Raw genomic sequence first — 144,179 nt, 5'->3', positions numbered from 1 at the left:
AAACAACGTTTTTAATGAGAGAATAATTTTTGTTTAGGGAACAAGCTTAATAAGATCCTTATGGGGAAACAGAGGAGACCCTGAGAGGCACAAGACATAAGTTGGTGTAGAGCAAGCAAAAATATGGTGGAACTTCCCTTCATGAGGAAATTAGGGGTTTGGGGAAAGGTAGAGAGAAAGGAAGGGAGCAGAACAATGAAGAGTTGGAGCTCTGTGTAAATTCTCCATCTTCTAACAACCTTATGTAAAGTGTTTAATATACATAAATGCATTTAAACATAGTTTATTTGGTGCCACTTGAGCTCTGAGTATCATTAAGCCAGTGTACAGAAAACATGAAACAGAAGGTATCATGATCCATAAACTAAGTTAGATAATTCAGCTTAGTTCTGTGCGGGATCTCCAAACCAAACCAGATGTGAGCTAAATTCTCATTGACTACACACACACACACACACACACACACACACACACACACACGGAGGGAGTATGGGTTGGTGGGAGGGGATGAGAGGCCAACACAAGTCTTTTTAAAATACCCATTTATATATATAGTTCCTGCCTGGGGAAAAAAAATCTGGTCCCCTTATTGTCAGCTAGGAAAACAACACTACTAACTAGTAGAACCAAAAATCATATAGTTTAGCCTATTGTTGTATTTTGTTTTTATTATGTTCACCAGTACACAAAAATTTCAGGGTATATGCGTTTACTACAGTTGTGCAGTCATTTGTAAACAATTTTAGATAATTTACACAGTATCCATTTTTTGTTGTTAAAATTCCAGATTTGGGGTTGCCTGGGTGATTCAGTCACTTAAGTGTCCAGCTTTGGCTCAGGTCATGATCTCATGGTTTGTGGGTTCGAGTCCCACATGGGGCTCAGTGCTGACAGCTTAGAGCCTGGAGCCTGCTTCGGATTCTATGTCCCTCTCTTGCTCTGCCCCTCACCTGCTCATGCCCTGTCTCTCTGTCAAGAATAAATAAACATTAAAAGAAAAAATTTTAAAAAAATTCCAGATTTAGTGTTAAAATTCCTAACCCCATGTTTGCTTCTGAAATTGTACAGAACCTTGCAGATATGTGTAAAGGTAAAGCAAAGCTTCTTTAATCTTTAAGCAAATAATAATTAGCAACATACATTTTCTGATTTCTATGAAAGGCCATACTATCGATTCTAAACCCAGATAGAAATAATTTTGTATTTGGACTATCCCAACGTGCCACTTATAGCTTATCTATTTTCTCCTTAGACTAAATAAAAAAAAAATGAAAGTTTTTCTTTGATTTTTTTATTCAGAAGGAATTCAGTTGAAATCTGCAGAGGTATGGTCTTTTCAATTCTTTCACTCTTCTTAAGTATTCCCAAAACGCTGAAAGGCAAAAATCAGAAGTTCAAAATAAACACCTTTTTCATGAAAAAAAAAAAAATCCAAAGCTACTTTTTTGAATTTTATCAGTTTTAATTGACTTGAGGCCTTGAAGAACTGTATCTGGCCTGAAACCACTCTGCGATATCTCCTAACTTCACCCTCAATTCTTTCCCCTCTCCATTTCTCTGCAGATACACTAAACATATATTCAAGTGTGTATTCTGCATGTAGGGCAGCATTTTATTATTATAGATAGAACAATACATATTAACTCAATGGGAAAAAAAAAACTTTCTACTTTCACTCATCTGACAATAGACGTTGTGTCCATCTGTGCCAAGTATTGTGATAGACACTGGAGATAAAGAAAATGAAAGAAATGATTATAAATAAATGATATGATGAGGATGTACCAGGAGCAAGAACAAAGTATCTAAGTCTATGCAGAGGGAATGAGGGAGCTATAATAATGTTTTCTTAGAGAAAGTGACTTTTAAACTGAGCTGAATGATCAATAAAAGTTAGCCACATAAATAGAAGTGAGGAGAATATACAGGTAGGGGGAAAAGCAAGTGAAGATAGAAATCAATATAGAATATGGCCTATTCAATGAATTTTTAAAAAGTCAATATAATTGGAACAAAGAGAGAAAGGGGAGTAGCAAGAGAAAGGCTGGAGAAATAGAGGTCAGAGCTGGTAGGTTTGGTTTTCATCCTAATGGCAATGAAAAGACACTCAAGAGTTTAAATAAGAGAATCAATATAATAAAATACCTTTTTAAAAATTATGATACCTTCTTTGTGAAGAATCAATTGAGGAATGTAGTGCTGGGTATCAGTGAAGGCAAGGCTGTTGTCGCGATTCAGGTAAGAGCTGACAGTGACTGCTATAATGGTACCATGACCTGTTACCATGAATTCTTGGTACTGAAGGTAAAGATAAGTGAAAGCATTGAGTAGTTATTTAGAAGCTTGAATGGGTAGGAAATGGTTTCTTTGAGTATTAGGGGGAAATGTGATTGTTGATGGCATGAAGGATGGCTGCCAGAAGTTTGATATGGATAACTATGGACATTGGATTAATTTTTTGAGTAAACATTGAGATGACAATAAAGATGTGTGTGTGCGTGTGTGTGTGTGTGTGTGTGTGTGTGTGTCGGAGGTGTAGTGAGGGGTTCAGTTTTGGATATGTTGATTTGAATGCCCAGCAAGATACCAAGGCAGAAATATTGAAAGGTAGTTGGACATTTGGGACATGAGTTGGAAAGTAGTTGGAGTAGGTCATCAGTACATAAGAAATAACTGGACTTGAGAACAGGCAAAGCCACCTAGTCAATGTAGACTAGAAAGAGAAGAGAACCTGGTGTAGAAGGCTGAGGGACACTAACATTTAAGGGTTATGTAAAGCAGTGGGAGAAAAGAGTACGGCGGTTTCATAAAGCCACAATGAGTGTGTGCTTTCAGAAACGGAACTTAAACAAGAATTAGAATTGTCCTTTGGATTTAGTAATAGGGGGGTCACTAGTGCCTAACAAAATGTTTGTACCTCTAATGGTAAAATGCCCAACAACAGGGAATAACAAGAACAATGTGAATGATGAGAAAAGTAATGTCTTCAACAGTGACAATGGTAAATACTTGTAAAAACATCCATTTCCTAGAAAGTATCAGCAATGTCCAAAACATGAGGAAGTGGAGAAGAGTGTAGACAGAAGTTTTACAGAGACTTCAGTAGTTAACAAGTAGCACAGATAGGGCCTATGAGCACATAGCTTGCAATGACATTTATGGTTGTTATTGCTTCTGTGGCCCTATACTCTCAATTGTCGTCTTAATGGTGTAGACAGTTTGAAACTCAGCGAAACAGATTAGATATGATGATTATGATAATAGCACGATTAGAGAACTCTAAAGTATATCTTAGAACTACCTGTTAATAATTCATATTAGGACAACTTCCATTTTGAGTAAGGTGAGAAGGAATTGTAAATAAAATATATGAGATGGAGACTCAAATCTCCACTAGGCACACAACTTCACATCTCAGGGAATTCTTGGGAGACATCGCATAACACTAGCAGAGACCAGGGTCAGTAGGTGTGGATGCCAATAAAAATTGTGCACTGCCTATCTGAGAGGCATGAGAGATGCAACTGTAGTTTACAATTTTGATTCTATGTGCATCATAGAAAGCATCTCCAATTAGAATAGAGTGTACCTACTCCCGAAAAATGAACAGCAAACCAAACAAGGCCATTTGGAAAATTAGATGCACATCTCCTATGCATATCCATTGTCAAGTATATAGAAACTGAATGAAGAGATATTTTTACATGGAGGGGTTGCAGATGGAAGGTGTCTTCTAAATATGCAGTAACTCACACTGTTAAAGGTGCTTCTACCTTTCTTTGTCCACAAGTGCTCCTGCTTTGTCATTTCACATAGACCCCAGCTTAAAGCTGATTGGTAACACCTATCTAGTTTTCCTATATCCACAGGGTGAATTGTACCTAATTTTCTCTGCATAATTTTATTATTTTGGTTGAAAGTTATAATATATCACACTACACTACTTTAATTTTTTGGAGGGAAATATAACAGCAGCCAAAGATCTTACTCTAATTTTCAAAGCATATAAGGAGTATTACTTTTAGGAAAAGCAGAATAGTTACAAATAACTGTTTCTCCTGATGGTGTGGATTGTTCATTTTAACTTCAGTTGTGGTTATAAATAATATTTTCTCAAAGCTACCTTTTTGAGCTGTTACATTTTTTAAATGGTCACACATCCTTATAGCTTTCTCCAGGCCCCTGCAACACAAAGCTAGATGCTGCTCTGCCTAACTGACCACTTGGGGGAGGATTTTGTAGCAGAGCTATATTTAGCACTGGTTTCTCAGTACCATGGACAGCACACTCCAGATTACTATGACAATTCAGACTTCTGCAGAGATTCATCACATCTAGAAGAAGGTTGGGTGGTATTTGTAGCCCCTCCAGGAGCTGGCCCTTCATCTAGTAACATGACATTCTTTGGGAAAAATGAAAAGGGAACAAATCTTGTTTTATCTATAGCACTATGGTATTAATAGCATCTCAAGTCTTGTCCTTCTTACTTTTATATGACAATATACATCAAAACCTGAGAAGAACTGATAGTCACAAAGGCAAGCCAGATTTAGAGGGTGAGATCAATTCTAGGCCATTCTCACTACGCCTGCTTGGATGAACCTATCTGTACCGCAGGTAGATTCAGGGACAAAGGGGTTTGGGAGATGATTGCAAAAGGAGAAACAATCTATGAAAATATGGGAAAATTTTACTAAGTCTTTAAGACTATTGAAGCTATGTGATATGATGAAAAAGACACTGGACTCAGAGTCAAGATTCCTAGGAACCAAGAGACAGGTATTTTGTGTAAACTTTAGAGAGCCATTTTATTTCCTAGACTTGATTCTTCATGAGAAAAATAAAGGACTAGACTAATTGATAATAATATTATTATATAGTTTTCAAAAGGAATTTTATACATATATCATAATTTAATATCCATGTAATTTTAGTGTATTGTTTACAATATATTCTTTGTATTTTATTCTCCCTTGAGTGAGAAATTGCAGAGAAGAAAAAAAATCCCTATTATTATTAGGACAAAAAACTTGGATGACAAGCAATTATACAACCGGAGCAAGTAATTACACTCAAAATTAAAAGCTTTCATTCTGCATATTTTAGGCCATTAGACTGAATAACAATCTGTCATCTATCTGCATCTGTTCTATCATTTATACATAGCAACATCCTTAGAATTTATCATATATTCTGGGAACCAAAATTCACTGAAAAAATTAAGAAATAATCTTTATCCCTCATTAGGCAGAAGAATACCAGGCTATGTGTATGGTGTGCTCATGTAGGGGAATGTGAACATTCATTTGCTAGCCATTCCTTACCAGAAAATACCAGGTACAAACTTGTTCCTGAGGAGGGGGGTGGAAAAAACCACAGTGAAGGATTTTGGGTAGTTGAAGATGTATGTTTTAGGGATAGGATTTTCAAAACAAAATTTGGGGTAAAGAGACCCCAAAGGAATAGAAAGAGACTTTGATCCAGCAAGAGCATTTATGCGTGGGATTTGGTGACAGCAAAGCCAGTTTTTATGCCTAAATTTTTATGCACTTTCACTTTTATTATCAACTCTAATAGCAAATAAAACATATATTCATGTCTTCAAACCCAGACTTACTGAATCAAAAGTTATGGTGTTGATGCCCTAGTGAAATTACTTGAAAAAATTGAAACTGGTATAAAAGAATATGGGGAAATCAGAGTTCAAGGTGATGCTAGCAGCTAACTCCAACCAGGAATCTGAGAAATGTTAGGCAGGAATTGACAGAAAATGAAAACAAAACTCCTGGAAGAGGAGCTGTGATTGCTGTTGGCTTCCCACCTGGGATTATCCTCACACTCTTTGCTTATACTCTGAAACTTTTAAAGAGAAGATTCTCTTATAGGAAACAGGTAAAAATCCAGTTTTGTGATAAATATATTCAGGTGAGAAGAGAGCAGAAGTCACTCAAGCAAGCTGAATCAAGGTATTAAAAAGCTTAGGGGGTTAAATAAGTACAGTGTAACTCAATTATTTGGAAGATGGTTAAGATTCTGTTGGGAAATAGTGAGAGATGGAACATCATGGTAAAATTATGTAAGACCACTTTGTAAAGAGATGTTTACCATGTTAAGTTGTATGGATTTAATTTGATGGTAATAAGGAGAAAGATCAACATTTTATAAATGATCTTCAAATTTTGTTTTTGAAAGTTAACTGGTACCAGTGTGAATACTGGGTTGGAGTGGGGAAGGGCTGAAAGAGATGAGTTAGAGAACTACTGCAACAATCCAGCTTAGGGATGGAGAAAGAAAGTCATTAAGGCAGTGGTGATAGTAAAGGAGAGGAAGGGATAAATTGGACAGATATTTGAAAGGTAAAAATAATCAGTTACTGAAAGATGGTGTGTAAAGGTTATAAAATTGCTAACGAAGGCTCTAAACACAAGAGCTTGAAGAATTGGGTAAATGATAATTTTATTAACAGTAGTATAGAATTCAAGAACTAAATTATTGTAATTTTCATCCAGGCTGGGTCAGGCTGCAGGATATCCAGGTGGAAACACTCCTTGAGTAAGTTTGGAGCTCAGGAGACAGTAAGGGCTATAGAATATAAAGTTTATCATAGATAATCTATAGATATCTCCTACTATAAATGTTCTACCATTGTACACCCATGTCTTCCTCTAATCTCTTGATCATCCAAAATTAACCAAAACCTTATGAGATCAGGTTTGTTTTTTTTGTTTGTTTGTTTTTGACTGTGAAATTGTGCTAAAAAATTCGTGAAAGCACCAGCTTAAACCTATGCGGACACATTGAATATTTTTAAAAAAAGGAAAGAAAACATAAAATCTTTCTAAAATTTAAGTTTTAGTAAATTACATTTAGTAAAATGTATTAACATTATCTTAGATTCCATTAAGACCTATGACAAATACTTTCAATTTTTCCAAAACCTTTAAGCAGTTTTCTGCCAAATACACCCAACTTAATTTAGATATCTTTTACTCACACAATTCACACAACTTCAGGACCATGATGTATCCTATCACACCTTAATTTAAAAAGCAAATAAAATGTCTTCTGTTTATGGAGGTATGAGCTCAGCATGATAATTCAATGTTCTATCCAGTTGCTAAAAACAGTGTGTTACTTGTGCGTTGTTCAAAAAACCATGTTCAAGATGCCCTTCTGTGTAGCTCTTTCTATGATAATAGGTAATGATTTCAAATGAGCGTATTTCTAGGCAGTTTTGCCAAATAATAAATAAATGTTATACAAATTAATAAATAATTTAAACAAGGTTAAGAATGCTCATATGTACTTTAAGTCATTAAAATAAATATGAAGAATTACACATAAAGGTCTATTGACACAGATAATGAAATTAAAAATGTAATTTTTTAATTGAAGTATAATTAAAAAACAGTATTAGTTTCAGGTGTACAATGAGTCAACAATTTATACTTTGCTCAGTGCTCATCATGATAAGTGTAGTCTTAATCCCCTTCACCTATTTCAACCATCCTTCCACCCACCTCCCCCCAAAAAGTAAAATTTACATCACATTTCATACTCTTTTTGGGCTCACCAAGAGTTCTCAGAAAAAAACTACATGAATCTTTTTTTCCCATCCATTTTTTGTTTTTATTTTTTTATTTTTTATTTTTCAAAATTTACATCCAAATTAGCATATAGTGAAACAACGATTTCAGGAGTAGATTCCTTAATGCCCCTTACCCATTTAGCCCATCCCCTCTCCCACACCTCCTCCAGCAACCCTCAGTGTGTTCTCCATATTTATGAGTCTCTTCTGTTTTGTCCCCCTCCCTGTTTTTATATTATTTTTGTTTCCCTTTCCTTATATTCATCTGTTTTGTCTCTTAAAGTCCTCATATGAGTGAAGTCACATGATTTTTGTCTTTCTCTGACTAATTTCGCTTAGCATAATACCCTCCAGTTCCAGCCACGTAGTTGCAAATGCAAGATTTCATTTTTTTTTTTATTGCCGAGTAATACTCCATTGTGTGTGTGTGTGTGTGTGTGTGTATGTGTATTTATACACCACATTTTCTTTATCCATTCATCCATTGATGGACATCTGGGCTCTCTCCATACTTTGGCTATTGTGGATAGTGCTGCTATAAACATGGGGGTACATGTGTCCCTTCGAAACAGCACACCTGTATCCCGTGGATAAATCTTTTGATGGAATACTTAGGTTTACCTAAATAATGACAAGTTCTGGTTTTTACTTGATTCTCTTTTTTCCTCACCTGCTTCCTCTCTAACATTCATCAGCAAAGTCAACAAAAACATATTCTTATTTTTTCTTCTTCTTTTCGGTAATCTCCAAATGCACCCTAACCCAAATAAAAATCATTTCTTATGTGAGAGAGAAAATTATCTCTTTCCTTTCCCTCTTGCCCACCCTTAAATAGATTTTCCCTTCAAAATAATCTTTTAAACAAAATGTGTTTACTTTTTTTAAATCCTCAAAAGGTCCCCATTACACATAAAAACTAAACACCTTACACTGTTAATGTCCTTCATAATCCTGTGCCTACTTCCAACCAAAATTCACTCTTTCTCCCTCTAGCCTTTGTGCTTCAGCCATTGTGGGCTTCTTCTGATTCCTCAAATGTGCCACATCTATTCCATCTCAGGGTCCTGGCATCAGGTCTTCTTTCCACTTTGAACACTGTTTCCCTGGTGTTTGTTTAGCCTGTTCCTTATTGTGTTCCAGATCTCTCAACTTGAATAGAAAAGTCTCTATCATTGTCCACTTTCCTCTGTGTAATATTAAAGTCCAGGACTGTTCTGTCCATGGGAGAGATGGTCACAGTGGTGAAGAGCCATCCAATGGCCAAGGTTTGAAGCTGTGGTTATATTCATATATCATATCTCTGGAAAATTATTAAAACTTGCTTTGCCTCAGTTTCTTATCTGTAAAATAGGGGTAACATTAGTGATTACCTCCTAAAGCTCTTGTGAATATTAAATGCATTTAACTAGGGCTGGTGCAATTTAAAGATCTGAGAAATGATCTATTGTTATCCCCTGTACCTCACACCTTGAACAGCACTTGGTACAAGTGGAAATCTAATAAATATTTTTAAAAAATGAAAAAAAAGCGATCACGCTATACTCCTTATTTATATTGAAGTGATTTTTTTTCTTTTAGAAAAGATTCATTATCTTCTTTAGTTCTGTCTCAAGATATGGGTATATATCCAAAAGGAAATTTATTTTTTTTTTCAACGTTTATTTATTTTTGGGACAGAGAGAGACAGAGTATGAACGGGGGAGGGGCAGAGAGAGAGGGAGACACAGAATCGGAAACAGGCTCCAGGCTCTGAGCCATCAGCCCAGAGCCCGACGCGGGGCTCGAACTCACGGACTGCGAGATCGTGACCTGGCTGAAGTCGGACGCTTAACCGACTGCGCCACCCAGGCGCCCCGGAAATTTATTTTTAAATTGTAATCTAACTTATAGATGTTAATATTAGATTATGCTTAAGGCTCACTGGTCTTATAAAATGGAACTAGTAATCCCTGACCTTCAGCAGTCCATAGAAATGTAAAGAAAAAGAGAAATGAAAAATAGCAATAATTTGCTAGCTGTTTGTTAATTTAGTCGCTGTCTCTGTGTAACCCCACAGCTGCAATATAAGGCAGTTTTGATTGTAAACTGGGAAGAGTATAAATTATGGCTAATTAAAAGTGCCAAGGAGATCTGCAATATGACAGAATGCAATTACCCAATTTGGGCATGGGCCAGTCCAGTACTGGTTATCTGCTCTTGGAAATAATGTGGAGTTTTATGTGGCTAGAACAACTTGGTAAAATATAGCTGCTACACTTAGCTAGTATCTCAGTTTCCCACAGTCTCTTCATAGATCTGCATTCCTAGGACTATGTACTACTTGGACAGGAGTTTGTGGAACTTTCTTTCTCACAAATGACCACGTATATGCACAGATCTAACTTTATATTGGCTACAGCTCAAGAGTGCCGTGGTTTCCTGGTCTGGGATATCTACTGCCCTCAGAAACCACAGGCTGTTAATTTGGTTTTGAGTCAGAAACTGCTACTTTCTTAGTTGGGGATTGAATAAAACACAATTTGGTCCTCTCTTCAGCCAAGAAGATGGAATTTAATATAATATTTTTTCTTTTATGTATCTTTTATGTGTCTTGGGCTTTAATTTCATGCATATAAAGAATACTTGCAAGATTTTTTAATACTTTTTATTAGGTTTGCTTTCATTCTGAGCTGTGAGTATTATGAGTTCATTAATTTATTTCAAACGTGGAAGGAAAGTAGGTTTCATTCTAATACCTACCTGCCTTATAGTAGTTTTCATTATTCCCACTTAACACAGTGTTAGAGAAGTTAAATTCCTTCTGTAAGATCATTCACCTTGTCCCTGGCTAAGCAGGGTTTCCAGCTCAGATCTAGGTGATTACAGAACCACCACTTTTTCCACAATACCCCCCTAGTTTATAAGGACAACTAGATGCAAAATTATAAAGAATGTTGAGAAAATGGATCTGACATTATCTAAGGCCTTAAAATTTTACCCTTTGGTTATAGAAAATGCTATGTATGTGCATAATTAGTGAAGACATCGCCTCCTACTGCTTCTGCCCTTTTCTTAGAGGTCAAGCTATGATTATTGCTGGGATCCATGCATATCTGGCAGTATCTGTGCCCTGGTAAGTGAGCCTAAAGGAGACCATGGGCTTGAAGGGCTGAGTGGCTAGAAGAGGAGTTACCATTTCAGGAAAAGAATCACACATGACAAACTCATCTCCAGGAGTTGGAGCTGATTTCAGCCTCCCTGCTGCAAGTGTATTTCTTGCTCCTCCACAAGAACACATTCCACACTGTGTGATATTTGACAATCATTGCATGATGTGTTTGCTAAGAGACTGTTTGACTTCCTTGTGCACCAGCAATGTCTTGCATAGGGCTTGAAGCAGGACTTCAAAGTCTGTTGGTAGTGTAATAGCTAAAAGCCCTACCTCTGGGGTCAGCTCCGGGTTCCAATTTCTCTGTCACCAGTTACTATCCGTGTGACTTTTGACAAATTCATTAATCTTTCTGTGTCTCAGGTATCTCATCTGTAAAATAGACATACTAATACTACCTACTTTTGACCGCTCAGTATAAGGATGAAATGAATTAATATCTGTAAAATGCATGGAAGAGCTTAAATAATGGATTGGGCTTAAATATTCCCCTATCGTGGTCATAAACCTTTGTTCTTTAGTCTTGCTGGGGCCTGGAGAGGAGCTTGGTTTGGCTTGTACAGTGTAGAGAGGAGCAAAAACTGAAATAGAATGTGTTCAGAAATGGCACACACTCTTCACTTTTACATAGTCCCTACTGCTACATGTTTTCTTACATTCTGCACCCTACACTCTTGTCTCATATGTCACACCTCCAGTAATTTGTTCTAAGACAGTGATAAAATTATTAAGGAGGACAGGACAGGGATTTGAATTCATTAGGATGGCACCGAGGTTTGATTCAATCCTTCTTAAATGCAACTGTTCAAACAGCTGTGAATCCATGTTAATGTACATCATCTAAGCTACATTTTCATATACACATATTACTTTTTAAAGCCAATACTTTATTTAAAATAGTGCTTGTGGAACAACTATTATCTTCTAATTACATAAATATGCATACAACTGTCAGGTTACATATCAAATGTTAACAATTGCTGATGTTTGCTATAAATAAATTTTCAATTTTTTATTTTAAAATGGTAGTAGAGGGGCGCCTGGGTGGCGCAGTCGGTTAAGCGTCCGACTTCAGCCAGGTCACGATCTCGCGGTCCGTGAGTTCGAGCCCCGCGTCGGGCTCTGGGCTGATGGCTCAGAGCCTGGAGCCTGTTTCCGATTCTGTGTCTCCCTCTCTCTCTGCCCCTCCCCTGTTCATGCTCTGTCTCTCTCTGTCCCAAAAATAAATAAACGTTGAAAAAAAAAATTAAAAAAAAATATTAAAAAATAAATAAATAAATAAAATAAAATGGTAGTAGAAACATTTGAAAATTTAAAAATACCTTTTCATGTGAATACTTATTTTTATTAATAGTACTAGACTAAATCATATTCTATCATGTACTGTCTCATAATTTAGCCAGACTTGTATTAATGGACATTTTAATTTGTTCCAGTTTTCATGATTATTTAAAAAAATATTTTTGTAAAAACATTCATACATAAATTTTAATGCCCATCTCAGATCATAGCCTTAGGATAAATTTCTCTAATGTTATTGCTAGGATAAATGTTTTGCTGTTTTGGGGGCTCTCTATACATATTACCAAATTACCTCTAGAAAAACTGTACAAGTATACACTCTATATAAGAATGTGTGAGAAAGTCTGTTAAAAGGGCTTTCTCCCACTGAAGCTAACAGATCTTTCACCAGATTTTGTAAATGAAAATATGGTATATCAGTGTAGCTTCAATTTGCATTTCTTTGAATATTAGCAAGGTTGAATGTATCTCCAACTTTTCATTGGTTATTTAAAATTTTTCTGTTATGGGGCACCTGGGTGGCTCTGTTGGTTAAACGTCCAACTTCGGCTCAGATCATGATCTCATGGCTGTGAGTTCCAGCCCCACAGTGGGCTCTGTGCTGACAGCTCAGAGCCTGGAGTCTGCTTGGGATTCTGGGTCTCCCTCTCTCTCTCTCTCTCTCTGCCCCTCCCCTGCTCAGGCTCTGTCTCTCGGTCTCTCAAAAGTAAATAAACATTAAACAAAAATTTTTTTTAATTTTTTTTTTCAACGTTTATTTATTTTTGGGACAGAGAGAGACAGAGCATGAACGGGGGAGGGGCAGAGAGAGAGGGAGACACAGAATCGGAAACAGGCTCCAGGCTCTGAGCCATCAGCCCAGAGCCTGACGCGGGGCTTGAACTCACAGACCGCGAGATCGTGACCTGGCTGAAGTCGGACGCTTAACCGACTGCGCCACCCAGGTGCCCCTAAACAAAAATTTCTTAATAAAATTAATTTTTTTCTGTTATGAATTACCATTCATATTGTAATGTAAGTTTTCATTTTAAATTGGGTATTCATGTTTTCTGATAAATCTGCCAGAATAATATGGATCCTAAAAAAATTTGTTTTTTCATAATAATACTTTGCAAAGTATTTCCTGGCAGGTTATTTACTTTGTAATCTTGCTTTTTTCATGTTTATATGGTCAAATCAGGTGTTAGTTTGTCTGTATTTTCATGCAATTAAGTCAACTTTACAAAGTCCATTTCCCTTCGAGTATTCATTTGTTCTTCTGTGTATTCTTAATTTTTACTATATAGATTTCAATCTATAGTCCTAGAACTTATTTTGAGAACTATAAGGATACATGTTCCTTAGGCTTCAATTTGATTGTACCATCTACATAAAAATCAGCTCCACCTTTTGTGTATTCTAGAAGAATATAGGATTAGCTTTGTGTGGGTGTGGGTTTTTGACAATTTTTTTTTCATCTATTGCTATTTGTCTCTTTGGGGTTTTCCACATCCGTTTGCATCTGTCTTCATAATTTATATTTTCCTAGAAAACCAATTCTTAGAAAAATTTAAATATTTCCTGAATATTGAGCATGTTTTTCTCTTAATTTTTTTTCATATTTAATTAATTATGTCTTTTACTTCTCTATTTTCCTAGAGGTTTGTCCACGTCATCTTTTTAAAAAATCAGCTCTTGGATTTATTTATGAATTGTAATACTTACTTTGTTCTACCTTATTCCTGATTTTATCTTACTAAGTATTCATTTCTTAATATTTTAGCTTAGGTTACTATTCTTTTTCATGAGGAAATGCTTGGAATCTTTTCATTATTTGTCATTTAATAATAAAATAATAAAAAGTAGAATTTTTCAAACTTATGGATTATTTTCTTGTCCTCTCTCTGTCCTGTGTTTTGTCCTATTTATTCAAAGAGTTTAGTAAACTTTTCCTACCAGTCCATGTCTCTAATCCTTGTTCCTACCTCTAAGGACACGATTTGGAATTTTTAATACAGATATTATTACATTATTTTGCTATTGGAGAGCTTCTCCTCTGAAAATTTTAACTTTAAAACTATGTTTTATAACAAGATTTAAGACAAATTCTGTCTCTTTTTTGTTGTTGTCGTAATCACTGGTGTTAGGAGTTTTTACTGAGCTTTCTAAGCCATAAATTTCTTATTCATAAAGAGACGCAACTACTTTCACGTGGGAAGGTGACACATGGAAAGAGGCAGGGAAGAATGAGAACCTTGGTAGGGTACTCTTCCTGGGTTCTTGTTTTTGAGTCACACTGTGCCCTTGCCCTTTCAGAAGTTGGGTTTATCAACAGAATTCTGAGAACCAAAAAATGTCATTATTTCTAATTTATGTAGTGCTTTTGACAGTTGCAATAAAAAAAGCCTGAGAAATGTCATTAACACATTTTCTGAATGTATACATACCTTAGAATGCCTTTATGTCCCCTCACAAGCAACAACTTAACCATGTATAATATTGTCACCACCTAATTTCTTCAACATCTCATGTGTTGTGCTTATCTTGGACATAGTTTTGTAAAGGAGAAGTTAATATCAATTCTTTTTTTATTCATTTAAGTAAGCTATATGTTTTTTACCTGGATGTACATAACATTTTTCTCTTTTATCAATGAATTTAAAATTTTTTCCTCAAGTACTGATTAGTGAGCATTTCCATAAATTGATTTTATCTAGAACAGAATGAATCTTTTAAACTTACACGCATATCCATTTCTTTTTTCTGGAAATGCCCCATTATATACTTGTCTATTTTTCCTATTGAAGTTACCCTGAATCTTCCTTCCAGAGTTAATGTTTATTTTTGTTTGACTTTACTGTGCTTTAAAAAATGGCCCCTAGCCTCAGTAATTTATTTACAAAGCAAGCATTTATATCTTGTTTACGTTTTTTTTTTAATTTTTTTTCAACGTTTATTTTATTTATTTTTGGGACAGAGAGAGACAAAGCATGAACGGGGGAGGGGCAGAGAGAGAGGGAGACACAGAATCGGAAACAGGCTCCAGGCTCTGAGCCATCAGCCCAGAGCCCGACGCGGGGCTCGAACTCACGGACCGCGAGATCGTGACCTGGCTGAAGTCGGACGCTTAACCGACTGCGCCACCCAGGCGCCCCTTGTTTACGTTTTATGTCACTTATGTTACAACTTATATATTTTTTATTCTGTGATCTAGGTTGATCAAAAAGGAGTAGCTCCTTTTTGGAGTTTGCCATTCCTGTGGCAGAAGGAATAGTAAGGGAGATGGTAGAAACATGGAGTACTGTCCAGAAGTTCATCTTGGAAGTTACATACTATTATTTCCACCATGTTTTCTTAGCCCAAGCAACCCATGACCAAATTTGAAAATACAGAAGCATACTCCACTCCAGGAAGGCACTGTAAGCCATGTTGATTTGGGTAGAAATATATTATCTTCTTACAGGGCAGGGAGCACCTTATTGTAAACAGTAGTAAAATCAACGACAACATCTATGCTATTGTTGTCTATCCCCCAAGTATATTAGCTTTTTTTTTTTAAATCACATACATTATTTTGCTTTTTTCCTCTACATACATGAAAACTGGTCAATTGTATCTTTACTGATTCAGAGTTCTATGGCACTAATTTTCCTTTTACCATCATTAAATGGGGTCCAGTTGTTTTAATTTTCTTGTAAACTATCTTCTCATTTACTTCAATTACTATGTTTCTTCTTCATCATATTCTATTCTTCTTTTATAGAGGCCATATACTCTTAAAATCTGCTTTAGATAAAAATAGTCACAAAAATTTTTTTCTCTTTCCTTTGTATTTACTCACTGTTAAACAGGGTGAGATTTGTCCATACTCAATAATTGCCAACACACAGAATATATACTCTTTCTTCTTCTTGTTTTAACCTCTGGGTTATGTGCCAAAACCTCTTCATAAATCAGTTGGAGAGGACATTGATATAAACATTTTAATACTAAATTTCTGTGATGTATTCACCTGTTTTGTAGTTATTTTTGCTTATTGTCTTCTCTTAATGGCCATCTACTCTTTGGGCTCCTAAGATTCAGGGTTCTCATGAATTATATCCCTTTTTCCACCTATAGAATACTGCTTTGGGGGACAACAGCTGTCGGATTACACATTGCCATTTAAAGTTCTCATTGATTATTGTTGATCATTTATTCTGTAAATATGAAGTATCCCCTTGGTTTCAAGAAGATAGTATGGGAGGAGTAAAAGAAAAGAGGAAAGATTGGTGATATTTATAGGGCAAGAAGATCAGCATTTCTTCTCAGAGTAGTTTCTTATGAGTAGGAGGAAGCCCCAGAACCTCCACACACGATTGTGCCCTGCACAAGGATGGCCAGTGATGAACATTGGCAGGAGTTGAAATTCATCCCTCTTCATCAACCAAGCCATATGCTCTTCATCAGCCTGAAGAAAGGGTGCCTTTTGGCTGCTTGCACAACAGTGTTACATGTGCTAACAGCAGCCCAGTTTTTTTTTTTTTTTCTGTTTATGCACTTAATACAAATAGGGTCCTAAATATATAGTCTTTTGTGTCTGGCTTCTTTCAATATTATTTTTTTAATCTTCATTCATATTGTATGTAGTTTGGTTCATTCTTTCTCAGTGCCAAGTGGTATTTATGCAATTTATCTATTCTATTATTATTGTTCATTTGAATAGTTTTCAGTTTGGAACATATAAATATTTTTGCTATGACAATTAGAGTAGATGTTTCAAGGGAATATATTTGCTTATTATTAAATATATTCTTAGGGGTACAATTGCTATATTATTATATATATGTTATATTGTTATATAGTCTTATGTATATATAGTTTTAGTAGTATGAGCATCTAATTTTCTAAATTGTTGGGGCACCTGGATAACTCAGTTGGTTAAATGTCAAGCTCTTGATTTTAGCTCAGGTCATGATCTGCGGGTTCTGTTGGTGAGATCTAGCCTCTGGTCCAGCACTGCATTGACAGTGCTTGAGATTCTCCCTTTCTGTTTTCCTCTGCCCCTCCCCACCTCCAGCTCACTTGTGCGCATGTGCTTACTCGCTTTCTCAAAAAATGAATAAATAAACTTAAAAAAAAAGTGTTTTACTAGCTGACACTCCCACCATCTGTGCATTGGGGTTCTGGTTATTTCGTATTTTTGCCATTGCCTAATACTTCTATGTTCTTCTTTTTTCCTTCTGATGGGTATGCAGTGGGTTTTTATTAGGATTTAATTATCAAATCCCTAATACTTATCATATGTATTAACATGTTGAGCACCTTTTAACATATATATTAAACTTTTGGATATGTTCTTTTATTAAGTGTTAATGTCTGCCCATTTTTCTATTGAATTATCTTGTTTTCTTATTGGTAGGGGTTCTTAATACAGGCTTTTGTTGAATATTTGTTTTATGAAAATGTTTCATGATTTGCAGATTTTTTATCACTCTCTGAAAGGTGGTTTTTGATAACAGAAATTCTTAATTTTATTCTAATACAGCTTATTAAGTTTTTCTTTTGTGATTACTACCTTGGAGTCCTATTTAAAAAATCTTTGCATTACCAAGTTCACAAAGATTCCTTTTTAATAAAAACTTTATTATTTTACCTTTCACTTTTAGATATGCATTTTGAACTGGTTATTTTTATATGGTAAGCGTCCAGACACATTTTTCTTACAGATGCCCAATTTGATCCTAGGTCCTCTATTGAAAAGTTTATCTTTTGCCCACTGTAATATAGTATCACCTTTCTCATAAGTTCTAGGCAAATTGTAAAGTTGAAAAGCATTTTTTAAAATGACATAATGTGTAATAAGTGCTCAGTATGAACCACATTTTAAATGGCTTTTCTTTTTCTGGAGTTAAAGTATTTTACAAACTTCTTACTTATTCTTATTCAACTTAGTAAGAAGCAGTCCTGATACTTCCTTGGGTGATCTGCTGATTTTTATTAAGCTTTCTTGCCATGTGCAAATGACAAACATTAAAAAAAAATGAAGTAAAAGATGATTCTTCTGCTCATCACGACCTCTACTCACTACAGTGGTAATGCACTCATTAATAGACCTTTTATACAGTCAGAGAAATTTCTATCTCCAAGTAACCTTAGAAATGTATTGATTTTAATATAAGAAAATTTTAGTCCCAGAAAAATGAAGGGGCTTGTCACAGTACTGGTTAGAGAAGGAGACTGGAGTTTAAACCCAAAAAATTCTGGGGCACCTGGGTAGCTCAGGTGGTTAAGCATCCAGCTCTTGATTTCTGCTCAGGTCATGATCTCAGGCTTCTGAATTCAAGCCCTGCCTCATGCTCTGTGCTGGCAGCATTGTTCTTGCTTGGTATTCTCTCCCCCCCTCTCACTGCCTCTCCCCTGCTCCTGCTCTCTCTCTCTCCCTCTCTAAAAAAATAAACATACTCTAAAAACCCAGAAATCTTGGGTCTTTTCTAGAGACTCATATTTTTAAAAAAAAACAAATAAAAGAAAAACCTGACTTACCTAATAATTTTTGAAAACCTCACAAGTCAACAAAAACATAATTTCACTAGCCTCTTTGCTCTCCATATGATTGGAGATCACTGCATCTCTGAATTTTGAGCTTAAGACAATGGAAGCCCTATTGCCAGGTTCCTGAGGATACTTGTTATGGGCTGAATGTTTGTGTCCCCCCCCCCCCCCGCCAAATTCACATGTTAAAATCCTAATTCCCAAAGATGATGGTATTAAGAGGTGTGGGACCTTTGGGAGGTTCTTAAGTCATGGGAGCAGAGCCCTCTTGAGTGCTATTAGAGAGGGGCAGTAGGGGGATGTATTAAATGGGTGATGGGAATTAAGGAGTTCACTTGCTGTGATGAACACCAGGTGTTGTTTGGAACTGTTGAATCACTATAGTGAACACCTGAAACTAATATTACACTATATGTTAGGTAACTGGAATTTACATTAAGGAAGGAGGGAAGGAAGGAAGGAGGGAAGGAAGGAAGGAGGGAAGGAGGGAAGGAAGGAAGGAGGGAAGGAAGGAAAGGAAGGAAGGGAAGGAAGGAAGGAAAGGAAGGAGGGAAGGAAAGGAAGGAAAGGAAGGAAAGGAAAGGAAGGAAAGGAAGGAAAGGAAGGAAAGGAAGGAAAGGAAGGAAAGGAAGGAAAGGAAGGAAAGGAAGGAAAGGAAGGAAAGGAAGGAAGGAAGGAAGGAAGGAAAGGAAGGAAGGTGCTGAAATACCTTTGGCTGTGTGAGAACTGAGAGAAGGCACTGGCTGTGAACCAGAAAGAGAGCCTTTACCGAAACGTGACTATGCCAATGCATTGATCTCAGACTTCCAGCCTCCAGAACTGTGAGAAATAAGGTTTCGTTGTTTGTAAGTTATTCAGTCTGTGGAATCTTGTTATAGCAGCCTGAACAGACTAAGACAACACTTAACCTCTTGGTGACAAATCAAGGAAGCAACAGAGAGTGGAAACGAGAGACCCTGCCTGTGTGAATTCTTGCTGATATTAGACTAATGACTCTAAGCTATCATTCACTGTGTAGACTTTGGAGAATTATAAAACAATTTGTGAAGAAAACCAAATTTCATTCTTAATGTATCTGTATCTGTATATATGTGTGATAGGGTATTTCTAGTTTCTGTATGTTGTATAATCTTTCATGTATTTTTCTTGATCTTTTTAGTTGGACTTTATATAAATTTTTAAAAAAATACAAATTAAGTCTAATTGAGAGCCATTCCATATTTTTTTTTATCCAGAGGTCAATATATAATGTAGCCACACATTTCCTCTTTTTGAAAATTGAGTCATTTGCTTCTTTCTGGTTGTCCTGCATTTTTCTCTTCCTGCATAATTAAAATATTTATGGCAGTGACTCTGAGATCATATTTGTACATTTCTACGGCTTCCTAGTGTATAAATCTTCTGTTTCGAGACTTGGGTTAATTTAAAGTAACTAGGGAGTGTCTCAGACCATTTACATATTACCTCAAGCAGTAATATCTTTTTTATATTGTTCTAGATTTTTAGCTTGAAAGTCATTTTCTTTGCTACAAAAGATGGAATTCAAGGAATGTTTGAATATTCTTCCTTCTTTTATTTGTTATAATTTTCACTAAGCAGTATGTCCAGTTTTTCTTCTCATCTCTACAAGTAATTTTAGAAGAGTATAGATTTTTTTTTTTATTTTAAAATTGGTGCCGTAATGGACTCAAGAACACATGGATGTGAATCTTAATTCTGTTTTGTTTATTGGTTTGAGTGACTTTCTTAGCTTTTAGAAGTTTTCTTCACCTGTAATTCTGAAAAAAAAATACATATAACCATTTAAGTTTTGTTAAGCACTTAAGGAACATACAATGTAAATAGAAAACATTTAGCATAGTGTTTGGCATATAGTATATAAAACACATTGTTAATTTCATTAAGTCACAAATTCATTTTTTCTGTGTTTTTTGGAGTCATCATCACAGAGTAATTGAGAGTGACTGTGTCTGAGTTGCGTCTCTGGGAAACAGACCATGAACTGGATTTAGGAATGCAGAAGTTTAATTAGGGGGCTAGGGGGTGTGCAGGAAGAGGCTTCAGAATGCAATCCAGATCTGTCTTCTGTGAAAAGAGAAGAAAGTCTTAAACTGATACAGAATTCTGTCACATTCTCATCTGGCCAAAGGAGCTTTGGAGCAAAATTACCCATAGAGCAGACTCACGATAGGTAGAAATGCCAGACTCCAGCATCTCTGCCATGCTCCTCATTGGCTGGGGAAAGCCTGGGAAGAGTGTAACATTGGTTCAAAAATTTAGATATTGTAATGAGGCACTGTCAGCCAACTGTGTTTCTTGCGGCCAAACAGCCAACTTTCTTGGAGGGAAATCGAAGCGATGCCTCTCAAGCTGCCCCATAGGTTTCTGGAACATGCTACCTGTGTTCATTCAAATATGTCCCCTTCACTTACTAAATGGGGGGTTGTAAGGTACTTAACCATTCTGCTCTTGGTTTCTTCATCTGTAAAAAGAAGAAAGTAATGGTAGTTATAACATTATTGTGAAGGTTAAATTAAATAACAGAGAGTATTTTAAATAGCATCTGAAGTGCTCAATAAATACTTGCCATTATTACTGTCATATTCTTACATATTTTGCTACTTTGATTTACTCTTGCCTACATACTCCCTTCTTGCATTTTATGTACATATTGTTTTTAAAAAACAGGTTTTGGGCACCTGGGGGGCTCAGCCGATTAAGCATCCGACTTCAGCTCAGGTCATGATCTCATGGTTCTGGGGTTCAAGCCCCTCATCAGGCTCTGTGCTGACAGCTCAGAGCCTGGAACCTGCTTCAGAGACCGTGTCCCCCTCTCCCTGCCCCACCCCTGCTTGTGCTCTGTCTCTCTCTGTCTTTCAAAAATGAATAAACTTTTAAAAATAACATTAAAAAAAACAGGTTTTGCTGTGAACTTAAAATTGCTCTTAAAATCATCTTAAAATAACTTTTCAAAGAGTCCCCTGAGTGAATATTCATTGTTTATATGCTTTTCCTTCTCTGATTTCTTCTTGTTCATTGTTATCAGTCCAGGTAATTGCACATATTAATATTTCATTTAATAATCCCATTTGGTATAGGTAAGAAGAGAGTCTACATGAGATTTTCATGTCAAAAGCTTGCAGAGTCGACGTACTAGTTCCACAGTATGAACAAAATAAGTTTCTTTGAGAGAAAATCATAAGCACTATGTGCTATATCCTTCCCAGATAAAAAGGAGCTATTTTATATCCATCAAAGTTGAAATAAGGTTTAGTTTAGTGGACCAGAAAAATATTACCTGTTTTGACACAAATACAATAGAACAATTCCAAAGAAATCCAATTTTGAACAGCATTGCACGCAAGGATTACAAAGTTTCAGAAGATTTGGATTTTCTGAATGCTTTTTCTTGTTTGAGGTGCTCTCCTAAGATTAACTGAGCATATTATGTAAGGATGAACCAGCTTTATCGTTGTGCTTTTTCAATCTCTTTGAAAATGAAAATTTAATCACGAGCCATCATATTCACAGATTCTCATCCATTCCAAGGATCTAAGGTTTTTTTTTTTTAAGTTGTAGTATATTTTATTTCTTAAATCATTATAAAAATTTCTAAGTTGTGAGATTTAAAACTATTCTGAAGTTTTTTATTTTTATTTTTATTTTTTTATGTAGTTGATACTAGTAAAGTGATATGCCAGTGTGAGCCCTGGCTTGACAAGGGAGCCCCATAAAAAGCTTTGGTTCCCGATTAAATCGTCTTTTAAATAATAACACATAAAATCTCAACAAAGGTCTAAGGTTTTAGATGTATCATCCTCTTAAGAAGATATTCCTTGACAGCTGTCCCAAGGCCACTACTAGTATTCTTACATAATGATATAAACTAAAAACTATAAACTATGGGTGCAAAAAAGAAATTGGATTATTTCGGCCGGCTTAAATGATCATGTCTTTTTTAATGATGTTTTTAAAAATCATGTAATAGTGATAGCATGACATATAGAGAATGTAAGTAATGGATCTGAGTTCTCTTTTCATATTTTAATCACCACTTTTCAAACATTGCCTTAGCAATCATGTATTCACTGTAAATACTTACTGAGTAACTAATTTGTGGCCGGCCTACTTCTAGGTACAGTGATATAGAAGTGAACAATTGACCTAGGATTTATTCCCCAGCTTAAGATTCTCCATTATAATTAAGAATTCTTACATTACCTGCAAGGCTAAATCAATACACAAGTCTCTACATCTATGAGCTTAAATCATACAAGATCCCCTGAGCTTATTCCCCTGTAAACCCACACTGTTCTACTGCCCTTCTCTTTGTCTTTGAACATGTCAAACTTTTTCCTGCCTCAGGCCATTTGTACTAGTAGTTATTGTTATCTGGTATGCCCTTCCTTAAGATCCTATGGTTTCTTCTCATTATTCAGATCTCTGTCAAAAGTGCAACTTCATAGGCCTAAATAAAATGGCTCTCAACCCCACTCTCCAATCACTATCCTTTAATACTGTTTTTTTTAATCTAAAATAAGAATTATTGGAAGTTATCTTATTTTTAAATATATGCTGATTTTTACAGATCGTTTATGCCCTTTCTGATATTGTGACTCCATTTGACAGCCATTTCCCAATTTTTTGCCCTTTCTCCGAGAACCTACCATGTGTTGTTCCTGGATGACTTTGCTCTTTGTTCTATCATAGCACTGACTACTCTCTGTGTTATAGTGCTCTTTGTACTTGACTGCCCCTGGAACTAATATGTGCTTCACGTCCATATATACAGCTCCTGCAGCAATGCAGTACACCGTGATTTCTGGGGAAAAGAAAAAAACTTATTGAGCAAATTAATGAATTAATTTTTACATTTGTACAATATTTACCACTTAATTACTATATGCTGTTTCAACCGTTTCACATAAATAAGGGGAAAAGGGCGTAAGCTTAATATCTCTTCTTTATTAAATGTTGCAGTGTTACATTCTTTTATTTTTTTAAGTATTTACTTTTGAAAGAAGGAGAAAATGTGAGTGGGGGAGGGGGATAGAGAGAGAGAAAGAGAAAGAGAGGGAGAGAGAGGTGGGAGGTTAGAGACAGAATCCCAGGCAGGCTCCACACTGTCAGCACAGAGCCTGAGGCAGGGCTTGAACCCATGAACCATGAAGTTGGATGCTTAACCGACTGAGCCACCCAGGTGCCCCAAAACAGTGTTATATTCTCACCCTAAAATTCTGAGTCATGTATTCTTACAAGCCACTTGTGAGTTCTAAAGTATTGAATCTTTTTCTCATTAGAGGTCTATAACATAGAAAGCAAGTACCAAGAACTATGAATGTTTGGGGTACTACCATTTGAAATTTCTGTTCTAGGTCACATAATTCCCTTAAGCTAATTATGGAGAAAATCTCTGACATTTCATAGGAAGGAACTCATTTGAATATATGCATGAGAGGATAGGAGAAGCTTTATGTACTAATATTTTAATTCTTTGGATGTTTTATTTCTATAACCATTTTAATATATATCCCTTCTGTAGCAAAGAGCATATTGAATTTCTTCCAACAGTGACAATATCATTGGAATTTCTTCCACCAATGATTATAGTTCTTCAGTATCCTGAAACTCAATTATTTATTAATTTCTCAAGGAGAAGTATGCTTGTTACTTATTAACATCATAGTAGGTAATTCCTCCTATTCAGATAGATTTATGGAGTAAATCTTAGATAAGAAAAAACAGAATACTTAATGGCCTGATTATATGCAGAGAACAAAATATATATCTATTTGATTATGCTTATTTTCATAAGAATTCTGTTTCAGGGTACCTGGGTGGCTCAGTCACTTAAACGTCTGACTCCTGATTTCAGCTTGGGTCATGATCTCACAGTTTGTGAGACTGAGTCCTGCATCAGGCTCTGCGCTGACAGCCTGGATCCTGCTTGGGATTCTCTCCCCCCCACCTCTCTCCCTCAAAATAAATAAACATAAAAAAAAAAAAACAATTCTGTTTCAAAATGGAATTTAAGTCCCCAAATACTCATAAGAAAACAAAATAAAATAGATCACCAATTAATGTAGCTATAATGTGTGCCACTGAGGTAACTTCCTCATATATCACTAGAATCAACCAGAATAAAGACACTCTTGCTAGACTCATACAAAGAGAAATAATTCAGCTTTTATATTCATATATTATTCTTCCATATGTGGTTAATATACATATCAATGACAGGAACATCAGAAACTTTATTAAATAACTAAACTGGGTCAAGTATTAATTTAAAGGCATTACTTAATTCTCCAATAACCTTAGATCTAGAATCAAGTTTTTAAAAAATATTAAACTAATTCCTCATAAAAGGATACCTTTCATTACTTTATTTCAGAATGTTGTTTTATATAACATATAACGTATTTCTCTAGAGTTATGTTCTCAAGAGTATAGTAATTTTTATGATCTGGAAAAAGGTATGGGTTGGCTTTGCTTTTGCTTTCTATTTTGTTGAAGCAGTCAACTTGAACTGAAATTAATGCAAGAGAGAAATAAGCATAGTTCAATGGAAATTTCCATGCCCCACGGTCTGTGGTGTTCTTTGTAGAAATCTAGGGTGAAATGGCAGTGATTTCCATTCTAAAATTTTTTCCAACATTCTTTTCAATGCCTTTGATAGTGCGTGCAAAGAGGTATTGCAGTCACTGGCAGCCACACTTGCCCAAATACTCACGATGATTGCCCTTTACGTAGATTTATATGTTGAGGATTTTACACACTGAGATAGTCAGGAATTCATGTCCACATTCTTCCAGTGTAAAAAAAAAATGTGCAAACCACATGCCAATTGATTATGTGTAATACCTCAACTCGGTCAGCACTGCTTTAAAAGAAAGATGAACTCAGGAGCATATTGGAAAAAGAGAAAGTGTGGCCTAGAAGAAAGGAATAAAAGAGAAAAATGGTAGATGGGCTAGATTTTTATCTTGGAGTCCTACAACAAATTTAGGTTGATTTTCTTATTACCTTCTCCATTTCCCCACACATGTGTCATATTCAGTCCATATTGTTTTCCAAATCATTTTATTTTTATTAATCTTTTACAACCAGTACAGTAATTAATTCCAGAAACAGGCTTTTTGGCTTCCTGACTTCACATTAGCAAAGATAGTCCTTTAGGACTGAAAGTAATGATCTCTGGCATGCCATGTGTACAGTTTTAATTTTAAATTAGTAAAATGTTTGGCAGAAATATTAGGGACAAGTGAGGGTGTACAATGAATGAGATAACAGTTCCATTTTTCCCACACACAAGTGAAACTAGTTGCCATTAGGGCAGGTAGGATGTGGCCATGCTTCCCTACCATGGTGAGGGAATTTCTCTCCCACAGTGCATCCTGGGAAGTGATCTTGTTTTATAAACCCTCCAAAGGCTTATGATTATGACAAGAGCCATGTTGGAAAAAAATAAGCAACTGACCATGCTGTAACCATAATGCTTTTCCTATTCCATGTCTATATACTGAAGATGATCCCTCTGTAACACGTGCATTTTCCCCATAGTGAGCTCCACTCAGCTGATGTGTCAATTTATGGTCTAAAATCCAAGTATATCTGTTGGGTAAACTATGGCCCTAATTACAGAAGCATGAGGGATGAAACTGATTTGTGTTAACAGTTATTATGTTCACCCTTCTACAACTCTATGCCCTAGATGTTAATGTAATTTTTAATAAATAAGGACTCCCAAACTTGGACCTTTCCTGTTACTCCCATTAGAACTTTTAACCCATTAACCTTTAACCTTTCCCATTAACCTGTTTTTTTTAGAACATGGACCTTTAAAGTGAGCAATAAAATGGCTTTTTCTAGAATAATTCATGTGCTTTTTACTCATGAGAATATGCTATACAAATGAAAGTTCCCCACATATTTTGGGATGAATACTTGATTCAAAATGAGACTTTCTCATGAGGAATCAAAATGGAGGCTTTATTTCTCTTCCTTTCTGGAGGCCAAGAAGTTATAATTGTATTATATATTTTTCAAGTTTTTATTTAAATTCTAGTTAGTTAACATATAGTGTGATATTGGTTTCAGGAGTAGATTCAGTGATTCATCATTTACATACAACATCCAGTGCTCAACACAACAAGTGCTCTCCTTAGAACTAACTCATCACTCATTAACCCATGCCCTGCTTACCTCCCCTCTATCAACCCTCAGTTTGTTCTCTATAGTTGGGAGGTTTGCTCTCTTATGGTTTGCTTCCCTCTCTCTTTTTCTTTTTCCCTTCCCCTATGTTCATTCATCTGTTTTGTTTCTTAAATTCCACATATAAGTGAAATGATATGGTATTTGTCTTTCTCTGACTGACTTATGGAAATAATAATTTTAAAACATTGTGTTGTATTCAAAACAGAAGAGGATGATAGGTTGATTTAAGTAACTAAACAAACTCAAGGACAGCAACAACAGAACAAGAGCAATCATTGTGCTCTTTTGTGATTAGAACAGAGATTATTTAGTATACCTCCTCCCTTCAAAGGTCTGCATTTGAAAGTAATCATCAGTTTAGCCAGAATGATATTTTGCTTTTCTACTTGTATTACTGACATTTTAATATTCTCCCCCCCATTTCTCCTTTAGAAACTGTAATCTCAAAAGAATGATTTAAACACTGATGCATTTAGATAATACAATGTACATGATTGAGAAAATTTTAAATACTATAATTTAAAACACTTAATGCCACAGTTATTTTCATATTAGTTACACCCTCATGCTAGTATAATTCTAATCTAAATTTCTGGCTCGACATGTTTGATTCTGTGGGCATAATCTCAGGTGTCCAAAGCCTTAGGTACTTTTCCATTTCATTTTATTTTTAGCCTTTGTTTGATTTGAAACAATTAGGAAAAAAGCACAGTGAGCAAACTTTCAAAACCTAAAATTCTATGAATCTGTAAAAATCACCATGCCACTGACCAAATTTAGAAGCTATCAAATAAGCTTAATCAGGTCATTTTGATCTAGACTATTTTTATCCTCAGAGAAATAAAGAGGCGACTTTTCTGCCAATGAGCAGTTTTTAAAATATTTTTAAATAGATTTTATTTTTAAGTAATCTGTGCATCCAATGTAGAGCTCAAACTCACAACCCCAAGATCAAGAGTTGCATACTCTACTGACTGAACCAGCCAGGTGCCTCTTTAAAAAAATGAATAAATAAGATTTTATTTTTAATTCATGCCATTAAGTAGTTTAAAAAAATGTAAAAACTCCTTTTTCACAGATTGATTATCCCCTTCCCATCTCACCTGTTGGTCACCTGTCACATTAGTGAGAGCATGCATACCTTCTCTTAGGAACATAGCAAAAGTTACAGCTTTTCTTCCCAGCACAGGTGAAGCAATGAAAGTGAGGAAATTTGGAAGCCTTGTAAAGATCAATGAGAAATAAACGCGAAGTTACTTTGCAAAGTATAAATTACTATTTACATATAAATACGGCCATTCTTTGCCCCATTACTATTATTATTGGTGCCGTTACTGCTGCTACTACTACGACTATAGTTAATAATTGGATTTTACAAAGCCTGAAAGAATCTCAAAGATCCTATTCGTCCATGAGAGGAGGTGAACTGCCATCAGTTGATAATAGGCCTTGTCACAGAGATCCATATCTGAATTGTGGCTCAATATTCAACATCTATGTTATCTGAGCCAAATTACCTTAATTATCTGTGCCTCAGTTTCCTTCTCTGTAAAGTGGGAATACAAATTGTATCTGACCTTCAATTAAAAAAAATGTATCTGAGTAATTCCACTTCGGGTCATGATGGCGTAAATGGTACTAGATTTTTCTTCTGTGTAAATAACCAGATAAATATGTACAAATAACCTGTGTGTCTGTTTCCAGACATTAGGCTATACCCAGAGCCGACTGCCCTTAAAGAGAGGAAAAAACATGCTAAGACCTACAATTGTTTCAGCTTTCTGCCTGGATGTGTATTCCAGACTGTGGAGCAGGGCGAGAGAATTTATATAAGGGTGGCATTTTTGCTCAGTTGAGGAGTTAGCAAGCAGGAATCAGTGAAGCCTAAGCAGCTGGAATTTTTAGGGTGGAACTGTAAGGGGAGGAAGCAACACAAGAAAAGGCACTAAAATTTACAGAGGGGTTCCATTGGTCTTTAACTATGGAACTGTCACATGTGATCAGACTCCATGAGGCCATCACAGAATAATTGCTGGAACAGGACAACTTCTGGGAGCTATTTGCTGAAAGATCACCAAATGAAATTTTTAAAGGAGCTGAATATATTCGAGGTCTGACCAGCCAGAGCAGAGTATCTTACAGAACATTCAGTAGAGAATCTACTATACAGTTAAAAAAAAAAAAAAAAAAACCTTTAAGCAATTTAGTCTGTATTGGTTATCTTCATTGAGTCCTTCTTGTTCCTGTTTCATTTTCTAAACTTTGAGGTGAGGATGAGGGTAAATTTTACTAAAAGAGAGGTGGAGATGTGACCCTCTTCTTACAAAAGGAAAAAGGAATAAGAGAGAGATAAAAAAAAAATAAACATGAGACACATACACATGAATCCAAAGGAAAAGGGACAAATGTCATAAAAATAAGAGTTCTGAATCACTTTAATACTCATGACAAAAACTCTTACCTCTCAGTGCCATGACCTAATAATATTCTTCACCATGACCTCCATCAGCGCTGCTTTTTCTTGGGGGTAGAATACAGAGGGCTTCAATTCAGCTAGAGAGGCTGAAGTTTTCCATTAGTATCCTGACCTGAACTCCAGTGATAGCAACATGGAAAAGGAAATAAATTGAGAGATGCTGCAGAGGGATAAATACAGGAGTTTCAGTGATTAAAATGAGAGAAAACGGTGGCACCATAAATAGGATATGGGTCATGTATATAATAGACAAGGATACAAAAAGTACACAATGCCTTGAACATACGGAGACAAGTCTAATTTTGTGTATACAGAATCGGGCTGGTGTATCACTGAGGTGAAGCTGTGCAGCTGATAACAGAACAAGGAGACATATTTTATATGAGCTGTTGGAAATAAATATATAGATTTCAAAGTGATCTGTTTGGAGGTGACTATAGACTTTTAGAAAATAATTAAGGAAGAAGTTGACATTAAGGGAAATAAAATAAGTTTAGATAAAATGTGAAGTAAATGGAAGATGAGCCAGCCAACATAGATGAAGGGTGAGAACACAGATGAAGTGAGAAGTGAGATTACCAGTGTTCAATGGGTAAATTAGCTTGCTAGGGCTGTGTGATATTGTGATTATAGGAAGAAATATATGTTTACTTCTTGACATCCTTCCAGCACAGAGCTCCTAAAACCATTAGGATTTCCTAAGGAATGGAAACAATAAACATGTTTCTGTTTTCAATGAAGTGACTTTTGCAACAAACCTAAGGATGAGGGCTGGTTTCCAGGAGAGCCAACCTGTGATTATAGACTGTTGAAACTTTCAGTTCCACTCCACCCTTAAACAAACATACTGGGAAGAGAGGGGCTGGAGATTGAGTCCAGTCACTAACAGCTGATGATTTAATTAAGCATGCCTATATAATAAAACCTCCATAAGAACCTAAAAGGGTGGGATTTGGAGAGCTTTCAGGTGGGTGAACATGAGGAGATCAGAGGAGAGTGGCAAAGCATGGTAGCTCCACATCCTTTTCCCAAGCCTTGCTCTACACATCTCTTCCATCTGTCTGTTCCTGAGATCTATTGCTTTATAATAATCTGGTGATCTAGTAAGTAGTCTTTCTCTAAATTCTGTGAGCTTCCCTAGCAAATTAACCTGAGGAGAGGGTCTTGGAAATCTCTAATCTGTAGTCAGAAACCCAGATGATAACATGGGCTTACAATTGGCATCTGAGAGGAGCATGGGGGAGGAGGGCAGTCTTGCAGAACTGAGCCCTTACCCTGTGGAATATAATGCTAGCTTTAGGTAGATAGTTGTCAGAATTGAGTTGAATAGGGCACCCAGCTGTTGTCAGAAAATTATTGGTGGTGTGGGGAATCAACACACACACACACACACACACACACACACACACACACACACGTGCACACACAAAATAACTGAGTGTGGAACCCTTTTGCTGCCATAACAAAATACCATAGACTGTGCAGCTTAAGCAAAAGAAATATATTTTCTTACCATTCCGGAGGCTAATTGTCCAAGATCAGGATGTTAACAAGTTTGAATTCTTCTGAGACTGCTCTCCTTGGTTTGCAGGTAGCTGCCATTAACTGTGCCATGCAGGGTTTTTTCTCTGTAAAGAAAGATCCCCAGTGTGTCTCTGTAGGTCATAAGAGCCCTCTATTATAAGATCACCAGTCAGATTGGATTAGGGTCAACCCTAACAGCCTCATTTTTACTTAATTACCTCTTTAAAGGACCTATCTTCAAAGATAGCTACATTCTGAGGTGCTGGGGGCTAGGACTCAACATATAAGCTTTGAGGGAATACAATTAGCCCATAACAATGAGAGAGAAAGAAAAGGATTTCAAGATATCTACAATAAACTAGAAACTGTCTAAAACTAAAACTAAACTATCTACTGAAAGATATCTACAATAAACTATAGAGTGAGGATAGAGAGATTACAAAACATAAGCTGTGGAATTCATAAACAAAATAGTATGAAAGGGATAGAAGACAGAATGTAAAGGATTAGGATTGAGTGTTTGAATGGGCATTGAAGACAGATATTGCAATTTGAGGGTATAACAAGAATGGAAGGACCATTTTTTCAAGTGCAAAGATCTGTGCACTTTCAGTTGAATGGAAAAAGTTGATGATACATGATGTAATAGACATGGTTGATGGAAAAAAAAATTGTGAAGGATGTTGGAAGGAAATAGATTAGAAGGAAAAGGTGTTAGGGGGATTTAATTTGCAAGATTTTTTTTAAGTCATGGAGAGAGAAGTTGAATATGCCCATTGGTTTCAACCTTCATTAAAGTAGGTAGCTAGGCCATCTTGAAAAAATGGAAAGTGTTTGTCCTTCTCTGACTGACTGATTTTACTTAGCAACTTGTGTGATGTATCTAAAATGGTCAAACACAAGGAAGCAGAGAGTAGAATACTGGTCATGAGGAGTTAGGGGAGTAGGAAATGGGAAGTTTCTATTCAAATGGTATAGAGTTGCCATTATATGAGATGATTATATTCTAGAGATCTGCTATCCAACATTGTTCCTATAGTTACAATACTGTATTGTACATTTAAAAATTTAAGAGGGGGGATTTCATGTTAAGTGCTCTCACCACAATAGAAAAAATAAAAGTGGTGCAGCTCCAGCTTACTAGTAATGCAAACACATAGGAAATGATGGAGAAAAAAGAAGTTAATGTAATAGTGGCATTGAGTAGGTTTAAGAGGAAGCAACAAATGAGAGGTTGAAGATAGGTAATTGTATTTAAAGATGTGTTTGGTGGAATGCTGGAGAGATAATAGGAATGGAACGTTCTTGTGCTTCAAGAAGAAACAATGCTAACACTAGGTTTCAAGGATTTGTCAAATAAAGAAAAGTAGTTTAATTTCACTGAAGAATGGGTGGGAGATGAGCTAATATCAGGCAGCTGACATTAACAAAAGTAATCTTTTTTTTTTCCCTGTCACTCTTAGTGGCCCTGCTCACATAATAAACCACATTAAGAGCTAAGGGGTTATTTTAATTCTGTAACAATGCCTCATCTTTGAATTATCTGAGTGGTTTTCATTATAAACTTTTGTTGCAAATTTTAATAGGCTGAATATACACAGCCTTAGGAAAGCTAATTTGTTTCAAAGGAATTCTTTAATAGCTATTACAAAAACTAAGAAAAAAATAGACCTTAAAAAAAGGATTAAAGTTGATTTATCTGTGTCTCAGAAAATGCAAGCTAACTCAAAATACAACATGCCTCAATGCATGGAAATTGTTGTCATAAAAATAAATTATCTCAGTGGATATGCATTCAGAAAGTGGTAAATAATGCTGTTCACTCATAAGAACACATTTTAAACTGGAAAAAATTACAGACATCTCCCATTAAGAAAGATAGCCTCTTATGTTCTTGTAATATAGACACACTAAATGGTATAAAATCACAGCACAGTCAGCAAGTCTGAAAACTCATGAGGTCATGTCTACATAATGATAGTAGTAGGATCCAGGTTCAAAAATTATATTGTGCCCATGTTGCCTGTTCTCATTCCACTACAAGATAATGTAGCTAAAATAGATAAGCGGATTTTTTATCTATGGTTTCATAGGATTCAGAAAAATTTGGTACATAATCACACTCACAAGGAGATAAATTTGGCAGGGTAACATATTCACTTCCATTGCAGTTCAAAGGAATAAAAGAGTGCATTGACCTCTTATTCTTTGATCTGTTCTTCCTGAAAAGCCTCCAACCCCAGTGGACTACTGAAGGAAGGAAAACTAAATTTACCTAATCCAGTAATCTTAGTTTGAGTCGATAATGTCAAACGATCCTTTTTTTGGGGGGGGAGGGAAGGGGGGAGAGTAAAAGCTGGGGAGGGGCAGAGAGAGGGGAACATAGGATATGAGGCAGGCTCCGCATTGACAGGTTGACAGCAGCAAGCCCAATGTGGGGCTCAAACTCCAGAACTGCGAGATCATGACCTGAGCCAAAGTCAGACGCTCAATTAACTGAGCCACTCAGGTGGCCCACAAATGATTCTTTAATTCCATTTCTTTGGAATAAAAGGTTTCCTTTCAGATGTCTATCTCTTACCTTTTGAGAGAAGGTGACCATTTATGAATTCTCATGTCAGCAGAAGAGACTCAGGTTGTAAACCCACATGTTGTATGTAGGAGTGCTGACAATACTGACTCCATCTTGTTCATATCCCAGCAATGACCTCCTTTTGGGCTAAGTGTTCCAGACCCCTCGGAGGTTAATGTATGCCTGACCAGAATGCAGGTAGGCTTGTTCTGATTTTCCCTAAAGTTTAGATAACTAGTAGGGATAACAGATTCTTTCTCTTTGGCACACAGATGATACCATGTTAGATAACTACCCTTTGACCTTATCATAATACCCCTTGCTCTATAAAATCTGGGCATTTTTTTCTTCTTCCAGATTTTTATTTAAAGTTAGTTAATATATATTGTAATATCAGTTTCAGGAGTAGAATTTAATGATTCATCACTTGTATATAATACCCAGTGTTCATCGTAACAAGTGCCTTCCTTAATACCCATCACCAATTTAGCCCACCCCCTCCTCCATCAACCCTCAGTTTGTTCTCTATCAATAAGAACCTCTTATGGCTTGCTTCTTTCTTTTTTTTCCCTTCCCATAAATTCCTAAATTCCACATTTGGGTATTAAGGTACAACCGTTGTGTTGCATAGTTGTGTTTTGCCTGGATTATTGTCCACCCAACTCCCCCATTAGTAAGTTACTGTGAACAAAACTCTGTAAATGGCATGGTGTGGCTTGATTCATTTTTTGGTCCCAAAGTGACTTTGCAGTCTGGAGGATACTTTACTGTCCCTCCTCCACCTTCTAATAATGCTCCATGCATCCTCTATGATCTTGGCTGTGGGAAGTCTTGAACTGGTCAGCTCTCTGTTACTTGTGTTGTTCTGGCAGCCACTTCTGGACTATGGCTACAGATACTTGTCCTATGTCTCAAATTTCCAATCTGTAATAGCTCTGTCATGAAACTGCAAGTTTGACAGGATGCCTACTGTCCCACTTTGCACATCTACTTTTCCTCTCAGGGTCTATCTGTAGGCCCAGAGCCATAGCACAACAAATAAAGGCTTAGAGGAACATATGCATGCACATCTTCAAGCCTATCCACATGCCTCTGGACATCACCATTGGCACATTGGATCCAGAGCATTTTACTAGGGATTTGCAAATGCCATCACAATTTCCATAGAATTATGCCACTTGCCACTACGTTTCCAAATTCTAACCTACAAATATGGATGTTTCTCAAAACCCTCACCTTAAAATTTTGGTACTCAGTGATAAAGAAGAAAGGAGTTTTGACATTGAAACTACCTTATTTACCTTAGGAGAGCAAGACTTATGACCTAATCATCATAAACAGATGGGAGTGTCTTCTCTGCAATATGAAAGAAAATATATGACTAGAGTCTGTTAGGCTTATCTCTTCATATACTAAAAAGATTTAGAAAATCCTATCTCTGGAAAAGCTTAGATATCTAGGTAATTGTATTTCATGAAAATACTATTTCTAGCATTATAAACCGAGTACAGCATTAACTTAAGCTCCCTTTTCATTCCTGCTCCATCAACTATCACTCTCCACATACACACTGAAAAGGATGCCTTAATTCTGATGGACTAGTGAGACCATTACAAATCCATTAAATAAAAAAAAAAAGGTGCCTTAATATATTTCAAAATATCATATTCCTTATATTTAAAAAGGAAACTGTAGAATTATGCTAGAATTTATTTGAATTTGGAATCAATTATCTACCAGTTTCCTCCAGGCTTTCCACTAACTTCCTTTGAAATGAGAGAACCAAGAGAGCAGGGCTTATATTTTCTTATTTCCCTATTATCCACACATTCCTCAGGCCAAATTGGAAATGGATTCCCTTATGTAAACATGAGTTATCCTTGAGAACCCATAACTCTGAGATGATCCAGTATCTGATGAAAAAACAAAATTATAATACTCCATTTTTCGATGTGTGGTAGGATTCTAGTAATACCTGCTTATTGATTAGCTACCTGGTTACTGTAAGAAGCATTAGTTTCTTGCTGGCTGTTAGAGGCCTCCATTCCTCACCATATAGGCCATAGGAAAGCTTTAGTGTTCTCCTGACATGGAGATAGCTGCATACCTTTTATGATCTGGTCTTGGAACTGTGAGACTGGCTGTGATTTTCACTTTCACCATATTCTATTTGTCAGAAGCAAGTTATTAAATCCAGCCCACTTTTAATATGGGGGGAATTAAGCTTTACCCCTTGAAAGGACTGTAAGATAATTCGTGGATGTATTTTAACATCACAACATCCTCCTACAGAGAACTTCTTTTCTACCATAATAATACATCTGACTTTCCTGGACCCAGAGGTCTGTAACCAGATCAGGCCAATAACTTCCATCCACTGGACAATTATGGTACAGAGTCTATTATCTTTTACTCTCCAACCCAAAAGCTATAGATACACTTAGTTATCATAATCCCCTTACCAACATACTCTCTGCTCTCCAGATCTGTATATTTATCCACCAGATTCCTGACATACATTTCTACATAATTTCCTCATCTTACTATATGTTCTTAGTCTTTGCATATAAAAATCATAATATATCTCTGAATTCTAGCTCAAATGCTACCTCATGTTAAAGTTTTCTTTGTTAAGAATATCTTGCTCCCCTTCCCATCCTCTTACATTCTTTCAGTTCATCTTTTGATTTAATCATTGCTGAGGCAAGCAGCTTTGTACAGATGTGACCAGACAGCACCTCCCATTAGCTATACCAGTGATCATTTTGCTTTCTGTCCCGAGCTTCTCTGACACAGGACACTTGTGGGAACCAATATGGCCACTTATATGCAACCTGGGAGTGTGGGAGAGTTAATGTCCCAGTGGGTGACTATTTATAGAGTAGAAAGAGAATTGCTGTTATTAAGTTCTGACCTCTTTTGTCCTTAGGCAGTTCTGGAACACACCTCCATGGTTCCATAGAAGGTCCAGGGAGAATCAAGCCAAGATGCTGTTAGTAGTGACCTATTCAAGAATAAACCTGGAGTTGGTTTTTTTCTCCTCCCCTATATCCCTCAGCCTCATCTGCCACTCCTTTTCCCTGCAACTATTTCTAAAAATAAACTACCTGCCTACTAGCAATATTATCTGTCTCTGATTCCAGGTCAATAGCTTGAGGAAGACATTCTCCCTGATCATGATTAAAAGCAATCACTTCTTTCTTGTTTATCACAGTAGGTCTACTATGTTGTCTTTATTATGCCTCCTTGTACTTGGCTGTACAATTTTTTAAAGTGAAAACAGTGTGCTATTTATCTTCTTGGCCATGATGCCTACCCCAGAGTTTTTCACATCATGGGTTTTCAATCATCTCTCTTTTTTTTTAAATGTTTATTTTTGAAGGAGAGAGAGACAGAGTAAGTGGGGGAGGGGCAGAGAGAGAGAGAGAGGGACATAGAATCTGAAGCAGGCTCCAGGCTGTGTCAGCACAGAGCCTGATGCAGGGCTCGAGCTCATGAACCTCAGTATCATGACCTGAGTTGAGGTCGGATGATTAACCTATTGAGCCACCCAGATGCCCCTTTCAATCATTTCTTGAATGAAAACATAACTTTTAAGCTCCTAAAAAGTAGATGACATAGTGATTACATATGAATGTTGTCCACAAAACCAGATAAGTAACATCTCTGTGAAATGTGCACTACAACATTTGGTCAATGAGACAAATCAATTTCAACTTGTTTAAATTTTCAAAACAGATGCAAACTCTGCCAATTTGGATTTTGTGAGGCATCTCTTTTAGCAAATTATAGCCATAGATTTATGGGGAACTTTCATCAATTTTAAGGACTGAATAAAGCCCAAGTATCTTGGGAGGATCATCTGAGGCTATGTTGTATGATAGCAGCAAAAAGAAAATAACTTACAGAATAGTCAGATTAATATAAGATGAAAAGCATTACATTAACATAAAAAACAGCCCTAACATTTCCCTTTGCCTTTATTTCATAATGTTCTGCAGCATTGAGGGAGACTAGCAAAAAATCCTTCTTATCTATTTGGTTGGTAAGTTTCCCAAATCTTCACAAAGTCAACATATTTCATTTTAAAGAGTTATAAAGTATAACTGTTGTCCCCATTCCTATTTGACTTTCTTAAAATTAATTTCCCACACACAACAGCCAAAATATTTTTGAAAATCCCTATCAGATCATGTCATCACCCTGCTTAAAATATGAGATGTTAGGATTAATCTGACTTCTTACCCTGAATTACATAGCCCTGTATATTATGACTCTTACCTGCTTCTCCAACTTTTCTTACCACTTTCACTCTTGATTACAGTGCTCAGTATACAGTCCAACACTCCCTAATATTCAAATTTTTTTTTTTTTATGTTGAGGTCTTCACCCTACTTCCCTCTATCTGAAATGTTGTTCTGTTTTCTTTTTTTTTTTTATGTGAGTCCTTATTACCCTTCAGTATCAGTTCAATGTTACCTTCTTAAGATAATTCTCCCCTAATAATCCTATCTAATGAAACCATATGTGAACATTTCTTTCATAGCACCTTTTATAATTCAACATTAAATTATATGTTTGTTTATTATTATTATTTTTTCCTTATCTCGCTCTTCCCCCATTAGGTCCATGAAAACAGGGACCTTGTCTTTTGCATGCATTGCTATATCCCTAGTGATCTGTCCATAGCAGGTGGTATTCCATAGATCTCTATTGAATAAATGAGTGAGAACATTATATAGCATGGTGGGAGGAGCATAGGGCCTTAGAGTCAGATTGACTGGTTTTGGATATCAGCCCCACTGCCCACTAGCTATATACCATGAGCAATTTAGTTGATCTCATTATGCCTCGGTAAAATAGAAATGATGAAAAGCCAATCTCTACATTATTGTGGAGATTAAATGCCTAGAACACAGTTAAGCATAAAACATACTTAATAAACATTAGCTTTATCAGAGTGGGAAGCAACATGGTCTTATTTAAAGAGAAGCAAACTGCCTATATGTCCACCACTCATTTTTAAAATTAGGAACCCTAATATTTAGAGGAAAGGAGACTGGTAGTGGACTTTGTTCCCTTCATGTAGAAAGGGAAAATTTAAAACTTTTCCATTAGCATATCCCTGAAAAAACAGGCCACAAGCATGGGGTGACTTAGCCAGCTAGGAAAAATGTCTAGGAGGCAGTGATTGTTTTCCATAGAGTACTACACATAATGACGTGAAAGATTCTCAGAACAGGCAAAGTGGGTAAATGCTAAAATTTCCTACGATTAACTCATGAAAAGATTGAATAATTTTCCAAAAGAGACTTTATACAGATGAAAAACACTATTTTGAACCAGGAGAAATGGATAAGCTAAATTTAAGGTTTATTTTTTGTTTTTTATTCCAGTCTTTTGAAACTAGGGTTAGATAGTAAGATGAAATCAGCAATAGGAAATAAAATTACAAATTCTGTGAATTTGACTTATAGTGTATACCTTTTGAAATTCCAGACACACACATACACACTCATTTAAAATGGTTTTGAATAATATTTTAAAACATACTATGAAAAAATTCATCAATTATGCCGTGTCTGACGCCAAGGAAAAAGTCCTTGAACTTGAGTGTGCAAAAGAATTGGCATGGTGATGTTATACAATTACAGATATTCAGTCTTTAACTCCAAAGAGTCCGATTCAGTAGGGTTGGGCATGCCTGGAGATATGCATTTAAAAAACTCATAGGTGACCAGTCATGTGGCAGGCTGCATGAGGAATAAACTTAAATAAAACTCTTTGTTTTAAAGATTTGTCAGACTGGTAGTTTCAGCAAATTAAGAACACACTTTCACAGGGCTTAGTCCATAAGGAAATAACAAGACCAGACTTTAGATTGTATGAAAAGAGGGGAGTAAGTCATTGAAAATACAAATGCCATCTGCTCATAATCTGAAAACCTAATTAACTATCATTGGCTGTATCAACTGATAACCAGAAAGTGTTGAAATACGTTTTTAAAAAATACTTTAAAGTGGCCAATTAGCTCAGTTGGTTAGAGTGTGGTGCTAATAATATAAAATACTTTAGGGAATGCAAACTCTGTATAATTAAAAAGGTTAGGGGGAAAAAAGTCTTACACAGAAATGAAGACAAAATTTCATATATTCTTCTACTTGTCCTAATTATTTCATTTCCAAATAGCTTAAATTATACCTGAAGTCAAATACAAGGTGTGCCAACTGCTGACAAGTACCCTTAATTTTATACCCTTAAATGCTGATAATCAAGGGCAAATGCATTCCCATTGGAGTCTCAAGTGGCTTGAGCCAATATGTCATTTAAAAAAGAATTTTCTTCCCACTGTGTGGTTCCATCTATGTATTACATTCAATGACAGGCAAAACTAATCCATGCTGTTAAAGGTCATGATTGTAGTTGCCATTGGGGGAAGAGGAGTGGTAGGGACTGGGGATAGAGGACTGGGGGAAAATGAGGAGGTTTTGATGGTGCTGGTGATATTCTATTTCATGATCTGGGAGGTAGATATACAAGAGTTTAAACAACAGTGAGCTTTATACATAGGACATGTACCTTTTGAAATAACTTTTTGTAAAAAAAAAATTAAGTTAAAAAAATAAAATGTTTTTGTTGTTGTTTTAGAATACTTTTAGATTTACAGAAACATTGTAAAGATAGTCCTGAGAATTTCCATATACCTCACACTCAGTTTCCCCTATTATTAACATCTTACATTTGCCACAGTTTGTTCAGATTTTCTGTTCCAGGATTCTAATACAGGATTCCACACTGCATTTAGACATCATGTCTCCTTGGCTGTGATGGTGTATCATCAATTTTTGATGACCCTGACAGTTTTGAGAATATGGTCAGGTATTTTGCAGACTATCCCTCAATTAGGATTTGTCTGATATTTTTCTCATTATTAGACTGGGGTTATGGGTTTGTGAGAGGAAGTGGTATTCTCATCACATCATATCTGGAGTACATACTGTCAACATGACTTAACACCGTTGATGTTAACGTTCATCACCTGTCTAAGGTAGTTATTGTCAGATCTCTTCACTGTAAAGTTACTGTTTTTTCTTCTTCCTTTCTGCACTTTGCTCTATGGATGGAAATCACTTATGCAGCCCACACTCAATGTGTAGGAAGTTATGCTCTACCTACTTGAGGTTAGGATACCTACATAAATTATTTGGAATTCTTCAGCACAGGAGAATTTTTCTGTTTCCTCCTCTTTATTTGTTTATTCTCATAGTTATAGTAATATGATCTAATAAATATTTATATTTTACTTTGGATTGAACTAATACTGCTTCATTGTTTGTTCAAATTTTACCAGCCTTGGTCACTGGGAACCATTTTAATTCCTGAGTTCCTGAGTCCTTTTGATATATGCACACACAGTGCCTTTTTGTTTTGTTTTTGTTGTATTTGTTCGTTTTGGCAAACATTCCCTTCCTTTCAGGCACTACAAAATGCTCCAGGCTCCTCCTACACATTTCCTACTTCAGGCCTAGAATCAGCCATTTCTTCAAGGAGCAACTGGCTCTTTTTATTGGAGAATGAGAAAACCAAGATCTGAGTACTGAGTGTGATCACTGCCACTAGAATGGTGTTGATTCTATGCCCTCTCAGCTGACAGATCAAGAAAATATGTGTGTATATACTAGCTCATGTATGTTTAAATATCTATACATATCTCTATATGTCATCACCTGCTTTTATATTAAGCTGAATATAAATTTACACAAACTCTACTCCATCACCCCATGAATCCTTCTAGTTCTTCTTCTCTGTAGCCCCCACTCCAACAACAAGAAACCTGGTATGCAACCCATTAATTTAATTGTTCAGTTGCAGTAGACATGTAAAACATTAGGAAAATTGTCAACCAGTTATGCTGTGCAAAACAGTTTTATCAACCAGGGTATAGTACTTACAAGCAGTTTCTTCTGCCTTTAGTCTTACAGACTCCACACATCTCCCAAATTACTTCAGTCAGCACCTTTCACTCCCTCCCCTTTAGTGAAGTTGTTTCACATTCAGTTACTCTTGTATTCTGTCCTGTGGTATCTTTTTAAATATTTGAATTGACTTTTTAAAAGTTTACATACCTAAAGGTTCATTCTTTGTGCTGGAAAGTTCTATGGGTTCTGACAAATACATAGTTGCATATAACCATCATTACAGTATCATACTGAACAGTTTTGCCTGCTCCTAACATTCCCATTCCCTCTAAGTCATCCTTCCCCCACAATCACTGAACTCCTGGAAGCCACTGATCTGCTAGTTGTCCTGACGGTTTTGCCCTTTCTAGAATGTTATATAATTGAAAGTATATGTATGTAGCCTTTCAGACTGGCTTCTTTTCTTTAGTAATATGCATTTTAGATCCATCCCTGTGTTTGTGTGGCTTGTTACTTTGTTTCTTTTGAGTACTTTTCTGTTGTATGGATGTAAACGAGCTCGTTTATCAATTTACCTATTGGAGGGCATCTTGGTTGCTTCCAGCCTTTGGTGATTATCAATGAAGCTGCTATAAAAAAATTGTGTGTGGGTTTTGCGTGGATGTATGTTTTTAAATTATTTGGGCAAATATCTAAGAGTTGTATTGCCGAATCCCAAGTGAAGATTAAGTTCGGCTTTGAAAGAAACTGCCAAAGTGTCTTCCAAAGTAGATGTACCACTTTGCATTCCTTCCAGAAATGAATGAGTTTCTGTTGCTTTATATCCTCACCAACATTTGGAAATGTCAGTTGTTTGGATTTTAGCCATTCTAATATGTGTATAGCAGTATCTCCTTATAGTTTTAATTTGTATGTCCCTAATGACCTGTGATATTGAGTATCTTTTCAGGTGCTTATTTGCTATCATTATATCTTCTTTGATGAGGTATTTATTCAGTTCTTGTGCTCATTATTTATTGATTTAATTTATTTTTGTGCTTGAAGAGTTCTTCGTATAATTTTGGTAGGTTCTTTATCCTATATATGTTTTGCATATATTTTCTCCTAGTCTGTAACTTGTCTTGCATTCTCTTAATAGTATGGTTTGCAAAAGTTTTTAATTGCATTAAAGACTAACTTACCACATTTTTGTCTTTTATAGATCACGCTTTAAGTGTTACATCAAAAACTGATCACCAAATTTAAGGTCACCTAGGTTTTCTCATATATTCTGGCACTTTTAAATTGTTTCATTTTACATTTGGTATATGCATTTTATATGTAAGACATACATCAGTGAAGAACTCTTTTTGTTTTTGTTATTATTTTTGTCAAGATGAATCTTCTATTCCAAGATATTTTTGCCAAGTGTTCACCCACTGGCCTGAGCTGGATTAAAGAAAAGTTGTCTCCTGAAGTGGCCTGGCCTCAGTTAGATAGGCCAACACTTTGGTAACCACTCCCCCACATGCCATAGCTCTAGTGGCTACCAAGATCAAGCTCTACCTTGGTGCTACGGTGTGTAGTGTTCTAGTGTGTTACTCACTTTCCATGCTTCCAGGTGTAGATAGCTCTGGATCTTGGGTGAACTTGAAGGCTCCTGAAATCTTAGGTTGAATTTTTGAGAACGTATTATGGAGAAGAAGGGCAGAAGGTGGTGGTGGGTTGTACCTGGCATCCTCTTATATCCTTAGTTGCCATGTTTGATGTTGGATCCTGTAATGTGTTTTATGCTAAAGAAAAGACACAGTAACCCAACTTGATTATATAAACTAAAATTACTTTGTTCTTGTGCAAGTCTTATTTCAGTAACTGATACCGGGAGGTCAGACTGATAGCTCTTTGGAAACCATAGCACAGTTATCAGAAACGCAGGCGGGTGGGCATGGCTGACATTTTAAGAACTAGATTTATTATACAGCTAATTCTAAGGTTGAAGTACTCTCCCTTGGGTTGGAATTCAGTTTTTGTTAATTAAAAATCCATTTATCTAAATTGTGTTAGGTTTCCCACAAATCTAAAATGTGAACACCTGCAAGTGATATTGACATTCTAAAGCCCCGACTGCATAAGGATGGGGCGGTTATTTTTCATTGTCAGAAATGCCCTTTTTCCAGATCTCTCTATGAGGAAAATAAGTATATGGTAGAGAAAAAAAATGAAGCCCAGCATTATCCTTTGAGAAGATGGATACTTTTTAGAGGAAGGGAATGTCACTATATTGATAAATCCTTATTCTGAATTATTTTGCAGTAGATATTTAGAAGCAGTAGAACATTATGATAAATGAAAGCTCTGATGCCAGACTACATGGTCTTGTATCCCAGCTCCAAAAATGATTGAATAGGGGAGCCTGGGCAGCTCAGTCACTTAATCCTCCAACTTTGGCTCAGGTCATGATGTCATGGCTACTGAGTTCAAGCCCCCATAGGACTGGGCTCTGTGCTGACAGCTCAGAGCCTGGTGTCTGTTTCAGATTCTGTGTTTCCATCTCTCTCTCATCTCTCCCCCATTCACATTCTGTCACATGCATGCTCTCAAAAATAAATAAACATTAAAAAAATTTTAATGACTGAATAGTTGATCTTGCACAAGTTTCTTAATCTCAGTTTCCTAATGTATGCAGTACATAATGATAGTGACTCTATACTCACAGGGATATATTCTGGTTTAATTTAGTGCTGCTTTGGTCAGGGATGAAGTTCTTTCCTCAGCCCTATTTCCATTAGAATCTTCAAATTTCCTACCATTTTTTCAAGAAGGAGCTTACAAGCATCCAAACTGTGGAAAATCAGGTTCTTTGCCCTTGATAGATTGGTGAGGGTAGGGGAAATTCATGACCCATCACAGTTTCATCTTAGAAGTGTCTCCAAACCATCCCGTCTCTCCTTTACGTTTTACATGTAACATCATTTTTTCCTCTCATTTCCGCAGGCTATTTCGTCTACGAAAAAGTCTTTTTCAGGAAAGAAAACCATGTTTTCCCTATATATTGGCAATTTCTTTCAATCTTTCTTTTCCCTTTAGTATAAGATACACAGAAGGAAAATAGCCCCTGGGTTACAAATGCCAGAGAAGAGGTTAGAGAAGTCGGGAAGATAGCTATATTAATTAATACTTCAGGATATAATTCCACCATACATAGAACACCCAAAGCCTCATGCCTGACACTAGTAAGGGACTAATAACAGACTTGTTATTATCTAATCATAATCAACACTATAATGATGACTGTCTTAGTTCGGGCTGCTATAACAAAATGCCACAGATTGAGTAGCTTATAAACAATAGAAATTTAGTGTCAGGTGGGGGCCCTCTTCCAGAGCACAGACTTCTTGTTGTGTCATCACTTGGTGGAAGGGGCAAGGGAGCTCTCTGAGGACTCTTTTATAAGAACACTATCCCATTCAGGAAGGTTCCACCCACATGACCTAAGCAACTCCCAGTGTCCCCACTTCCTAATACCATCATTTTGGGGCTTTAGATTTTTAGTACACACACACACACACACACACACACACACACACACACAGAAATGACCCAGAAAGTTTTCCTGATGTGGAGTTTGGAAAAGATTATAAATAAGAATGCCTGACGAGAGAGAGTTAAAAAAAAAAGAAAGAAAGAAACTGTCCTGACCACTTCAAATAGCAACCAAACCAATGATAGAGAACAAAAAGAGAGTGATCCAAGGGATGAAAGGAATCAGAATTGCCCTAAATGCTTTCTTGGACTAACTTGTACTTCACTCTAAATAGCAGCACCTTGATCTCAGATCCAGGGAAAACAGAGTCAGTCCTGCGTGGGGACCCACATATGTATTGGCAGGTGCCAATAGAACATTGTTCAGTAAACAGCAAGATGGGCAACACATTGCTCTCGTATCAGTCTGGACTTGGGTACTGGTCTCTCCAGAGCCTCAGGTTGTGCTAAAGCAGGACTCCCTGCAGGGCCCAGTCTGGGTGACCCCCTAATATTTTCCTTTTCTTTTCAGTACAAATGGTTTCCAAGTCACTTGGAATAAAAAAAAAATGAATAAATAGGAAACTTGCCATTAGCAAGAAATAATGATGTAATTAGAAGATTGATCCCAATATAAAGGCTTAATCAATTTGAGAAGTCATTTTTTATTTCTTAAGCTGTACTTGGGTCAGTTTTACATGTTGTATTCAGAAGCTAGAATTACTCCTGTTCCTAAAATCATCAAGCATATTTATTTTCTTTCCATTTCTATGATCCTCTAGGATATTCTCTGAAGCTACTCTGTGGCTAAAGTGACTTAATCATTACTTTTTATTTGTTTTCACTAAACATTCAGATTTTTAGCACTGAACCTCAGCTTGACTTTTACATAATAATAGCCTATTTGCATATGCTTTACATGTTAATTGTTGTGCTGCTAATCTCTTTGCTATAATTAAAGTTAGCACTTCATTATAAAATCCTATTTTCTAAGTTTTATAGCATGACAGTAAATATTTCCTGAAGCTAATATTAACCTACCCACTTATTTGCAGCTCCTTTTTATGTATTGAGATATGTGTGTGTGTATGTGAGTGTGTATGTGTGTGTTTTCCCAAGTGTGGGAATGGTAAAAGCTTGGAAAGTTTTGCATTTTTGTTTTATTTTCATTTCTTAGCCTGAAGTTAAAGTTTACTCCAGTTTCATGATTGAACATTTGCATTAATAGTTGTTTTATCATTGCTACATTAGTTTGGGTTGCATATATATGATGCAACATTTCCTATACCAAAACATTTTGTATTAAATCAATCCTACCATCTTATGATTTGTGGGGGTTCTGAATAATCTAAGTATATGAGTGTCTTCTTGTAATGGAAATAGATTCTACCAGAACTTTGCTAAGCGCTAACACCACTATTGAGTCAGCTGGTCTTATTAAGTTTAGACACTCAAGGAAAACCTCAAAGTACAGATATCATTTACTTTTCATCTACATTCCAAAACATGGAGCCACATCTATTTCCTCCTCTAAATCCATCTTTAAGTAACTGTGAAGAAATACTCTGAAAAGAACGTGTGACAATATGGATTGGTTGTCAGGCAGTCAAAGCTTTATCTGGAAGTTTGACCAGGTACATGTCTCTTAACTTCTCTGGTATTTGGTTCAAAATATGAGGGTTTTGTTGAGATAATTTCTAGGCTCTACATGCTTTAAAATTCTGAGATTCTGAGAACTGAAAATTATAGAAGGCTTATGTTCAAATCTCAAATCTGTGATAAACTTTATTGTTCAGTTAATCTCCCTAGAGTTAGGCTTCTCATCTATGAAACAAGACAAAGAAAGAATCTGATATCTGTAGGCCTTTTCAAGTATAACCTTAAGGATCACAGATTACTAGTGCAGCAAAATAAAGAATGAAACCACAAATAAGGGCATGTTGAATGTATGTATTATGTTCTACTTTTTGCTAAAATCCCATTAAATGACACCAAAAAAATGTTTATAAGTTTTGGAGATTTGAAGATTGGGAGAGAAAATTTTATAAGAAAATGACAAGTACAGTGAGAATGGGAGGAGAGCCAGGAGCAACCAAATTTGGGAGCTGGAAAGTTGAAGCAAAAGGAACAGACTTGGTGCACCCAGGAAAACAGGAGCCAATGGTAGGGAAAGCAGAACAACAACCCTTCAAAAGGCTCCAGAATTCACTTTACTAGTTACTTCTGGAAACGGGGCAGAAAGTAGGGTTATACAAGGCTGACTGAAGATCCCTTTAAGGTATTGGTAGACCTCCACATATCCATCTCAGTTTTGCAACTGAGCAATGGCTCTTCCTCTATCCAGAGAGTGATTGGAGCTCTTTCTGGATTGACTCAAACTGAGGATTCTTGAACTAGGAGACAGCAGACCAAATTGAAAGAGTCCATACAGAAAAGAAGGAGTAAATTGAAATGCACGTACTACTTAAGTCTTCAAACCTTCTCCTTCACTTATCCCATAGAATGCCAGCAGCCAGGTCAGGAGACAGAAAAAAAAAAAAAATCTCCAAGTACTCTGAATCAATCAGTCAAGAGGAAAGACCCAATGACATTGACAGAAAATGCTGCAATAAATAAATAGTCCAGATGAACAACCCACATTAAAACTACACTCAATACAACTTTACCTAGATGTTCCTATCACTGTTTTATTGTCTACACTAAAATGTAAATGGACAGCCAAAGGTAATCATGCATTTTAGACATGCGTTTAATATGAAAGACAAGGCCAAAGGTGCACAAAAAATAGTATAGGAGGGTAACGTGGGAGAACCATTTTTTAAGTGTTTTTTTTTTTAATGTTTTCTTTATTTTTGAGAGAGAGAGAGGGAGAGAGCTTGAGTAGGGGAGGGGCAGAGAGCAAGGGAAACACAGAATCAGAAGCAGACTCCAGGCTCTGAGCTGTCAGCACAGAGCCCTCTGTGGGGCTGAAACTCACAAACAGTGAGATCATGACCTGAGCTGAGGTCAGACACTTAACCCACTGAGCCACCCAGGCAGGGGGAGCCATTTTTTTAAAGCAAGGTGACAAAGAATTACCAAAAAAATTTGGAAAGATGAGGGGGAAGTGTAGGGATGGAGGGATGAAGAGCAGGAGGAGAAGAAGGAAGAGCCACTCTGTGGATAACTGATGCAGTAAACTGAGCCAAATTTCAACCAACCAATACCCAGAAAGAAAACTTTGTAAGTTATTCACCAATTAACTCTTTCTTTAATATGAAGAAATCTAGAGGTAAATTCAGGCTTTATTCAAAGAAATTCCTAAAATGAGAACTTAAGAATGACCTCTTATCTAAAAGTCTCTTTTAGTCGTGTTTGTTTGCATTCATTGCCTCAATTTTCTACTCAGTTTTCCTAGCTGAATTCTGGCTGTAGTGACAGAAACATGCTGAATGTTTTCTTCTTGCTTGTTTTAGAACTGATTCAGAGGGAAGTCCCGAACAACCCTTTCACATCTCTAGAGGCAATCCCAGAGGCTAGAGCCACACGTACACTGGGGGAACCACTGATTTGCTCCTGTCATTCTTAGCACATTTCAGTAGAGGTCTGTGTTAGAGTATGAAGTGGAAGGGATTGAGGCAGATCTATCTGAAACAGTCACCAGGTAGAAAGGAGGAACTCTCAATGGTCTGGGACCCCTGTGGAGAGCTCATGGCTGTGCTCACGAAAGGTAATCCACATGTACATTGATCCATATGTTTGATCTTCTTTCCTATGGCATTATCCAAGGAAAACCAGGAGCCCCAGCTCAGCTCAGCACTTTCTGTACTTAATCCATCATAGGAGCCTGCTTGGTATGTGCAGTTCACAAGCTGAATTGCCTACTTTTCTCTCAACTTTGTCTGTGTCTAGTTTCCATGTTTTAACCCAGTGCTTGGCCAGGCCCAGGAGCTCCCAGCTAAGAGAGGAGGCTATGCTGTGTGAAGTAGATTTGAGAGCAGCGCAAGAGGCAGAACACAGCTCTTCTAACGTATTTTGTAGAGAAAGAAACCAATATGCTTCCTGTGTTTGTTTCTCTGTTACTCCTTCTTTATTAGAATGCAGGAAGATAATTATTCTGAAAACACCAATTTTTAATTTGAGAGGTATTTACTTTGTATTTTTAGGTGTGGAAATAATATTTAACTATATAGTATGCCCATGGTATCTCTTCTTGTTACAATATTCCCTACCTACTTCACAGAGGTGAAAGACATTGTCACACTTCAGTGAAGGATCCTTCATAAACTGCAAGTGCTAGTTTGAGAAAGCTGACATTTGAGTAGTCATGCTGTGTTTCCATGGAAACTACTTGCAGTTTTAAGAAAAACTCTTAGAGCCAGACTTTAATCTCAAATGCAAGAAGCACAGAACCACATATTCTAAATGGAGAAGAGGAATGGAGTGATAGAAGAAATGCTAATTTGAAGGCACAGAGTGACAGGGTTTTTGTTTGTATGTTTGTTTGATTGTTTTCAAATTTAAAACCTCATCCAAAAGTCATATTTGTTGTATGTACCTAGTTTACTAATAGTGCATCCATGTTTATTTTTGTCAGAGGTCCAAGTGCATTGAAATGAAGCATGTTTAGTATGAGACTCTCCTCTTCAATTTTGGAGGGAATTTGAGAAAGCTGTTTAAACGGAAGAACTCTATGGACGAATACTTTTGCAGTCATGCACGATGAGGCTATGAAAGTTTGGCACAGACTCATCTCTGGAAATATAGCATCATTCTTAGGCACTAAATGACAAATTGGCTATGTGCTAAAAATTTATTATGAGGATGGGCAGGTGTGTGAGAAGCATGTTAAATAAAGACTCAGAAAAAAGGAGTAGGATTCTTTTATAATATTTACAATGAAAAAGATGGGAAAAAGGAAAAGCTTTGTGATGGTCTCAAAAACATACAGAGGTATGTTGTCACATTTAAAAAGTAAGTTGGATGGGGCGCCTGGGTGGCGCAGTCGGTTAAGCGTCCGACTTCAGCCAGGTCACGATCTCGCGGTCCGTGAGTTCGAGCCCCGCGTCGGGCTCTGGGCTGATGGCTCAGAGCCTGGAGCCTGTTTCTGATTCTGTGTCTCCCTCTCTCTCTGACCCTCCCCCGTTCATGCTCTGTCTCTCTCTGTCCCAAAAATAAATAAACGTTGAAAAATTTAAAAAAAAAAAAAAAAAGTAAGTTGGAAGGAGATATGAGGCATTGCTAGCTAAGACAAAATGTCTTTCAAAAGTTTTGAACGCTCTTTTGAATGTTTTTGCCATCTGTGAAAGATCAAAGCTAACTAGGGGATTACTGATTAGGTAATGAATGTTATAAAATGTCCTAAATAATTCTTTTTTTCTCAGTGAAATTTGCAGAAAAGATTCAGTTAATGAGAATTTCTTAAAAGCCTAGATAATAAAGACTGCTATGAGAGTTGAACAAGGAAAATGGAGACAAGATCCCCTATTTCCCAGAAAGAAGAAAAAAGAATCTATCAGAAATGTGATAAGATCATCAAAACCACATAAATAGCTACAAATAAATTGTAGCACTATGCGATGAATCTATTGCATGACAGAAAATTCTTCATCACGATATAAAAATTTTAATGAAAGACAGACTTTTCTATAATTCAACAAATGGTGATATTTTGATACTTTAATTTTTACGATTTGCTGCTCTGTTCATGCTTCACCTTCGCCTCAGGAACTTGAGTGCACTGCAATACAGCAGTGAGTAAACAAAGAGGACGTACCAGGACACGGAGCCTGAATTCCAGAAAGGATCACAGACTGTAAAAACAGCTGTATAATATTGTCTTTTGGTAAAAGATCCTTGAAGAAAAGTGACATAGTACAAGGGAATAGAGAGTGATATGCCTGCTATTTTAAATAGTATAGTCAGGGAAAAATTTGAGACTTTTGGACAGAAGCAAAAATGAAATGACGGTGGCAGGGAGCCTTACAAATATCTTGGGGAGGATTGTTCTGAAGAGGAAACATGAGTTTGGAAGTGTCCCTCTGAAGAGGAACAAAGAAAGGAGGAGCCTGAGGAACACACCTGCATAGAGTGCGGTAGAGAAGGCAAAAAGGTCTTTGTGGCTGGGGTGGAGTGAGCAAAGAATAACGAAGGAAAGATGATCAGAACTGAAGCAGGGGCTAGATCATGCAGGCTTGGGCACCTACTGCAAATACTTGGGATCTTATTCCTACTGTTGAGGAGAGTCATTGGATAGTTTTATGAAATATCATAATGTATAATTTAACATATTAAAAAGAATCACTCATGGGCATCTGGGTGGCTCAGTCAGTTAAGTGTTCAACTCTTGACTTTGGCTCAGGACAATGGGGAGCCTGCTTAGGATTCTCTGTCTCCCCCTTTCTCTGTCCCTCTCCCACTCATATGCTCGCCCTCCCCCCCATTTCTCTCTCAAAAATAAACTTAAAAAAATCACTTAGCTACTAAGAAGGAGATAGACTATATGTTTCCAAAAATAGAAACACGATGAGAAGTTACAGTCAGGGAAGAAAAGGTGGTGGCTACAACCAAACTAGTCCTAGTTAGTGAATGGAGTGAGAAACTTTCATATTTGGGACACATTTTAAAAGCAGAACTGGCATATGCTCCACAAAGGAATGGATGTAGGATGTGAAGTAAAGATTGATTCTACGCATTTTGGTATGAGGAACATAAAGTATGCTGATGCCACTTGCTGGGAAAGCAAACGTTGGTGGGATGTAGGAAATCAAATTCAGTTTTTTAAAAGTTAAATTTAAATTACTTATTAGAAACCCAAGTTCAGATTAGCTATATGAGCCTAGACATTTGGATGAAAAGTCAGGGCTTATACACACACTTTTGGAAGTTATATCCTATAGATATAGTTTTGGAAGTTACTTGCATATCCGTGGTACTAGACAAAGTTGCCTAGAAAGAGAATGTCGATAAAAAAGAGAAGATAAGCAAGGACAGAGCCCAGAGCCTTGTAACCTTCAGTGGTTACAAAAGGCAGGAGCATGCAGCAATGTTGACTGAAAAAGAACTTCGAATGTTAATTTTTTTTAATGTTTATTTTTGAAAGAGAGAGGGAGACAGAGCGTGAGCAGACAAGGGGCAGAGAGAGAGGGAGACAGAATCTGAAGCGGGCTCCAGGCTCTGAGCTGTCAGCACAGACACAAACACAGAGCAGTGAATGTTAGAAGGAAAACCTAAAGTGGGTGATGTCACCAAACTAAGGGAAGAAAGTTCTTCAAGGGGGATGAAATGATGAACTGAACTCACTGCTGGGAGTTTGAATAAGATGGAGACTGAGAATTACCTTCTAAATTTGGCAATTTGGAGGTCATTAGAGACCCTAATAAGAGCACTTTTAGTGGAGTGATAGGAAAGAAAGATTTAACTGGATCCCAAAGAGAAAAGCAGAAGTAGAGAGTATAAACAACTCTCCAGAGATATTTGCTGTATAAAGGAATAGAGAGCTGTAACTGGTGGGAGATAAAGTCAAGGGAAGATTTTGTTGTTGTTTTATGATGGGGATATTACACATTCTTCTATACAAATGAGAACTCTCCAATAGATAGAGAAAAATTGATGATGAAGAGGGAGGAAATAATTTAGAAACAGAGTCTTTGATGTGAAGAGAGGTAATTGGATTAAATGCACAATTCAAAAAATGGCATTAGGAACACAGAAAGTCTATACATTATAATAGAAGAGACAGTTGAATAATTAAGAACAAACTGTAGGTAGATTGGAATACTTGATGGATGTAGAAATTCTCTTCTGATGGCCTCTGTTTCCTCAGTGAATTCTAGAGATCATAGATAAAGAGTTTGGGGGGATTCAGGGGTGTGTTAGTTGCATATTTCTGTGTAACAATAATATCACAAACGTAACAGCTGAAAACAGTGCAGATTTATCATCTTCCAATTTCTGTGAGTCAAAAGTCTAAGCATGGTTTGTCTGGTCCTCTGAAAGGCTGCAGTGAAGGTGTCAGCCAAAGCTATGTTCTCAACACTTGACTAGGGATGGATTCACTTCCAAACTCATGTCGTTGTTGGCAGGATTCAGATACTTGCAGACTGATGGATTAAGGGTCTTAGTTTCTTGCTGCTGTCAGCTGATTACTCTCAGTTCTTTGTCATGAGACCTTTCAAGTAAAACTACTTGCTTCATCAAAACCAGCAAGCGATAGATTCTTCTAGCAAAGCAGAAATTTCAATCTCAGATCATAACCACGGATGTGACATCTAGTCACTTTTGCATATTTTATTAGTTAGAAGCAAGTCCCAGCCCCCCCCCCCCCAACCCACACACAAAAGGAAGAAATTACACAAAAACTTGAGCACCAGAAAGGTGGGATAACCGAGGTTGTCTTGGACTCTGTAGGCCACAGGAAAGAATGGGAGCTTGAGTCAGATTAAAATAATGTTTAGTGCCATGTGAAGGTAAATTGATAAAGGATATGAAGTTTGGACTTTTTGTCAGGGAACTAAGATAAACAAGAATATAGGACACAATAGCTATTTGTATTGATGGTATCTTATGGGGATATAAATGATTGAGTCTAATTATAGACCCATCTTGGAACTGGTTCAAGATAAGTTTGAGATGACTGGAGGATGGGAAGTCACAGTCAGACTGAAAGTAAAGCCAAACTCTGTCATTTCCCCTCCCCTCACCACTTCCCAATCCAATGGAGAGCAGTGCAGAAGCTAGTGGAAGGGGTTCTTTCCAGGAGCAGTTAGCCTTCAGTATGTCATTATAGCACAATTAGGCACATAAACTATAGAGTTGAACAGGAAAGGTTTAATCCTGGTCCTAATCTGTTAGCTCTGCAACCCTGTGTAGGTTACTGTGCAACATTTTCCTCAACTAATGGCACATAACTCCAGGAGTTGTGTGCTATTATTATTTGCATTTTACAGATGAGGAAACTAAAACTGGAGCTAAAGTTAGCTCCTTTGCCCTACAAGGATGTTTTGAAGGTTAATGAAACCACCAACCTAAAACATAGTCAGTAGATATTCAAAAACTATTAGTCATAAATATCATCCTCATCTATGATGAATCAACGTGCTCTAATCAAAATATATGTAGGGAGTGATGCAAGTTCAACTATTATATAATTGAGGGTTTGTAATTTATGAAAAACGTGATGACCATCTCCACTAAAACTTACTTTTGAAGTCTACAAAGTTCAAGATAGATTATAACATGTAAAAATCACTTTGGAATTTAGATTTAAAAAGTGGAGAGAGAATTTTAAAATGTATATCATCATATACTTTGTATCCCAATAGTTCTACCTGTTAAAAAACCTGGTCTGAAGAAATGTTATTTGGAGCAGTTAGCTTTTTTGTAGAAAGGACGTAAAGAAACTGGCAAGGAAATAAAGAAGGAAGGGAGGGGGAAGGAAGGGGGAAATATAGAAAGCAAGGAAGAAATGAAGATAAAAAGAAAAAAAAAACAAAAAAAAAAGAAAGAAAAAGAAAAAGATACCCTAGAGAAATTTTTAAAAATATGAAAATGAAAGATTTAAGCTTATTTCCAAGTTGATTATCAAGTTTTTCGTGAAAGTGTCACTATAAATTGTTGGCTCACTTGAAGCTAGTTAGGTAAAATAGGTTTCTCAAATTCATAGTTGGAAATATTTTATTTCTTAGAGCATAGTAATTACCATTAAGAAAGCATGATGCTTAATGATGCTTATAAATGGTGAATAAAAATACATTTCTCTGGAGCTGTTGGAAATCAGTGCACAGTAAAGAAGATATATTTCAGTTAGGATCCTTGGATTAATGCCTACAAAAGTTAAAAAGTCAAAAGGACTGAAATGTTGCAAGGCATCATTAAAGAAAATCAATATTTTTCTCAGCTATCTTAATAATATACGATGCCATAATGCTGAGCAACAAAAGAACAGTTGTCAGTTAGTGAAAGATACCTTATTTAAAGAAAAGTTTTGTGCGCTTCACCAATGATAGATTACTGAGATCAATCTGCATGGTGTTACAATCACATCTGTAGAATGTCAGATATTATTTGAATAAAGTGAATATTTGAAAATGTGGATAAAAGGAAACCATTGTGCATTGATGATAGGGATGTAAATTGCTGCAGCAACTATGCAAAATAGCATGGAGGTTTCTCAAAAAATTGAAAATAGAACTACCATACTGTCCAGCAATTCCACTTCTGGCTATTGATTTGAAGAAAACAAAAATACTAATTCAGAAAGATATATGTACCCTTATGTTCATTGCAGTATAATTTACAATAGACAAGATATGGATATATCTGTAGTCCATATAGATAACGATAGAAAGAAAATGTAATACACACACACACACGCACACACACGAATATTACTCAGCCATAAAAAACAATGACACCTTGCCATTTGTTATGATATGAACCTAGAGGGTATTATGCTAAATGAAATGAGTCAGAAAAAGACAAATACTATATGATTTCACTTTCATGTGGAATCTAAAAAAGCGAAATGAACAAATGAAATAAAACAAAACCAGGCCACCATAGATATAGGAAATAAATTGATGTTTGGAGAGGATGAAGAATGGGTGGAATAGCTGAAAGGGATTAAAATGTACAAACTTCCAGTTATAAAATAAATATATAAAGTACAGCATAGAGAATATGGTCAATAATATTATAATAATTTTATATGATAACAGATGGTAACTAGACTTAAGCTCCATAATTTTCTAAAGTATTTAAATTACCTCCATTAAACCAAAGTAAGAACACTTGAAACTAATGTCATATTGTATATCAGCTATATGTCAATAAAAATAAAATTAAAATGAAATAAAATAGAATAAAGCCATGTTTAAGTGAATCCAGGTCTTCATCATAACAGTATGGAATTTTAAGTTTATGAACACTTAGGTAATGTAATAAGTACAGATAAAGAAAATTTAGCAAATATATCTGAAAATTAGTTATTCAATGTGATTTCATATAATTTTCAAATACTGTAATAACCATGAAAATTTCCAAATATGAGTCTGTGGCAGCTGGCATTGAGAAAAAATAGAAAATAATGTGTTCTCATTTATTAGGCATCTCTGCACAAATATATTTTATTTTTTAATGTTCTCAATTTTATAAATTATGGAATGAAACTTTACAGAAACAGCTAATTTCGTGTGGACTTTAATGATAAAACAACACAAACTTAAGCAAATTATCTGTGGTATGGTTTTGTTATTCAGTCCTTACTAGCAAATTAATTTAATATTCATCAATACAGTCCCCTTTTAATATAGGCAGAAAATATTGGGTTATATTGTAAGTGTAGTGTATTAAGAAAGAATGTCCCTATCGAAACTAAACAAGACATGCTTACTTGAGGCAGCAAAATCAACATACTTAATTTAAATAATGTTTTTTCTTCTATGTAAAAATATATAATGGTTATATAAATATATCATGCATAATTTACATATTAAGCTTAAAATGGTTTTATAAGAGAAATATTCGTAAGAAAAAGTTCAAGAGGCTGCAGCATATAGAAAATTCTCTATCAAGTGGTGTTGGACGGTATTAGATTTTGTTAGCAAATAAAATAAATCTGAAGTTCTCTCAAAACTGTCAGTTTTTATAAGGCTATTTATGCATTCTCAAAAATATTTGTCACTCTTCCTCATAGAAATTAACATGTTTTTTGTAAAAAATATTTTGCTACCACTCGGAGCTAAAGCATTTTAAAAGTATCACATTTGCATGTCTCAACTGTTTTTGTTTGCTTGACTAAGTTGCACTCCTGGAGAGAACACCCACTAACTCATCCAAGCAGTTGTCTCCAGCTCTACTTGACTCAGTGGTTCAGCCACACTAGGGGAAATACTTGATTCCCATAAGAAGTTGTTCATAATTGTATATGCTTAGAAATAACCGCTCCACTCAGGGGTTAGTAGCTAACAGGTAATAAACCACTGGTCTGTTTTACCCATTGGTCCTTAGTATACTGTTCACCTTAATTAAACCAAAGTTAGATGATTTTAGGACTCAAATTATACCCTTTATAGAAAATCTAGTCCACAACAAATAAGGTTTATTTATGTATTTATTTATTTTGGAGAGAGAGCATGTACATGTGTGTGCAAGCTAGCACAGTGTGGGAGGGGCAGAGACAGAGAGAGAATTCCAAGCAGGCTCCATGCTGTCAGCGCAGAGCCTAATGTGGGGCTGGATCTCAAAACAGTGAGATCACGACCTGCGCCAAAATCAAGAGTCAGACACTCAACTGACTGAGCCATCCAGGTGCCCCCATCGCAAATAAAGTTTTTATGTATTAGTTAGTGATTTCTTAAAACATATGGGAAACATTTCAAAAATTATATATCCTAAAACCCATTTCCCCAAAAAGATCATACAATGGAATTTGGCTGCTGCTGGTTCAATTACCAGGTGTAAACTTGGCCAAATTAGTAACTGCTTTCTCCCTTCATTAAAAAATTGGAGACAATAACAGAATCGATTTCACAATATATGTGATATGCTTAAGACCATGCTTATCTCATAGTAAGAACTCAGAAAATCATTAACATATTTTCTTGGTTTGCCCAAATGTTGGGTTCTTAGACTTTAAAATTTAAGAGTGACTCCTCTGTGAATGTTTCCTTAGCCTTTCAGAGAGGATGGACTCACTCTTTGTAATGTCTTTTCCATATCTACCTCTACATTGAGATTTACAATACTATATGCAATTGTATCGATCATGACTCTTTCAGTTCCATGAATTAAATCTAACTAAAATTAGCTTAATCCAAAAGAAAGGTTTACTGGCTAATGGAATGGAGCCAAAAGGCAGATGTAGTTTAGGGTAGAATTTGAGGGGTCCAGATATGTTATCAAGACTCTTTTTCTCCACCTCTTGCTTTTTGCTTCCTCCTGTATATTCGATTTTTCTCAGACAGATTTCCATGTGGGGGAAAAAATGTATCTAGGGAGTGCTCCAAGCCTATCTTATTAGAGATCAACTGAGCTTGGTTCACATGTCTAGCCCTGGAGCAATCACTGTTTAAAATGGAGTAGATTCATTTGGTAGTTTCTACCATATGTCCAATCTAAAGTTTCTGGGATTAATAATCCCACCAGGACCACATAGAATAGGGAAAGGTTGTTCCTCAAATACAGACTTTTTATCATAAAAACTTAAGGGACACTGGACAAGCAGAAACAATGATTACCTTGTGAAGAAATTATTCTTTTGTTTCTAGCCTGTGAACTACTTGTGCATGGAGATATTACCTTCATTTTATTTCCTTATTATCTAAAAGTAAGTATGCTATAAACTTGTGTTCCATGAAAATAGTAGGTGTATTCTAAAATAAAATAGAATCGTCAAAGAAGGACGCACTGGAAAGTCCTCACTGATATTTCAGCAAAGACCTAAAGAAGGTGAGGGACCACCATGGTATATTTGTCAAGCCTAAGAAACTAACACAGACTGCTTCAGACTTTGTTCAGAGTTCAACAGTTGTTCCCTTCATGTCCTTTTACTGTTGCAGGGTCCAGTCCCAGAAACCAATGAATTTAGTTGCCATGTTGCCTTTGTTTCTGCTGGCCTATGACAGTCAGCCTTTCCTTGTTGCATGATCTTGACAGTTTTGTGGAATTCTGGTTAGGTATTTTGCAGAAGGTCCCTCAATTTGCGTGTGTCTGATTTTTTTTTTTTTCTCATGACTAGACTGGGGTTATTGTTTCTTGGAGATGATACCACAGAGGTGGTATGTTTTGTGAAGCCAGAAGAAACTAGATCCTGTTTGATGATGAAATGAGTCAGTAGAGAAGGGGGAGATTTAATGATTTCTGAGTAAGAGAGTACCACTGTCAGTTTTGTGCCTTTGATCACAAAGGGGAAGTAAGGTTTAGAACTCAGAGGGAGAAACTGGACTTAGATGAAATAAGGATGGTTTGTTCATAATTAAGAGAAAGGCTGACAGAGTTCATGAGCCCAGATGTGTGCAGGAGAATGCATGTGGTGGTGCGGCTTATGCACATTTTCTTTTGACTGTGTATTAATTTTCTATTTCTATGTAACAAATTATTAAAAATTTAGCAGTTTAAAACAACAAATATTTTATTATCTCACAGTTTCCTTGAGTCAGGATACCTGGCATGGCTTACCTGGATTCTCAGCTCAGGGTCTTATAGGGTGGTAAATAAGGTGTCAGCTGGTGCTGAGGAAAATGTAATGCTGAGTCGTCTTCTCAGCTCGTGCAGTTGTTAGGGGGACTTCATTTCTTTGAAGCTGGAGATTCATGGTGGTTTGCTTCTTGTCAGTAAGACAGCGTCTCTAATGTATTGTCTCTAACCTCTGGACTTTTTTAAAAAGCATTCAACTGATTAGGCAGCCAACCAAGAATTATATACCTTTTGATTAACTTAAGGTCAACTGATTAGGTGTCTCAATTACATCTTCAAAATCATTTCACCTTTGCCATATAATTGCAGAAATGCTAACACGTTAACTTTGATGTAGTCTGTTGGAAATAAATGAGTATAGATTATAGATCCTACTCACGCTAATGGGGAGGGGATTATATAAAGGAATGGCTCATTGGGCATCATCTTCAATTTCTTCTATTTTCTTAGTTAAGTAGGAAGCAAGATCACAAATTGGACAGAGAAGGTAGTGGAGGTTTCAGGAAGTGGGAAAAGGGCTGACCTATATCTAAGAATGTGTACCTTTTGACTCAACAACCTCCTCAAGATTTTTCCAGAATGTGGTTTCCTAGGATAATTGTTTATCCAACCCAATCATCATACTCTATCAATTGCTAAATATGCTGTATGGTATCTGTGGGACTTTGTCACAGTAAGAAAGAATTCACTCTACTGTCTTACTTAAAATTGAAAGATCTAGGAGGAATTATGATTAATGGAGAAATGAGGTTAATATTCAACACATGGCTTTCTAAATCTTAATATTGATTGAAAAGCATGTCAATATTTACTTTTTAAAAATTTCTGGTGCATGTTATGTTTTAATAGCTGTGTTAAATTTAGCAAAACATTTAGTGGGAAGAGCACAGGGATTATGCAAATACCTCAGAAGCTATGACTCTCTCAAACATTATACTGTTAGAGAAAATGACTGATTATAAATCTGTTTAATTGGGACACTTATAGAATTTCTGCCACTAATGTATTTAATCAACAAAATAGCTTTACTTTTCTGTAAGCAATGGAGTTTTTTGTTTATTGTTTTTTTTTTTTTTTTTTGCATTACAGAGCTTTCCTGAAATTGACTTTGTATGAAAGGGTTGGAAAAACAACAAAATAAAATTTGTGAGATACAACTACAATTTTATTTATTTATTTTTTAAATGTTTATTTATCTTGAGAAAGAGAGAGAATGTGTGAGCATGAGCAGTGGAGGAAGAGAGAGAGAGAGAATCCTAAGCACGGTCCACACCAGACACAGAGCCTGATGTGGGGGCTCAGTCCCATGAACCATAAGATCATGACATGAGCCAAAATCAAGAGTCGGACATTTAACTGACTGAGTCAGCCAGGTAGCCCGCAACTACAATTTTATTTTTAAAGTTTTAATTAGTGATTATAAAAATAAATTATATATACCAATATTATTTGCTTTAACCATCAATTCATGGAACACATCTACAATTTTCTTGCCAGTAACTAAGAGGACAAGAATAATAATAAGAAATATTCATGAGAAGAAACCTTTGTGTAACACATTGTTTTGTATATGCAAAGCTTCATATAAATCTGTCTTCAGTTCAACAAGTATTTAATTTGCACCTAATCTGTGTCACACTGGGAGTGTAAAGATGGAAAAGACACACTCCCTGAGGTTTCAGATTTATGAGGAATGCTACATTTCATTAAATTTAGTGCTGGGTCCATGACAGCCTTTAAAAAAAAAGCTAAATATCTATTATGTTCTTTTTCTGTGTATGACATATTTATATTCTTAAAAAAAAAGTGAAACCAAAGATATTCCCCACCCCCAATGTGCTTATTTTAGAAAGATATCACCCATGAAGCTTATCTCAATACAAAGTAGTAAGTGCTAGGATAGAAGTGTAGTTGGAGTATCTAACCTATGTGAGTAGGGAAAGTGTTGGCAAATAGTTCTAGGTAAGTTGGCCCTATAGTAGAATGACATAGTTTGTTCAGACCCATCTCTACTCAAGTGGCTGTAGGACATTGACAAATTTTGTAATATAGTATCAATTATAAAATAAATAAAAGCTACCTCAGAATGTTAGACGATTATCACATGAAATAAAATGTACAAAACTTTAATGCTGTGTTTGACACACATTAGATACTTGTTAGAAATGTCTATTTCCTTTCTACCTATGCTTTCCTGTTCCATTCTTAACCTCTTTCAAGTAGGAGTAAATAAGTGAGGAACAATGAAAAAGACATCATACACACACACACACACGCGCGCACACACACACACACACATATCTTCATGGGATTATGAAATAGCAAGTTGTGTTTGACAATCCCTCTAAAAGTAAAATATTGTAGCAAAAAGTTTGAGGAAAAAAATGACCCAGGAGATGAGACTGTTCCTATAAGCATTGAAGAGTAATGAGACATCTTAGATACCTTCTGAAGTTTGTGCCTTATTCTATAGGAAATTGGCAATCACTTAAAAGATTCGAAGCAAGAGAATGACCTAGACTCTGGTTCTAGAGAGTGATTTGAATTAGATACTGCTCCAAGTATATAAACTAGTTGAGAAGATCTAATAGGCTAAGTGAAAACATGATGATGTCTTAAGTATGATCAGAGATTATACAGATGGAGAATAGCATAAATATTTAGGAAATATCTAGGGGAAAAAGGTAGCAGTACTTAATGGCTGATGTGGTTTAGGGCACTGAGAGAGTGTGGTAAGGCACAGAAGGATCACATTTCTGGTTGTGTGGCATGAATGACAATGGCATGATTTGAGATTGGGAAAAGAAAATGAGGATTGAAGATGAGAAATTCTGCTAGTGGAAGTGACATTGTTGGTCATAGTGTAAAGATATGTCTAGCTATATAAGAAATTGCCAAATGGTTTTTGAAAGTTGAAGTATTTTATATTGGCACCACAAAAGGATGATTGCTTTAGCATTCTAAGTCTTCTTAAATTTTTGTCATTAGTATGAATGTCTAGTAGTACCACACTATAGGCTTAAAAATACTAATATACAGAAAATTAACCTGTTTCTTTTGTGTGTATGTGTTTGTTGAGTGGAAAGCAGTTGTATAGCCCTGTGAATTTTGACAAATGTATAGCGTTGAGCAATCAACAATTATTTTGTGCTGCTCCTTTGTAATCCAGCCCCTGTCCCCAACACCTAAACCATGGTGACCACCAATGTATTCTGCCTGTAGAATTTTGCCTTTTCGAGAATATCATATAAGTAGAATCACAATGTATACAAATGCTTCTCTTGCTATCAAAAGTTTGCTTTATGCCATTTTTGTTTCAGGAAAGAGCTATAATAGCATCTATTTTTGCTACCCAAAAGAAATCCGAAGAGGATTTTTGCTTTTGTGAAACGGCAATTGTTTCTTTGCTTTACATGATTTTAGCTCATAAAAGATTTCATAGGAATGTTTTGCTTTCAGGTAAATGGGGAAAACCTGTAAGTGGCAGCCGACGTCTTTCACTTAGCATAATGCATTTGAGATTTATCCACATGGTTGCATGTATCAGTGTTTTGTTGTTTTTTAATGCTTAGTAAAAATGAATGTACCAGAGTTCATTTATCCTTTCGCTCACTGACAGACATTTGAATTGTTCTTGAGTATAAAAAGTACAGGAATGTCCAGCATTTATGAATATTACCATGTTTCAGTACTATTTTAGCACTTTATTTGTATTAACACATTTAATATCTACAACAATATTATTTGAAAGGCAGACATGAGAGTAATAAAATCCAGAGTGGATGACAGATATTAATTTTAAGGTTTGTATGACTTTATCAAATCGTTTTTTTCCAGCTACCATTTATGTCTTTATTATAGATATGCAGACCTTGTTTCTCTCTCTCTCTCTCTTTTTTTTTTTTTTTTTTTTTTGGTTTTGATGCTATTGATAACATAAAAATAATTTTAGTTTCAGATAGCGGTCTTAGTTGTTTTTCAGCCCAATGCCTCCATTTTAAAGATATAGAAACCGGGCAGATGAGTTATCAGTAACCATTTTGGTCTCCTTTTTTGTAAATGAACGGTGATCTATGGCTAATGTACAACCAATTCAGCAAATGTCAATTTTTTTCTGTATAAAATTCTATATAATTTCATTTTCCCTTCTGGAACTAATATATATTTGACTCAGCCTTTTATTTTGATTATTTATCAGAAAGTTTCTGTTATGAATATAGCTGATTAGGCATGAGGAATCAAAAAACATAAACTGCATCACCTAAAACATAATGCTTGGTTAAAAACTTTAAGTATCTTGAAAGCAGGTAGCTACTGTTTTATTCATGTATAATCCCCTTCACCAGTTTCTGGCAAAACTTCAAGAAATTTTAATTAACAAATAACTCAAAAAATTATGGGAAGAATTGCTTGAAGGATACATGGACTATCCACTTTTTGAGATAAATGGATGGATAGGTATTAAATGCTTTCAGTGACTGTGCTTTGGCATGATACTGAAATCACATATGTAAAGACATTTATAAGAAAAAGCCCTATGAAATTTGGTCTTGACATATTATAAGGACAGTGTTGATAAAAATATTGTTCATTAGGGGTGCCTGGGTGGCTCAGTTGGTTGAGCATCTGACTTCGGCTCAGGTCATGATCTCCTGGTCTGTGAGTTTGAGCCCTGTGTCGGGCTCTGTGCTGACAGCTTAGAGCCTGGAGCCTGCTTCCGATTCTGTGTCTCCCCCTCTCTCTGCCCCTCCACCACTCGTGCTCTGTATCTCTCAAAAAGTAAACAAACAAAAAATTTTTAAAAAGTATATTGTTCATTATATTACAGTATCCTCTTTATAAGAACCCTCCAAAAGAAATTCCTCTTTCAATACCAAGCTCTCTCTCTCTCTCTATGTATACTCTATATATATACACACACATATATGTATACATATATGTATATGTACACATATATGTATATATACATATATATATACATACACATACACACAATTATATATATGTAATTGAAATATAGTTGACATACAATGTTACATTAGTTTCAGGTGTACAAAATAGTGATTTGACAAATCTATACATTATGCTATATTTACCACGGGTGTAACTATCATCTTTTCACTATACAACACTATTATATCATTGATATACTCCCTGTGCTGTACCTTTCATCCCTGTGCCTTCTTTATTCCATAACTGGAAGTCTATATCTCCAACCCATTCTCATTTAGCCATTTTGCTCATTCCCCCAACCCTCTCCCTTCTGGCAACCATCAATTCGTTCTATTTACGGATCTGTTTCTGCTTTATTTATTCATTTTTGTTTTTTAAATTCCACATTTGAGTGAAATTAAGGTATTAGTCTTTGTCTGACTTACTTCACTTAGCATAATACCCTCTAGGTCCAGCCATGTTGTTGCAGATGGTAAGATTTTATTCTCTTTATGGGTAATACTCCATTATATATATTTACCACATCTTCTTTACTCATTCATCTATAGATGGACACTTTGCTTCCTTATTTGGCAACTGCTGAATAAACATAGGGGTGCATGTATCTTTTCAAATTAGTATTTTCAGTTTCTGTGGGTAAATAGGTAGTGAAATTACTGGAACATATCTATTTCAACTTGTAATTTTTCAAGGAACTTCCACAGTGGCCGCACTAATTTACATTGCCACCAACAGTGCATGAGCGTTCCTTTTTCTCTGCATCCTTGCCAACTTCCTGTTTTTTTCAATTTTAGTCCTTGGGTTAGGTGTAAGATGATATCTCTTTGTGGTTTTGATTTGTATCTCCTAATGGTTAGTGATGTTGATGGGTCTACTGGTCATCTGTAGATCTTCTTTGGGAGAATGTATATTCAGGTCTTTTGCCCATGTTTTTATCAGATTTTTCTGATGTTGAGTTATAGATGTTTTTTATATATTTTGGATGTTAACCCCTTATTGGATTTTTTTTGCAAATAGCTTCTCCCACTCAGTAGGCTGCCTTTTCATTTTGCTGATGGTTTCCTTTGTTGTGCAGAAGCTTTGTATTTTGGTATAGTCCTATAGTTTGTTAATTTAGTTTAACAGTTTAATTTTCAGGCAATACTCCTTTCCTAAGGAGACATACCTACAATTACATTGCTAGAGCTGAGGTCAAAGAGATTACTTCCTATTTTCTTCTAGGAGTTTTATGGTTTTAGGTCTCACAGTTAGGTCTTTCCTTAATCCATTTTATTTTTTGTATTGTGTAAGATAGTTATCCAGTTTCATTCTTTTGCATGTAGCTGTCCAGTTTTTCCAGCACCTTTATTGAGGAGACTGTCTTTTTTCCCATTGTATTCTTGCTTCCTTTGTCATAATTGGCCATATAAGCATGGGTTTATTTCTAACCTCTCTATTCTATTTATCAATGTTTCAATTTTTGTGCCATTGCCATACTGTTTTGATTACTACAGCTTTGTGTAGTATATCTTGAAATCTGGGAAAGTTTTGTTTTTTCTTTTCCAAGATTGATTTTGCTACTTGGGGCTTTATGTGGTCCCATATATATCTTAGTGTCATTCTGGTTCTATGAAAAATACTCTAGGTATTTTGATAGAGATTGCAGCAAACCTATAGATTCCTTTGGATAGTAAGAACATTTTAGCAATATTAATCCAATCCATGAGCATGGTATATCTTTCCACTTCTTTGTGTCATCTTCAATTTTTTCATTGGTATTTTAGAGTTTTCAGAGTACAGATCTTTCACCACTTGGGTTAAGTTTACTCCTAGGTATTTTTCTGATGCAATTTAAATGGGATTGTTTTCCGAATGTCTCTTTCTTTTGTCATTTGCATATAGAAAGACAACAGATTTTCTATATATTAGGTTTGTATCCTGCACCTTTAGTGAATTCACTTTTTATTTCTAATAGTTTTTTGGTGGAGTCTATGGTTTTGTCTTATATCATGTCATCTGCAAATAGTTTTATTTCTTTCTTACCAGTTTAGATGCCTTTTATTTCTTTTTTGTTGTCTAATTGTTGTGGCTAGAACTTACAGTACTAATTTGAGTAAATGTGGTGAGAGTGGACATCTTTTTTTTAATGTTTATTTATTAAAAATTTTTTAGTTTATTTATTTTTGAAACAGAGAGACAGAGCATGAATGGGGGAGGGTCAGAGAGAGAGGGAGACACAGAATCTTAAATAGGCTCAGGCTCTGAGCTGCCAGCACAGAGCCCAACATGGGCTCAAACTCATGAACCGTGAGATCATGACCTGAGCCGAAGTCAGACGCTTAAGTGACTGAGCCGCCCAGGAGCCCCTGTTTGTTTATTTTTTGAGAGAGAGATAGAGTGTGAGCAGGGGAGGGGCAGAGAGAGAGAGGAAGACACAGAATCCAAAGCAGGCTCCAGGCTCTGAGCTGTCAGCACAGAGCCTGACGTGGGGCTTGAACTCACAAACCATGAGATCAAGACCTGAGCTGAAGTCGGAGGCTTAACTGAGTAAGCCAGCCAGGCACCCTGAGAATGGACATCCTTAAGACAGCTCTACTTTTCCTGAGAAATTTATTTGTATTTTATGCTATGGATATTACCCAATATGTGGATGATTAGATGCTTTACCATATTTGGCTACTCAAAAGCTTAAAGTTAAATTTGTAACCACCAGTATAGCAGTGTATTTACATTAATACTGTTTTCCTTTCAATGCTAGCCTCATGTATATTCCTATTCTTGCTCCATTTCCATGGAGACTTTTTGTCACATGTTACATATTCTAACAAATCACTAGTATACTTTTTGAAACAAAACAGGAAATAACGAAACTAAAAGGCAAACTTTGGAATGGGAGAAGATATTTGCAAATGACAAATGATGATGAAGGGTTAGTATCCAAAATCTATTTAAAAAAAAAAACTTAAACTCAACACCCAAACACCAAACAATCCACTTAAGAAATGGGCACAAAACCTGAATAGACATTTTTCCAAAGTAGACACACAGATGACCAAAAGACATGTGAAAAAATGCTCAACATCATTAATCAGTTTTTTCTTTTTTTTAAAAAAATGTTTTTTTGAGAGACAGAGTGTGAGCAAGGGAGGAGCAGAGAGGGAGACACAGAATCTGAAACAGGCTCCAGGCTCTGAGCTGTCAGCACAGAGCCCGATGCAGGGCTCAAACTCACGGACTGTGAGATCATGACCTGAGCCAAAGTCTGACGCTCAACTGACTGAGCCACCCAGGTGCCCCACTGATACAAATCAAAACTTCAAAAGATGTCACCTCACACCTATAAGAATGGTTAAAATTAACAACACAAGAAACAACAGGTGTTGGTGAGGATGAAGAAAAAGGAGAACCCTCTTGCACTGTTGGTGGTTGATGGGAATGCAAACTGGTACAGTCATGAAAAAAGTATGGAGCTTCCACAAAAAGTTAAAAAATAGAACTACCCTATGATCCAACAATAGTCCTAAGAGATATTTACCTAAAAGATACAAAAATACTAATTTGAAGGGACACATGCACCTTGATGTTTTCAGCAGTATTATCAACAATAGTCAAATTTTGGAAGGAGCCTAAATGTCCATTAACTGATGGATGAATAAAGAAGTTGAATACACATGTGCACACACACACACACACACAGAATATTACTCAGCCATCAAAATAATGAAATCTTGCCAGTTGCAATGACATGGATGGAACTAGAATATTTTATGCTAAGCAAAATAAGTCTGAGAAAGGCAAATCCCATATGATTTCACTCATGTGGAATTTAAGAACACAGATGAACATGGGGGGGTTGGAAAGAGAGGCAAACCATAAAACAAGACTTTAAGTATAAAGAACAAACAGGGTTGCTGGAGGGGAGAAAGGAGGGGGTTGAGCTAAATCAGTGATGGGTGTTAAGGAGGGCACTTGTGAGGAGCACTGTGTTATATGTAAGTGATAAATCAGTAAATTCTCCTGAAAGTAATATTACATTATATGTAAACTAGAATTTAAATAAAAAGATGAACAGGAAGTTGAGAATAAGAAAGGTTGAATGGCAGGCATCAAAAAGTCAGAAGTGGGGGCTATAATTAAATGCAATTACTTATAGTGTTTTCTATTTATTTTTGAAGTTTCAAACAGATCCATACCTAACAAACAATAGAATAAAACCTTCCAGGACCTTCTCAGTAAATAAAATTCACATCAGCTATTCAAAAATCAAGTTAGGATAAATAATAGAGAAGACTGGTGAAGTGATACACATCTAACTCATTTTGAGGTGCTTTATTTCTGATCTTGCATTAGATAAGATCTGGGAAATGCTATCGTATAATCAGAACCCTCATGGATTCACTTTCCCTGAGTTTTATTGTTATATACCTGGAATTTATCCAATAATCATCACAATAATTTGATAGATGAAATCCTCAAGTGTAATAAAACATTATATTCTCAATAGTTTTACATTCTTTATATCAGAGGTCACATATTAGTGACCCCCAACCAACAAATATTTTTAAAATCATCTGTGATAGTTGCCAACATGTTATAATTAGAAAAACTTACACATCCATGGACATAGTATCTAATTCTTCATTTTAGTGATGCCTAACTACAAAATGAACATTGACAGAGCTGATTAGCAGCTATTCCTTTTAGGAGTGGTCCACAGTTCCTAGGATTCTCTCTCTAGGGTCTTAGACCTGATGCATTTTATTTATATTACCTGACACGTTCCTGTAGGTTTTTACACTTTTGACACGAGGTATAATGGCCATTTGAGAAATTTATTTTTCTGAAATTTTTTGTATGGTTGATATACATTAGTTTCAGGTATACAACATAGTGATTCAACAACTCTATGCATTATGCTGTGCTCCCCATAAATGTAGTTACTACCTGTCACGTGCAACACTATTATAGTACTATTGACTACATTCCTTATAACTTTTATTTTAAATTGTGTTGACAAGGTGAACTTTACCTTGGAGAGGAAAGGAGGTGCTTCTTTTCTGGCAGTAAGAAACATATAACATTTTATATTAACTACTCAAGCTCAATACCAAATATGTAGTCAACCACGTATGCTAGCACTGTATATGTATATTCTTTTTAAAATCTCATGTTTCATTGTTTAGATTAAAAAAATGTTAATGTTTATTTTTGAGAGAGAGAGCAAGTGGGGGAGGGTCAGAGAGAAAGGGAGACAGAATCCAAAGCAGGGTCCAGGCTCTGAGCTGTCAGCACAGAACCCAATGCAGGGCTCGAACTCATGAACTGTGAGATCATGACCTGAGTCAAAGTTGGACACTTAACTGACTGAGCCACTCAGGCCCCCCCTTTTTGCAGAAAAAAATGTTATGTTTTTCAAAGAGTACACATATTTTAAAAAAAGGAAATATTACCTACACCCTATATAAGAATGACTCAAATGAAAATAGTGAAATACTGTACATTAAAAGAATATTTGGAGATTAAGTCTTTAGCTGAAAATACATAAGACTCATGAAAAATAAAACAGAATTTGAGCTCAGCTACTTATTCATATAAAGTGATTATCATTCAACATTTTTTACAAGATGGCTAAAAAGTCGAGTATTTTCAAGACACATGTACTTTAATTAAAATGAATATAACACCAATTTTCAAGTAAGAATTTATCAGACTTACAGTTAACTTTTTACATGAAGCCAAAGATCAGATTGCTCTACTTTAATATTAATGGCTTAATAGTGTGCCACATGGCTAATGAATCTAAGTAAAAAACAATATATAGAATGGCAGTCTTTAAAATAAACTTACTACATACAAAAAAAGTTCTGGCATACTACATTTAGATGACTGTTTAAATATATAAATTTCTAAACTTTATTGCATTTATTACAATTGAATTTCTTCTAAATTTTTTTTTGTATTTTCAAAATCAGGGTAAAGATCGCATTACATGAGATATTATCAAAAGAGTGAGTGTCTTCATAATGGCTTTTATAAAACTGATTCAAACATGCTTTTATAAAACTGATTCAAACATACTTTTATGCACGAATATAATTGTAATGAATTTTAAATGTGATTGAATAGCTAAAGAGTGTCACTTTATGTTGTTTACAATCTTTTCTTGGATTTTTAACCAATTCTTTCAAGTCAAAAACACAAAGCATGAGGATACAATCATATACCATAAGTTGAATTGTATATAGAATTATAATAGTATACTATTGTTTTATGTCATGAGATATTTATTTCATGGGTATTTTCTGAAAGTCTCTTTATGGTTAAATTCATGGTTAAATTTTTTTACAATTTAATATATAAGATGCTTTTAAATGGGATCTAGAACACTAAGAATAAAAAGTGCTACTCTTTTAATTTCAGTAAATTTTAGATGTATGATCATTTGCTTACTAGTTTTTAAATTCTTTTGATATCCTAAATTATGTAAAACCAACAAAAACTAATTGCATTGAAAAATGTTCCTCTCTCCACGGATAACTGAAATGTAACAGCACTACTACTAAGTTCTTTAGACTAAGGATAAGTGAGTCTTTGTAATTAAGCCAATGTAGTACCTGAATTATCAATGATAATTTTACAGTAAGCATACAACAACATTTAGACTTTACGTGGACATGTAACAAAGTATAAAATTCAATTTGGAGTTTATTTTTAAACAGAGAACATGTGAGCCAAAAAACGTTTCTGCCTGTGGCTGTGGCTAGGTCCATTTTTCATTTTGAAATTGTAGATATTTATGAAAGTAACTGGACTTTTTCTAAATAAATATTGTTTATTAATAAAGTAATAAAGTATTTAATAGTAATAAAGTATTGCTTTATACTTTAATAGTATTGCTTTATACTTTAAAAGTATTGCTTTATACTTTATGCTTTATACTATATGCTTTATACTTTAAAGGTATTGCTTTATACTTTAATTTAATAAAGTATTGCTTCTACACTATGGGACATGAGGGTGTTTGACCTTAATCCAAAATTTAGGTACACAGTTTTAAGAGCTGTTTCTGTAGGGACTATAGAGTTCACACATGTCATCGTGTTTAAACTGAGTAACTGATTAGTTTGAAAAGTGCATGGTTATAAACTTGGTAGACTTTCTGGTAGCTTGTTACGGTAAGACCAATTTCATAAGAGTTAGAACATGATTATGCCTAAAGAATAAAAAAAAAAATAAGAAAACATCTCCCAAATAAAAAAAAAAGTTTAGCAAATTTACATTTAAAATGTATATGCAGTTAAAGATAGACTTTGTGAGTGTTGCGTATTTCAAACAGAAAATAAAGAGTGCTGAATGAATACTACTTTCATCTGTTAATCATCAGAAATTAAATATTTCATTAAGCAGAAACATTTTTATATATATTTCATGTACGCTTTTATTAAATGAAAGTTAATTAACATAACAAAATAGTCATTTTTTAATTTCAAAACAAAAAAACGTACAACTTAAACACTAATAACAGCAGTTTTTGACAATATTAGTCCTTAAGGGGACAATAAAACAAAGATTTTCTATGCAGTCAAAACAGACTGATTAAACCATAAAAGAATTATGATTCATGCATTGCATATATTACACTGTTTATTGAATTTACACCTATATAGTTTAGGCAATCAGTTCTTTGCTCTCATTTACTTGTGATTATAATGATATAAACTGTGTTGTAAGTCAAATGATGCAGGCAGCTGTAATGAATACCTGAGGAAGGGTTTTGAGAGCATTTTTGAGAATAATTATTGGATATGATTCCTCCTAATTTTTTTTAACAGGTGAAAAGACACACGATGTTCATATAAATTCTTAAACCATTATATCAGATTCCAAACATTCTTCCCTTGAGAACAACTTTCTGCACTGAAGACAGAATCTGTTTTATCTTACTTTGAAGTCTGATTGTTACTGGCTGGATGGGGTCAAGTTCAGAGGTAAAGCATGCTGTTGATTATCTAGGTCTGCAATGAGAGCAAAATAGGAAGTGATGGTATTTGTGTTGAGGATTTGCTGACCTTGTTTTTATCCACTTTCCCTTAATCAGAACCATTTCACAAAACTTTTCTGTCACAGTAGGTTAAGATATATAGTACAAGCAATGTCAAAAACTCCTCTGTAGTATTCTTCAAAATTTAATACAGTGTGATTATTAGGCATGGTGTATTTAGAATTCATCCCTAGGATAGCATACAGTGGCTAACTGGATAGAAGAAAAAAAAAAAATCCACAGGTTCTATCTGTATGAGTGGTCCTATGAAGATGCTTGCTTACATCATTATAGTGATTTATTCTTGTCATTTTCTGAGAAAGTGGATTACTATTATTGTACTAATTTCCCATTGTCTGATCATTCTGAGAAATGGCAAATTAAGTTATAAGTAAGTTTAACACTAATCTTGCCTCTTTTCAAAGAAATTTTACTTCAAAATCACTGATTGAAAATAAATTTCATCACCTGATGGACTATTTTATGATAAATTGTTGTTAATTTACTGTTAATTCTGTTAATTCTACTGTTGTTAATTTCTGTATGAGTATCTCTAAACCCTGAAGATTTATATGTATTTTTGATTAGTACTGCCCAATTGCTTCTCTTTAATAAATAATATTCATGTGAGCATATATTTTTTTACTATATTTCTAATTACAAATATTAACTATTTGTTAACTGGAGAATGACATATACTCTATTATTAAAGAGATTCATTGTTGGGGCACCTGGGTGGCTCAGTCGGTTAAGTGTTCGACTTCAGCTCAGGTCATGATCTCATGGTTTGTGAGTTTGAGCCCTGTGTCAGGCTCTGTGCTAATAGCTCAGAGCCTGGAGCCTGCTTCAGATTCTGTAGTCTCCTCCTCTCTCTGCCCCTCCCCTGCTCGTGCTCTCTCAATAATAAATAAACATTAAAAAAAAATAAAGATTCATTATTAGCATACAGGTAGATTAATTTGTCACAATATGACAAACAACTGATCACAAGCATTAAACGTGATAGGTACCATGAATGTATGATGTTTTTACACATGGGGATGTTATTACATACAATAAAGTATTTTAAATGAGATTATTTCAATCATTAAATTAGTAAAAGTAAAATGTAGGAATGGATTTAAGATATAAAAATATTTTCACTTCCATGGCCTTAAAATGCTAAGTAAATTTTCTCTATTTTGGTAAAAATAGCTAAAAACAAGAAGGAAATCCAATGACAGGTAAGAAAGAAAAAAAATTGATACTAACAGTTGGTCTCTGATTAACATTGAATTTTAAAAACATGAATAACAATTGTGAACTATGTTTTCTTAATAACTGATAAGCAATTGTTAACTTTTATGAAACAACTTTCCACAGCTTCTAAAATCTGTAATTCATCGATGTGAAGCAGACACATTAGACGGACAAAACACCAAGCGTGCTATGGTTTATCAAAATTCCTCAATGGATGATGCAGGCCTTCCTCACACAATAGGATTCACAGTAAGACTGATGTTATGATTACATTCCCTTAAGTATTTTTATTGGAGACTTTAGTGTTCAAACTCTGGATGACTGAATCACTGAAAAAATTCTACATGAAACATGTACACTATCGTTTAAGCCTTATTTTCCTCAGTAGACATACCAAATATGCACACTATTTCTTTGGGCCCAGAATACAAGTTTGATGTAACTGTGCACTAATTATGTAACACAAGCATTTACTGTGAAATGAAAGTATCAAAGTAGAATTTTAACTGCAAATTCAGAACACTGTGCACTTTTCTCTCATTTTTTCAGTGCAGCATTGTGAAGGGTGGCAATGATGACATTACCATTTTTAAAAAAGAACAAATTCTTTTTATTAAGTGTATCAGTGTATACTGATTGACAGTTATTCCTAAAACAAAAAATATTTATTGATTTCTAGAATTATAAATGCATTAAGAAAGAGGCAGCTCATGATCGAATGCATAAGCAGCTCTTTCCTTACTGTATTTTTCAGACCACTTGCGAGTTAGTTCTAGATAAAGACTTGGTTTATGAGGCCGGTAATCTAGGTATACCGTATTACTGGTTCTTTTGGGAACAGCTTTTTCAATCTGAGTTCCTTCGTGCCACTCATTAAAAGAGGTGATGGAAATTACACTGGGGTGGGCATGGAGTGCGGCACCCAGGGCAGTTTCATAGTACTTCCCGCTGATTCGGTTCCGAGTATTTTGAGCGTTCCACGGACGGATGCTGGTGTCTATGTATCCGGGGCCCACACTTGGGATAAACAGTAGGTTGAACTGATCACAAAAAAATTTTAGCCCTGCCCAGTTCTCATAGGATGAGCCATAAGTAAAGCCATTTGTGGCAAAATATGTGTAAATTCCATCAAAACCACCTTGTAGAATATCATACCTATGTTTGCTTTCTACTAGAAGTGCAATGAACAGTCCATCATAAGGAGAGTTGCGAATGCTTTGAGACCCTGTGGTGGTTAACAGATTGGCCCATTTTTCAGGCTTTGTGATATAGGAATCATAGATATAAAACATAGGAAGGGCATTGCCAGTCTTAGTCTTGTACCTATAAAAGGCTGGATGATTTCCATACCTAAAATACAAAAATATGTAAAAATGAAATGAATATCTCCAACTCATTTTCCATAGACCATAACCGTTTCTATATTGAAAATGAAGGTAATGCATGCAGTTTAATAAGCACATTGTTCACTTTCTTTGAGGGGGATCAGTTGTATTATGGGTAATGATTAAAAAAGCATTTTCAATTTTGCAGATTAGAAAAATAAGATACTAGATACATCAAGACATTACCTAACAACAAATTAACTATCTTATATTGAGGTTTACAAATAATGACCAATACCATAAAAAGCCCATTTTCTATATGAATATGTCAACTGCTTCCTACTAATCAATGTCTCCCTGTTGCTGACGAGTTTCTTTTTAAGAGTATATAGTATCTGTCACAGTTCTCATCAGTAAAATCCTTGAACAAATTTAATGTTTCCTTACAATCAGATTAAATATAAATATTAGATGTGAGTCCACTGATAGAGAAGCAGTTCATGTTTCATAATTAGACAAAACTTAATATTTGTGGTTTAATAACATCAATTTAAAATATTTTATATCATTTATATGATATGAGAAATCATAAACAGCTTAATAAACACAAACAGTAAAGTGAACAATCTATTTACACAGAAAGTGAATTATAAGGAATTTCATAAATATTCCTCAAAATGATTAGTTTTAATGTATCAGATCATAACTCATTCAAATCTCTCAAATACATTTAAATTTACTCTTCTTATAACTGTAATTATCACTGGTTCATAAAAAATAATTATAAACACAGAAGAAACTCACTTGTCTATAATATATTTGACATTTTTGTACATGTTTTGATCATCCCGATTGCTATATGGCTCGATGTGAAAAGTGACCTAAAACAAAAAATTGATTAGAGAAATTATTTATAATGTAAAAAAGGTTATTAAAACGTGGAATATACTTTCATTAAGATAACGTTTATGTTCAATTAGTAGTCAACAGAGAATTCTAAGGGAGAAAGCTCTTAGTCAATGTTGTTACTGTGAAATAATATGCTCAACAGTTTATACTTTTTATCTCCATTCTCATGACTCTCTAAAGTAGTTACTAAGTGAGTCAGACACTTGGAGTCAAAATGGGCAATCTGAATTCAGAACCCAAATGTTCGACCACCATCCAATACGTCTTCCTATATTTCTTATAATGAATAGGGATATATTCTACATCCAGACATAGGTTTCTTTAAAAGAACATGGTCCAGAAAAATCTGGATGGATTCTGTTCCCAGGTATGACCAACTAAGTTTACATTTAAATGGAGTCAATAGCAAATATCTTTTTTTTTTTCAACGTTTATTTATTTTTGGGACAGAGAGACAGAGCATGAACGGGGGAGGGGCAGAGAGAGAGGGAGACACAGAATCGGAAACAGGCTCCAGGCTCTGAGCCATCAGCCCAGAGCCTGACGCGGGGCTCAAACTCACGGGCCGCGAGATCGTGACCTGGCTGAAGTCGGACGCTTAACCGACTGCGCCACCCAGGCGCCCCAGCAAATATCTTTTTAAAGTTTGTTTATTTTGAGACAGAGTGGGGGAGGGGGGGGAGAGAGAGAGAAAGAATCCCAGGCAGTCTCCACGCCGTCAGTGCAGAGCCCCACAAGGGTGTCAAACTCATAAACCATGAGATCATGACTTGAGCAGAGATCAAGGGTCGGATGCTTAACTGACTGAGTCACCCAAGCATCCTAATAGCAGGTATCTTTAAATGACAACGTCTTCTATCATTAAAACAATATCACAAAATAATCTACATATGTGTACTATTACTCAAAGGATTTATTCCAAAATTACTGGAAAAATAATATGTGCTAGTACTATGAATGCTTGTTGATAATGGTTTATAGATAGATCTCAACCATAACTGTAAAAAGCAGTAACCAAAAGTATTTTTTAAATACTGTGCACAGAACAATCATTTTGTAAAATGAAAAACATTACTTATATACAAATTTAAAAAAACTAATTATGGCTAGCAAAACGATTTTGAATGCTACTTCCAACTAGTACTTAAGATGTGACTATCAAATAATGTGAAAATTCTCACTTTCATTACTAATTTTACTGACTTATCAGTAGTCATTAAACATCTTTATGACAATCGAATAACATCAAAATGTTTATCTTAACTTTAGGGTTTGGTTCTCTATGAAGCATGCATGTAATTAGAAACTTCTAGGGGGTGTCTGGGTGGGTTGGCCAGTTGAGCATCCAACTCTTGATTTTGGCTCAGGCTATGATCCCAGGGTGATGGGGTCAAGCCACACATTGGGCTCCATGCTGAGTGAGCATGGGGTCTGCTTGAGCTTCTCGCTCTCTATGTAAAAATAAAAATAAATTTCTATGCTACTGCAATATAAAGTGCCTTTGTTTTCAATTACCCAATTAAAGTAAAATGAATTTTACATAAATCAGTGCCAACAGTTGTCACAGAAGTTTAAAATCAGATAGCATTTAATGAAAATATTCCCTACATTGTATAATATTATCGAGACTTCATTTTATTAATAGGAAGTTTTATCATTAAGATCAAATTCAATTCTGTGTGTTGTAAGTATTGCTAGGATAGTCATAGTTTTCAGTAGCTCTGGTATTTGCTTTTTAACTTCAATGAAAGCAGATTGGTAAGGATATAGGTATACTTATGTAATGTTACCTTGGGTAATTCTCCCTTTAGATGGAATGTTGTATTTTCTAAGTTTTCATTTTATAAATAAAGGGTACCATATTAAGCAAACAGACTATGTCAAATACAAATGACATCCTTCTTTCTTTTGTAAACTATAGTTCAATATATTTACAGTAATTAAAAAAGCCATTATTGATAAATATATAATATTTTCATTTTCCCTCATATATTTCAAACTTTTTAATTATAATATCACTTTGTAGGTTTAATGATGTAACCTAGTTACTATTTCTCATTCAATGGGAAAATCCTATTAGACCAATGCTAAAATAACCTTATAAATGATAGAATACTATAAATAAAATCAAATGCAATGCTTTAGATTATGGAGTAAGAATCATGAATATTTCTTCATTTCAGGCTTCTACTTCTGACCTCTCCAGCTCTTCTCCACCCTGCAGCCAAAGTGAACATTCTAAAGTGAACATCTGACAGTCCTGGTGAGGTCAGCAACATGCTGGCATAAAATGTTTCTCCTACTTATCCCCCTTTTTAATCAAAAGATTTGACATTCATACATAAACCAAAGCACCCTCGTGGGTGTTTTCAGACCTATCATCTTACTCCAAAGAACCTGGCAGGAGTCTCACCCACCAGTGCAGAAACCAACCTCTGTAAAAGCTGGGGAACCAGAGAAGGTAGCCAAACTGCCTAGACCCCTCTTGCCACTATGGGACAAAAATCGGGTGAGTGCAGATCTGAACAGGCACTCACACATCAGAGAGAGAACATGCTCCTGAGTCTAGACTTCCCTAAGGCAGACTCTAGCACACTACCCTAAAGGGAAAAATATAGGAGTTTGGTTGCAGAAGAAGCAGTAAGAGAAACGTTCCAGGCTAAGAAAACACTGAAGGGTGCTGATTTATCTGGTGGCAGTGACCTCTCCTGCAAGGGAAAAGAAATCAGTGACTGCCTACGTATGGCAACTAGAGAAATCCATTTTCTGCCTCAGCACATGGAGTACTAAGGTGGGAGCTCTATAACTGGAAGTTGGGAGGATACTGGAAAAGAAGCAGGTAAGAATTTCAAATGGTGTGAGAAGGACTGTGCCTAACAAGAAGTACCACTCCTGGGATCATCCTACTGGGTCTGTGGGAGCACCCGGTGCTAAACCCACACCTCCCCTCGAGGTCTGTTAGTTCCTTGTGCAGGATTCTCAAGTGCCACCATGAGAGTAGTCTCTAGTAGACAGCACAAACTTGAGCTATAGTGCCACCTTCTAGAAAACAAATGCTTGTAGTCTGGTAAATTATAAGAACCAGAGAAAACCTAAAAGTTTTAGAAAACTGCCCCAAAGGAGGAACAAGATGACGAGAAGGTTTCTTCAAAAACACAGAGGAAAAATACAGTAACAATACTATAGAACATAATACCCCATCTGAAGACAGTAAGCAGAATTAAGGAGGTATCTTCTACTTCAAATGTGAAAGCACCAATAAATATCTACAAAGGTTATGAAAATTCAAGGAAATAGGGAATTACTAAGAGAAAATTATATTCTTCAGCAATCAAGCTCGCAGGCACAGGGTATTCTGATCTAACCGATAAAGAATTTAAGATAGCTGTAATGAAGAAACTCAACAAGTTCTAAGAAAATTCAGAAAGACAATTCAATGAAGTCAGGAATTAAAAATACAAACAAAATGAGTTTTCTTTTCTTTTCTTTTTTTTTTTTTACCAAAGAGAATGAAATTATAGAAACAGAACAAATTCTGGAGCTGATAATTCAATACAACAGAGAGCATATATAACAAGGCCCATCACATAGAAGAAAGAATAATTGACACAGAGAATAAGAATTTTGAAATAACACAAAAGAGAGAAATTAGAGTTAAAAAAAAGTGAAGAAAGCCTATGTGAGTGGTGATTATCCATAAAGAAGGCAAATATCAGAATAAATCAGGATTTCAGAAGAAGAGATAGAGAAGGGGGAAGAGTTTATAAATAAATTTTTAAAAAGCTGAGAACTTCCCAAACCTGAGGAAAGTTATGTATGTCCAAGTCTACCAACTAATAGATCACCCTTTTATCTCAATACCCAATGACCTTCTATAAGACATAACTGTCACAAATAATAAAGAATATTAAAGACATCCAATTTAAAAAAAATGTAACTTACGTAGGAATTCCCATTAGGCTATCAGTGTATTTCTCTGCAGAACATCTACTGGCCAGGAGAGAGCATGACGACATATTTGAAGTGTTGAAAGACAAAAAATTGTCAGCCAAGAATATTTAATCTGGCAAAGTTTCCCTTCAGATATGAAGAGGAAATAAAGGCTTTCCCAGACCAATGAAATAAAGTTTACCACCACAAATCTGCCTTGCAAGCAACCTGATAAAGAGTTCAAGCTAAAACGAAGACATGCTAATAAGCCACATAAAAACATTCAAAAGTACACAATACACTAGGTAAAAGTAAAAATATACCTTAGAAAACTGTAACTCTATATTAGAACGGTGTGTCAACTCTTCAACTACAGTATAAAAGTCAGAGGAAAAGCAGGAAAAATAAATACAGCAACAAGTTGTTAAAGAAAAAATAGGAGGTCAATTGGAACATCAATAATAAGACAAAACCCACAGCAAATTGACAAAGGAGGAAACAGAACATACCACCATGAAAAATAACCAATTTACAAAGGTAGGCAGAAAGAGAGGTAAAAAGAAATAATGGAAATATAAAAGCTATTAATGGTTAAGGACTTACTAAAAAATCACTCTAAACATAAGTGGTTTGAATTCACCAATCAAAAGGCACTCTAGCTGGCTAGATAAAAACTAAGACCCAAGTATTTGGTACCAACAATGGATACACTTCAGCTTTAAGGATGCATGTAAAACGTGAAGAGATGGAAAAGATACTCCATGCAAGTGGAATTGCAGTAGAAAATCAAATTTCAGATATAAATTCAAAGAGAGCTGAAAAATTAAGCAAAAATCGTTAATTTTTTTATGGCAATGTTTCCATGTGCTGTGGCAATGATGCTGTATTTTAAAAGTATTTTTGTGTTTCTTCTGGTAATACTTTCCCCTAAAATATCAACAGATATAATTTATTGCACTTATGCTAATTATGGTTAACTTTCCTCTTTACAAAATTGTGTCTCTGTGAGTGTTAAATATTTTTGTTTCTTTGTAGTTTTACTTTATAATTTATTTGATATAAATGTTAACTGTAGTAGGGAAAGAAAATAAAAAACGGTTCCAATTCAAGATAGTGATGTAGGAAGAAGATCCTACACTCACCTAACATGGACACACTATATCTATAGCTATATCTATGGAATAATTTCCTCTGGAAAAAAAAAAAAACCCTAAAACCTGGCAGCATGAGCTCTTCACATCTGGCAAACATGGGAAAAACCATATCAAAGTGTATAGGAAAGACTGAGACAATCTTACGATAAACCCACCCCCGATCCATAATCAGAAGGGGATTCAAAAGCTGGAGCTTCTCCCAGAGAAGCAAAGTGTTTGATCCCACATTGGGTATCCCACTTTTAAGACTGGCACCTGACAGAGGAGTCTCCAAAACATCTGGCTTTGAAGACCAACAGGGTTCATACCCACCAGACTGATGGTTCTTAAAAGGTTCATGTGCCGACTCACCTGCCCCAGGACCCAGTACAGAAACAGTTCTTTGAAAGGTGCCCAGACTTTATGTCAAAGAGACTCATTTGCTAATGTTAAAGCACTGATCTGAGAGGCAGGGGCCTACGGGAATACTCTCTGGGGAAGAAGGCCGGTGGGTGAATTCTTCCTGATCTCTCTCTCTGTTGTGCTCTAGAACACCAGTATCTCCTAAAGGAGAGCTTTTACCCATGTCTGGTATCCCGGTTTTTATGTCTGGTGACCCAGTTTTTGTGTCTGCCACTCAGGAAACACCCCTTGATCACCTGGCTCTCAAGAACAAGGAGCTTATCATCTTAAGGGACCCAGGAACACAACAATCAGAGAGGCAGTTCTTGGCAGACTGGCACTCCCCTGGGAGAGTATTGATAGCAGACTAAAACCCAGTCCCAAATGGAGAAAGAGGCCTATTTGCTTGTCCAGGAGCTCTGACCAGAGGGTTTGACCTAAGGCTTCTGATTTGGCACATTTATAGATATCCAGAGAATTGCTCAGTGGATGCAGTATTTACGTTCTCCATCTGCCTTGCTTAAACTTGCCCTTATCTTCAAGAAAGGAACTTAAGTTCTTGGCTGGTGCCTTGATTTGTACAGCTGCTTCCAGGGGACACCTCCACATCACCTGGCTCTGCTGGCCAGTGGAGTTAATGCTCACAAATCCCACAGGACTGTAACCCACAGAAAAATAATTCTTAAACAGATATCACCTCTTTGGCATAGCAACAGGTAACAACTAGGAGCTCAGTCTTTTTTTAAAAGGGGCCTAATAGTTTGTCATCATTGCAATCTGAGAGGCAGGCTTCTAATTAAACACATTTACGGGCTGACTGTAAACTTTTCCTGGGCCCTCAGAGTGCCAGGCACTATCTCTGCTTCTCCCTCTGCTGCACTTCAGAGCATCAGCATCTCTTAGAGGGGGCCTCTTACATGTGTCTGGTGCAGCTGCAACCAAGAGTATAACTCTTGAATGCCTGGCTCTGGTAGCAGCAGTGCTGGAGTTCTGGAGTCTCCCAGAAATGCACTAACCAGAGACTTGGTGGCACAGGTACTTCGTGGCACAGCACACAGCAGACTGAAACACAGCCCCATTCTGTCAAAAAAAAAGGCAGACTTGCTTGTCCTGGAGCTTCAGCCTTAGGGAAAGATTTCAGGTTTGGCACACATCTGGAGCATACAAAAGTGCTTTCAGGGAATGTAGGCCAGAGGATGTGGTCTTTGCGCTCTCCCTCTGCTTCACAGCTTGTGGAGTCTCCCAGAAAGGAGCTAATAAACTTGTCTGGTGCTACAATTTTCACAACTGCCATGCAGGCAACACATCCAGATTGCCTGGCTCTGATGGCTGGTGGGTCTCACGTCTGTGGTCCCACTGGACTGTATTTATTTGTATTCTTTAAAAAGCTTGGGGCGCCTGGGTGGCTCAGTCGGTAAAGCGGCCGACTTTGGCTCAGGTCATGATCTCGCCATCCCTGAGTTCAGGCCTTGCATTGGCCCTGTGCTGACAACTCAGAGCCTGGAGCCTGTTTCAGATTCTGTGTCTCCCTCTCTCTGACCCTCCCCCGTTCATGCTCTGTCTCTCTCTGTCTCAAAAATAAATAAACGTTTAAAAAAATTTTTTTTTAAAGCTACTGCCTAACTAAGGCTCTGGTTTATCAGCCTGAATCTAGGTGCTGATGGAGGCTCTCCCTTGCTTTGTATAACTATTTGGAATACCCCAACTACAGGAATCTATTAAAAATAAAATAGAGGGGGCGCCTGGGTGGCTCAGTCGGTTAAGCGTCCGACTTTGGCTCAGGTCATGATCTCACGGTCCAGTCCGTGAGTTCGAACCCCGCGTCGGGCTCTGTGCTGACAGCTCAGAGCCTGGAGCCTGTTTCAGATTCTGTGTCTCCCTCTCTCTCTGACCCTCCCCCGTTCATGCTCTATCTCCCCCTGTCTAAAAAATAAATAAAATGTTAAAAAATAAAATAAAATAAAATAAAATAGAGGGTGCCTGAGTGGCTCAGTTGGTTGAGCATCCGACTTTGGCTCAGGTCATGATCTCACAGTTTGTTAAGTTTGAATCCCACATTGGGCTTGGGCTCACTGCTGTCAGTGCAGAGCCTGCTTCAGATCATCTGTCCCTCTCTCTCTGCCCCTCTCCTGCTTTCCCTCTCTCTCTAAAAAATAAACATTAAAAATAATCTTAACAGACAGCCAAAAGCTAGGGCAGGGTTGAGTTTTAAGGTTCGGTTCCTGTATAAGGCCAACCATTCAAGACGGGGAGAGATGGTTGTTTCATCTAATGCATAGAAACCAACAGAGAGTCAAATAAAATGGAGATAGTAACTTACCTGATAAAGAGCTGAAATTAATAATCTTAAATATGGTCACAAAACTCAGAAGAATGGGTAAAAAAGTGAAAACTTCAACAAAGGGATAATATTAGAAAGTACGAAATGAAAGTCAGTGCTAAAAAATTAAATAGCTGAACTGAAAAATACACAAGAGGGATTAAATAACATGAAACAGAAGAAAGGTTCAGTGAACTCAAACACAGGGCATAGGAACTCACCAACCAGAACAGCAAAAAATAAGTAAATAATAAATAAATTAAAAAGAATGGAAAAATAGTGAACCTAAATTAAGGGATTTTTATAGTATAACATCAAGTAAATATTTGCATGACAGGGGTCCCAGAAGGAGAAGAGAGAGAGAGAAATGGAGATGTAATGTAGAACATAGTGACTACAGTTCCTAATACTGCACTGCATATTTGAAATTTACTAAGAGATTAGACCTTAAAATTTTTATCACAAGAAAATTTTATAATCATGCGTGGTGGTAGATGTTAACTGGACTTAGTGTGGTGATTATTCCACAATATATATAAATATAAAATCTTTACACTGTACACCTGAAACTAATATATAGTTACATGTCAATTATACCCCATTAAAAAACAAAGGAAATCAAAGAATGTCTCAACACAAATGAAAATGGAAACACAACACACCCAAACCAACGGAATGCTTCAAAACTAGTTCAGAGACAAGTTTATAGATGATAGATGCACATATTAAAAAATGAAAATGAGAAAGGTCATATAGAGAGGTCATATAGAGAGAGAAAGGTCATATAGGTCAAAATGAGAAAGCTCAAGAAACTGGAAAAAGAACAAATTAAGCTTAAAGTTAGCAGAAAGAAGGAAATAATAAAGATCAAATAATAAAGATCAAAGATCAAATGGAAACCAGAAAAGCAATAGAAAAGAGTAACGAAACTAAGGGCTGTTTTTTTGCAAAGATTAACAAAATTTACAACTCTTAAGTGAGAATGAGAGAGAAGACTCAAAAAAGAAATTACAACAGACACTATCAAAATAAACAGGATAAGAGACTACTATGAATTATATGCCAACAAATTAGATAACCTAGAAGAACTGGATAATTTCCTAAAGACACAGAAAAAGAAAATCTAAGCACACATAAAGAGACTGAATCAGTTATCAAAAGCTTCCTGATTCATGAAACCCCATGACCAGATGTCTTACTTAACTGGGAATTCTACCAAATATTTAAAGAGTTACTGCTAATACTTTTCACTTTTTTCCAAAAAATTGAAGAGCAGGAAACACTTCTAAACTGATTGTATGAGGCCAGCATTACCGTGATGCTAAAGCTAGATAATGATGCTACATGGGTAGAAAACTATGGACCTTCTGAAAAGACAGGCACAAGTTCTCAACAAATATTACCAAACTGAATTCAAGAACTCATTAAAAAAATTATATACCATGACCAAGTAGAAATTATCACTGGGAATCAAGATGGTTCAACATACTTAAATCAATGAGATACATCACATTAACAGAATGAAAGATAAAGATCATATGATGATCATCTCAATAGATGCAGAAAAAGCATTTAAAAAAATACAACAGGGGCGCCTGGGTGGCGCAGTCGGTTAAGCGTCCGACTTCAGCCAGGTCACGATCTCGCGGTCCGGGAGTTCGAGCCCCGCGTCGGGCTCTGGGCTGATGGCTCAGAGCCTGGAGCCTGTTTCTGATTCTGTGTCTCCCTCTCTCTCTGCCCCTCCCCCGTTCATGCTCTGTCTCTCTCTGTCCCAAAAATAAATAAACGTTGAAAAAAAAAATACAACATCCTTTCATCATAAAACCCTCAACAAATCTGATATAGAAGGATCATACCTAACAATGCTCTAGACTGTGGATCAGGTTCAGGTCTGCTCTGTGTGCCTTACCATTCAGGGTCCTAGGCACAAAGAGCACCTGGTGCATGCTGTTCTCATTGAAGAGAAAGGAACACGACCATGGACAATGCTTATGCTCAGACATGGTATACATTATGTTTCTTCACATCTCATCAGCCAAAGTAAGCCATGAGGTCAAGCCCAACATCAGTGGGGCAAGAGGTACCCTTACTCTTTTCCACGGAGGGGAAAGGAAACAGGAATATTGGCCAGACAATGACACAAATATACCAAAACATGTCTCACTCAAGTACTGTTTCACTGCTATGTTCATGAAGATATAGGAGGGCATGGGGCACCTGGGTGGCTCAGTCAGTTAAGTGACTTTAGCTCAGGTCATGACCTCACGGTTCATGAATTTTAACCCTGCGTCAGGCTCTGTGCTGACAGCTCAGAGCCTGGAGCCTGCTTTGGATTCTGTGTCTTCCTCTCTCTCTGCCCCTCCCCCTTTCACCTTCCCTCCTTCTCTCTCTAAAATAAATAAACATTAAAGACAATTTAAAAAACTAAAGATCAGAGCTGGATTTTTTTTCTACCCTGTCTTTGCCCTCCTATACCTTAAAAAAAATTTTTTTAATGTTTATTTTTGAGAGAGAGACAGAGCATGAGCGGGGGGCGGGGGGGGGGGGGGAAGAGAGAGAGGGGAAGACAGAATCCAAAGCAGGCTCCAGGCTCTGAGCTGTCAGCACAGAGCTCGATGTGGGGTTCAAACATGAACCATGAGGTCATGACCTGAGCTGAAGTCAGAGGCTTAACTGACTGAGCCACCCAGGCACCCCTGATTTTTACAGTTTTTACAAAACCAACCTACTCAGTGACAGTTAAAAGTGATATAGCTCTTATTCCAGTGAATATGCTGACAAATATATGAGAGAGCAGATATCTCTCTTTGAAAACTCATGATTTATATTTTAGTTTTACTCATTTACTTTGCCCCCCCCTTGAAGAAATTAATCCACATTTGCTAAAGATAATGCAAAACAAGTAACTACAGTGTCAAACATTTTTATTATTTTTGCTTGTTTGACTTAAAACGCACTAACCTAAAATGACTCTTGGTTGAAGTTAATAAAAATTGCAATTACTAAGTACTTAGTGACTAATACTAGTTATACTATTATGTAATGAAAACTAATGAGCTATGACAAAAGCTTAACTATGAGACAAACTCATTTTTGAGTAAACTCTCTTTCCTAAACAACAAAAAAAAGAGAATAAAGGAAAAACATTTTCAGCTCAGAGAGTAGCAAGAGAGGAGTAAAATAAGCCCAAGCAAAGAATGAGAAAAATATCAATCAAGGTTGAATACAATTAATACATTAAAACTACTGGAATATTTTAGGGACGCCTGGGTGGCTCAGTCAGTTAAGTGACTAACTCTTGATTTCAGCTTGGGTCATACCTGGTTCTTAGGATTGAATCCCACATAGGACTTTGCACTGATAGTGCAGAGCCTGGATGGGATTCTGTCTCTCTCTCTCTTTCTACTCCTCCCCCACTTATGTGTTCTCTCTCTAAATAAACACTAAAAAAAAATTGAATATTTTAAAAATAAAATTGATAAATTGAAGAGCTGCTTTCTTAGTGGTAAGGGACTAATACTAACTCTATACTAATCAAATTGGAGAAAAGGGGAGATTACTTCCTGGGGCTGAAAATTAGCAAGCAAAAAAAGTTTTTACTAATAAACCCATTTATTTTACCCTTAAAGCTTCAGGTTTGGTGACAAATGTGTATTGTGGGCCCTAGTTTATTAGCACAGAACTCAGAGAATTACTCCTCCTTTGTATCATATTGCCTTAAAATTTTAATTTTAGTAAATTACTGTCATTATTTAAGCATTAACTTTTGTTTGAACTAGAAAGCAAAGTATCCATTCTTTATAAAAACAGGATATATTACACTTTATCTATTTACAAAAATATCCTTTCAACAATATTACGGAAATCACACAAAAATCCAATAAATAAGACCATCTTATGGTTTCATGTCATTTCATGACATCTTATGATGTCATTTTAAAATGACGAAGATAAGCCAAGAAGATGAAGTAAGTAACATAAAACTCCAGAGCTAAGAACCCCAGTCTCATGGTTCCCGGTCTACTTTTTTAAAGCACTGCATAATTGCTCCCCACATACAAATAAAAAAAAATTGTCCTAAAAAGTTTGTAAAATATTAGACTCTCTGGTTCCAAATTTTTCTGATCATCAGATATAAAATTTGAGACACATATTTGCAAACAACATGATATTCTGTTAGAAAACATGAAAGACCACCAAAAAAATTGCTAGAATACATGAACTCAGCAAAGTTGCAAGACATAAAAATCAACGTACAGAAATCTCTTGCATTTCTATATGCCAACAATGAAGCAGCAGAAAAAGAAATCAAGAAATCATTCCCATTTGCAATTGCACAAAAAAACATAAGATAACTAGGAATAAACCTAACCAAAGAGGTAAAAGGTTTATACTCTGAAAACTATAGAAGACTTATGAAAGAAATTAAAGAGGACACAAAGGAATGGAAAAACATTCTACGCTCATGGATTAGAACACTGTTAAAATGTCTACACTACTCAAAGCAATCTACACATTTAATACAATCCCTGTCAAAATACCACCAGCATATTTTGCAGAGCTAGAACAAACAATCCTAAAATTTGTATGGAACCACAAAAGACCTTGAATAGCAATCCTGAAAAAGAAAAATAAAACTGGAGGCATCATCATTCTGGATTTCTAGCTGTATTACAAATCTGTAGTCCTTGAGACAGTATGGTACTGGCACAAAAACAGACACACAGATCAATGGAACAGAACAGAACCCCCAAAATGGACCCACAACTATATGGTCAACTATACCCAACGGAAAAAAATGGTACTGGGAAAGCTGGATACTAACATGCACAAGAATGAAACAGGACTACTTTCTTACACAATACACAAAAATAAATTCAAATGGATGAAAGACTTAAATGTGAGACAGGAAACAATCAAAATCCTCGAGGAAAACCCAGACAGGAACCTCTTTGACCTCCACTGCAACAAATTCTTACTGGACACGTTGCTGAAGGCAAGGGAAACAAAAGCAAACATGAACTATGGAGACTTCATCAAGATAAAAAGCTTCTGCACAGTGAGGGAAACAATCAACAAAACTAAAAGGCAGGCTACAAGATGGGAGAAAAGAGGGGAGGGGCCGATATGGTAGGGAAACAGGGATCCGAAGTTCCCTCATCTCACAAACAAACCAGTGCTGAAGCTAAGAACTTTGAACTCTGAGAGTCTGGGAGGAAAAGAGACAGTCGTGCTTCCAGGCACCCACTGGGACAATCTGATGGGCCATAGGTGTATGATTGCAAACCCGGAGAGAGAAAACGAAGGAGGGGAGGGATCCCCTTCTGCGGAGAGACAAAGGGAAAAGCAAGAGTGGCTGAGGAAGCTTAGGACTGTATCTGGACAAGAAAAAAACAAAACAAAACAAAAACATGGATCAGGAAGGAGAAAGAGCCAATCTCTAACTGAGGGGCTTTCTCCAGACAGGGGACTGGGGCTGGCTGCCCATATGGTGCACCTGGGGAAGAGGGGAGCCAGCCCCAGGCTCAGTGGCTAGGTCAGGGGTGCAGTCCTCAGTAGGAGAAAGCAATCCTCTCCCTGGAGTGCTGTGGGACAGGGCAGGTCCCCTTGCACCAGCAGCTGGGGACCACATATTGGGTGGCGCACAGCTGTGCTTCCCCAGTACCAGGGCACACGGACAGGAGTTTGAATCCCAGCCAAGCACTGGGGCTTGGGAGTCGGTGGAGCAGGACAAACTGACTCGTTTTTGCCCGTGGCACTGTGAGGACGGCTCGAACAGAGTGGTTTGGCTCACTGGGTCCATGGAGGAGAGACTGGGGTGTCACTATTTTTCTCCCCATCACCAACAAGGGGGGACTGCAGCAAAGGGCCAGTGGGGCCCACAGAGGAGGCGGGACCCGCCTACACCAAACCACACCCCTCTGCGCCTGCTAACTGCCTATCTACTGGAGCAGGATTGATACTGATGAACCAGACGGCCTCTTCTCCAGACCAGCGCTGTTGCATTGCCTGATCTAATTCTCAGACATTTATTATATAGATATATTCTTCCTTCCTTTTCTCCTTCTCATCTCTTCCCTCCTCTACTCTGGTTACTCTAAATATGTCTTTAAACAAACCAAAACCAATCTATTCTCTTGATACATGTTCTATACCTCCTTCTTTATTCTCCTTTCTCTCTCTCTGGATTAAACCATATAGTTTCTCTGTCTGGGTAACTATTTTCTTTTTCTTTTTCCAAGTGTCGTCTTTATTTTCCTTTCTCTCTCTCTGGATTAAGCCATATAGTTTCTCTGGTCAGTTCTTATTCTTTCTTTTTCCCTACCCCTGTCATTTCTCTCTTTGTATGGGATAAGGCCTCTTCCATCAGCACCACCTCCACCCTGTTGTTTACTAGTAGCTGGTGTTTCTGGTTTTTTGTTTTTGGGTTGTGTGTTCAAGTGTTTTTGTTTTCTGTTTGTTTTTGTTTGTTTTCCTTTCCAGGGCTACTTCAAGGAACAAATCAAAGCACATCTAGTGAAGGGTTCAAAATATCACTAAGAGCAGGGAGACAAAGTAGCCAAACTCACAACAATAGAGAGCAAGTACACTCTCCAAAAAAACACCTCCTATAAGGCCAGGCCCTGGACAATGTATGACCCCCCTTTAATATAGCAGTGCTTGCAGGTACAGGACACAAAGCTTAAAACACACAAGGGACAGAAAACTAGTCAAAATGACAAAATGGAAGAATTCTCCTCAAAAGAAATTCCAGGAAGAAATGACAGCTAAAGAATTGCTCAAAACAGATATAAACAATATGACTGAACAAGAATTTAGAATAATAGTCATAAGATTAATTGCTGGTACTTGAAAAAAAACATAGATGACAGCAGAGAATCTATTGCTGCAGAGATCAAAGAACTAAAAAATAGTCATGATGTATTAAAAAAAATCTGTAATGAGGTGCAAAATAGAGAACGGCAAAAACCAGAATTGAAGAGGCAGAGGGGAGAAGAGTAAAATTATGGAAAAAGATGAAAAAAACTCTGGGTCACAAGGGGAGAATTAGAGAACTAAGTGACTCAATGAAACAGAACAACACCCATATCGCAGGAGTTCCAGAAGAAGAAGAAGAAGAAGAAGAAGAAGAAGAAGAGAGAGAAGGGGGCCTAAGATGTGCTTGAACAAATCATAGCTGAGAACTTCCCCAATCTGGGGAAGCAAACACGTTGAAATCCAGGAGTCCAGGAGGCACAGAGAACTCCCTTCAGACGTAATCTGAATTGATCTTTTGCAAGACATATCAGAGTGAAACTGGCAAAATACAAAGATAAAGAGAGAACTCTGAAAGCAGCTGGGGATAAATGGGCCTTAACCTGTAAGGATAGACAGACACATGAGGGTAGTAGCAGATCTATCTACTGAAAATTGACAGAAAGGAGTGGCAGGAAATTTTCAAAGTGATGAAAAGGAAAAATATGCAGCCAAGATTCCTTTATCCAGCAAGCCTGTCATTCAGAACAGAAGGACAGATAAAGGTTTTCCCAAACAAACAAAAACTGAAGGAATTCATCAGGACTAAACCAGCCATACAAGAGATCCTAAGGGGGACTCTGTGGGTACTGCAAAGACCACAAAGGACCAGAGACACCACTACAAGCATGAAACCTACAGATAACATGATGACTCTAAATGCATATTTTTCATTAATAACACTGAATGTAAATGGACTAAATGTTCCAATCAAAAGACATAGGGTATCAGAATGCATAAAAAAACAAGACCCATTCTATTCTCTGTCTATAAGAGACTCATTTTAGACCTGAGGGCACCTTCAGATTGAAAGTGAGGGGATGGAGAACTATCAAGAAAGCTGGAGTAGCCAAACTTATATCAGACAAACTGGACTTTAAATTAAAGGCTGTAACAAGAGATGAAGAAGGGCACAGTCTATCCATCAAGAAGAGCTAACAATTAGAAATGTTTATGCACCGAATTCAGTAACACTCAAATATATAAAACAATTAATCACAGACCTAAGCAATCTTATTGGTAAGAATGTGGTAATTGCAGGGGACTTTAATACTCCACTTACAACAATGGACAGATCATCTAGACAGAAAATCAATAAGAAACAATGGTCCTGAATGATACACTGGAGCAGATGGACTTGACAGATAAAGTTAGAACTTTTCATCCAAAAGCGGCAGAATAAACATTCTTCTTGAGTGCACATGGAACATTCTCCAAGATAGATCACATATTGGTTCACAAAACAGCCCTCAATAAATACAAAAGAATTGAGATCATACCATGCACTTTCAGATCACAATGCTATGAAACCTGAAATCAACCACAGGAAAAAGTTTGGAAAACCTCCAAACGCATGGAGGTTAAAGGACATCCTACTAAAGAATGAATGGGTCAACCAGGCAATTAAAGAAGGAATTAAAAAAATATATGGAAACAAATGAAAATGAAAACACAACAATCCAAACCCTTTGGGATGCAGCAAAAGTAGTCCTAAGAGGAAAATACATTGCAATCCAGGCCTACCTCAAGAAACAAGAAAAATCCCAAATACAAAATCTAACAGCACACCAGAAGGAACTAGAAGCAGGACAACAAAAAAACCCCAAACCCAGCAGAAGAAGAGAAATAATAAAGGTCAGAGCAGAAATAAACAATACAGAATCCAAAAATAAAAATAAAAATAAAACAGTAGAACAGATCAATGAAACTAAGAGTTGGTTTTTTGAAGAAATAAACAAAATTGATAATCCCTAGCCAGACTTCTCAAAAAGAGAGAAGACCCAAATAGATAAAATCACGAATGAAAATGGAGTTATCGCAGCCAATCCCTCAGAAATACAAGAAATTATCAGAGAATACTTTGAAAAATTATATGCCAACAAACAGGACAACCTGGAAGAAATGGACAAATTCCAAGACACCCACATACTACCAAAACTCAAACAGGAAGAAAGAGAAAATTTGAACACTAATGAAGAAATTGAATCAGTTATCAAAAATCTCCCAACAAATAAGGGCCCTGGATCAGATGGCTTCCCTGGAAAATTCTACCAGACATTTAAAGCAGAGTTAATACCCATCCATCTCAAATTGTTCCACAAAATACAAATGGAAGAAAAACAGCATTACCTTGATTCCTAAACCAGACAGAGACACCACGAAAAAAGAGAACTCCAGGCCAATATCCCTGATGAACACAGATACAAAAATTCTCAACAAGATACTAGCAAATCAAATTCAACAGCATATAAAAAGAATTATTCACCATGACCAAGTGGGATTCACTCCTGAGCTGCAGGGCTGGTTCAATATTTGCAAATCAATCAATGTGATACATCACATTAAGAAAGGATAAGAACCATATGATGCTGTCAATAGATGCAGAAAAAGCATTTGACAAAATACAACATCCTTTCTTAATAAAAATCATCAAGAAAGGAACATACTTAACATCATAAAAGCCATGTATGAAAAGCCCACAGCTAATATCATCCTCAATGCGGAAAAACTGAGAGCTTTCCCCCTGAGATCAGGAACAAGACAGGGATGTCCACTCTCACCACTGTTGTTTAACAGTGTTGGAAGTTCTAGCATCAGCAATCAGACAACAAAAGGAAATAAAAGGCATCAAAATTGGCAAAGTCAAATTTTCACTTTTTGCAGACAAGACAATACTCTATATGGAAAACCCCAAAGACTCCACCAAAAGACTCCTAGAACTGATACATGAATTCAGTAAAGTTGCAGGGTACAAAATCAATGTACAGAAATCGGTTGCATTTTTATACACCAATAATGAAGCAACAGAAAGAGAAATAAACGATCCCATTTACAACTGAATCAAGAACCATAAAATACTTAGGAATAAACCTAACCAAAGATGTATAAGACCTGTATGCTGAAAACTATAGGAAGTTCATGAAGGAAACTGAAGAAGACACAAAGAAATGGAAAAACATTCCATGCTCCTGGATTGGAAGAATAAATATTGTTAGTATTTGTTAATAATATATTTGTATATTAATATTTGTTATTATATTTGTATATTGATATGTGTTAATATTGTTAATATTTGTCAATACTACCCAAAGCAATCTACACATTCAATGCAATCCCAATCAAAATTGCACAGGCATTCTTCTCAAAGCTAGAATGAACAATCCTAAAATCTGTATAGAACCACAAAAGACCCCAAATAGCCAAAGTAATATTGAAGAAGAAAACCAAAGTAGGAGGCATCACAATCCCAGACTTTAGCCTCTACTACAAAGCTGTAATCATCAACACAGTATGGTATTGGCACAAAAATAGACATATAGACCAATGTAATAGAACCCAGAATTGGACCCACAAATGTACGGCCAACTAATCTCTGACAAAGCAGGAAAGAGCATCCAATGGAAAAAAGACAGTGTCTTTAGCAAATGGTGCTGGGAGAACCGGACAGCAACATTCAGAAAAATGAAACTAGCCCACCTTCTTACACCATGCACAAAAATAAACTCAAAATGGATGAAAGACCTAAATGTGAGTTAGGAAACCATGAAAACCCTAGAGGAGAAAGCAGGCTACCTCTTTGATGTCAGCCGCAGCAATTTCTTGTTCGATATATCTCCAAAGGCAAGATAATTAAATGAAAAAATGAACTATTGGGACCTCATTGAAGTTTCTGCACTGCAAAGGAAATCATCAACAAAACTAAAAGGCAACAAACAGAATGGGAAATGATATTTTCAAATGACATATCAGATAAAGGGCTAGTATCCAAAATCTATAAAGAACTTAACCAAACTCCACACCTGAAAAACAAATAATCCAGCAAAGAAATGGGCAGAATTCTAAAGACATCCAGATGGCCAACAGACACATGAAAAGATGCTCATCGGGAAACACAAATGAAAGCCACACTGATATACCACCTCACACCAGTCAGAGTGGCTAAAATGAACAAATCAGGTAACTATAGATGCTGGCGAGGATGTGCAAAAACAGGAACCCTCTTGCACTGTTGGTGGGAATGTAAACTGGTGCAGCCGTTCTGGAAAATAGTGTGGAGGTTCCTCAAAAAATTAAAAATAGAGCCACCCTATAACCCAGCAATAGCAATACTAGGAATTTACCCAAGGGATACAGGAGTGATGATGCATGAGGGCCTGTGTACCCCAATGTTTATAGCAGCACTTTGAACAACAGCCAAATTATGGAAAGAGCCTAAATGTCCATCAACTGATGAATGGATAAAGAAGATGTGGTTTATATATTCAATGGAATACTATTTGGCAATGAGAAAGAATGAAATCTGGCCATTTGCAGCAATGTGGATGGAACTGGAAGGTTTTATGCTGAGTGAAATAAGTCAGTCAGAGGATAGATATATTTTCACTCATATGTGGGTCTTGAGAAACTGAACAGAAGACTATGGGGGAAGGGAAAGGGAAAAAAAGATACAAACAGAGAGGGAGGGAGGCAAACCACAAGAGACTATTAAATACAGAGAACAAACTACGGGTGAATGCGGAATGGGGGAGAGGGAAAATGGGTGATGGGCACTGAGGAGGGCACTTGTTGGGATGAGCACTGGGTGCTGTATGTAAGCCAATTTGACAATAAATTATATTCATTAAAAAATGGGAGAAGATATTTGCAAATGACATATCTAATAAAGGGTTAGTATCCAAAATATATAAAGAACTTATCAAACTCAAAATAACGTAGAAGACATGAACAGACACTTTTCCAAAGAAGACATCCAGATGGCTAACAGACACATGAAAAGATGCTCAATATCAGTCATCATCAGGGAAATACATATCAAAACCATGATAAGATACCACCTGACACATGTCAGAATAGCTAAAATTAACAACACAAGAAACAACTGGTGTTGGTGAGGATGCAGAAAAAGGAGAACCCTCTTGCACTGTTGGCAGGAATGCAAACTGGTGAGGCCACTCTGAGGAAGAGCATGGAGGTTCCTCAAGAAACTAAAAATAGAACTACCCTACAATCCAGCAATGGCACTATAGGTATTTATGCAAAAGATACGAAAGTACAGATTCAAAGGGGTACATGCACCCCAATGTTTATATAGCAGCATTATCAACAATAGCCAACAACAGAGAAAGCCCAAATGTCCATCAACTTATGAATGGATAAAAAAGATGTGGTATACATACACAATGGAATATCACTCATTCATCAAAAAGAATGAAATCTTGCCATTTTCAATAATGTAGATCGAGCTAGAATGTATTATGCCAAATGAAATATGTCAATCAGAGAAAGTCAAATACCATATGATTTCACTCATGTGGAATTTAAGTAATGAAACAGGTGAGCATATGGGAAAGGGGGGAAGAGAAGGGAGGGAAACAAACCACAAGAGACTCTTAATGATAGAGAACAAACTATGGCTTGACAGAGGGAAAAGGTTGGTAGTTGGGCTAGATGGGTGATAGGTACTAAGGGCACCTGTTGTGATGAGCACTGGGTATTGTGTGTAAGTGATGAATCACTGAATTCTCCTGAAACCGATATTGCACAGTATGTTAACTAAAATTTAAATTTAAAAAACACTATAAAATAATAAAAAAAAATCTGATGCAGAAAGACTAAGTATGTTGGCAATTAGACATCTTTGCCACATTCACCTAAACAATAAGCTTTAAACAGGAGAAATCCAAACCTATCCCCATTCATCAGAACACCCTCAGTGTACCTTTAAACTCTGAAAGTACAATCTAAAAAGCCAGCTTTCTTGGGTTGTGAAGGCCCCTTCCCTCTCATGTCCCAGGATTATAATATCTATAGTTATAGGGAAAGAAGAGTGGCCCTTGGACCTGTTTTGTAGAAGATAAATCATATCACTTATCCAGTTTCAGACTTGGTGCCAGAATTTGCAAGGTCTGTGTATTTGCAGATTTCAAGTGCCAACGAAAGCTAACTGAATGGTACAGGGGACATGGCAAATGACAGCTCTTCCCAGTCACCTAATTTAGGAGATGCTGCCTTAAGAGCTTTAGGGTTATAAAGTAGGAGAAGGCTTTATGGACAGGAATTAAAAACAAACAAAAAAAAGACAAAAAAAAGAATTTGCCTATCTAGTTGCTCCCGCCTGTTTTCCTAGAGTTCCAGTTCTACTCCACAATAAACTACTAAATCCTTAACCTGTGAAAGAAGTATTAAAACTAAGTTTCCTCTTTTTATTTGGAAATAATTTACCTGTACCAGATAAACCAGCTGTATTTAATTAGGATATATAAACTGGAAGAAGTTTCAGAGCAAATAAAAACCCTCAGTGATTTTTAAGAGTGGTAACAACCTGAAAATTCAGAGTAACTAGTCTCTAGTGAAAAGATACTGATTCACATTTTCATCAAGATTTGCTAACACACTGCCTTAGAAAAACAAGAATAAACCTGAAAAAAATGAACAACCTGAGAAGAATTATTAGACATGAAAATTACTGCTTAAGGACAACAGTGGAGTGAATAATGCAAAAAACTAAACCAGTACCAGGAAGACAAGATTATTAAAAACATTCCTTTCATACTTCATTCTGAATGATTCTTCAATTATATACTAGAATTCCACATAAAGTGCTTTGTTTTTGGACTGTTTCATTTCATTGATCTCTTTCTGTATAGTAATGCTAATGCCATACTTCTAATATCTGTCATTTTATAGTACATTTTGTTATTTGGAAAAACAAGTTTTTCCCTTCGTTAATAAACATTTTTTTAAGTCTTACTTTTTTCTAACATAGTTATAAACTTTAGGATTAGGTGGTTAAGTTCTATAAAATCTCATCAGAATTTTTCATTTGGATTGCACTAAATTTACAAATTAATTATATTAATATATAAAATACAAATGTTTGAAAGAATGGCCACTTGGCAATTTTGACTCTTCACAATAAATTCATGTTTCTCCAGGGGTGCCTGGGTGGCTCAGTATGTTAGGGATCTGACTTCGGCACGGGTCATGATCCCACACTTAGTGGGTTCAAGCCTTGCGTCAGGCTCTGTGCTGATAGCTCAGAGCCTGGAGCCTGCTTCAGATTTTGTGTCTCCCTCTCTCTCTGTCCCTTCCCTGCTTGCACTCTGTCTCTCTGTCTCCCATGAAATAAATACTAAAAAAAAAAAAAAAATTAATTCATGTTTCTCCATTTATTCAAGTTTTTTATATCCTTTCATAAAATGCCAAAGATTTCTTTGTATATTTACTGCTATGCTATCTTCAATGTACATTTTTTCCATTCTTTTCCCCATAATACAAGAATCCTCTTGACTTGTATATTCTTTGGGTTTGGCCACCTTATTGGACTCTTTACACATAATAGTTTTTAGATAGTTTTCATGAGTTTTATAGGTATTTCCCACTTGTAAAGAATGGTAATTTTATTTGGAACGCTTTTAGTTAAAATGATTTGTTCAGAATTCAATCACTATTAAATAATACTGACGATAGAAGGCATTCTTGATTGATCTTGGCTTAATGAACATGTTTTACCATTGTTTTTCCATTAAATGTTTGATATAGGTTAGTAGAAGACCTCATTTTTCAAGTTAAAAAACTTGCATTAGAAGATTTATTACTGGGTTTTTATGTAGTCAAGATTTCAGTATCTGTTATGACATATTTTATCTCCAGTAAACTTTATTTACTTAACATTCATATAGTGCTTACTCTGTGCCAGACACTGAGCACTTTTCACATATTACTTCATGTAATCTTTCCAACCACTCTGCAGATTTTCTTTTTCCATTTGAAAGATGAGAGAACTCAGGCATAAGTGTTACATAGTTCTTATGTGGTTGAGTCAGGATTGAATGCAGAGATCTGAATTCAGGTTTCATACTCTTGAAACCATTCTTTAGCTTCTTGCTAATGAACACTTCTTATCTGCATTTTTGCTTTAGGAATTTTGCATATATTTTCATTAGTGAGATCAGTCTATAAATCTTTCTCATGCTGTACTTGTTTAGTTGGTCTACCAGTAGATAAATCCATAGAAGTCAAAGTGATAGTCACTTCTAAGATTAGGTCAAGAAAACACTGGACTCTGTCTCAGATCATTCACTAAGGGGAAACTAGCTGCCATGTGTTAAGGGGACTCAGGTGACTCTGTGGAAAGGCTTACATGATGAAGAACCAAAACTCCCATTCCAATAGCTGAAAGGAACTGAGGCCTGTCAACCTTTGCATAAGAAGCTCGGAAGTGGATCCTACAGCCTTCAGATAACTGCAGCACCAGCAAAGAAACTGACTACAACCTCTCGGGAGACCCTGAAACAGACCCACCAGGTTCAGCCACTTCCAGATTCTCAACTTTTAGAAAATGTGTGAGATAATACATGTTTGTTCCTTTAAACTGCAGAATTTTACGGCAATTTGTTATGTAGCAATAGATAATGGGTAAACTCTCCACTGTATTTTAGTATCATAAGAATCAGCTGTTTCTCAAAGGTTGACTAGAAGTAATGGGTGAAATCTGATGCTATGTAAAGATATGCTCAATAAACTTTTAGATTTCTTTCTAGGATACAAGTTAATTCAGAATGAACTATCACAAAGAGAAATTAAGAAAATCCCATTTACAACTGCATCAAAAATAATAAAATACATAAAAATAAATTTAACCAAGAAGGTAAAAGATCTGGACACTGAATAGAAGACATTGAGAGAAACTGAGGAAGACACAAATGGAGAGATACTCCATGTTTATAAACTGAAAGAACTAATATTGTTAAAACATGCATCCTATACAAAGCAATTTATAGATTAAATCCCATCCCTAGGAATATTCCAATGGCATTTTCAACAGAAATGGAACAAACGGTCCTAAAATTTGTATGGAACCACAAGAGAACCAAAACAGAGAACGAAAAAGAAACCTCAAAGTATCAAGGTCCCTAATTTCAAATTGTATTACAAAGCTACAGTAATCAAAACAATGTGGTTGGTACTGGCAAGATCAAAACCAGAGATATAAATCAATGGAACAAACAGAACAGAAAGCTTCCTCCCCAAAACCCACACAGATATAGCCAATTAATCTTCAACAAAGGAGACAAGAACACACGATGGAGAAAGGCCAGTCTCTTCAATAAATGGTGTTGGAAAAACTGGACGGCTACATGCAAAAACCTGAAACTGAACCACTGCTTTACACCATACAAAAAATTAACCAAAAATGGATTAAAATCTTATAAATTTAGAAAACTACAAAACTGGAAGATAACATAGGTGGCAAGTTCCTTGACACAGAGCTTAGCGATGTTAATTTTTTTTTTTTTTTTTTTTTGCATTTGACACCAAAAGCAAAGGCAACAAAAGCAAAAACAAACAAGTGGGACTATAGCAAACTAAAAAGGTTCTGCACAGGAAAGTGAAAGGCAACCTAGCAACTGGGAGAAAATATTTGCATATCATATCTGATAGGGAGTTAATATCCAATATAAATTCTAAAAACACACAATCCAATTAAAGTTCTTAACATTTTTTCTAAGATATCCAGACAGCCAATAGGTACATGAAAAGGTGCTCATCACTACTTAACGGGGAAATGCAAATGAAACCACAAAGAGGTATATCTTATACCTGTTAGAATGGCTATTATCAAAAAGATAGGAAATAACAAGTAATGTAGAGGATGTGGAAAAAAGAGAACCCTTGTGCACTGTTGGTGGGAATATAAATTGATTCAGCTGCTATGGAAAACACTATGGAAGTTCTTTTAAAAAATTAAACATAAAACTACCATATGACCCAGCAATTTCCTTTCTGGTATTTATCCAAAGAAAACAAAAACAAGTTTGAAAAAATACTTACGCTTATTGCATCATTACAAGCATATCAGAGACATTATAGGTTTGGTTCCAGACTAGTTCGATAAAGTGAATATTGCAAAAAAGTGAGTCAAATGAATTTTTTGGCTTCCCAGTGCATAAAAAAGTTATGCTTACACTACATACAGTGTAGTCTGTTACATTTGCAACAGCATTATGACTAAAAAAAACAATGTGTCTTAATTAAAAAATACTTTACTGCTAAAAAGTGCTAGCCATCATTTCATCTTCCAGCAAGTCATAACCACTCATCACAGATTACCTTAATAAATATAATGCAGAAGTTTGAAATACTGCAAGAATTACCAAAATGTGGCAAAGAACATGAAGTAAGAAAATACTGTTGGAAAATGGTGCTGATATTCAGCACCAAAAAGTTGGTTGAATATTATTCAGCCACAAAAAGAAGGAAATCTTGCCATCTGCTACAACATGGATGGACCTTGAGGACATTATGCTATGTGAATTAAGTCTATCAGAGAAAGACAAATACCCTATGATCGCACTTAAATGTGGAATCTTAAAAACAAAACAAAACAACCTCATAGATACAGAGAACAAATATGTGGTTGGCCTGAGGTGGGTGTGAGGAGGGGTGAAATGGGTGAAGATGGTTAAAAGGCACAAACTTCTAGTCACAAAATAAAAAAGACCTGGGTATATAATGTACAGCACGGTGACTATAATTAATGTTGTATTACGTATTTGAAAGCTGCTAAGAGAATAGATCTTAAAAATTCTTATCACAAGAAAAAATAATTTCGAATTGTGTGGTAATAAATGTTAACTAGACTTATTTTGATGATCACTTCACAAAAAAACACATCAAATCATTATGAACACCTGAAATTAATATGTCAATTTTATCTCAATAAAAAATAAATTAAATACCTTCAGATTATATTTATGAGCTTTATCCAAAATAGTTGGTACCAAATCATCAGTATTTTCTCCATTTTCATCATTTGTACCAGGTGGGTACCAAGATAGGGCTAGTACACCTAATAGAAAAAACCAAAAAGAAAAATAAATACAGGAACAGGACTGATGGAGGTATTCCAAACAGATTTTTCTTAAAAGGCAGAACAAAGACCAAATTGTCAACAATAAAAAAGAAACATATTCCCATATAAGTTATTATTTGGTTACTTAAATATTACCTATGGCTATTTAATTACTTTGTATAGTCATATTTATGAACTCTATCAGGTATGAATATATTTAATAAGTTTTACTTTACAGAATCTAGGTTTACAGAAAAATTGCACTGAAAGTACAGTTTCCATACATTCTCCTCCACACCCCCTCTCCAACTCACATATGGTTCCTGTTATTAATACCTTGCATTACTGTGGTATGTTTGTTACACATAATGAACCAATACTGATACATCATTATTAATCAAAGTCTACCTTTTGTGTTGTACAGTTCTATGGCTTCTGACAAAAGCATATGTGCCCACCGTTACAGTGTCATACAGAATAGTTTTACTGACCTCAGAATCCTCTGACATCCCTCTATTCATGCCTCCTCTCTCAATCCCCTGGACAATAATTGATATTTTTAGTATCTCTATTGCTGTCTTTTCCAGGATGTTACTAGGTAGAATCATACAGTAACTTCTTCAGACTGGCTTTTGAAATTTAGTCATACATACATAACTAAGGTTCATTCATGTCTTTTTGTGGATTCATAAATCATTCTTTTTTATTGCCACATACTATCTCATTGTATGAATGTGCCAGTTTATCCATTCAACTACTAGAGGATACCACAGATGCTTATTTGGGGAAATTATGAACATTCAAGAAAAAAATTAGTTTCTTCCTGTAGGACTTACTTTTGAAATGATAAGTTACAAAATAAGTTTCAGAAACATAAGCCTGCAAAAAAAAAAATCACTCACTTTGATGGAATATTTGAAGTCAAGTAATTCAAACCCACGTTAATATATAAAGCTGTAACAGGCCATTAGAAAAATGCTACTAATTTCTAAATTAATCAACATACTCTTTAAGGCATGGAGAGAAATATAATGGTACCAAAAGAGAAGCATGTGGAAATGCAGAAACTGCAAGGTTAGAAACCAGCAGAGAACTAAATTATAAGATTTAAACTTTATAGTAGACATGCCATGTACAGAGCAGCCCCATCTAGGGAAACAAAACAGAACTTTCATTAACATTTCCAGGAGGAGGAGGAGGAGGAGGGGGAGGGGGAGAGGGGAGGAGGAGGAGGAGGAGGAGGAGGAGGAGAAGAAGAAGTCGTCTATGTCCTCTATCCACTCTGAAAACAATAGCATTAAGAACACAAGAGGTAGAAAAAAGAACCTATAATAAGCTTTAGGAAAGCTTATGGCTAGTTACAAAGGGAGTCTATTATATAGAGGGAAATGATGGTAAGAAAATGGTCTGGAAACATTGATCAAACATTTAAGCTGCCTACTAGCCTAGTTTATAAAAAGAAAAAAAAAAAAACACCACTAATGAAGAGTCACAATTAAAAAAAGTTTCAACACAGGACCTATGAAAAAAATCCTGCAAAAAATAAGAAAACAAACATGAGACAAAATAATAAAGGAAGAATATATAAAAGATTATCCATGAAGCCTAGGAAAATTTTAAGCACAGCATTCTCCCATGAAATTCAAATCAAAAGATTCCTGTTCCTAGCAATAAAGATTAGGTTACATAGACCAACATTTCCAACGACAAACAATTATTAAACCAGATACGGATTACAAAAATAAAAAAAAAAAAAAAAACTTCTCAAAGCCAAAGAGCTGGAGAATAAGGAATTATCTGTCCAAACTGAGGCAAAAACACGAAGAAGAGAAATATCTGAGCAAGAACTTGGTCTGCCCAAAACATAATTGGCAGAAGTAAACTAACCCTCAAAACCAGTGGATTAAGTACCAGGTGGACAAGCTTGGGAAGTCCTCTAGCTTTAAATTTAAAGTGACTAGTATTTTCTACTGTACTGAATAGCATAGATAAAGAACATTTTCATTCTTACACAAAGTTCTACCGGACAGCATTCCTAGATTTCTGATCCTCCTAATACCTGACCATCTCATTCTTGTCTGCTGATTTTTCTTCCTCCCTATCCTCACTCAAGTTCTACTCTAAGGCTTGAGAAGAATGTTCTTTGTTCCTCCTCGTTACTCTGCTTCAGCTTTTTTATTCTGTCAAATTATCATTTCCACATGTCTAATTCTATATCCTTACTGTGCTCCACAGTCTAATTTATCTTTGCAGCATATCTTTTGGACTGTATCCCTCATGAGCTCTGAACACAAGTAATGGTCTGGGAAATAAGCCAATCATGGTCTTCCTCACGAGGAGAGTTGGGCCACTGACAATGGTAATGAACCTTCACAGCAACCAGAAAATTTTCTCTAACACACATAATCTAAGTATCATTTATAAATAAGATTACTGAGTATTTCTACTATTTCAACTGTACAGTGAAAAGGGATATTCTTTGAAGTCTATTCTTAGCACACTAGCATTTTATTAAATGCAGATCGTGTCATATTGATCATGGTGTCCCTCCATAGCACTTATTACAAGGTCTTCAATATAAATGGTACCCAACCATTTATTTTATGAAGTAAAATGATGAATCTAAACAGGGTAATAGTTAAGAAGATAAGATATGATATCAGACAGACCTGGAGATTCAAGTTCTCATTCTCTTATTTGATAGGTGTTTATCTTTAATTAATTTTACTTAAGTTTCCATACTTGTAAATTGGGGATAAGCTCAGTTCATTCCCTAAAAGTGTTTTTAAAAATAGAAAATGCCTTACAAAGAATAAGACCCCCAAAAGTGATTATAAAAACAATAATAAAAAGACAACGGCAAGTAAATTAGGATACATTTAACTCCACAGAACTTATGATAGCTTCTCTTCGATATAGAGAACTTACTGTTTCTTTCAAACATATTAAACACTCCTTCAAACTAAAGATTTAGCAGAAACAAAGGCAAGCCCAGTTTCAGACATAAACACTATTACCACTATATAGGATGACCCATGTTCAACAAAGAGTATAAGGCATACAAAAAAGAAAAAAAAAATAACTGTCAAGAGGCAAAGAAGTCAACAGAACCAAACTAGATATGAAACAGATACTGAAATCATTAAATAAGCAATGTAAAATTACTATGATCAAAACATTAAAAGATCTAATGGGAAAGACAGCTACCATATGTGAATCAGCTGGGAAATATGCCGGAAATGAAAATTCTAAGAATCAAATAGAAGTTCAGGGAAGACAGCAGAGTAGGATGATCCCAGGTTCACCTCCTCCCATGGACACAGCTCTGAGACTACAGCTAACTCTAAGTAACTAACTCTGAAAATGACCTAAAGACTGGCAGAAGACCTTCCACAGTCAATCATAGAGAGGAGGCTACATCAAAAAGGGCAGGAGAGGTGGACACATGGTTGGGAACCAACCACCCAGGTGAGATTAACCACAAAAAGGACTTACACCACAAGCAAAGAGAAAGGAGAGGATTAGACCCCACACTAGGCACCAGAAGTACTGGGATATGCACTAGGAAATGAGTCCCCATCTGGCCTTGAAAACCTATGGGGCTGAACTTTAGAAGCTTTTAATATCACCAAGATTTAACTCCACATACTTTACAAGTCAACTGGGCTTAACTCCAAGAGAGTCAGATAGCAATAGGAAACTGAGTTCCGCCTTTAAAAAGCCAGCATAGTGCTCGCTTCGGCAGCACATATACTAAAAAGCCAGCATAGTAAATGACTCAACCAAAGACACAGCACAATAGTAGCAGTTTGAAAAGTGCCTGGGGTATACGTGAAGGAGAATCACTTACTAATCTCAGAACACACACTAAAGGAGTGGGAATGATCAGAAGACTTCTCCAAAAACAAAAGTACTAGGGGGTGCCATTTCTCTTCCCCTCCCCCATCCTAGATAGCTGGACATTTGCAGGAGCCAGTACTAATGCTCTACCTATCTTTCTAGCACTGTGTGCTATGTCCCCACATTCCCATGCAGACCTGCCAATCCAACCCTCCTGCCTTGGCAGGCATAACAACAAAGTGGTTCCTGCCCCACCATAATCTGAAAGCAGCCCCAGCAGGGATCCGCACAACTACAAAGTGACTCCTGCCCTGGGGAGAGGCCAAGTAATTTCAAACACCAGCATGCCCACAATTCCAGCAGCAAAGCCTCTTCACTGAGCAGAAAGAAGTTTTGCTGTTTGGTATCCCATAGCTGTGGCAGATAGGCTAAGAGCAGAAAGCCTGACTGCTGACCCTGCCCACCTACAAGCCTGCAGAGGCCTCAGACTTCTCAACTGCACTGGGACCAAACCCTGCCTAGTGTGCCCACAGCAGGCAAAGTCAGTCACTGCAGCTGATTGGGCCAGAGGTAAATGAGGTTCAGGCACAATAGTAGGGTGCACACAGCCTGCAAAAGAAACACCACAGGAGCACCTGTTTCTGGTGACCAGGAGGGACTGAGCTACAGGGTATCACAGGACCTCTTCTATAGAAGGCCACTATTTTTAAGATCAGGAGATGTCGCTGACCTCCATAATATATGGACACAGAGAGTCAAGCAAAATGAGATGACAGAGAAAGATGTCCCAAATGAAAGAAAAAGACAAAAATCACAGCAAAAGAGTTCAATGAAACTGAGATAAGCAAAAATGCCTGATAAAAAAAATTCAAAGTAATGGTCATAAATATAGTCACTGGAAGGGCACCTGGGTGGCTCAGTCAGTTAAGTGTCTGACCTCATCTCAGGTCATGATTCTCACAGTTCATAAGTTCAAGTCCCACATCGGGCTCTGTGCTGACAGCTCAGATCCTGGAGTCTGCTTTGGATTCTATGTCTCCCTCTCTCTGCCCCTCCCCTGCTTATGCTCTCTCTCTCTCAAAAATAAATAAATATTTACAAAAATTTAGAGATAGTCACTGGACTTACGAACAGAGTGGATGAATTCAGAACTTTTACAAAAATACACGTATAAATCAAAAGAACCAGTCAGAGATTAAAAACAAACACCTCAATAGCTGTAATAAAAAATAATTAACAGCGAATTAAAAAGACACAGAAAAACAGATCAGTGATCTGGAAGACAGGGTAATGGGAAACAACCAAGCTGAACAGCAAAGAGAAAAAAGATTAATAAAAAGCAGTAAGACTAGGTTAAGGAAACTCATCATCAAGCGTAATAATATCCACATTATAAAGATAACAGAAAAAGGAGAGAAAGGAAGAGAAAATTTACTTGAAAAAAATCAAGCTGAAAATTTCCCTAATCTGGGGAAATAGACATCAGTTTCAGAAAGCACACACAGTGCATAACAAGATGAGTCCAAGACACATAAGTAAAATGGCAAAAAGTAACAATAGAGAATTTTTAATTCAGCAAGCAAAACAAAACAATTACATATAAAGGAAACTCCATAACCCCAACAGGTGATTTCTCAGCAGAAACTGTTCAGGCCAAAAGGAAGTGGCATGATCTATTCAAAGGAATGAAAGGGAAAAAAAAACAAAAAACAACAAAAAAAACTTGCAACCAAGAATAATCTACTCAGCAAAGTTATCATTCAGAATAGAAAAAGAAGTTCTTTCCTAAACAAAAACTAAAGGAGTTCATCACCACTAAACCAGGCTTACATGATAATGGGAATTCTTCAAATGGAAAGAAGATGCCATAACAAGTAGGAAAATTAATAAAGAAAAAATTTCACAGGCAAAAGCACATATATAATAAAGGTAGGAGATGAATCACTTATAAAGCCAATACAGTGGTTAAGACACAAAAATTGATTTTACATCAATTATATTTACAAAAATCATTCAAAACATACATAAAATAAAAAGATAAAATATGACACCATATATATAAAACAAAGGGAGAATAATAATTTAGTGCTTTAGAATGTATTCAAACTTAAGCAACCATTAACACAACTGCATACATGTTATATATGATCCAATGGAAACCACAAATAAAAAACCTATAATGCCCACCCCACACAAACACATACACAAAGAATCCAATCCAAGCCTACCACTAAAGAAAGCCATCAAACCAAATGAAGATAGAGAAAAACTATACCAAAAAAATTAACAAAATGGCCATAGGTACACACATATCATTACTTTAGAACAAGACTCACCTACCTATATTCTGTCCACAAGAGCTTCACTTCAGACCTAAAGACACATACACCCTGAAAGTGAAGAACAGCTGGAAAAACATATGCCATCCAGAAAACAAAACAAAAAGAGCTGGGATAGCAATACTAACATGAAATAAAAACAAAACAACATGAACAAAACTAAAAAACAAAAAACACTTTAAAACAAAGACTGTGGCCAGAGACAATTAAGGGCATTACATAATGATAAAGGGACCAATCCAACAAGAAGATATAACAATTGTAGATATCTATACAACCAAAGCACCTAAATATATAAATCAAATATTAACAGACAGAAATGGAGAAATTGACAGTATTAGAATGGTAGAGGTCTTTAACACCCCACTTACATCAATGGATAGAAAATCGAAACAGAAATCAACAATGAAAAAGTAGCTCTGAATTGACACATTAGACCAGTTGTGAATTAACAGATATATACAGAATATTCTATCCAAAAACGTAAGAATATCCATTCTTTTCAAATGTACATGCAACATTCTCCAAGACAGATCACACATTAGGCCACAAACAAGTCTCAATAATAGTATGAAACTAGTAGTCAATTACAAGAAAAAATCTGGAAAGAACACAAATTTATGGAGGTCTAACAACAGGCTACTAAACAGGGAAGAAGTCAACCTTGAAATCAAAGAGGAAATCAAAAAACACATTGAGACAAATGAAAATACCATTCCAAATCTTTGGGGCAGAGCAAAAGTAGTTCTAAGAGAGAAGGTTATGGCAATACAGGTCTATCTCAAGAAACAAAAATCTCAAATAACCAAAACCACACCTAAAAGAGCTAGAAAAAGAACAAATGAAGCCCAAAGCTAGTAGAAGAAATAATAAAGTTTAGAGCAGAAATAAATAAAAAAGAAAAAAAAACAGGAAAAAAAAAAAGATCAAAGAAACAAACTGGTCCCTTGAAAAGATAAACAAAACTTATAAACTTTTAGCTAGACTCATCAAGAAAGAAAAGAGGCCTCAAAAAAATAAAATCAGAAATGAAGGAGAAAGAACAACCAACACCAAAAAAAGTAAAGCATTGTAGAGAAGAGAATGAAAAATTACGTATCAACAAATTGGGATAACCTAGAAGAAATGGATTAATTTCTAGAAACATATAATCTGCCAAAACTGAATCAGGAAAAAATAGAAAATTTTGAACAGGCAAATGACTAGTAATAAAATTGCACTGGTTATGAAAAAAAAAACCATCAAATGTTCAAATGAGATCTACAGGTGAATACTATCAAACATTTAAACAGTTATTACTTATTCTTCTCAAACTATTCCCAAAAAAACAGAAGGAAAACTTCAAAAATTCATTCTATAAGTCCAGCATTACCCTGATACCAAAATAAGACAAAGACATCTCACAAAAAGAAAACTGGAGGCTAGTATCTCTGATGAACACAGATGCAAAATCCTCAACAAAATACTAGCAAATACAATTCAACAATATATTAGAAAGATCATTCACCACTATCAAGTAGGATTTGCTCTAGGGATGCAAGGATGTTTCAATATGTGCAAAACAAAGTTTTTCCTCTATCAGGAATAAAACAATATGTCTACTCTCACCACTTTTATTAAATATAGTACTGAAGTCCTAGCTGCAGTAATCAGAAAAGAAATAAAAGGTATCAAAATTGTTAAGGAAGAAGCTGTCACTATTTGCAGATGATGTGATACTATATATAGAAAACCATAAAGACTACACCAAAAAACTACTAGGAACTGATAAATGAATCCAGTCAAGTTGCAAGATATAAAATTAATATACAGAAATCTGTTGCATTAATTACAGAGTAGCAGAAAGACAAATTAACCATTTCATTTGCAATCACACCCAAAATAATAAAATATCTATAAACTTAACCAAGGAGGGGGGCGCCTGGGTGGCGCAGTCGGTTAAGCGTCCGACTTCAGCCAGGTCACGATCTCGCGGTCCGTGAGTTCGAGCCCCGCGTCAGGCTCTGGGCTGATGGCCCAGAGCCTGGAGCCTGTTTCCGATTCTGTGTCTCCCTCTCTCTCTGCCCCTCCCCCGTTCATGCTCTGTCTCTCTCTGTCCCAAAAATAAATAAATGTTGAAAAAAAAAAAAAAAAAAAAAAACTTAACCAAGGAGGTAAATGACTTATACACTGAAAACTCTAAAACATCCATGAAAAAAATTAAAAAGAACATAAATAAATGGAAAAATGTTCCATGCTCATGGTTTGGAAGAATTAATATTGTTGCAATGTCCTATTAATATTGTTGAAATGTCCTAAAGCAATTTACAGACTCAATGCAATCTCTTATCAAAATACCTACAGAATTTGTCACAGAACTACAAATATATAATCCTAAAACTTATACAGAACCACAAGACTTCAATGAGCCAAAGCAATCTTAAAAAAGAACAAAGTTGAAGGTATCACAATCCCAGATTTCAAAGTATACTACACAAAGCTGTAATAATGAAAACAGCATGGTATTAGCCAAAAAATAAGGTGCATACAAGAATCGAGGACCCAGAACTAAACCCATGCTTATATGGTCAATTAGTCTATAACAAAGGAGGCTAGGATATACAATGGGTAAAAGACAATCTCTTCAATAAACTGCACTGGTACAGCTAGAGAGCTACATGCAAAGAAATGAAACTGTACCACTTTCTCACAGTATACAAAAAAAAGAAACTCAAAATGGATTAAAAACCTACATGTGAGGGGCGCCTGGGTGGCTCAGTCGGTTAAGCGTCCGACTTCAGCTCAGGTCATGATCTCGCAGTCCGTGAGTTCCAGCCCCGCGTCGGGCTCTGTGCTGACCGCTCAGAGCCTGGAGCCTGTTTCGGATTCTGTGTCTCCCTCTCTCTGACCCTCCCCCATTCATGCTCTGTCTCTCTCTGTCTCAAAAATAAATAAATGTTAAAAAAAAAATTAAAAAAAAACCTACATGTGAGACCTGAAATTGTATCTCACAATATGTTTATTGCAGCATTATTTATAATAGCCAAAAATCCCTAAAAGAAAATAGTAATAATCTCTTTGACATGGGCCTTACCAAAATTTTTCTAGTTAGGTCTTCTTTGGCAAGGGAAACAAAAGCAAAAATAAACTATTGGGAGTATACCAAAACAACAACAACAACAACAACAACAACAACAAGTTTTTGCACAGTGAAGGAAACCATGAACAAAATGAAAAGGCAACCTACTGATAGAAGACATGTGTAAATCATGCATCATATAAGGGTTTAATATTCAAACTACAAATAACTTTTACAACTCAATACCAGAACCAACAACAAAAAAAACCTGACGGGGCGCCTGGGTGGCGCAGTCGGTTAAGCGTCCGACTTCAGCCAGGTCACGATCTCGCGGTCCGTGAGTTCGAGCCCCGCGTCGGGCTCTGGGCTGATGGCTCAGAGCCCGGAGCCTGTTTCCGATTCTGTGTCTCCCTCTCTCTCTGCCCCTCCCCCGTTCATGCTCTGTTTCTCTCTGTCCCAAAAATAAATAAACGTTGAAAAAAAACCTGACAAAAAAATAATTTAGTTAAAAAATGGACAGAAGACTTGAGTAGATATCTTTTCCAAAGAAGACACACAGATGGCCAAAACATGAAAAGATGTTCAACACCACTAATCATCAGGGAATTGCAAGTTTAAACCATGAGATACCACTTTACTATTGTGAGAACGGCTAGAATCAAAGACAGGAAGTAACAAGTCTTGGCATGGATGTGGAAACAAAAGAATTCTTGTTCACTGTTGGTGGGGCTGTAAATTGATGCAGCCACTGTGGAAAACAGTATGGAAGTTCCTTAAAAACTTAAAAAAAAAGAAATACCTAATGATCCAGTAATTCTACTACTGGGTATTTACCCACAGAACATGAAAACTCTAATTCAAAAAGACATATGCACCCTATGTTTATTGCAGCATTATTTACAATAGCCAAAATATGGAGGCACACCAAATGTCCATCAACAGATGAATCACTGAAGAATATATGGTGTATACATATGTATACACACACAATGTAATATTATTCAGCTATACAAAGAATGAGGTATTGCCATTTGCAACAACATGGATGGACCTAGAGGGTATTATATTAAGTGAAATAAGTCAGGCAGACAAATACCATAAAATTTCACTTAAGTGTGGAACCTAAAAAATAAATGAAGAAGAAACAAACCCCAAAATATAGAGAACTGGTGGTTGCCTGAAGGGAGGGGTGTGGGGGGAATGGGTGAAATAGATAAAGGAGATTAAGTACAAATTTGCAGTTAAGAAATAAATAAGTCACAGAGATGAAAGGTATAGTATGGAGAAAATCATCAATAATATAGTAATAACATTGTAAGATGACAGATGGTGACTACAGTTATAGTAGCACTGAGTAATATATAAGATTTGTTGAACCAGCATGTTGTACACATGAAACTAATACACCGCTGGATGTTAATTACACTTCAATAAAAAGAAGAATCAAATAGAAATACTGGAAATGAAAAACATGTTAAAAGATGAGGAATATCTTCAACAAACTCATGAAAGGATTGAACAGAGCTGAGTAAAGGGTCAATTTCCAGTCACATAAAACTACATTAAAATATAATATGACTAAGGTAAAACACACATGTAACTGAAAACTCAGAAGAGGTAGAAGGTATATATGTCAAAATAATTGCTAATTATGCAAAGTTGATGACAGACACAAAACAACAAATTCAAGAAGCTCAGAGAATATCAAGCAGAATAAATACCAAAACCAACAGATACACACATGTTTAAACTACTAAAATTCATAAACAAAGAAAAAACATTTTAAAATCAGTGCAAAACGGAAACATACAGGATATAAAGATATAAAAAGTTTTGTAAAACTTACAGTATACTTCTCATCAGAAACCATGATAGAAGACAATGGAGCAGCATTTTTAAAGTTCCAAAAGAAAACATAAACCTACAAAACTCTTCCTGCTGACAATTGTATAGCAAAGGAGACATTCAAAACAAAGGATATAAACAATACTTGAAAGATTAATATTGGTTCCTTAATTACTTTATAAGATGAATGATTGCTTAAAATTGTCTTCAACAAGCTATTGTCCATGAGCCAAATCTTGCCCTCTGTATGTATACATTTGTCTACATATGGCAACTTTTACACGATAATGGCAGAGTTGAGTGGTTGTAAAGAGATAATATGGGCCACAAAACCAAAAATATTGCTGGTCCTTTACAGAAGATGTTAACCAATATCTGGTCTACAAGAAAAAGAACAGTAATGTACACCATTTTATATACTAGAATGACAACAATAGCAAAAGATATGGGAGGAAAAAACCAGGAATATATGTGGAGAGGTCCTTCTGCTACATATGAAGTATATATTATTTGCAAGTACCCTGATCATATAAAGGTATATTTGGTAAATCTTATGTCAACAACTAAAGAGATGAGAAGTAACAATAAGCAAATGTGGAGTACATGGAATCATAAAAAATGTTCAACTAACCCAAAAGAATACAGAAAAAAAAAAAAAAAACAGGAGAACAAAGAAATTGAGTAAATAGGAAGTGGCTAATAAAGCAGATTTCAATCAATATAATCATAAAAATAATCACACTGAGTGCAAACAGTCTAGGCATACTATTTTAAGGACAAAATTTTCAAACTGGATTTAAAAAAAAAATCAAGACCTGACAAAAGAATGATTTCCTTGCACACACACAACAGATAGGTTAAAAGTAAAATAATGAAAAAAGATTCACCAGGCAAACACTAATCAAAGAGAGCTGGAATTGTTTATATTAACATCAAAGTTGATTTCAGAACAAAGAATATTACCAGCACTAAAGAGAGATACTTCATAATAATAAAGGACTCTGCCTAAATGATATAACAGTCCTAAATGTTTGTGTACCTAACAAAAGACCTTCAAAATATAGAAAGCAAAAAATGGCAGACCTGAAAGGGGAAATAAATAAATCTACAATTATACTTGAAGACACATCAACACTGCTTTATCAATAATTGATAGAACAGGTAGATAATTGGCAAGGATATAGAAGACTTGAATACTATCAAGAACTTTAACTGACATTTATAAGACAATCCAACAGCAGCACAACAACTTTTTCAGATAATGAAACCAACTGTTCATTTACTGAAAGGATCAATAATATTAAATATTAATTAGATATATTGACCAAGAAAAAAAGGAGAAAAATATTAGCAAAAGCATGGATGAAAGAGGTAAAACATACAGAACATACAGACTTTGTACACTTTAAAATCATAATAAAGGGATAATACAAGCAACTCTGTTCATAAAACTGACAAATATGATGACATTGACCAGTTATTTACAAAATATAAGGACCAAAACTCACTCAAGAAGAAATAAATGAACATAGGGGAAGTGAAGGAAAATAAGATAAAAAGAGAGGGAGGCAAACCATTAAGACTCTTCAATAAAGACAACTGAGGGTTGCTGAATGGGGATGTGTGGGGAGATGGGCAAAATGGGTGATGGGCATTAAGGAAGGCACTTGTTGAAATGAGCATCGGGTATTATATGTAAGTGTTGAATCACTCAACTCTATTCCTGAAATCAATCAATAAAAATAAAAATGTTCTTGGAAGAAAAAAGGGGGGGGGAACACCTGGCAAAGCTAAGCAGGCTAGCTTTCTTTATTTGCTTGGCTTTTAAAATATTCTTCTGCTGAAACCCTGAACTGACCATTGTTTTACTTATTTGTAATCAAACATAACTGGTTGAACCATGTTCTGCTAGCACAGCTTCAAAAAAAAAAAAAAAAAAAAAGGAAAGAAAAAAGGTAGTAAAGGGGATCAGAATATGCCATCCCAAAATATGCCGCTCTGGCATATTGACTATTTTGAGCTGAAGGTACTTGAGAAACTGCAGATGCAGAAGGGCTCTCTGACTTTCCCCTTTCTACCTAAAAGCAGGTTGATCATAAAATTTCCCATGAGAAAGTTGCCGTCCCTGTACCAGAAAGAGAGTATCTTATCTCCTGAGACTGGGAGTCAACCCTGCAATGGACCTGCAAAAACAAACCTACTAAAATAACCCTTGAACTTCTATTAGTTTCCCTCCTACACTTCCTGTTCACTGTCCCACAATCTACTGCCTTGAGCCCAAACCCTTTTGTCTGGTCACATCCCCACAATTTATTGTTCTCTGTGTAAAAAGGTCCATAAGATTTTAAGCCTACCATCTTCTTCAGGTCTTCATTTCTCTTCTGAGGACTTTCATATAAGCATCAAAAATATTAAATAAATATGTGTGCTTTTTTTCTGCTAAAAAAAACTGATGACCTGAATAGTCCTAAATAATGAAATTGAATTTATAATTGAATTTATAATTAAATAATGAAACCAACAAGGCAAGATAGTTTTACTGATAAATTCTATCAAATACATAATAGGAAATAATGCCAACTCTACTCAATCTCTTCCAGAAAAAAAAAAAAAAAAAAGAGGGAGGTTTTCTTAAATCATTTTATGAGGCCAGCACTACTTTAATAACAAAAAGACAAAAGACATCTCAAGAAAAGAAAAACTACAGATCAGTATACCAGCTGAACATGGATACAAAATCTTTCTTAAAAGATTAGCAAATAGAATTTAGTAATATATGAACAAAATAATAAGCCATCAACAAATGGAGTTTATTCCAGTAATGAAAAATAACAGTCGGTATCTGAAAATAAATCAACATAAGTCACCCTATTAGAGACTAAATGATTAAACAACCAATGGATAAAAGAAGAAATCATGAGGGAAATGTTTCTAAACATTTAGAAATGACTAAAACAAAAACATGACATACCAAAATTTATGGCATATGGATAAAATAGTGCTAAGGGAGTAAACTGACAGCTATAAATGCTTTACATTTATTAGAGCAGAGGTAAATAAAATAGGCAATTAAAAAACAACAGAGAAAAATCAATGAAAATAAAGGTTGGCCCTTTGAAGAAATGAACAAAATTAATAAACCTTTAGCAAGATGGACTAAGAAAAAAGAAGATACAAATTACTAAAATCAGAAATGGAAATGGGGACATTACTAATAATTTCTACAAAAATAATGATTATCAGAGAGTACTATGAACAAATACATGGCAAAATACTGGATACCCAGGGGCTCAGTGAGTTCGAGCCCCGCGTCAGGCTCTGGGCTGATGGCCCAGAGCCTGGAGCCTGTTTCCGATTCTGTGTCTCCCTCTCTCTCTGCCCCTCCCCCGTTCATGCTCTGTCATCAACCTAACTTTATAACTTAAGGAACTAGAACAAGAAGAAAAAAAACTAATCCTAAGGCTTGCAGAAAGAAGGAAATAATAAAGATTAGAGCTCTGTCTCTCTCTGTCCCAAAAATAAATAAACGTTGAAAAAAAAAATACAACATTCTTTCATGATAAAATTCCTCAATAGATTGAGTACATAAAGAACATACCTCAATATAATAAAAGTAATATACAACAAACACACAGGTAACAGCATACTCAATGGAAAAAATGGAAAGCTGTTTCTGTAAGATCAAGAACAATACAAAGGTGCCCACTGTCACCACTCTTATTCAACATACTGTGAGTCTTACCTAGGACAGTCAGGCAGGACAAAGAAAAAGCATCCAAATAGGAAAGGAAGTATTAAAATTGTTGCTATTTGCAGATGATGTGACATTATATACTGAAATTAAAAAAATGGTTGGGTCTAATCAATGAATACAATAAAATTAAAGGATATAAAATCACAACACAGATATTAGTTGTTTTCCATACACTAACCATAATGCATCTGAAAAAAATTAAAAAAAAAAAAAAACTATCCCATTCACACTAGCAACACAACTAATAAAATACCTAGGAAGATATTTAATCAAGTAAAAGATCTATGAAAACTACAAGGCTTTTCTAAATGGCATAAAAAAATTGGAAGGATATCCCATGTCAAGGATTTGAAGAGTTAATATTGTTAAAAGGTCCATGCTACCAAAGCCATTTATAGATTCAACACAATCACTATCAAAATTCCTATGGCATTTTTTAAATTTGCTTTTTATTTTTTAATTAAAAAATTTTTTAAATCTTTTTTTTTTATTTTTTAAGAGACAGAGTGCGAGTAGAGGAGGGACAGAGGGAGACACAGAATCCAAAGCAGGCTCCATGCTCTGAGCTGTCAGCACAGAGCCCAAAACAGGGACGGAACTCATGAAACATGAGTTTATGACCTGAGCTGAAGTCAGACCCTTAACTGACTGAGCCACCCAGGTGCCCCAGCATTTCTCACAATAGAAAAATCAATCCTCAAATTTGTATGGAACCACAAAAGATCCCTTTATAGCCAAAGCAATGATGATAAAGAAAATCAAAAGTGGAACCATCATACTTACTGATTTCAAAGTATACTACAAAGCTGTACTAGTTAAATAGTACAACCCTGGCCTAAAAACAGGTACTTAGGTCAACAGAACAAAATACAGTACCCAGAATTAAACTCCCACATATACTGTCAACTAATAAATGATAAGGGATCTAAGAACAGTCAATAGGGAAAGGATAGCTTTTCAATAAATGATGCTGGGAAAACTTGATAAACACGTGCAAAGAAAATTGGACCCCTACTTACACCACCCGCAAAAATCACCTAGAAATGGATCAGACTTAAACATTTGGATAGGATATCCAAAGCACAAATGTAAAACAAAACAAAACAAAACAAAACAAAACAAAACTTAAGTGGGACTACATCAAACTTAAAAGCTTCTACACTGCAGAAGCAAGAATTAAGAAAATGAAGAAATTAAGAAAATGAAAACGCAAATGAATTATTGGTAAATAAAAGACAAATGGATAATGGGTTAATATCCAAAATATACATAGAATTCCTAGAACTCAGTAACAAACAAACAAACAATAAAAAACCCACAAAGAATCCAATTAGAAAATGGGCAAAGGAACTTAAGAGGTACTTTTCCAAAGACGACATGCCAATAGATACATGAAAAGGTGCTCAACATCACTAATACAAGTCAAAACCACAATGAGATATCATTTCACACTTGTAACAATAGCTATTATCAAGAAAACAAGAGATAACAAGTGTCGGCACTGTTGGTGGGAATGAAATTGGTTCAGCCACGATGGAGAACTGCATAGTTTCCCCCAAAAAAGTTAAGAATAGAACTACCATATGATCCAGTAATCACAATTCTGTGTATAAATCAAAAGGAATTTAAAATTATCAAAGATATACACTGTATACTGCAGCATTAACACAATAGCCAAACTGTCTCCATCAACAAGTGAACAGACAAAGACATGGTGACACACACATACAAATATATAAATAAAGTGTGACAGATCACATTTTATTTACATTCATATCACATTCATATACATAAAACAGAATTATACATATATGTGTGTGTATATAAATTAAACAATACTCTTCAGCCACAAGAAAAAGGGAAATCCTGCCATTTGCAGCAACATGGATGGATCTTGAGGACATTATGTTAAGATAAGACAAATACTGCCAGATACCTCCTATATGTGAAAGGTAAACAAAACAAAACAAAACAAATGAAGAAACAGTAAAATGGTACTTGCCAGGGGCTCAGGAGTGGACGAATGGAAGAGATGTTGTTCAGGGTACATGCTTGCAACTAGTACATGAATAAGACATGGGGATCTCATATGCATACAGTGATTACAGACAGCAAAACTGTATTAAAGACATTAAACTTGCTAACAGACTAGATCTTAATTTTTTCCACCACTAGAAGAAATGATAATTACGAGATGTGATAGAAAGGTTTGCTAATGCCTCAATGGTAATCGTATGAAAACATGTATATCAAATCAATGTGCTATGTATCTTTAACTTACAGCATGTTAAATGTCAATAATATTTCAATAACAGAGACTATAATTCAAGATAAGAAAATAATTTAACTGATAAGAAAATAATTTATTTACAGATGGATTATGATGTCACTTTTATTACTATCAAATGATTTTTTTTTCCCAGAAAATCTACCAAAGAAAAAAAGGATTTGCATCAATAGTGAAACTGTGAACATTTATAATTAAGATTAATTGTACTGACTTTTGTTTTGAAACAATTCATGTTCACACATATTACGTAGTAGTAAAATAATATACGGGGGGAAAAGGTCTTCATAAACTTAAGATAGGCATAAAACTAAATATAAACTGAAAGTTTTCTTCCTAATCACAATTAAATTATAACATACAAAGTATGTCATTTATATATTATTTCTTTATATGAAAAGTATCTGGGGGGAAAAACACTCATTGCATACTGTTCAGTTTGCATGAAAAAAACCTTGAAACTTCCACGGATATCAATTTTTTGTCAAGAACTACTAGTATAGTCATTAACAAATCAACGTTGTAATAACAAAAAAGCCTCAAATGTGATATAAATTCTTTGCACAAAATAGTTAAAAAGTCATTTGCAAGATCCTCTCCACAAAAGTAAATTGTAAGCAGAGATAGCAGTCAATGCTGTCTGAATTGGTAAATTCAATCCTATTTTATGTCATATTTTATATCCTAGAACACAGAAACTGGACCTGGTCAGAAAGCTAGATTTTTTAAAACCAGTTGGAAAAAAAATCAATTACAGAAGAAAGTCATCTTGCACACAGTTGACGCAGATTCACAGAATTCTACATTGTTTTGCTCATGAAAAAGCCTTGCACATCTCCATATATGTATCAGCTCAATAATAAGTTTGTGCCTTTTGTACAGCTATAAAAATGTGAAAACACTCAATCTGTTCTTGTGGTCCCAGTGCTATGGAGACTGGGAAGACACAGGAAACATAACAGAGAAGTTTTGTTTTTTGTTTTTGTCTTTTTTTAAGGGTAGATTAACAAATTGAAGAATTCTCAGGCATCCCATTTTAATTTTTTCTTATGAATTACTTGTGAGATAATCTGACTCTATGTAAATGTGTGCAACTGGAGTGCCAGAAGTTAGAGGGAAGAAAAAGCTGCAGGGAAAAAACAATACAAATAACTACAGACTTCTTATCAGTAAAGTTAAAGTGTATATTGTAAATTTTAAAGCAATCATACAATAAATAAAATGAAGGGACATCTAGTAAGTCAGAAGAGAAAATAAAATGGAATAAACATATTTTATACAAAATAAGGCAGAAAAAGAGGAAAAAGGAACAAAACAGATGGAATAGACATAAAAAACAGCAAAGAAAGCATAATTAACCATATCACTATTACATGAAATAGAAATAAACACAGAAAGTTAAAAAGAGATTGTTAGGCTAGTTTTAAAAAACAGAAAAACAAGACCAAATTGTATACTACATGTCTAAAATTTGAAACAGTACAAATGTCCATAAAGATGAATGCAGAAACAAACTGCCACAATCATACAATGGAATACTACTCAGCAATAATGACTCAACTACTGATACAGTTAACAGCATGAGTAAATTTCAAAATGATGTGCTAGGCAAAAGTTCACACACACACACACACACACACACACACACACACGTGCGCACTGGCTGATTCTATTTCATAGAGTCATACGTAGAACATTCACAATTATTCTACAGTGATAGAAATTAGATTTAGTTTCCTGGGGAGGGATGTGGGGGTGCATAAGGGAAGCATGACAAAAGTTTCTGGGCTATAGAATATTTTACTTCATGTTGGGGTAATATTTAAACAGGTGTATACCTTAGAGAAATATCACTGAGCTATATACATAAAGTGGGAGAATTCATTGCCATCTTATGCTAACCATAATTTAATAAAATTAAGAATGTTAAATTAGGAATCAAAACTATATCTAGAAATGTTCCAAAAGTTAGAAATTAAACACAGTTTAGAGTAGTGTAAAAAGGTGGTTTACCAGATGTTTAAGAACATATGTATGTATATACAGCTTAATTTAGCATCCATGTTTAAAATTATAAATAACAACAATGTGAAGACTAGTCAGTAACTTAAATATTCTACAAAAAATTATTTATACATACACACAATCACATGCCTAAACACACACACATAAAGTAATTACCAATTGAAGCTGAGTACATTTGTTTCATGTGAGTTTCAATGACAGAAGGATCCCGAGAGCTGTAAATTCCCAACTCAGGGTAAAAGCTGGAGCCAATGTCATCCGGGGGATTATGTTTCCCTTGTGGATAATTCTTGGTTATTCTAGGGTCCCAATGCTTCAGGATTGGATGGTTCCAATGTATATATTTACCATCAAATTGCGGATTTCCATACCAACTGTAATAAAAGACATGCAAATAATAATTCAGAGGTCGCAGCTCTTCCAGGTAAGGTTCAGAGGCTTTGGAAGGTTTCAGAGTGATTTCAACACTTTTTAAATTCTTGATATTTGTTTCACTGTTGATTTTGTCATTGTTTTGGGAATCAAGGTTTTTCCCTAAGTGAGTTTGTTGATGAAGTTCTGGAAGAAGTTCAAGTCCAAAAGGATCTCCAAAAGTAGCTTTATTTGGTCTCAGCATTTTTAAACCCATCATCAGGGAGAAAATAAACAGAATAAAAAGTGACAAAATGATGCAAGTCCTTCTTCGAAATTTTGCCATGATGACATACTTTAAACTCCAAAATGGTAAGTGTTTAGCTGTAATTTATTGAAAAGTGGTAATTAGTAAGTAGTATTGACAATATTACCCAATGTATTCAAAATGAAAACAAAAATCTGTAAAGTTCATTACATTGAAAGATTTTAAAAGTTCATCATATTAGTTGTATAATCAAAAACTGAGATCTACAAAATAATCTATATATGGCTAGATTAAATAGCAGTATTTATTTGGAAATATCACAATAACATTTTATGTTTTTATGTTTAAGTATGTATATACATATATGTATAGGTATGTGTGTATATGTACATAGGTATATACACACATATGAATAAAATATGTACAAATTTCTGGCTTGGGGAAAAGTTGACATTGATTTATAAAATACAACTTTCTATGATAAATCATGCTGTTGTTATTCCAAAGAATTAAGTTCATAACAACTAATCCTGATAGAAAAGACAGACAAGTTAAACATAATCAGCAAGTAATTCTGTCTCACACATACACAAATACTTTCTATAAACTGTTACTTCCATTATGCATATATGCAAGAATTACTAAGATGAGCAAGCATATTTCTTTTAGGGCTAAAATCAGTCTTCTCAAAATAAAGTTTAATTGTGAAATATAACACACCTAAAGATTAATATAAAAGACATACATCTAGGTTGAAACATATAAACATTCAAAACGGAAGCTGCCAGCTTAAAAATTCATCTCCACCTTTTGTGCCCCTTGCCAATCACCAGCCCTGCCCCTTCTCCTTAACAACAACCACTTGCCTTTTGTATTTACCATCCCCTCACCTTTCTTTGTAGGTTTTCTAAAACATACATGTATCTAACCAATATTCATTTTGTTTTCCCCATTTCAAAATTTTACTTAAGTAGATATGGTAATATCCATATGTACATATACACAAATAGAGAATATGCATATTAATCTTATACAAATATATATGTATGCCTTCCATATACTTAGATATACTATAAATATGTATAATTACATATAGAATTAGATGTACAGAAGTTACACAAAAATATTGAGAAACTTTATTAAACCTTCTCTGACACTTTACATGGTATCCTACCTCTTTTCCATCTCTATGTTCTAATTTGCATCAGTTCTTCCTCTCATAAAAAAAGTCATGAAAATGGAAAGGCATAGGTAGATAGGTCTGGAGATTTTGTTTTACAACTATAATAATCCACTGGTTTTATGAAAATGCTTTCATGTCAAATATTCTCCTTCTTAAACTTTTGGAAGTAAAAAGTTAACACTTTATTGTTCCTAAGACTAATTTAGGGACACCCCCCCAAGTTATAATATTTTAATATTATTACATGGATACACTATGACCACACCAACAAGCTGGACTCATTAAGGTAGATCATGTAACCAATTAACACTAGACATAAACTAAAACAAGCATTATGAAAGTAGAAATAGTTGACTTTTAGATGAGAAACAGGTGAATCCTTACTGTTGTTCAAGGAACAAAAATATGTTTCATTTGGTTGGAATATCATAACAAATTCTAGACTCCGTTTAATTGAGCAACTAAATTGTGTAAAAAATAGTATGCTAAGTGCCACGTGAAATAGATTGATTAGTAAGACACAGTTCTTATGTTCAAGATGCTTGGAGTCCCCAAGGAAGGCAGAAGACACGTATGCAAATAAACTATAACTCAAAGAAGAAAAGTGCTAAAAGAGAAGTGAAAGGCATATATAAAGCAATAAAATACCATATAAATTAAGGAGTTGAAAAAAACTCTTCATGAAAAAAAATGTAAAATCTTCGAAGGAGGAGTACAATATGCATAGGCTGGTGGAAAAGAGAAGGAAAAAAAAAAAAAAAAAAAGAATGTCCCTAGTGTCAGAGAAAGGATGTGCCCAAAGTTATACCGGACATGAAAGACACATTGTGAAACACAAAGGCCTCTGTAGGCTGCAGCCAGTAAAAGATAAGAAGGAAAAATAAAGCTATAGTGCTATGTTGGAACCATACTACACCAAAGAAAGAAAACTTTTCTGGTAAACAAGGGACCACTAAAGGCTTGTAAACAAAATATTGGCATAATAAGAGTTCAGATTAGAAGAATGCAGCCCTTATAAAAAAATAATGTTCAAGGCATCAAACTCCACCATTTTCTGAATCTAATAATCTCCCATTCACTGATCATTTTAACAACTTACTCCTTTCCTACTTCTATTACTATTTTTAGTGACTCCACCAATATGGATGATCCAGTCCCGTAGTTTAGCCGCCCCAACTCTTTGCCTCACTTCTAAAGATCTGTTCTTTCTTTCACTCCACTAACTCAGGTGTCACACTCCTACTCTTGATCCTGACATTGTCAAACATTTATTACTCCAAAATCTTTATTTTTTTTTCCCATTTCCAAACATAACCTTCCGTGCCTTGAGCCCCTCTAGTTTAGTATTCTCATTCTGGCAATTCCTTGACCTTATTGAGATGTCCAATCCACTGAGTCCACTGCTTTTTTGCTATATTTCCTTTTCTTCATGTTTTGTCTCTAGTGACAGTTTATAGTCCATTGTCCAACATTATAATTCCTCACTTCTCTCCTTTCTTGATACATACTGGTAAAACCCCAAATAAATGATGTGTGCCTTGACCTTGATCCAGAACCACAGAATTATACTGGACAAAACACAAAACCATGTTGATTTTTCACTATGAACTCATACTTAAGATGCTTAACAATCCTGTCACTAAACTCCAGTATGTTCAGTTTTCTAACCTCAGAATTACTTTATTCATTTTTGTTTTTCATCAAACCTATGGCTACATCACCAACTTCCTTTATTATCTTCAGATATCTAAGTCTTATCCAGCTGAGCCTTGAACAATGCGGGTTTGAACTATGCAGGTTCATTAATATGTGCATTTTTCAATAAATATAGTGCAGTACTAAAAATGCATTTTCTCTTGTGATTTTCTTAATACCATTTTTTTCTCTAGCTTACATTATTGTAAGAATACAAATATAATATAAAGGACATATATAAATAACATATGTTAATGAACTGTGTGTGTTATCAGGAAGGCTTCCAGTCAACAGTAGGTAATTAGTAAAGTTTTTGAGAGTCCAAAGTTACAGGAAGATTTCCAACTGCATAGGAGTCAGCACCCCTAACCTCCAGTGTTCAAGGGTCAACAGTACTTCATAGAGGAAACAAAAACAATTTTACACAAACTCCCTTATCTTCCCATTAAGAAATTAACTTTAAATTTTCCTTTTTTTCAACGTTTATTCATTTTTGGGACAGAGAGAGACAGAGCATGAACGGGGGAGGGGCAGAGAGAGAGGGAGACACAGAATCGGAAACAGGCTCCAGGCTCTGAGCCATCAGCCCAGAGCCCGACGCGGGGCTCGAACTCACGGGCCGCGAGATCGTGACCTGGCTGAAGTCGGACGCTCAACCGACTGCGCCACCCAGGCGCCCCAAGAAATTAACTTTAATATCAACTTGTTTTTATTGTCAGCAAAGGTTTCCAATTTTAATATTTGTTGTTTCACCCCTTTGATTTTCTTCCATAGAAAGCTCTATTACTTTTATTGAATTTTGCTCAACTTTTACAACTGTATTATCTCTTCAATTTTTAAGTTTCTGTACCCTTTACATTTCATAGGGCATTATCTATTGTGTTTGTCTTGTAGTCTTCATTTATAAAATTTGCTCATTTTTCACTTTTCATAGTCATAATTTGCTTATTCATCCAAATCTCATATAGCTATTTTAATTATTTCTATTAAAATATTAGGTTATGGTTGTCATATATTTTATGAACATGTCTGTCTGGCATGCTTTCAGTATCTACAAGTATGTTCACTTCTTTGCTTATAAGGGCTTTGTATGGGACCTGACCTTTTTCTATTGACAAATATTACATGAAATGATTTTCTCTCAATTTTGGAAGTGAATGCTTTATCATGATAGTTTTTCTAGATTCATGCTCTATAGAACTTAAGCTGTTTTTGGGAAATCTTACAATGGCTTTGAATGTCTTTCTGAGATCAGTTGGGTTCTTCTCCATTCCCACATTTATCTGGCATTTTTTATTTCCTTGGCTTGTATGCTATTATTACCCTGCTCAATTTGAAAGCTATTTCCAGAAGTTACTCTTCAATATGGGGTGTTGTCCTGAAAACCAATATGTTGTAGCCCCTTCAGATGTTAGGCTTCAAAGTCTCCCTCCCCCGTTGCAGCTACTATTCTCAAAGTGGGCTGTCACTCTTTCAATTAATATCTATGGTTAGAAATGTTCCTGTCTTCAGTTCAAGCAGATGCACTACTGCTTTCCTCGGTTTCCTCCTGCACAGTGTTAGAAAACAAGTCTTATAGTTATTAGAGAGCTGTCCCCTTCCACTCATACTGTGAGTCCATGGGGGATAACTTGTCTTTCAGTTTTGTTACAGATTGTTTGTTTTGGTTTTACTATTTACTGGTCTGCTTTTATAATTTCAGGATAATTTAAACATTATACCAAAGCTGTTGCCATCACTCCTCAACTCTTTGTACTTTCCTTAAAATGTGTTAATACCATAACTCTACTGCTAATTACATCTTTAGCAGTATCTTAGAAGTTCTGTATTCTGTACTTTTATGACCACTGAGTTCAAAATATATTCAAATTTCCATTATTTCTCCCATGAGAACTTATTTATAGATGTATTATATTTGGGAGATTTCCTAGTTTTTTGTTGTTGTTGTTGTTATTATTGATTTATAGTGTGAATCCATTGAAAACATCGCCTGCATGATTTCAGTCCTTTGAAATATGTGGAGACTTGCTTTAAGGCTCAGCCTATGATCAATCTCATTAAGTGTCCCATATGCATCAGGAAAGCATATTCTGCAGCTAGTGGTTACAAGATCTACGTACCAAATATGCTTATTTACATCGTTCATATCATCAGTATTAAAAATCCCCTATATTTATATCTACATGTTTATATTACATAATTTTAATTGATGGTATTATGTAGAGACAAATTTGAGACTGCTAGATTTTCCTGAAATATTAAATCTTATTATATATGAAATGTTCCTTTTCTTCTCTGATAGAGTACAGTGTAAGACAAAACCTAATATTAATATAGCTACAACAGATTTCATTTGGTTGACACTGGAACAGAGTATCATTTTCATCATTTTACTGTCACCTTAAATGGTTATTTTTGAAATAAGACACTTATTATTATTGCTGTTTTTAACCTGAGAGTCTTTGTCTAATAGTTGTAGTCTACACTACATTTACAGTTCTATAAATATGGATATTTAAATCTAATTCTTGCCCTTGTTTTTCCTTTTGGCCTTCTTACAAGCTCCATTTTCTCTCTTCCTTTTTTTTTCCCCCTCTCTCTTATCTTTTTAATGGTTTCATTTTTCTCTATTATGCATTCTCGGTGCAATTAAGAGCATGCATTCTTCTCAAAAACTGGTATGAATTAGAACTTTACTATTTCTCAAACAATAAAAGCACACTTAGAAGACTTTAGTTCCTTTATCCCTGACCCAACTTTGAGCTCCTATTTTGGTGTAGATTATTTTTTTTACACGTATCTTAAACCCCACCAGATATCATTTTTTTTTTAATATTTATTTTGAGAGGGGGGAGGGGTAGAGACAGAGGGAGAGAGAGAATCCCAAGCAGGCACCATGCTGTCAGCACAGAGCCAGCTGAGGGGGGGCCCAATCTCACAAACTTCAAGATCATGGCCAGAGTAGAAATCAAGAGTCCAGGGCTTAACTGACTGAGCCACCCAGGCACCCCTAGGATATCATTTTATACAGTCAACATTATTGCATTTACCCTTTTCTTTCCTCTTTAGTTCCTCTTGCATTCGCCTACTTCCATTCAAACTAATTTTCCTCATGGTGAAAAAACAATTCCCTTTAACAGGGCTTTTAGTATTAGTCTGCTGCTCATAAACTCCATATTAGTTTGTTTGAAAATATATGTTACCTTCAACTTAACATGTATACGTAGACTTCTATATTGGCAATTATTTTCTTTCAGCACAAACTATTATCTTCTGCTTTTGTTTCTGTTGAAAACTCAACCACTATTTTTTTTTCTCTTTGATTTTAAGGATTTTTAAAGGTATTTTCTTTTTTCTCTGGCTTCTTTTAATATTTGTCTCTTTTTCTTTGGTTTTCAGCAGTTTCCCTATGGAATAATACACATGGAATATGGTTTTCTTAATACTTATCCTGCTTTTGGTCCAAAGTGCTTCTTCAATCTGGGGTTAATAGCGTTCCTTAGCCTTGTAAAATTCTTGACCACAATCTCTTCAAATATTGCTTTTGCTCCATTATTGCCTTCTTGCTCATTTTGGAATACATTACACATGTTAGAATTCTATATCCTATGTGTTTATAACATTTTTTTAAACTTTCCCTCCATATCTCTCCATGCCTCTGTACTTCTGAAATATCTTCTAGTTTCCTATTTCTCTTCAGCTGTCATTTCTTAATTTCAGTTATAATTTTACTCTTAGAATTTCCATTTGACTCTTTTCAAAGGTATGTTTCCTGCTGAAATTTTCCTTCTCTAATTCCTTGAACATGTTAATCCCATTTATTAAAGTCCACCTCTAATAACCTGAATTGGACCTTAGGGATTCTGTTTCTATTGCCCGTCTTTTGTTGTTTTGTTCTTGCTTAGTACCTGGACAGTCACAGTCTTTCTGTAAGGCGGGTTAATTTATTATTGAATGCCAGCCCTTGTGTACGAAATGTGAAGAGGAAGATTATCTGAATCTAGTAAGAACAAAATCTTCAAAACTGGGTTTAAGTCCTTGTAAATATTTGGACTATTTCTAATTAATCCTTACTCCTTTACACATATGGGTACTGAAATTAAAGGCATGGGTTTTATCAAGATCCTTCAACTTTCTATTTTCTACTTATGTTTAGTTTCTCTGCTACTTTCAAATGAGGGATTGTGAATAACCCTTCCTATCTCCCCCACAATCTCCCAAAGAATAATGCATGATGTAGGGCTCAGAGCCATTGAAATAAGTAATTCCACCTGAATTTCCTTATAACCTGAGCGTAATGAAATGCTTTAGAAGGGACTCAAAATTCAGATTCAATAGAAGTCATAGTTAATTTGTCTTTTCATTAACTATAGCTTTTAAAATATGCATATCAGAACATACGGTCAACAAAGGACAACTGACAAACTGAAAATACCAAAATATTCTACCTCATTCAAAATTTTTAAAAATGCAAATTAAGGGCACCTGGGTGGCTCAGTGGTTAAGCATCTGACTCTTGATTTTCGCTCAAGTCATGAACTCTCATGGTTGTTAGATCAAGCCCTGCATCAGGCTCTGCGCTGATGGTGTAGAGCCTTCTTGGGATTCTTTCTCTTTCTCTCTCTGCCCTTGCCCCATGTTCGCTTACACACTCCCAATCTTGCTCTCTCAAAATAAAATTTAAAAAATGCAAATTAAAACTACACACAAAAAAAATCATTTCTTATCTAGGAGACTGGCAAAACAAAAACACAAATATATGCTGTTGGTAAAACTGTGGGAAAACAAGCACTTCCAAACACTGCTAGTGAATGCAAATTGGTACAGCCTTTTTGTGAATTTGGCACTAACAAAATTACATATACATTTACCTTTGGACTCAGTCCTACTTCATGGAAATTACCTTAAAAATACACAACATACACAAAAAATACAAAGCCACATGAACAGTACATAAATCCATATACAGCACCATTTGTAACTGTAAAATGCTGGAGTGTTCAGCTGAATGAGGAAGAGATCTTGGAAATGACATAAACTAATTTTCTGGATATATTCTTAAGTGAAAAAAGGAAAATGCAAATAAGGAAATATACATTTTTCAAGTGAGCAAAGAAACAGAATAAACATTAGATAATGATGTGGATTATGTATGGGGGTAAGGAGAAACAGGACAGAATAAAGGGGGATGAGAATGGGTAGAAGGACTGGAGGATGGAAGTGACTTCTCTTTTTGTATAGTTCTTTTTTGAGCCATGTTATATTTCACATACTCTAACAAATATAAAATGTTAAACTCCAGTTAGTAAGCTGTTTTTGCATTGGTACAGGTTAGCAATTCTTAACATTTAATGTGTATTCTACAAGTAAGCCAACAAACAATATATGCTGGAACCTGGGGCCCAGGCTTTTCACTGACAAAAAAGTTGAGTTATGTATAAAGTGAAGGCTAGAAAGAAACTTGTGTTATCAGACAGTAATTAGCAGTATTAGTATGGATGTGTGTTTTTTATCAGTAAATGGGGGAAGTGTGTATATACACATTAACATAACCACATTATTTCCTAGTTCTGCCCACTGGCAGTCTAGGACCAAAGAAACCCCAGCAGCAATGAACACATCTGATGTTAAGATTCTTGGTTTTTAAATATTCCTTCTCTGCTTAGAAGCAGCAGTAGTTACCTTGGAGAAATGTGGATTCCCAGACTGTGGCTGAGAAAGTACAAAATGAGCCTTGATCATCTTACCAGAAAGTAAAGTACTCAAGAAGTGTTGGGGATATGTCCATTGGACACAAAAGCCAGACTGAGGGGCAATCACTGGCTAAATCCAGGACAATTTCAGCACCAAAATAAGGAATGAGTAATAAATGATAGGTATTAAAATAAGAATTCATGAATCCATGCTGATATTTTTAATTTTTTTTATTTTCATACTGATGTTTAAAATGCAAAAATAAATAAAAGGATTAGAGAAGACTCATATTAGAATGCCAACTAATAAATTAAAAAAATTTGTTTTACATTTATTTATTTTTTGAGAGACATAGAGAGACAGAGTACAAGTTGGGAAGGGGCAGAGAGAGAAGGAGACACAGAATCCAAAGTAGGTTCCAAGCTCCGAGCTGTCAGTACAGAGCCCCACGCGGGGCTCCAACTCATGAACCGTGAGATCATGACCTGAGCAGAAGTTGGACGCTTAACTGACTGAGCCACCCAGGCACCCCCACAACTAATAAATTTAGATAGAATAGTGGAATACCACTATTTGGCAACCACCATAATAACAACTATTATTAGGCAAAATCATCAACAGATTGTAAATGAGGAAATAAAAGTTTGATGAGAAACAGGATATCCATATATTGGCAAAGTAGCTCTCCAAAAGACACCTAATTAACTACAAAGGGAACAGTAACTCAGTGCAAAACCTAGCAGACACCACCTTAAACGAGTGATCAAAATGAACTTCATCAGTTAATTCTGGCTAGGTAGATAAAAGTTTCCTGAGAGGATGCCCTAAGAAGGAAACAATCACTGCTATGGTATTCCTGTCAAAATTTAATTTGGATCTAATCATGAGGAAACATCAGACATTAGACACACACATCTCCATACATACATACATTACATACATATATATACACCTATGTACACATACATGTTACATGTAATGTATATAATTATGTACAATACAGAAGTGTGTACATGCATATAATGATAAAGCAAATACAGTTAAGATATTACCATTTGGTGAAATGCAGGGGAAGTATATAAGGATTGAAATTTACAAATTATCAAGATAACTGGTAATAAAAAATCCTTCCCTTAAAGATAGTGAGAAATCTGACAAGCAATGAAGTAGAAAAAACAATTATGAACATAATATCTCAACAATACTAAAGATATACAAAGGAGAACATAAATAATGATTACCTCTGGGTGATAACATAATAGTGATATTTTCTTACTCTACATTCTAACATTAGAACTTAATACTTCCTAAGAAAGAAAATTTTAGGAAATAATGGTAATGAATATTTGCTAAGTCACAGAGAATGGGAGCAATAACTACAGCATTAATTAGTAAGACATTGGTTTTTCAGAGACTGACCAGTTGAGTGGTGGTGAAGTAGGTAGAAGAGTCAGGATATGTAACAGAAAACTGACCTTGCCATCTAAAACCAAAGTCCAAATCAGCTAGGTTGATCCCCTTGTGGGACCCTCACTAAATCATTTAATCTCTTTTTAAATTTTTTTTTTTTTTTTTTACATTTTATTTATTTTTGAGAAACAGAGTGAGACAAAGTGTGAGTGGGGAGGAGCAGAGAGAGAAGGAGACAGAATCTGAAGCAGGCTCCAGGCTCTGAGCAAGCAGTCAGCACAGAGCCTGATGCGGGGCTTGAACCCACAAACTGCGAGATCATGACCTGAGCCAAAGTCGGACGCTCAACCGACTGAGCCACCCAGGCACCCCTATATCTCTTTTTAAAGAAAGAACACATTAGGTGTGTTTCCTGCCAAAGTAGTTCTGTGTCTTATGCAAGATGATGTTTGCAAAAGAAGTGGAAGAGGGTAATATTTTACCAATTGGATTTAAGAATAAGTGCAAAATTGGGGTGCCTGGGTGACTCAGTCGGTTAAGCGTCCGACTTCGGCTCAGGTCATGATCCCACAGTTCATGAGTTGGAGTCCTGTGTGGGGCTCTGTACTGACAGCTCAGAGCCTGGAGCCTGCTTGGGATTCTGTGTGTCCCTCTCTCTCTGCCCATCCCCCACTCACGCTCTGTCTCTCTCTCTCAAAAATAAACATTTAAAAAAAAATAAGTGCAAAATGAATATAAAAAAAACAGTTCTGAACAACTCTGAAACTTTTGTACATTTGTTAGATTCATTTCTCAGATTCGTTTCTCAGATCTACAGAAGAACACAAAACATAAAACGTCCATTTATGGAAGTTGCCTGGTTGATTCCCCACCTTTGCCTGTAAATGTAATTTTAAGTTGGTCCCTCTCTTTTTACATTACTTATTTCACTCATTTAAATGTTCATTTATTACATCATTATAGATGGTTCTTCCCAACCTCCACATCACAATTAACAGTAAGTCACCTCAAACAAAAGGCATATCACTGTGATTAAAAGCAAGTATCCCCCAGCTGTTTTGTTTTTTGTTTTTGTTTTTCAGCTATTTCACTCATCAAATGACCTGATCTTTCTGTGCTTCTTATCTATACAATGTTATTAGCTCATTCACAGATTTGTAGGCATGAAATAAGTTGGTATTATAAAACTTCTAGAATAATTTCCTGTTTAGAGTGATGGTGATGAGGATGAGGATGATTAAAGACAGGCATCTAGCAAGCAATTAATAACTAACACATAGTTAATTCTCTCTAAAGGTCCATTCTCTCTCTACAGGACTAACTTTTAAAATGCTACTCCTCCTTCAAGACAACGCTGAAATGTTGCCTCTTCTTGACACCTTCCCTAATGATTCCACAGTGAAAAGTACTCATTTTCTCAAATATTCTATTGTTACAGCATTACCTACTTTTTAAAGTGGCATTTATGTGTTGTATTATGCTATTTACATATATTGTATCCACTAGATTGCTTTTAAGTTCCAAAAATGGAATCCTTCTCTTTACACTGCAGTAGAGCCCCATATATCTTATACATAGTCAGTGACCATTAAGTGTTTAGCTTAAACAACTTAATGTCAGGCCCTTCTGTTTTTGACATTGATATATATTTGGGCAGTATGTGTATAAATAGATTCTACTGACTATACAGATAGTTGACTTTTTTATAGTCTATATTGAACATACTACATAGGAAGAAACTAGACCCAATAATTTTAAAAATCCTTTTTAATAAATTGCCAAGTTCAAGATAGCAAAACCACAATGACCCTTGAGATGCCCAGGGTCTAATTATCTAGCAAGGAAAGAGTGGAGAACTACTTCTATTGCTTCAACAAAGGCAAGAAATTTCACAAGTCTCCTGAGAAAATAATAAAATCACAACTGAAGATGTATGGACACCCAAACCAGGAATCTCATCAAGGTATTGGCTATTGAAGACTGAAAAGGACAGTTTACATTACATAATACACAGAAGTTATACCTAATAATATCTTTTAGAAACTCTATCATTTGTACTTTTGTGTCTTATGCTTTTCATCTTCTGGAAATTCTAGGTTTTGACTTAGAGATCTAGTGAGGCCTAACAGACACAGAACAATGTGAGATCAACTATTATTTCAAAAAGTGCTGTCAATCCAGTTAGAAACACCTTTTAATCACCCTATTACTAAATTTTACAGACTTCTAGTGCTTTTTCCTTTTAGTATTGTTTTCTAATTTCATTTTCTAAGAAGCCATTGTAAATAAAAAATACTAGAAAACACACCTGGAACTTTCAAAACCAGTTTCTATACCAACGCTTCCTTACCCCAGTTTTAATGAAACACACCTGCTGGTTAACAGAAATTCAGTTAAGCATAATTTCATCCCTCCACTTTAACCTTCACGATGACCTAGGAAGTAAAACTTTTTTAACGCCATTTTACAGATGACACAGTAGAGGTACAAACCAATTGGTAACTTTTCAGTCTGTGGGCTAGTGAAGAGCTAAGTAACATGTCCGAGGTTAAGCAACTAGCAAGAAACAGGGCAAATTTGGCTCTAGAATTCAAGCTCTAGCCTTCTATTCCACCATCCTACAACATACTAGACAAATTAAGTTTAAAAATTTTTTGTGACACAGATGAAAACTGCCAACATGTGGCCAAGTTTTCATTTAAATAGTACGGTCTTAGGGGTGCCTGGGTGGCTAAGTGGGCTAAGCTCCCACTCTTGGTTTCAGCTCAGGTCATGAAGTCATGTTTCTGAAGGTTCCAGCCAGAGTCCCGTTGTCATAGCAAAGCCTGCTTGGGATTCTCCCCCTCTCTCTCTCTGCACCTTCCTGGCTCACTCACTCTCTAATAAACTTTAAATAAGTAAATAAATAAGTAGTATGGTCTTAGAAAACAAGATTATCTGTTACCTACTCATAAATTGCAGCTCAAATTTAATCTGAAGACCGTTTACTTTCTGATCATACACTTACTGCTCACCACGTGACTAACAGCAACATCACTGGTAATGTTTTATGCATAGATAGAGCCTGAAAATCCACAAAATTCACAGCACTACACCGGTTTTAGGAGTTTACATATAGCTCAAGAAGGAGGAAATAACGTATTGTCGTGAAAGTGACCAGTAAGCAATGTGGCAATATTACCAATACCTAGATTTTATTTTGTATTTTTCTCTCAAACTGTCTAAAATACTTGAACATAAACCCATTCCAGTCCTATTCGTCTTTTTTAACATCATATCCTATTATCCTCCTTTATTGGTCTTTAAACACTTCGAGGTTTTCCCTTGACACTTATCCAGAGGGTCTTACAATAATACAACTAAAACTGTCGTAAACGCCTGAAGTTCAATTTGCTCCTTTAGAAAATGTAACAAGACATAGTCCGGCATAGCTGCATCCTGAAACTTAACAAAAGATAATAGTCTACGAAGATAGAGCCAAAAGTGTTTTAACAAGCAAGTGGAAAAACCACCGCTGCGGTGGCCGAAAGGCTCCAGGAGGTTGGTGGCCGCGACCTTCCGCCAACACCCGGAGCCCGGTAGGCCTCGATCCCCCCCACTCTCCCCGCAGGCTCAAGGCTTAGCTGAGGTTTGCATACAAAAGGACCAGGCCTAGAACAGCTTCCGTCGCTCCCGGAATTCCCAACTTGCTGGGGGAGAGAAGGGAAAACAGAGGCGACGGGAGGTTCCTCTCCGAAGAAGTGGCGGACACAAGGCCGGCAGGATCAGGAAACAGCAGGCAATAAAAGAAGGCAATAAAACTAACCCAGACACAAAGAAGGGCTAAGAGTGACAGAGTGAGTTGCCCCGGGGGAGTCCAGAAGCACGCAACGCGACACCTCTCGCTCGCCGGAGGGGCGCGGGGTCAAAGGCCACCCGCAGAAGCTGCGAGCACATTGGTTGGCGGAAGAGCGCGCAGGCGCCCGGGGTAGGTCCCGTACCCGCCGCAGCCGCGTCTGCGGGGCCCTGAATCTTCCAGCTACTCACCAGGGAATCCGGCCACCAGCAGATGATCCAGCCAGAGCCGTGAGGGTAGAGAGAAGAGGGAGAGCGGGTGCAGAGAGCCCGCGGCCTCCCGTCAGCGCGCCCATCCAGCCCCGCCTCCCCAAAGACGCGCGCTGAGCGTTCCTGCAACCCCGAGGGGGCGGGGCTTTGACGCCGGGCTCCGCGAGCCAGCGGGGTGCAGGCTTCCCCCGCAGGGGCTCCTCTTATCCGTCAGGGCCTGAGGCGCGTGGACGAATGAGGGGAGAGCTTTTCTGGGCGTTCAGTGCGGGTGGAGAAAAGGGGTGGAGCGGGTTCTAGCCAAACTCCCAACCTCCCCCTCCAACAAGAGATGACCCACCTCTCTCTTAAAAACAGGTCTTCTGAGGTTTCTCTGCGAAAGTCTCACTGGGCCACTGATCGAGCGCAGCTGGTCTTGATGTGGCCTTCCAAAGTTGCATTAACTGATGTACACCGGTTGTTTTCATGCTCTTTAAATTAAGGAACCGTTTTTTTGTCTTTTTTTAAAAAACTAGAACTTTTCTTAAAGGCCCTAAGTAGAGAATCAAAGATGACATTTAATTTGCAAATATATTGTATAAAGTCACATTTGTTCTGAAGTAGAGAAATGATTGAAAACAATGAGGCCGGTGGGAAGAACAAGTACTTTGGAGACAGGTTACAGCTGAAGGTTTCCATCTTACATCAGCCTCAGAAGCCAAGAGAATACCGTATTTTGTTTGGTGACATGGTAACAAGGAAATCCTGACTCACAGTCTAGAACTTGCTGATGTGAACAATTTTGTAAGGGCTACCTTTAAAGTCAGACTAGATTTTTTAAAAGGAATGTTAATTGTGAAATATGCATATATGAATGTATCCCGTATGTGCACATTTTAAAGAATAATAAAAAGAATACCCTGCTACTCACTACAGAGCTGAAGATGCAGAATACCAGTATTTCTGAGACCTCGGAAGTCCCTTTCCATCTCCCTCCCAGACAGAAATAAACATTATGCTAAATATTGTATTACTTATTTCCTTGCATTTTTGAATATAGTTTTATATGTATAATTCCCTAAAAATATAGTTATCCTGGTGATGTAGATTTTATAATGAATCATACAGCATTTTCCCCAACTTTTTTCACTACACATTTGGGTTTTGAGATTCATCGATACACAGATACATTTCACATGGACTAGACTGGCACATGATTATCCATAACACCTGTTATTTTTAGAGTTTAAAACTTTTTGCCTGGTAATATCCTCTTTTAATTTGCTCTTTCAATTTACATTAACCCCTTGCCAATGAAGTTGTGCAGCTTATAAATGCTTAGTGGCTATTTGGGTTTCTGTGGAATGCCTGTTCTCAATTTTGACTCACTTTTTATAGGCTTGTTGCTTTTGAAAATTAATTTGTTAAAAAAATTAATTTGTAGATAATCTTTATGTATTTTTAAAGCTTAAATGCTTCTCTGTTGTTAGTTATATGTGTTTCAAATAGCTTCTCTCAGTTTGTGGATTGTATTTTAACTTTCTATGGTCTCTTTTGATGAACAAAAGCTGTGTATTTTAAGGTACTGCTAGCTGATAACAAATTTGTACATTATAATTTCATGCTTTTTGCTTTCTTGTTTACAAGAGGCTTCCCAACCTTAGACCATGAGATATTATCTTTTGTTTTCTACATTTTTGAAGTTCAATTATGAAATATTTTCAGACACAGAAAAATACAGATAATAACATAGTGAACACCCATGCACTCTACATAATGAAAATTTTTTCAAGCCCCTCTTTCTTATGATTCTTCTTTAAAATTGCCTTAGCTACTCTTGGCTCTTTGCTCTCTCATATAAACTTTAGGATGAGTCCATTAAGATCCATAAAAAACCCTATTTGGATTTTGATTGGAATGGAATTGACTTTATAGAGTAACTTAGCAAAAAATGTCTTATCAGGGGCGCCTGGGTGGCTCAGTCGGTTAAGCGTCTGACTTCAGCTCAGGTCACGAACTCACACTCCGTGAGTTCAAGCCCCGCGTCAGGCTCTGGGCTGATGGCTCAGAGCCTGGAGCCTGCTTCCAGTTCTGTGTCTGCCTCTCTCTCTCTGCCCCTCCCCCGTTCATGCTCTGTCTCTCTCTGTCTCAAAAATAAATAAACGTTAAAAAAAAAAATTTTAAAAAAAATGTCTTATCAGTGAACATGGGACAATTATCCATTTATTCAGGTCTTTTATAGCCTGTAATGCTTTGTATTTTATTAAAATTTTAAACAACTTTCATTACACAGGGTCTTAGATTTTCTTCCTAAAATTGGAGCTATCCTTTAAATTACATTTTCTAATTGGCTATTAATGGTTTATAAAAAGGGCACCAATTTTTCTACATTGGTCTCATATGCATAAAATTTTGCTGAATTTTTTGTGTTTGCTTTGTTACTTTGTTACCTCTCTGGATATTTTATGTAAATAACCATGTCATGTATAAATAAGGGTAATTCTTTTCCTTCTTTTTCATTTCTTAAACCACTTACTCGTTTTTCTTTTCTTTTGTATTAACAGGACCTTCAGTACAATATTTTAAACTTTTTTTTTTTTTTTTAGGGGAGAGACAGAAGAAGAGAAAGAAACTATCCCAAGCAGGCTCCTCATTGTTAGTACAGAGCCTGATGTGGGTCTCAAACTCACGAACCCAACCGTGAGATCATGACCTGAGCCGAAATTAAGAGTCAGATGCTTAACCAACTGAGCCACCCAGATGTCCCATACAACGTTAATGGAAATAATGATAGCATCTTTATCTTGTCCCTGACTTTACTGAAGTGTTTCTAAAATCTTATCATGAAATAATGCTTGCTATGGGCTTTTGGTAGATACTTTATCAGGTTTATTAAGGTTTCTATTTATAGTTGCTAATTTTTAAAATCAAGAATGGTTATTTTATTGATTTTTTCTTCATGTTTTGAAATAATTATTCCCTCCTCTAATATTTTTATGGGAGTTATTATATTAATATTCTGATGTTGAATAAAAGAAAGGTTATTTTATTTTATAAATATATCCAATGCATGCCTACTTCTTAAAAATGGTTTGATTATGCCTGCCACCATAAATAAATTAGGGTAAATAGATTCTCATTCCATCACTTTTTCTACCCATCAGTTTCAATGTATAACAATATTTATAAATTGGATTGGGATCACAGCTAATGCCCCATCCTATAAGTCTTACTGTTCTATTGGTCCCTTATCCCTTGCTAATGGCAAGAAATGTTGAAATATCACTTATAGAGACAATGTTATCCTTTTTTTTCACATCACTTTTTTTTTCAAAATATTATTGTGTAGATTACTTACTTATTGGGAGGTATGGTAACAATATTTTGTCGTAATGATCACATATATTTTTACATGATAAATCTTGAATTTCTCAAATATAGAATGGCTATAATTCCTGCCAAGTTCAATTGTCTATTTTTCATATATACTTTAACTAAAAAAAGTAGCACTGGAAAATATGCCATTCATTTAAAGATGGATTCCCAGAAGGAAAAACAGGAGAGCTGCATGTAAATTGATTTTGTGTAGTAAAGAGACATTTTAAATGTATTGCATCAGGGTGGTCGGGAAAAACGGGGAGAAAATAATCCAAATTTTCCTTATCAAATTCTTGTTGAGAACTATTCTAACACATTAAACTAATAGTAGCTTTTGGCTTCTCTGAATTACTATTTATTATTATAATAGTCTCTACCTGACAAGATCCTCGGGGTTGATCTTATCTTGCTACTAGTGAAACAGTATCCATTTATCTTTTGGCATTAGCAGTAAAGATCCTTCTCCTTATTTCCCAGGCTTGTGCAAACTTGTATACCTACAGTCATCCTTTTCCCTGTCTCAATTTCAGTGAGCCTCAGAAATACACAAAATATACAGTGTGTGAGGAGGTATACCAGTTAAGACACACTTTAGTTGCATAAAACAGAATACTAAAATAACAGTTCACATTTGTAAAACAGAGAAAATATTTCATAAAACTGAACTAAATAGCCTGCTTGGAGTGTACATTGTGGGCCCTGTGGTTGTGACTATCCCAGACCCTATGTGGTAATTTCTAAGGTGTTAAGGAGGTCAATATCCTGCATACGTGTAACACATTACTGGCTCTCTGAATGAGAAGCTCTTCCCTAGCTAATTAAATTCACTTCACCACAACACATCACCACATAAGGAGTCTTCAGGGAACTGGGGCTCCAGCAAGTATGCTGATGGGATGATGGAAGACACAATGCATGCTCCTGTGGCTTGTGGATAGTGTGAGAAGTCATCCATTAAGGGAGAGGACTAAGTTTGGACAATCTCCTTATCAGTGCTGTATAAGTCTTCCATAGACTAGGATTATTACGCAGTTCTGCATCTTGTAATTTTATCTTATAGCCTGGTGCATGTCTTTCTAGTTGTTTTTTTCTGTTGAAGTAATGGGGGATATGGAAAAAGGTGAGACATCAATGTCCTTTTGACCATGAGAAAGAAGTTTTGGCATGTCTCTTTTATGTTTGGCTAGTGAATGTACACCACTTCATGCTTCAAACTCTATATTCTGTTTTATTACAGTCACAAGAGGACTATCAGAATTGTAATAGAATTTAAATCCAGATCTGTATATTCCAGGAAGAAGGGCTTTCTGAGAGTGCAAGTTGATTAAGTGCATAACGGCAGCTGGGTCACGTTGTAACTAGTGGGGCAGAATTTCTCACCGGTATTTCTGCTTTCATATGTAGATTTTCCACTCTCCTCTTTTCTGTACTATGTTATTTCATGGTAAACTCATGAATTTATCATTAACCATAACTAGCAAATAGGTATGTGGCCTTAAAACAGAGAATGCTGCCCTCAGGACTGACACTCTCTTACTTTGATTTACTAGGATTCTAAGTTGCTTTAGAATTTCTACTTGTATCAATTTTTAAAATTGATAAATTGGTGGCAATAATTAGAGAGAGAGAGAGATAGAGTTATCTAAGTGTTTAAATTGAAACAAGAAAGGAATTTGTATCCTGAAATTTGGGAAAAGGGAATTTGAATCCCTTACTGAACTATAAAAGACTACTGTCTCCTTGACAGCATGGATTTTGCCCTTTTTATATGTCCAGAGCCACAATAGTTATTGACATATAACAAGAATACAACAAATAATTTATTTGGGGGATAAAAGAATAAAAGACTAAGAGGTTACTTACTCATTATTATTTAATCCTACTTTCTGAGATATACTGTTTGCTCTAGTCCTAGAACTGTCTTTACTGTGTGTCACCTGAATACTTGATGTCTTTTTTCCCCTCCAGTCCTTGAAGTTTCATTAGAATCTGCTAGATGGATTATGTCATTTTATCCCTTTGTTCATCACTCCACTTACCTGACATTTCTTCTCAGTTCTTGTCCACATCCTCTCTTCTCAATGTTAGATTTCTTTTTTGCAAGCAAGAGAAACTGAATCTGGCAAACTAAAGCACAAATAGAATACAGCAGGAAGGTAAAGACAGGAAATTAGGCAATGGGTGGGAACCCAGAAGCGCTGGACTATTGGGAGCACAGCCTCACAAAACAGTACAGATTAAGGCACTGATGTTTTCAAGTGCGCACTGACCTCTCAGTATCATTGACACCACCATGAAGAATTTCTCAATTCTGCCTGCATTATTTGCCTTATTTATTCAAGATTCAAGTCTTTGTTGGGAAAAATCTAATTAGCTGAGCCTAGGCTATATGTCTGTATCTTCTCAGCTTCCTTGAATGGAAGGCAGTTCTTTTGACTTCCTTAATGGGAAGTGGGGCACAAGACACACACTGTAGTATTCCTCCAAAACCAGAAGGATTTTTGGATCCTAATAAACAAACAAATGCAATTAATCCCAAAACAAAAAGTTCAATTATTTATTATGTTATACTTCAATGTTCATGTAAAGTCTACCTTCTCCATGACTATTGTGTCACACTGAATGGTCCATTTTTAATCTCTATTACATTTATAGGCAGTTCTATGAAACACACCAATAATTTATTAATTAAATTGTCATGCCATTATTTACATCACATTTTGCTTTATAAAGGTTTAACTAGGATCTTGACACCATTTGGGATGCAAAGAATATAACTCCCAAGAAGTCCCCTGAATAGAGGACCAAAGCCTCCACCAGCTGATGGCAGCAGGCAATTCAGAGATCTAAACTCTTATCCATCACCCTAGTGCTCTAATATTTCACCATGTGCATCCTGAGATCTTGAGTACCTACCGGTCTTGACAACAAAGAATCCAGTCTAACTCTCTCACATAAATTCCTGAATTGTGACACAGGTCAAAGAAGAAACTGGCCTTGAAAGGTCATGTCTGTAACTCAGAGCTGTGTCAATTCCCTGGCCTTGTAGTGGCCACAGGGGCTAAGGTGCCTTCTTCACTCATTAGTAGAGGTTCTTCTAGGATTGATTCACACCCCAGTATTAAACTCAACTGCTATGTTCTCAATGCTTATGTCCTTTCAAAATATGTTGAAACCAAATTCCTCAGGTGATGCTACCAGGAGGTGATGACTTGTGGAAGTGAAGACTTTGGAGGTGCTTAGGTCATGAAAGAAGAGCCCTAATGAATGGCTATAGTGCCCTTATAAAAGAGGATCCAGAGAGACCCCTTGCCCCTTTCTGCCATACGAGGATAAAATAAGAAGTATATGACCCAGAAGAGGGCTTTCACCTGACCATACACCCTAATCTTGAACTTCCAGCCTCCAGAACTGTGAAAAATAAATGCTTGATGTTTATAAATCATCAGGTTATCATATTTTGTTATAACATCCCTAAACAGACTAAGAAACCAATTAAATAGGCTAAGTCCTTTTGACAAAAGCTCTTTTCATTTCTGATTTCAGCACCTGACCAGGTCATAGCACTCCAAGTGATGGAGATGGGAGAGTTCCCATGTCATTACCTTCCATACAGAGGTAGTAGAACATTCACTTCTGGTCGATTGATGCTGCTGAATTGAATGCAATACTGACTGGGTATGGGCCATCACTGCTGGCAAGACGCTATTCCAAATGGCAGTTGAGACAGACGCATGTCTTTAGTTGAAAGCTGGGTCGACCAGGGGGTAACAGCACTTCCTGAGTGGGGAAACTACTCCATATAGCTTGGTACAGAGCCTGTCAGTGTTTTAAGGGAAGGAGTTTCATGTGTTGTGATTGAGCATTAGTTTTATACCCTAACTAGCAAATCCCCAAATGTTGTACTACTTATAGTCCAGATTTTACAGAGTTCTTTTCTAAGGCATTAGGGTTTGGGTTTTTCTTTACCTTTCCAGGATACCATAGACTCCTAAACCACATCGACCTAACCTTTCTTCTGCCAGAAAACCACAATCTCCTGATAAAAAAAAAAAAAAAAAAAAAAGGAGCAGTCTGCAAAGTCACTAAAGGGAAAAAAAAAGGCTTGTTATTTCTTAAGATAGATGAGCCCACTCATCCTCTATTTATATAAGAGAGAACACAAGTAATTTTTCTCAGCAGTGTCTGCTGCAAGGTGATTTTCTGTGCCTGCTTATTCTAAGAAGTAGCTGGCAATTTCTCTTGCTAAAAGAGTAAAAGAAAGAACATGCATTTATTCTCTGATAAAATATTCCTCTATTAGAGAACGCAATTAAAAAGCAGGTCTGTGCCTTGTACATCTTTTCTGCCTCCCACAATGTCAAGCTCCTTGAGCACAGATGCAAAGATGTCTAATTCACTGCTGGGTCTCCAATATCCAGCATGTAGCAGGTGCATGTGGTAGGATGAGTAATGGTCCCCAAAGAGATCTAGGTCCAAATCCTCTGAACCTATGAATGTGACTTTATATGGCAAAAGAGATTTTGCAGATTTGATTAAGTAGCTTGAGATGAAGACTGTCTGTGTGGGCCCTAACTATCACCACAAGTGTCCTTTTCAGAGTCAGGGAAAGGAAAATTTGACCGAGAAGGCAATGTGGCTCCTGAGCAAAATGCCATGCTGGCAGCTTTAAAGATTGGGGAAGGAGCTGCAAGGGAAGGAAGGAAAGGAAGGCAGCTCTAGAATCTGGAAAAGGCAAAAACAAAACAAAACAAACAAAACAAACAAAACAAAAACAAGCAGGCAAACAAAACACAAAAACAAAAAACAAAAAACAGATACTTCCCTGAGCCTTCAAAGGGAAAGTGACCAAGCCAACACCTTGGCTTTCAGCCCAGTGGAACTGACTTCAGAATTCTGAATTCCAGAACTGCAAGAAAATAAAATGAATGTTTTTTTTAAGCTACAAAGTTTGTACTAAATGGTTCCAGCAAGCAAAGGAAACTAATACAGTGTTCAATAAATGTGTTGAATAAATAAAACAATGAACAGTGAGGATTCAGTAAATATTATATTAATTATAAGATACCCCGGTTGGTATAAAAATGGTGTGTGAGAAGAAAAACAGTAGATGTACTGTTTACTCTTCTTTTTATTGTGGACGTTAAAATGCTGTTTTGGATGTGAGAGAATTATCTGTCAAATGTATGTACAGAGTTAAAGTTAATCACACTGATCTAACTTGGGGTTTTTAGTCATCGAATCTTATTCCGGTTGTTTTGGCTGTTTTATTTTGTTGAGATTCCTCAGTATGTTAGTTTTATAATAATTGATTTTATTTGAATATGCAATTATTCACAGTTTTGGGGATGGTGGTGCCTACTGTCAGAATTCATCAGTTCAGAAGAAACATCTGCCTTCTAGGAACTTGCTGTCTAGAAGATACAGAGACACACAGCATGTGGTTTATATTAATTATCCTCTTACCACTCTATGGGCTACTTCAATTATATTTGTAGATGTCTATATTTTCTTCTTTTAAATCATTTATTCATTTATTTTTGAGAGAGAAAGTGCAAGAAGGGAAGGGGCAGAGAGAGAGAAGGAGACAGAGAATCTGAAGCAGGCTCCAGGCTCCTAGCTGTCAGGGCAGAGCTGGACATGGGGCTTGAACCCACGAACCATGACATCGTGCCCTGAGCTGAAGTCCGACACTCAACTGATTAGCCACCCAGGCACCCCAATGTCTATACTTTCAAGAGTTTGTGCTCCTATAAGGTGGGCTTTCCTTCATTCATCTGTCTATTTTTATAGCACCTAACTCAATGCCTTTCAGATAGCAAGTCTTAAAACATGTTTTTTAATTGAAAAGAAATTAATGGCCAGAAATCATTCTCTATTGACTCAGTAAAAAATAAAGCACTGTGTGTGTGTGTGTTTGTGTGTGTGTGCACACAGAACACGCATTTATTTATTCATGTGTATGATAAAAACTTGGTAGTAACATTTTTATCTTCC

General features: G+C 35.9%; 1 protein-coding gene and 1 long non-coding RNA gene across 4 annotated transcripts; both read right to left on the bottom strand.

Moving 5' to 3' along the window:
• Window positions 1-20,255: 20,255 nt before the first annotated feature.
• Window positions 20,256-25,749, bottom strand: LOC123609777. Its single transcript, XR_006717961.1, has 3 exons — window positions 25,285-25,749; window positions 23,219-23,373; window positions 20,256-21,033 (listed from the first exon to the last, which is right to left on the bottom strand). It is a non-coding gene; the product is annotated as an uncharacterized LOC123609777 (long non-coding RNA).
• Window positions 25,750-70,172: 44,423 nt separating this feature from the next.
• Window positions 70,173-135,072, bottom strand: MANEA (mannosidase endo-alpha). 3 transcript variants are annotated; one of them, XM_045499059.1, is made up of 5 exons: window positions 134,811-135,072; window positions 120,340-120,557; window positions 100,923-101,032; window positions 75,277-75,353; window positions 70,173-74,497 (listed from the first exon to the last, which is right to left on the bottom strand). In XM_045499059.1, the coding sequence occupies exons 1-5, from the start codon at window positions 134,912-134,914 to the stop codon at window positions 73,840-73,842; spliced, it is 1,167 nt and encodes a 388-aa protein (XP_045355015.1). In that variant the 5' UTR covers window positions 134,915-135,072; the 3' UTR covers window positions 70,173-73,839. The 3 variants fall into 3 exon arrangements, with proteins under 3 accessions (XP_045355015.1, XP_045355016.1, XP_045355014.1); XM_045499060.1 differs by having other exon boundaries at window positions 120,340-120,918; window positions 134,811-134,900; XM_045499058.1 differs by lacking the exon at window positions 134,811-135,072 and adding an exon at window positions 134,590-134,685 and having other exon boundaries at window positions 120,340-120,918.
• Window positions 135,073-144,179: the final 9,107 nt, after the last annotated feature.

The sequence above is a fragment of the Leopardus geoffroyi genome, chromosome B2, assembly GCF_018350155.1.
Source record: "Leopardus geoffroyi isolate Oge1 chromosome B2, O.geoffroyi_Oge1_pat1.0, whole genome shotgun sequence".
Lineage (NCBI taxonomy): Eukaryota > Metazoa > Chordata > Mammalia > Carnivora > Felidae > Leopardus > Leopardus geoffroyi.
This window is presented reverse-complemented; position numbering and strand designations above follow the sequence as displayed.

Excerpts from the sequence above, each read along its gene's own strand:
- MANEA (XM_045499060.1), bottom strand. The coding sequence starts at position 120,880 with ATGGCAAAATTTCGAAGAAGGACTTGCATCATTTTGTCACTTTTTATT. Across the intron at positions 101,033-120,339 it reads AATGTACTCAGCTTCAATTG|GTGTACTAGCCCTATCTTGG; the intron begins GTAATTACTTTA and ends TTTTTCTATTAG. Across the intron at positions 75,354-100,922 it reads CTCATAAATATAATCTGAAG|GTCACTTTTCACATCGAGCC; the intron begins GTATTTAATTTA and ends TTTTTGTTTTAG.